Source organism: Castanea sativa, chromosome 1 (genome assembly GCF_040712315.1).
Source record: "Castanea sativa cultivar Marrone di Chiusa Pesio chromosome 1, ASM4071231v1".
NCBI lineage: Eukaryota > Viridiplantae > Streptophyta > Magnoliopsida > Fagales > Fagaceae > Castanea > Castanea sativa.
In genome coordinates this window covers 47212645-47356823 of record NC_134013.1, presented here as the reverse complement: position 1 = coordinate 47356823, position 144179 = coordinate 47212645, and the positions used below count along the sequence as shown (strand labels likewise).

At 36.7% G+C, this 144179-nt stretch overlaps 6 protein-coding genes and 1 pseudogene across 13 annotated transcripts; 5 read left to right on the top strand and 2 right to left on the bottom strand.

Moving 5' to 3' along the window:
- Positions 1–17739: 17739 nt before the first annotated feature.
- On the top strand, positions 17740–21130 carry LOC142631624 (glycosyltransferase BC10-like). Its single transcript, XM_075805870.1, has 2 exons — positions 17740–18315; positions 20486–21130. The coding sequence occupies exons 1-2, from the start codon at positions 17740–17742 to the stop codon at positions 21128–21130; spliced, it is 1221 nt and encodes a 406-aa protein (XP_075661985.1).
- Positions 21131–30232: 9102 nt separating this feature from the next.
- On the top strand, positions 30233–33351 carry LOC142636631 (glycosyltransferase BC10-like). Its single transcript, XM_075810908.1, has 2 exons — positions 30233–30838; positions 32707–33351. The coding sequence occupies exons 1-2, from the start codon at positions 30233–30235 to the stop codon at positions 33349–33351; spliced, it is 1251 nt and encodes a 416-aa protein (XP_075667023.1).
- Positions 33352–58708: 25357 nt separating this feature from the next.
- Positions 58709–82101, top strand: LOC142621036 (delta(7)-sterol-C5(6)-desaturase-like). Of its 2 annotated transcripts, none has more exons than XM_075794358.1 (3): positions 58709–59111; positions 78263–78568; positions 81565–82101. In XM_075794358.1, exons 1-3 carry the CDS (start codon positions 58874–58876, stop codon positions 81861–81863), a joined length of 843 nt encoding a protein of 280 aa, XP_075650473.1. In that variant the 5' UTR covers positions 58709–58873; the 3' UTR covers positions 81864–82101. The 2 variants fall into 2 exon arrangements, with proteins under 2 accessions (XP_075650473.1, XP_075650479.1); XM_075794364.1 differs by lacking the exon at positions 58709–59111 and adding an exon at positions 75417–75871.
- A 6160-nt stretch (positions 82102–88261) lies between these two features.
- Positions 88262–103216, top strand: LOC142611465 (chloroplastic group IIA intron splicing facilitator CRS1, chloroplastic). Of its 5 annotated transcripts, XM_075783577.1 has the most exons (11): positions 88262–89173; positions 89675–90206; positions 92177–92307; positions 93206–93556; positions 93640–93796; positions 95338–95630; positions 95759–95818; positions 96046–96227; positions 97271–97408; positions 99017–99103; positions 100279–100564. In XM_075783577.1, exons 1-8 carry the CDS (start codon positions 88385–88387, stop codon positions 96088–96090), a joined length of 2358 nt encoding a protein of 785 aa, XP_075639692.1. In that variant the 5' UTR covers positions 88262–88384; the 3' UTR covers positions 96091–96227; positions 97271–97408; positions 99017–99103; positions 100279–100564. The 5 variants fall into 5 exon arrangements, with proteins under 5 accessions (XP_075639692.1, XP_075639693.1, XP_075639691.1 ...); XM_075783578.1 differs by lacking the exons at positions 97271–97408; positions 100279–100564 and adding an exon at positions 101863–103216; XM_075783576.1 differs by lacking the exon at positions 97271–97408.
- Positions 100120–102631, bottom strand: LOC142628475 (LEAF RUST 10 DISEASE-RESISTANCE LOCUS RECEPTOR-LIKE PROTEIN KINASE-like 2.4; annotated as a pseudogene).
- A 795-nt stretch (positions 103217–104011) lies between the features above and the next one.
- Positions 104012–105709, bottom strand: LOC142628467 (uncharacterized). The gene is made up of 5 exons (XM_075802563.1): positions 105673–105709; positions 104870–105622; positions 104529–104700; positions 104201–104376; positions 104012–104097 (listed from the first exon to the last, which is right to left on the bottom strand). Exons 1-5 carry the CDS (start codon positions 105707–105709, stop codon positions 104012–104014), a joined length of 1224 nt encoding a protein of 407 aa, XP_075658678.1.
- A 2435-nt stretch (positions 105710–108144) lies between these two features.
- On the top strand, positions 108145–137866 carry LOC142611522 (LEAF RUST 10 DISEASE-RESISTANCE LOCUS RECEPTOR-LIKE PROTEIN KINASE-like 2.4). 3 transcript variants are annotated; one of them, XM_075783597.1, is made up of 4 exons: positions 108145–108923; positions 123042–123206; positions 136460–136492; positions 136590–137866. In XM_075783597.1, exons 1-4 carry the CDS (start codon positions 108380–108382, stop codon positions 137690–137692), a joined length of 1845 nt encoding a protein of 614 aa, XP_075639712.1. In that variant the 5' UTR covers positions 108145–108379; the 3' UTR covers positions 137693–137866. The 3 variants fall into 3 exon arrangements, with proteins under 3 accessions (XP_075639712.1, XP_075639702.1, XP_075639696.1); XM_075783587.1 differs by having other exon boundaries at positions 136575–137866; XM_075783581.1 differs by lacking the exon at positions 108145–108923 and having other exon boundaries at positions 122348–123206; positions 136575–137866.
- Positions 137867–144179: the final 6313 nt, after the last annotated feature.

The following is a 144179-nucleotide window of genomic DNA, read 5'->3' as shown; positions in this document are numbered from 1 at the left end:
TCTTTTCTTCAGACGAGTTCTGAAGATGTCAATATTGAAGACGACACCACAACCAAGCCAGCCTAGGACGAGTTTAAGATCGGAGAAGATTCCTCAGCAAAAGCATGAAAATTTGACCAGTTTACTACTTTTCTTTCTCTCTTTCTTTTTTTATGAGGTCCATTATTTTAGGACCATTTTAAGATTTATTTGAGTACATCTAGCTTGTCCAGAGTACTTTGGACGAGTTTCCAAACAACTGTCTTTTGAGGCTTTTCCTTTGTAAGGGTTTTTGGACGGTGGTCATCTACCCTTTTTAAACTTTGATGAATAAATGGCTATTTTTACCCATTATCGATCGTTATTGCATGGGCAAGTTCACTTGCTTCTTTCTATGTTAAACATGTTATTCTTTAATTTTTCAAGTGTAGCTCTTCCTATAAATGACTGGTTTTCTAGTTCTTTTTCACGACCATGGGTTGGACGGTTTATCTCCGTCTTTGGACGAGATGTCTTCAGCATTCAACTCGTTCAGGATGTTGGATGGCCTTGAGTAGGTATGTCCATCCATGAGTTTGAATATTTATATTTTTTTATATGGATGAATTCCTTCGTCCATTTCCTAGGTGTCCATGCTTGAGGTTAGGTTTAATTTCATCTCTTAGACGAGTATAAACTTCCTCATTCATAATTTATAAACGAGCATGCCTTAGCATTTTTTTTTTTTTTTTGCTTTGAGGAAAGCTTATAAACGTAGCTTTATCCTTTAAGGAATGCTTATAAACGTTACATCTCTGTGTCCAGATATTTTCGTTCGTCATAGGCCTTAGCCTTCTTGTGGGCGAAATTATGGAAATTAGATTCATGTACTTAAACACATTAGAAATCCAAACCATATTTATTATATAAACATCGTCCACAAATATGGCACACGCTTAGAAGCTAGTGCCTTAGGAAATTAAAATACTTATACAAGTACACAACCTCGTCTTTCACAAATTTATCTGTAGACAGTGCAAAAGTTTAGGAACTAGTGCACTTTTTATTTTTAAAACACATAATAGTAGTAAAAACACAATAACAGTAAACATGAGTAAACACGTAGGCCACAGCTGTAACCTAGTCCGTAACTCTTGTCCTTGGTAATCCTCATCCAACCTTATCATTGATAGTACCTCCTCAGATGCTCTACGTTCCAAGGATGTTCTAAATTCCGTCCGTCCAGAGCTTCTAGGTAGTACGATCCTTGCCTCTTACAGTTGATTACCTTATAGGGTCCTTCCCAATTGGGTCCTAATTTTCCATGAGCTGGGTTCCTGGTTGCCAACGACACTCTTTTAAGAACGAGGTCCCCAATGTTGAAACGCTTGGGTTTTACCATGGCATCATACTGCCTAGCCATAAGATTTTTGTATCTTGCTGTCCTTTGCTCTGCATCCATCCTTACCTCGTCAATAAGATCGAGGTTAATACGAAGTTGTTCTTCATTTTCATTCTCATCTTACTTCATCACTCGATAGTTAGCGATGAACTTCCGTAGGTATTACTGCTTCACTTTCATAGGCTATCTTGAAAGGGGTTTCTCCTGTCGGGGTCCTCACAGTCGTCCTGTATGCCCAAAGAACACCTGGTAACTCGTCTGGCCATACCCCCTTTGCTCTCTCGAGCCGAGTCTTGATGATTTTCAACAAGGATCGGTTTGCTACTTCTGCCTGTCTGTTTGCTTGTGGGTGAGAGGGTGAGGAATGTGATTCTTGATTCCAAATTGCTTACAAAAGTCTCTAAAAGGTGTGTTATCAAATTGTCGTCCATTATCAAATACTAGTACTCTAGGTACCCCGAACCTACATACAACGTTCTTCCAAACAAAGTTTTTGACATTTTACAGAGTAATTTTTGCAAAAGGTTCGGCCTCCACCCACTTGGTCAAGTAGTCGATCCCTACTACTAGAAATTTCATTTGTCTAGTTCCCAATGGGAAGGGACCTAGAATATCCAGTCCCCATTGCACAAAGGGCCATGGGGCCATCATTGGGGCCTGGTACTCCAAAGGCTGTCTAGGAATGTTTTTGAAGCGCTGACACTGGTCACATACTTTGACATAAGCCTTAGCATCTACTTGAATTGTTGGCCAGTAGTAGCCTGCACGGACGACCTTATGGACTAGTGACCTCGCTCCCGAGTGATTCCCACATGCTCCTTCGTGGATCTCCCTCAATACATAGTTTGACTCATCCGGTTCCAGGCATCTTAGGTAGGGCTGAGAAAAGCCTCGCTTGTATAGTACTTCATCTATAAGGACGTACTTGGCAGCCCTAACCCTCAACTTCCTAGCCTCGTCCTTGTCTTCTAGAAGCCTTCCATCCTTGAGATAGACTATTATTAGACTCATCCAATTTTCTTCTCCTCCTATCTGCTGTATCTCAGGAAGGTCTATGCTCGACATGTATTGGATTTTGTCACATTCATCCGTAGTTCCTCCTACTGAAGCTACTTTCGCCAAAGCATCTGCTTCCATGTTTTCCTCCCTCGGCAGTTGAAAAAACTGGCTTCTCTAAACTTTTGGACGAGCTGCTTCACTTTATTGAGATATTTCCTCATTCGCTCCTCCTTAGCTTCACATATCCCATTCACTTGGTTAATAACCAATTAAGAGTCACCTTTAACTACTATTGATTCTTCCCCTAAAGACTTAGCCAACTCCAGTCTTTTTAGAAGAGATTCATACTCAACTTTGTTGTTGGTGGTTTGGTATTGTAGACGGGCTGCATATTCTAACTTATCTCCTTCAGGAGACTTCAGTATGACTCCAATCCCTCATGTATATAGTGTGGACGATCCGTTTACATTGATAACCCACCTTTCAGCTCTTACCTCTTTGTCCGGCTCGTCCTGGTTGGGGGTGAACTCCACAATGAAATCTGCCAACGCCTGTACTTTTATCGTGCTCTTTGGCTGGTACTTGACATCAAACTCACTAAGCTTTACCGCCCATTGGATTAGTCGTCTTGCAGCTTCCAACTTGTTCATTGCCTTCTTTAGGAGATGATCCGTTAGGATGTTGATAACATGAGCTTGAAAATAATGTCCTAGCTTCCTAGAAGTTGTGATCAAAGCAAAGGCTAGCTTCTCCATCATTGGATATCATCCTTTCGTTCCTCTTAGTGCCCGGCTCGTATAGTAAACTGGTTTCTGAATCCGTCCTTCTTCTCTAATCAATGCCGAGCTCACTGCATGCGGGGACACTGCCAAATACAAATATAATTCTTCGCTAGGTACAGACGGGCTCAGCATCGGTGTTGTCGTGAGGTAAGACTTGAGGTCTTAGATGGCCTTCTGACACTTGTCTGTCCACTCAAATGCCTTCCTGAGGACTCTAAAGAATGGTAAACATTTGTCAGTAGCTTTTGAAACGAACTTGTTAAGGGCGGCAACTCGTCCGGTGAGAGACTGGACTTCTTTGATATTCTTCGGTGGCTCCATATTTAGTATTGCCTGAATTTTGTCAGGATTTGTCTCAATTCCTCTTTGCAAAACCATGAACCCCAAGAACTTCTTTGATGAAACTCCAAAAGCACACTTGCTTGGATTCAACTTCATGTTATACCAGCTAAGTGTATCAAAGGTTTCTTGAAGGTCATCTAGATGCTTCTCCTCGTCCAAACACTTCACCAGCATGTCATACACATAAACCTCCACATTTCGCCCAATTTGTGGACGAAACATATGGTTAATAAGTATGTGATAAGTTGCCCCCGCGTTCTTTAAATCGAAAGGCATCACTTTATAGCAAAATAACCCTTGGTTAGTAATGAAGGAGGTCTTTTCTTGATCTACCTCGTCCATCCTTATTTGGTTGTAGCCTGAAAAGGCGTCCATGAAACTCAGCAGTTTATAACCTGCTATCGAGTCCACCAGCTGGTCAATGCATGACAAAGGATAACTATCCTTGGGGCAAGCCTTGTTTAAATCAGTAAAGTCCACGCACATCCGCCACTTGCCATTGGCCTTCTTGACCATAACCACATTAGCCAACCAGTCTAGATAATAGACTTCCCAGATAAATTTTGCTGTCACCAACTTCTAGACTCGTCTTGGTTGGCCTTGTCCCGTTCAGGAGCAAAAACCCTCTTTTTCTGACGCACAGGCTTAAAGTGAGGATACACGTTTAGACGATGGGTAATGACACTAGGGTCAATACCTGGCATGTCCTCATGAGTCCATGCAAACACATCAAGGCTTTTCTTCAAAAACTGGACCAAGGTTTGCTTTGTCTTCTTTTCCATACTCGCCCCAATCCTAGTAAATTTCTTGGGATCGCTCTCATCCAAAGGAATATCCTCCAGTACTTCAGTGGGCTCCGCAGTGATCCTTCTTTCATCTATGTTCATCGTCTGCACGTGCTTGTCCATAGCCAGCATGGCTAAATAGCATTCTCTGGCAGCTAATTGATCTCCTTGTACTTGACCTACTCCATATTCAGTCAAAAACTTGACAGACAAATGGTAGGTAGAGGTTACCGCCTTCCAACTATTTAAAGACGACCTTCCAATGATAGCATTGTATAATGATGAAAAATCAACAACGAGGAAATTTATCACTTTGGTTATCTGTTGCGGGATAATACAAGATAGTCGCTGAGCTGCCATTGTCTACCAACACCCTTCTGGTCGTATAATCTGCATTAAGTAGGGTAATGACGATTGCATCGTCGTGTGGGTGGTGAACTCTTTCAGCATCCTCGTTCGTGAATATTATGGCTTGCTCGTCAACCACCCTCGTCCTGGGAGATCATCCAGATAGCTAGACATTTTGCACCACCTTCAGGTATGTCTTCCTCAATTTGGACGACTGTCCTGCTGAGGTTCCTCCTATAATAACTCTTATTTTTCCAAGTGGGGGTCGTGACGACTCTTCCACCTTGGCCTTCAACTTCTCGTCCTTGTGGTCTCGTCTAAGGAAATTCCTCAACTTTCCTTGCCTGATGAGATCTTCTATCTACTGCTTCAAATCAAAACACTCATCGGTGTCATGCCCATGGTCTCTGAGGAAGCGACTATACTTGTTCCTATTGCGCTTGATAGGATCTCCTTTCATTTTCTTTGGCCACTTCAAGGATGGGTCGTCCTTGATTTGCATAAGCACTTGCTCAAGTGACGTATTCAATGGAGTGTATTGCTTATTTCTCACTGAAGAACTCTCCTTCTTACTGTCTCTATCTTTTTTCTCTTTTGCTTGAGCCTTCTTTAGACGAGGACCCTGATCAGGATGACACGGGAGATCCGCTTCCGTACGCTCCGCTCTCTTCCTTTTCTTGGCTATGATCGCGTCCTCCGCATTCATGAAATTTTGGGCCGAATAGACGAGTTCAGCCATAATTTGTGGCTCTTGCTCGCAAAACTTATGAATGAACAAGTCAGAGTTGACCCCATTGTGGAAGGCGGCCAATAGCAACTTGTCGTCCATCTCATCCACCGTCAAGGCTTCTCTGTTGAACCGGGTAATGAAGGACCGCAAACTCTCATTTTTCCCTTACTCTATTGTTAGCAAACTAAAAGAGGAACGCATGTGGCGTTGTCCTCCAATAAAATTGTTGACGAAAAACTTACTCAACTCCTCGAATGAGCCCACCGTGTTTGGGGGTATCTTGCTGAACCACACTCGCGCTAGTCCCTTGAGGGTGGTAGGGAATGCGCTACACATAATCTCGTCCGGAACCTCCTGAAGGTGTATAGTAGTCTTGAAGGTGGCAATATGATCACACAGGTCACGAGTTCCATCATACGAATCCAAGGAAGGCATCTTGAACTTCGGGGGTAGAGGATGACTATTGATGGAAGCCATAAAAGAGGAGTCCATTCGGTGGACTAAGTCATCCATGGGGTTCGCCCGTCTCATGTTCTCCTTCATTTCATCCATAGCTTTTCTCATCTAGTCCATCTCCCTCTCCAGGTGCGGCACTCTTCTTGAAGCAGTACCCCTTGACTGATTCTCGAGCTCAACATTTTCTCCTCTACCTTCTTGACTCTGGGCTTGCCCTTCCGCGTGTGTTTCATGGTGCTGCCTCCTTAAATTGATCTCTCTATTCAACTCTTGGTTCTGACGAGTTAGTTCCGCCATAGCAACAATCATGGACTGTATATGTTGAATGGGAGGCGGTTGCATGACAAGCGCTAACCGACGATCACGGTAGGGATTACTAGAAGCATCTCTACTCACTTGGTGGCCTGGGCTGGTAGCCCTTGATCTTGTCCGAACCGTATAGCCTTTTGTCTGGGAAAGGTGAATCGCCAAAAACAAATAATCGAACGAAAAGAACTTATTTCCCCACAGACAGCGTCAACTGATGATACGAAGAAAAGATGCTTCGGGCTTCAAAGGGCTAGTGACTGTTTCGAGGGCCTGAAAAAGAAAGAACAAGTGATCAAAGGTGACCGAGGTGGACCGGCCAATAATCCTCCGATGGTAAAATTAGTTTCTCTCTCAAGTTCTGGAGTTCCAACTTTTTTGGAATTGTAAAAAAAATACTTTTTTCTGGTCTGAATGAGTGTTTATATAGTGCACCTTAGAAACGATTATTGGATTTGTAACTTCCCCTACATTTTAGGAGGTTTCAAGAATAACTTACATAACCGCCATGGGAGCTATGTCTTTTTGCATAACTGTCAGTGGAAGTCAAGTATTTGAAGAGTTGTAGAAATGAGCCTGCATCCTTCTCACGCCTAAGTGTAGAGGGGCCATCTAGAAGCTTTCCCAATGGATGACCTTCGTTCCATGGACGGTCGTCCTGGTGTGGACGACCCCCTTATGAGGGATATTCCTTCAGCGGTGGACACCTTAAGGATGAGTTGGAGTGATATTTTTAGTTCACCGTCAGAGCTAATGCTCTGGGATCTTCTTGTATAACTATCCATTTTTTTAGGATATGAATATGTAAAAGGATATTTGGGCGTGGTGTGAAAATTCTTTCCATATAGAGATACTTGAGTAGAGAACACACGAGTCCAACAACCAAGTGTAAAGAACCATTTGTCAGGTCCTACTCGTTCGTTACCACTGCTTGTCGAAACTGTAGACGCTGGGAAGGTTGTATTGCAAATCGTTAGGAATGGTACCTAGCGATCAGGGGGTACATGTTGACTCTCTAGTTATGTGGTGACTATCACGTGTTAGGTATTAGGGAGGGTATTTGACGACCCCTTGGTACGTGATGACTCCTTTGAGACATAATGACTCTTATGTGTTAGACTTTCCACATACACAAGCTTGGAGTGTAAGGCGTATTGTATATTTGTGAGACTATATCTCAGGTCATCCATCTACTTGGGTTGTTGGATGACTAGGAAGCCTATCAGTTAGTCATTTGATTGACATCGTCGGTTGAGTTCTTGTTGTTGGACGACTAGATCCTGTCAAATGACTAGATTTAGTCGGACAACTAACTTGAATTAATTTCTTTTTAGTCTTGTAGAAATATTCTTTATCAAAGTTATTTGTTTTAAGGGTTACAATTGAGAGAAATAGTTTTAAAAATTCTGTTTAATAGCAGGATGAGATTGATTGAAATATGGGTTACAAAATAAGTGACAAATAATAGTATTTTCTAATAACAAGTTTTAAAAATAATTCAATTGATCCAAGTTATAATTATAAGAAGGTGTTTTTTTTTTCTTTTTTAATGGAGAATATACTATGTCATTGAACTATATCCCTTTTGACATGTGTGGGTTCCTTTTCTTTGGATGGTACCCAGGTCCATTGATGACAAAGGATCCTGGGCCTACTCCAAGGATAGATGATTGATTGTTGGTTGGACTAATTCTGGTTCTCCGCGGCCTATTAGGGTCGTTATATGAACCGGTTTGTGCGCAAGTCACATAGAGCTCCTCAAAGCAAAAATGCGATTTCCTCATAAGCAATAAAATGTCATTGTAAGTGTTTTAATGTCTTAAAATGACATTTTACCCTTACAGAATGAGTAAAAGAATTATTCATAATATTCGCAATAAGAAGGAGATAAAATAGAATATTTAAGGCTTATCTTTTATTTTGTGAACATTTAAAAGAGTTCTTTCACTCATATAGACACTCGATTTTGCACCCATAATTTAATCAAGAAAGATGACTAGAATGACCATTCGTATACCCCAAAATTCATGATTGCATTACATGCAACAATTTGTTCATTGCATATCATAAGAATGATCTCATGGTTCTAGCTGTCGCCGATGATATGCCCAATTTCCAAATCGGACCGTCAGATTGAAAGATGTCGCATGATCAAATTTGCATGGTCAGCATGCATTGTGTTTAGGTAGAATCAACCGCACATGATTAATTTAAATTAATTTTGATTGGCTAGATAATTAAAATTAATTAAATAATTTTATGATTGGTTGTTAGTTAGTATCAAAAGTAGGCTTGTTTGTATGGGAATAAATGGGATAATCAGATAATAATAAAATTGTGGATAATCAAGACTTTTAGAGTATTTATCTACAAGATAATCATTGCTAAAAAGACCTGAATTATCAAGAAAAGAGTTTAATTTTTAAAATATGGATTAAAAATGCGTCTAAGTGCAAGTCCTGACTAAAAAAACCTCAAAAAAGGAGTCCAAAATGAACCAAAACTCAAACGAGGGATTGGCACCCAAAAGGGCCATTAGGCACTTTTGGAGTGTCAATTGGCACAAATTCGGGCCCCGGCCCGAGGGCACTTGGATTGAAGTAAAGCACATCATTTTCAATTTTTTAGAGATAAGGATGCGTCCCAGTTCATATGTTAATCACTTAGCTAATTTTTCGAACATCCCAGATTCTATAAATAGAGGCTACATCTCAAAATTCAACACACTTTTTCACGCTTTCTAACACCCCCCCCCCCCTCTTTTTGACTCTTCTTTTCTATTATTATCTCTCTTACGTTAAAGACGTTTTGGAGGCTCTAACCTTAGGAATTTCTTTTTTGTAAGCAAGATATTTTAGGTTTCAAAGATAATTGAATAAATTTTTTTGAACCCTAAGATATTCCCTCAATAAGAAGAGCATGACCATGCAAGAGGTAGTTTTTCTTTTTCCTTTTTCTGGTTTTTTTTTTAAGTTTACTTGATGATGCATGAATAGATGTGTTCTTTTATTTTTAATTTCTGATGTTGATGCCATGTATTGGTAAACTTTTCTTTAAAACATATCTTTAATTCTTTTGTTTTTATGATTTTCCTTTTGAGTTTCAAAAATCTGCTCATTAATAAATCTTTTTTTAAAAACCAAAAACTAATCTGTATTTTCATTAAATACAGATCTGAATTTTTTTTACACTTCAAAACTAATCTGTATTTTCATTAAATACAGATCTGAATTTTCTACACCTCAAAACTTATTTATATTTTCATTAAATACATATCTGATTTTTTTATACCTCAAAACTTATTTGTATTTTCATTAAATACAGATATGAATTTTTTTAATAGTCAAAACTGATTTGTATTTTCATTAAATACAGATCTGATTTTTTTAAACAATAAAATTGATCTGTATTTTACAGATCTGATTTTTTTAAAGAAAATTTCCTTTGTCACAAAAATAGCAGATTTGGAGATTTAAAAGAGGAAGTTAATAGTTGAGATTTTTTTTTTATGCATGTAACATAGATTAATTTCATGAGTATAGTCCTCTAAAAAAAGTTATTTCCTTATTTTATTCATTAAAAAAAAAAAAACAGATCTGATTTTTCTTCTTTACGAAACTAGATTTTTTTATTTACAAAATGGATCTGATTTCTTTTTACATATAAACCAAAATCTTTTTTTTTTTTTTTTACTTTGTTCCAAAAACAGATCTGATATTTTTTTAGCTATAAACCTCATTCCTTTCACTTAACAAAAACAGATCTGATTTTCCGTTACAAAACTATTTTTTTTATCTATACCAAAACAGATCTAGTTTCTTTTTTACTGAATCGAATCAATTTTTTATTCACAAAAATAAGTCTGAATTTTTTATAAAGAAGATGATACATTCATAAAATAGATTCATGTGACTTAGTTTATGGTTAAGTTTGTCATGTATGCAACATATCATTCATATCATGCATAAAGGGTATATTGGTCACGAGAGTCTAAAAGACCAGACTCTGTCTGGGCAGAATGGGTGCCTAACACCTTCCCATTCCGTAACCTAGCCTCCGAACTTAGTTTCTTTTGGATAGGTAGACCTATGCTTTGTTTTTCTTTTATTTTTGGGTAGAATGTAACTAGGACAAAAAAACCATGTAATTTTTTGGTAGATTGTAACTAGGACTCCAAGCCTTGTAATATTCAATCTATCAAGTTTGTATTTTTATTCAATTAATGACAATGAAACATTTCAGTCATGTAAAGTTGTATTTAATTTTTTTTTTCTTTTCTTTTTGTATAAAAAATAAGTGGCAACTCCACATTACTTACCCAAAAAAGAGATAAAAAGAGAGGTGCCCTTAAAAGCACCCAAAAATCTCTTTTTTGAGAGGTCCAATTTTCCCGGTCTCTCACAACTTGGTTCCCCCATGGTGGATCCTTGGGAAAGTGTTGCACTGGTTTCTCCACTGATGGTTCCCAGGACGTGGGTTCATGGTTCCTCAAGCATGATGTTGTGGTTCCCAAAGGTACTATGTCTTTAATCCATGGAACCCAAAACGTTAGTTCCTTGAACAATAGGATCTTTCTCCATGCTTACTATGCAATGTATTTTTGTCCTTTCTCTTTACCCCTATAGGTCCTGTATAAGAACAACTATATAACACAAATATCCTTAAACAATTATTAGTTCCATGGGTTAGGATATACATTCTAAAGCATATACATATATGTAAGTGATCTTCATGAAAATGAGTCAGCCACGAGGATCCTGACCGTAATTCTCACAGGCTTAATGCTTTGGCACAAGACTTCTGGGATTTGGAACTCAAGTCCAAGTAGCTCTACTTGGACATTTCCTTCCAAGATAGTCAGGTAAGGAGGATTTTGTGGGAGAGAATGATATCTGATGTGTGCATGTTTTTTATATGTTTTTTTAGAGTCTAAGCGATATTTTGAAGGGTTTCAAGGATATGGGATGAAGTCCTCTTCCTTGACTCTCTTATTTTTATTCTTTCTTTCCTCCCTCTCCCTTACTGAACTCTTATAATTCTCAGAATTATCAGTTTGAATCTCTGAAACTCTCCCCCTTTTCCCAAAACTGGCCCCTTTGTTATGCTTTGGTGTTCCTTTTATAGTGGACATGGTCTCATACCCTAGGCGAGGATTTCTTCGGTCTGCTGGGTAAAACCATGTCCTTTGACAAAATCTGAAAGGGTTTCTTGGGCAAAGTTTTAGCTTAGTTTGGAAATTATAGCTCAAAAGAGTATTTGGATTTAGTTACAAATGGAGATACCTTTCTGGAAAGTCAAAGGAATAGGTGAGATATTCAATTTAATTGGTGACACATTTAATTGATAAGGACAACTAAGAGGAGGTTGTTGGGAGATACCATGCACATGGAGGAACTGAGTTAGGCTTTTGGTTCATGCATTCCAAGCAAATATCTTAACCAAGGGAAAACTTCAAGATCCTCCTTTCACCAGAAATCACTCCTTTACCAACCAAGCCACTTCTCCCTTACTACCAATTCAGGATCCCGTGGGCTTGGACCATGGGTTACAAAAAGGATACCTGGTTTTGCTTGATTTTTTATTGACTTCTGCTGGAATTCTGAACATGGACCTTGGCTTTCCCATGTGTTAGCCAATGTCCTCTTCTCAAGGCTTTAAAAGGACATATCAAGGTCTTAGGGCCTTGATGTTGACTCTTTCTGGCTTGGCCTTATTCTAGAAATGGCATAGATTCTTCCTTGCAATAGGTGAGCTTAGAAAGCCTCTGACCATCCTCCCCTTTGCTACATGTCCTCTGCATTGACCAAGATCCCTCAGTTCCTACGTCAGGTACTAAACCCGAGGATACCACTCGTCCCTTTCACTTCTCTGTGCCTCTTGATTTCGACAAGACATCTAACGAATCTTCCCTTCTTTCATGGATACCAATGAGTGGTTTGTTCAATCTTCTGGGTCGCCCACGTCCTTCTCAGGATCTTTTAAGCTGCCCATGTTCTTTTCAGGATCTCCTAGGCTTTCTCTCAAAGGATCCGCTTCCTAGGTGATGGAGATCCTGCTCGTGGCCTAAGTCTGTGTCCTCTTTTTTTATATACTTTTTTCTTTCTTTTTCCTTCTTTTTGGGCCTTTAGGCCTTCATGGTCCTTCTTAACTTCACGATCTGGGCCTTCTTTTGTCAAGGCCCATGGTTTTTCTTTTCTTTTCATGGAATGGGCTTTTTGTCAAATTTTGGTACTCAACAACATGTAATAGTAGATGTATATAATAATAATAACCATGGGTGCCAAACCTTTCTATTTATTAATTAGCCTTGTGCACATCTACTTCTAGTTAGTGTGGGTGATATCGTACCGTACCGGCCAGTGCACCGATACGAGTATACCCCCTGTTTCGTACCCGAAAAAATACCGGTTGTACAGGCCACATATCGGCTGTACTGGCAAAATTCGGCTATTTCGGCCGGTAAATGAATACTGGGCTGAAACACGAAATGCAAATCTAAGCCAAAAAAACTCAACAAAAAGGAGAAAAATGAAAGACCAAACCTGTAAAAGAGAGACTTTATTGTCACAAATTTTGTGAGGAACTGCGGAAGACATAGAGACAGAGAAGTGGGGGAGAGAGGAAGAGACGAAAATGGAGAAAGGGTTGGGAGGACAATGTAAAGTTGACCCATCTGAGCCTCGGTGGGGAAGAGGACATGTGGTGGTGAGAGGAGGACATGCAGTGTTGATGAGAGCTTCTTGAATGCTCTGGAGTAGACGAAGTGTTAGAGAAAAAAAGAAAAAGAAACGTGAAGATAGAGCTAGCTCCAGATGAAGTGCTGCTAGAGAAGAAAAGAAAAAAGAAAAATGGTCCTAGAGCTCTAGGCCAAGTGCTAGAGAAGATAGAGATAAGGGAAATGTGTGGAGGAGAAAAAAAGAAAAGAAAAGAAACGTGTTGATGAAAAAAAAAAAAAAAAAGATAAAGGGAAAAATAAAATAAAGAATAAGAAATTAAAATTGAGAAATACTACTATAATATTTTCACAATAAATCTTAAGTAGTGGGTTACTATTAACTAATAATGATGAAAAAAAATTTAAGTGATGTGTTCAAATTAAATTGACTCTTTTAGTGAAAAATGAGTTGGCTCTTTTCATTATTTATTTAAATTTCCTTTAGTTTAAGGCTACATTTGGTTCGACAGAAAATAACTTTCAGAAAATGTTTTACGCGTTTGCGGGTGTTTGGCAACAACTGAAATCTTGGTCAAACGGAAAATCAGTAACATTGACCGTAAAATACTCCCTCCCCACCCATAAAACATTTTCCATCTCTATTTTACCTTTAAATAGAAATTTTCCAGAAAATCCAGAGAGACAGAGCACGAAGAGAGAGAGAGAGAGAGAGAGAGAGAGAGAGAGAGAGCACGAAGAGAGAGTAGGGAGAGCAAGATCGCGCCCCAACCCGCGCCGGCGAGATCGCGCCTTCGCCATCGCCGCGCGATCTCGCCTTCTCCATCGCCATCGCCACGCCAGCGCGATCTCGCCTTCTCCATCGCCATCGCCGCGCGATCTCGTCTTCGCCATCGCCGCGCCGGCGCGATCTCGCCTGCGCCATCGCCATCGCCGCACGATCTCTGATGAACCCAGTCGCCTCTCTCTCTCTCTGTCTTCGTTCTTCTCTGACTGGATTTAGGTTTTGTTGTTCTGTATTGATAAAATTTGATGATGAGTTTTTTTTTTTTTTTTGGGTTTTGTTGTTTTGTATTGAGAAATGATATTTGTTTGGAAGCTGAGAAAATGTGAGAAAATGTGAGCAACAAGTAGAAAATGTATTTTCTATAATATTTTCAACATCACAACCAAACACCTGAAAATATTTTCCAAAATATTTTTTAAAATGCTACCAAACACTTAAAAATATTTTCTTTTCTCGAAAATATTTTCAACTGAAATTATTTTACATCTGAAAAATATTTTACGTCCAACCAAACGCAGCCTAAACTTAAAAGGTCAATGCTGAAACTTGACCTAGGGCCCTAAGTGATGTGACAATGTATTAATTTTAAAGAGTTAATAATTTTTTTTTTGACCAAAGGGATAAGTTATATTAAATAAATTAAACTAGTACAAACTACTCAGTAAGGCGAGTGTCAGAAGCAGCTAGCCTTCGCAGAGGCAATGATAGCTGCTGGGCCCAAAAAAAAAAGAAAAAACAAAAACACAAAAAGAAATAAAAGAGGAAAACATGCCATGGGACCAATCACTCCTAAACACGAGCTGCCATACACCTCTGATACTCCTCAAGGAAAGCCATCGCTCCACGATGAATCCCAGCTGAGTTGATAATTTTGTATTTTTATTTTTACTGATTCAAGTTTTAGAGCAGATACTTTTCTATATAATCTTTTTTGAGACCAAAAAATAAACCTCTTTGTATTTATTCTAAAGTATTATATAAAATATTAAACATATCAATAAAATAATTATTATAACTAAATGTTTATAAAAAAAATTATTATAACTTTGTATATTGTATAAAATAGTAAAAAATAGTAATAAATTCGAAACGGTACATCGGTATTGATCAATACTTAAAATATATAGCACCGTTAGCTAAATCGGTATAATTTCCGATACGATATTGACTTTCTTACTTCTAATTGTGGACAACTTCTATACTTGACTGATTTTAATTTTTGACAGGTTCCTTTTATTTTATCTTTGACAGCTACAAAACTACATTTCAGAAAAATTAAATGCACTGCAAGTAAAACCTTAATTATTCAGCGACAATAGAAAAACAAAAAAGTAAAACCCAATCAACAGAATATATTTACGCAACGAAATGATCAATTAATTTTCCAATAAAATATTGTTTGGAGTTTGAAACTTCGAATCTAAGCTGTTCTATTAAAAATGTTCTTAAGTTAATAATTTGAAGTTTGAACAGTATTTTCCGGCCGTGATAAGGAAAATGCACAGCATTGACCTCCAATCTTGGAAAGTTGACAGTTTAAAATTAAGTTAATTATTTAAACAGAATTTTACAACCAAACTTTTTTTCTTTTTTCCAGCCTGGATATACTATTTACATTGAATTTGCCAAAAAACTGTTTAAAATTGAGCAGATTCAGGCCGATGAAACGGTTTGATTTTGCAATTTTTGAGGAAAAACCTTCATTGTAGCTTTAGCCTGGAGAATATCACAATTCAAAAACCAAGACCTGTTTTTAATATCTTTTGCAAGCTAGTCAAACAAATGTTTGAAACTGATGATGTTACACATAAATTAAAGTGGTTCACTGATCACAAGATTGAAATATTTAAATCTAAAAATAGTTGTAATATCTCATCTATCCACTTATTATTTTAGAAAGTAATTATCAAATATAAATTATTTATACAACTTTTTGTGTTTTATTTTATCTCTCACCAATTATAATTTGTCATTTAAAAGAAATATTTTAGCTATTTTATAAAAAAAGTAAAATAAATATAAAATAAGTTATAATCAGTGAAATATAAAAAATTTGTATACATAAATAAGAATTTGTATGCTTAAATAACTCCCTTCCATGATCTTAAATCCTCAGGCTAATTGTAGATCTCTTGTATACATTATAATAGTAAAAAATTTGTGTACTAATCAAGTCAGGTGACATCAACCCTAGAAAGTAAGCTACAATCAAGTTTTGCCTTACGTCCAAGCTCATATGAGCCCATGTTGTTGTTCATCAACAAATAAATATATATATATATATATATATATATATATATATATATATATATATATATATTTATATGAGCCCATTTTGTCCACTATCTTTTCTTGAATTGTTGACCAGATTAAAAAATAAAAAAGGACTAGGCTCAACTAGGGTTCATAAATTAAAACTGAGTAAGCAAGCAAGCAAGAACACGAAAGCCCATGCAGTGGAAAGCTTACAAATTGTCAAATTGATCAGCTAGCCACCTTGATTTTAGCAATGGTTTTTGCAAAATGTTTCCTTGCTCTAATCATTACATTAATATATTTTTTATATAATTCGATACTGAAATAAATTAGCCATACAATATTCGGTATGATAAAAAATTGTGTAAATTATTGATAGAATAAATAAAAATAATACTATAGAAAGTAAAGCTTAAAAAAAAACTGCAAGGCAGTGAAAGTAAAGTGAATAATAAAATTATTTTAAATTTTTTGATTTTTTTTTTGAGAAAAAATTTCTTGAAATTTTTGGTCTTTTAATTTTTAACGGGAATAGTTTGTTAAATTTATCGAAACTTTAATAATAAAATTTTACTTCAAACAAACTATATAAATTACTTTATTTCATATAGTGAATCAAAGTTATCATGTTGCCAAGTATATTTGGTAAAGGCTGGGTTTGCTCGTATATAGGCAACTTAGGTCATTGCCTAATAGGTTCCCAAATAAAATTAAGGCCCCTATAGACTACTAAAATAAATTGACTATTATAAAAACTCCCACACTATTTAAAGCATAGAAGTTTTTTATTTTTATTTTGTATTTATAGAGTAAATTTCGTATTTGGTCCGTATTCTTTACACTATATTTCAATTTGGTTTCTAACTTTTCAATGTCGTATCAATATAGTTTTTGTCATTATCTCTTGGACAAAAATCAATAACATGGCAAATGGCTAAACTAAAAAATAATTTTATTGTCACATCAACGGAAAATAATTTTTTATAAAAAATGAAATATATTATTTAATTAACATTTATATATAAGAATAGACTCTGCTTACAATTTTCACCTTAAACCCTAAAATTCATCGAGTTGACGCAATGTTCAAGTAGAGAACTCAATTGAGTTTTCAAAAGTAGAGTGCCACATAAATTCTTTTTATACTCTTATTTTTAAAAAAAAATTGTAATATGTCATGTGTTTGATTTTTGAATACAAATCATCTGTTTCATTTTTTGTGTTTCACTTTATGCTCTACCAACCAAAACTTGCTATCTGTTTGGATTTTTTTCCACTTTAAACTTTGGTTATTTATAAAGAAAAGTAAACAAAAAAATACATGCAAGTTGTGATTAGTGTTAGTGGAACACAAAAAATGGGTAAACTTTGATTTGCATTCCTCTTAATTTTTTCACTTTAAACTTTAATTATTTTATAATAAAAGTATGAGAAATATATAACAAGTTGTGATTGTCATATTCATGAAATATAAAGAGGAACTTTCACTTCAAATTTTGATTATTATTTTATAAAGATAGTATAAAGAATATATGACAAGTAATAACTGCCTAATTGGTGAAGTATAAAATAGAATACAAAAAATAGAACAGATAATTTATATTAGCTATAGGAATATTGCTTTTTTATATTTTTAATTCTAAAGAAGGAAACCGTAATTTCGTTAGGAAAGAATGGCGAAGTCGGCCGGGAGGACATCTTCCTCGCAATACATATAGATATTACCTACGTACACGCTAGTCCACTACTACAAAACATGTGATAAAGTATAACGCAATGACGAGAAAGTCCACCGTTACTTGAATTACAAGCGTTTCAACTGGCTTTTGTAATTTAAACTATTAACAATCTCTTATTAATTCTCTATTTCTCTTTCCCTCTATCTATCTCAACTCTGTGTGGTTAGTGGTTACCAATGGCAAATGAGCAACATCTATTGCAAAGGATCTCCAAGGCCTTCTATTTCCAATTACAATCAAGTCATATCTTTCAATTTTTCTTCTTTGTTTTTGGTTTGACGTTTGGATTTGTAGCTTGTTTATACCTCAAAAGCTTCTTGGTTTCTTTACAAGCCCCAACATACTCTACTCTTCCACCAATATCGTCAACAGTAACGCAAGCATCACATACAACTCCACCTCCACCTCCACCATTGGAATTATTGCTATCAAGTTTTGTTGAATCAGCAAACGGGACATCCAACTATGCTAGAGTTTCACTGAAAAAGCAGGAGTTCCTTACTCATAATATGAGTGACCAAGAGTTGTTCCAGAACGCATCAATGGTTTCACAAACAGAACTGCCTGGCAGGCAGGTTCCAAAGGTGGCCTTCATGTTTATGACACAAGGGCCTTTGCCTTTGGCTCTCTTGTGGGAGAAGTTTTTCAAAGGGCATGAAGGCTTTTACTCCATATATGTACATGCACATCCTTCTTTCAATGATTCAGAGCCTGAAGATTCTATCTTCTATGGGAGAAGAATCCCTAGCCAGGTAAGGTGTTTCTTCCATAAAATTTTCTCTGACTCATTATTGTTTTTATGGATGTTGAATATAACTTCATGATTAATCAAGGAAAGGAAAGCATCCAACCAAAGGAAAAGCATGCTAATTAATTTGGTTTGATTAACAAAAACAATTAACACACAAACGCATAGTGCTACGTATTCTTAGGAATGAGCCGGCAGAATGTTACGGGAGGGCATCTCAAAAAATGGATAAAATCCAAACAGGGTTTTCATATTGTGAAAACAGCATTCAAAGTTAAATTTTACCCAATAATAATATTTTTCGGCTTGCATTGTTGTTCAACATCAATTTATATTTCTTTATAACATAAACATAATATTCAAATTCAAAAGAAACTCATCTACTACAAATGATAAGATTCATTTGAAGACTAACCTAACAATTTATCATACCCGAAAGGTAGGGCTAGGGGGAGCAATAGTCCCCTTTGGAAAAAAAAAAAGAAAAAAAAAAAAAAAAAAAATATATATATATATATATATATATATATACATATAAATTTAAAAACATGTAACACATTTATTTAGATGATTTTTTTTTTTTGGTTGAGAATCATCTAGTTTTTTTTTTTTTTGAGAATCATCTAGTTAGATGACTAATTCATCATTTTTGTTTCCAATAATTACTCTTATATTATACATAACTCATTAATTCAAAGTATATTTAATGTGCTTCATAAAAAGTAGAATAGAAAATTTTATACATTATTAAGACACTATTTTTTTTCCTCCAATAACTCTTATACCATAATAGCATGTCCTAGAAATCTATGAGTAAAATTAGTAAATATTTTTTTTGACATAATTAGTAAATATTTTTAATTAAACCCTTCTTTATTTTATTTTTTTTCAATTTAGAAAATTATAGATATGGATTATGGACATTTTTTTTTTCCTTTTAAAAGGTAGATTTCATGGTTAGGACTTCTTCTTTTTTTTGAAAAAAGGGTAAGAAATCATGGTTAGGACTTAGGAGTTAAAAAATATTTAGTTTAAATTAATGTTATATGTAATAAAATAGCATTTGTTAATCATGTTACAAACATTTTTTTTTCAAGAAAAATGTTACAAACATATTTTTTTGTGTGTTTATAAAAGTTATTTTTTGGATTTAATTATATATATATATATATAGCTTCCACCCATTCCCCACCCTCGTTTCCAAAAATATTTCTAGCTCCGCCACTATTGCCCTGTTCTTATCTATTTACTCAACTCAAATCTATATAAATAAATTTAAAAAAAAAAAAAAAGAAGAACAATCCTAAAGATACTTCTAGCTCTGCCACTCCCTATCATGCCCTAATCTATTTACCCGGCCAACTCGATCCAAAAAAGAGAAGAAGAGAACAGTATTAAATAAAGTAGCGGCGAATAATATTTTCTCATCCTTAATTTTACCCATGTCATCAAGGGTAACCTTTAGGAAGGGGCTCTCCCTTTCCTTTTTTTTTTTTTAATTTATTTATTGTTTTTAAATATTCAAGTTTGTCTTCTTCTTGAGTAACTAACAGTCTAATACCATAAGTTCATCTCTCTTCTAAAATGATAATCAACTAAAGAAACATTTTCCTTATGTGAAATGTAATAAATCCAAATAGTAGGAATTATAAGGGCCATTAAATTGGATAAAATCAAACATAGATAGCTTTAGGGTGACATTGCAATCTTGATTCTTTTTGGTTGTGTGAGTCTACCTGTAATTAAGTTGATCAAGATGAGTGTTCAAAACAAAGCCCAGATCCATTCTTATAATTGTTAATAAAGTTCAGATCTATCTAGTAAATACTCGATGTAGGATTCATCACACACTCATACAACACATACTTAGACTATACCCAAATCAGATCCGGGGTGTCACTAGAGAACTTTAATTTAGAGACATCAATAATGGGGTGTAAACTCTAGAGAGAGAGAGAGAGGCGACAATGATAAGAATACAATTTTATTAAAAAAATAAAAATAAAATAAAAAAACCCCGGAATGAATGAGTTAAGTGAGCCAGGACGAGATAGAGGCATTTTGTCATTAATATTTCTTGTTTGTGCAGAGCATCATATTCACATGGGCAGCAAGATATTGATTAGCAGTTTTCATAAACTAATATACGTGCAACATTACATTTGTTATTGTAGCCAGTGTATTGGGGTACATCCTCAATGATTGACGCTGAGAGACGCCTATTAGCAAATGCCCTACTTGACATCTCCAATCAAAGATTTGTTTTGCTCTCAGACTCATGCATTCCATTATTCAACTTCAAGATTGTTTATAACTACCTCATGGACTCAAATTTGAGCTTCCTAGGCTCCTTCGATGACCCAAGGAAGGCAGGTCGTGGTCGATATAGTCCCCAAATGTGGCCCTTAATAAACATCACAGATTGGAGAAAAGGGTCTCAATGGTTTGAAGTACACCGTGACCTTGCCATGCACATTGTGTCTGACACCAAATACTACCCTATTTTTCAAAAACATTGTCTCATGCCATGTTACATGGATGAACATTATATTCCAACACTTGCGAACATGTTGTACTCAGAGTTCAACTCAAATCGAAGCATTACATGGGTTGATTGGTCCAGGGGTGGCCCTCATCCTGCAAAATTTGGATGGGGTGATATCACTGATGAGTTTCTAAATCAAATTCGGTTTGGATCAACATGTCCTTATAATGAAAATACTACATCAATATGTTTCTTGTTCGCTAGAAAATTCTTACCTATTACATTGGAGCCTTTGTTAAGGGTTGCTCCATTGTTGCTTGGTTTAGAGCCATAGAGTTTTTCAATCATTGTTAAAGCTTATATAATTAACTTTAAAGTAATGATAATCATATGATTCCATTTAAATTTCGATTGGAATTATTTCCTTCTCTGCATGGAGAGAAAATGTATAAGATTTTCTAGTAATTAATTGTTTATACGCTTTAAAAATGTTTAAGAATATAAATTATATGAACCATCCCATTTTAAATGTGAAGGGAGAGGTAAGTTGTAATACCCAAAAAAAAAAAAAATTAAAAGGAAGGGTATTTAAGTAAATCTTTTGTGGGATCAATTTTATAATTTATAATTATAAGAGAGTTTTTAGAAAATAAGGTTGAAATCCTAGCTATATATAAGCTTAGTAAGTCAACGTATATAGAGAGATATTTGAGAGATGAGACTACCCAAAAAACTAAAGTAGAGAAGGATTGACTACACCTTTGAGGTAAGAGCCCAAAAATCTCTTTCTTGTCAAATCTAAGCTTTATTTAGAATTATAGTATTTTTTTTATGTGGGTATTTTAGCTAGTAGTGAAACTATTTAATTATTCAAGAGTTTTAATGATGCAAACGAAGAAAAATTTGAATTTATTTTCGGTAAACTAGACGCTATTATTGCATATTCTTCTATGTTCAGTAACTTAATCTTTATTTATGCATTTTGTTGCGTTGAACGGAGATGGAACTTGCAGATTTTTAGACTTCGTGAGACAAGTTTTGCACAACCCATTATTAAAGAAATAGTACCGAATTAATGGAGTTGAGGTCTGACAAGTTAAAAATAAAAAATTGTGTATTGGTAAAAGCCCAAGTGCTTTGATTTAGATGATGTGTGGAGCAAAAGGATCCTGGTGGGAACGTGGGCCTTTTGGGCCTTGTTAAGGAAGGCCGACCTGACCCTGGGGTTAGAGATTGTTGGTGCTATGGGTCGGCCTATACGCCGAGGATCCGAGGATCCAGCCGAGGATGGTTTTCCCCTCGGACTGACATCAAAGAACCTGAGACTTCATGGTAAAGGTTAGGGAATGACACGGTCAAGACCAATAGTTAAAGGGAGAGAACCCTTGAATGTCCTAGAAGCGCCGATGTTGGAAGAATATCAAAGGTAAAGGCTGCTACCTCCACATTAAAGACCCTGCACCTACCACCCTGGCCGCATTAATGAGGAAGTGACACTTAAACAGTGGAAGGGAAACTTCTAGTTACTGTTCAAAGGCACTAAGAAAAGAAATATCTAGGCTAAGGGAGGAATTGGGGGCAACACGTGGATAAAGTATTAAAAAGAGGAGTATTTAAGGAGGGATCTAGGACAGAAACGAGACGGAACTTTTTGTAACCTAAAAAGAAAAAGGACAAAGAGAGAGATATAATATAAGAACAGCTCTCGGCTTACGTCCGAGGAGGCCTATTTACATTACTCCTTTTTGTTTCCAAGTACTTGCAATCTTTAGTTTGTCATTTCATCCTCATACACTTCTAACCTGGGTTTCAAGCCCACACTCTACAAATTCATATTGTTTAAGGCTCATTGGGCCTGAGCCCATAACTGTTCTTGGGTCCAGGTGCAATTGTGCACTTACAGATGATATAGTCATGTATCTAGTTTTGTCCTTATTTCAAAAGTGAACTAAAGGGTGGCATGTCGCAGAAAGACTGAAAGAAAAGGAAATATATATTATGAATATGTGGATTTTTTTGAGTTAATAATGAGAAATTATTAGTTTTTTTTAGTAGTTTCTCTTCTAGCTGGGTACCATTATAAGTTCTTCTTAAATTATTTGATTATTGAGTAAATGACACCTGTGATATTATTTTAGGTGAAATCTAAGGATTTTTAGAGGAAGTGTTAGGGAAAAGTTCCTTTTGGAATAGTTTTTGGAGGTAAGTAACCTTATCTTAATTGATTTTATATTGCGTATTTTAACTATTGAAAATCATTTATAGTTGTTATAATTTTATTTCTATTGTATTACTGATTTCAAGTAAAGAATTATCACAAATATATTTAACTACTGAATATATGATGTGTATTATTTAATTGTTTTTAGCTATACTGATTTAAAGTAAAGAATAAAGAATTTTCACAAATATATATATATGAGCATTGAATATAAGATTTGTTTTATTTAATTGCTTTTTTTAGCTTATATTGATTTAAAGTGAATATAGAAATATCACAAATATATTTGAATATTTGATTATATATATATATATATATATATATATATATATATATATATATATATATATATATATGTATGTATGTATGTATGTATTTGAATAAGATAAATTTTGTTAGAAACTATGATTTCATATATATGATTATAGACAATCTGATTATGAATTGATTCTGATACCCAAATCAATGAGGGTTATTCATTGGTACTCTGATACCCAGTCAATAGGGGTTATTCATTGGTATTTTGATACATAAACCAATGGGAGTTATTCATTGGTACTCTAATACCCAGCCAATAGGGGTTATTCATTGGTACTCTGATGCCCAGTCACGGGGATATAGCATGACCATAGTCATAAGATTGTTAAGAATAAAAATTACGTTTGAATATTTGACTATTTTGAGGCATTAAAACTGCTTATGTATTTTTGAAACCTATTGTAAGTTATAGCTTTTGATATATGGAAAACTGACTACTTTCTAAACCATCTATGATATAATTGTGAGATTAAAGTATGTGATCTATTTGCAACATAATATTTTAAGACTATGAAACTTCTTTAGTTATTTTTGAAAACCCATAGTATACTACATCTTATTACTTTACAGAATTATTGTTTGATGAAACTTATTAGGATTTTGGTTACTTATTGAGTTGTCAACTCACCCCCTTTTTTCCCTCCAGTTTCAGATTGGGAAGAACATCAATGTTTTGGGAGTTTTGATGTTGTCTTGTGAGCAGAAAAAGAAGCTTAGAGATTTTGGGCTTGGATGGTCTTCTAATAGTTTTATATTTATTGACCAATTGATATTATGTACATGAGGTTTGGATTTTGTTCCTATTAAATTATTGGAGATCTATACATAAAGAAATTGTTGAGGTATTTTGGATTTATGTGATTTAATTTTTGAGGATAAATTTTAGTTCCTAAGAAGGCTTTGCACACTTGTAGGGTGCTTACTTTATAAGCATGTGGCGGTTGTCACGTGCCAATCTTTATAGTTGGGTTCGGGGCGTGACATAAGTCTTACTGTGCCCTACAAATCTAGATCCAAACTAAAATGGGTTAGGCGCCCTTGGATCCATCTCTCACAGTGATGGATGGTTCGAGGTGGCAAAATTAACCCAAACTCACCCAATTATTAATTGGGTTAAATGGGTATTAACTATTAAGCCAATTAACATTAATGTTTATTGTTATAAAAATAAAAATGTTTATTGGGTTTTAACTAGCTACCCAATTATGATACAAGTATCATTTCTACAAATCACCCAACTCTAAAATACCCCAAAACCACTAAAAATTACCAAAATACCCCCTAAACCTAGAAAATGACCAAAATGCCCCCAAAACTTAAAAATGACCAAAATACTCTTGAAACCTAAAAAATGACTAAAATACCCCCCTAAACCTCAAAAAATGAACAAAATACCCCCTAAACCTCAAAAATGACCAAATTACCTCCTAAACCTAAAAATTGACCAAAATACCCTTGAAACCTAAAAAATGACTAAATACCTCTGAAACCTAAAAATGACCAAAATAACCCCTAAACCTAATATATGACCAAAATATCTCCAAAACTTAAAAAATGACCAAAATACCCTAAAAACTATAAAATGAAAAAATGCCCCTTAAACCTATAAGACAATAAAAATACACCCTAAACCTAAAAAATGACCAAAATCCCCCCCTAAAACTAAAAAAATGACTAAAATACCCCTAAACATAAAAAATGACCTGAAACTTAAAAAATGATCGAAATATCCCCAAAACCTAAAAATGACTAAAAGACCTCCAAAACCTAGAAAAAATTACCGAAATAGCCCCAAAATCTAAAAATTAACAAAACACCCCTAAAACCTAAAAAATTAGTGACATTCCCTCGAAACCTACAAAATGACTGAAATACTCTTAGGATCTTTAATTTGACAAAAATACCCTTGAAACATCCAAAATACCCCAAACCTCTATTTTGGTAATTTTAGAGGCATCAGGTGTATTTTGTTTATCTTATAGGATTAGTAGTATTTTGGTCATTGTAGATATTTTAAGGGGTATTTTGGTCGTTTTAGAGGTTTAAGGGTATTTTGGTCATTTTAGAGGTTTAAGGGTATTTTTGGTAATTTTATAGGTTTCGGGTTATTTGTGGTCATTTTAGAGGTTTTGGGTGTATTTGGGTCATTTTAATGGCTTGGGGGTATTTTCGTCATTTTTTAGGTTTGAAGGTATTTTGGTCATTTTCTAGGTTTCATGAGTATTTTGATTAATTTTTGGGGGGTTTAGGGGGTATTTTGGCCGTTTTATAGTTTAAGGGGGTATTTTGGTCATTTTTACGTTTCAGGGGTACTTTGGTCATTTTTTAGGTTTAGGTAGTATTTCGGTTAATTTTTAAGTTTTGAGGGTATTTTGGTCACTTTTAAGTTTCGGGTATTTTGGCCATTTTTTTAGTTTTAGGGGGGTATTTTGGTAATTTAATAGGTTTAGGGGGATATTTTTGGTAATTTTAACGTTTCAAAGTATTTTAGTCATTTTTTAAGTTTCGGAGATATTTTAGTCATTTTTTAAGTTTCAGCGGTATTTTGGTCATTTTTTAGGTTTAGGGGGGGTATTTGGTCATTTTTAAGTTTTGAGGATATTTTGGTCATCTTTTAATTTCAGGGGTATTTCAGTCATTTTTTAGATTCCGGGGGGGCGGTTTTAGTAATTTTTAGTGTTGGTCTTTCAATAGGTTTAGGGGAGGTATTTTGGTCATTTTAAAGGATTTTAAGAGTACTTTGGTCGTTTTCAAGTTTTAGAGGCATTTTGGTAATTTTGATTATTGGGTGATTGGGTGGGTTAGGGTTTACCCATAATAATTGGGTTGAGTTGGGTTGGGTTAGAAGTAATTAGTTAAATGGGCAATAAATGGATAAATGAGTTTTATGTACCCAACCTAATTATGCCCACTCCAAACCCACCCATTTGACACCCCTATTCAAAATCCACTAGACATATATGATATGAGCTTGGCTCTGGACAATGGTTTAAGATCCAACCATCTCAGTATTGATAGCTTTGGCTAAAGGAAAAACCAGCCACAAACTCGATTCGAGCCTCAACCTAGTTAATGGATCAAGAACCCCTACGATTCGTGTTAGACTTGTCCAGGAAGTTTCACCATACTTGTAAGTCACTAATCAATATTTAATTCTCTAAACCACTAATCAAGGCAAGCACTAATGATATTTGACATAAAGATATGTCTAGCCTAGCCCAAAAGTAGGGATGCATGACTCATGAGGCATCTTGGCTATCATTCACTTTAGCCAACCTCAGGACATGGGCTTGTCACTAGTCGAATTTTATCTCATGGGGGAGTAGCAACTCTCACTAGTCATTTCAGTCAATAGGAGGCAAATAAATGACAAACAAAAGCAATTCCTAGGAATGGAAATGGGTCGGGTTCAAGGCAGGTTTCTTTATACCCGAACCCGTCCCGCGAGCTTGCTCCCGAAACTCGAACCTACCCCATTTAGTAAATGGGTTTTTTTTTTTATAACTTCCAAACCCGCCCTGTTAGGTCCTGCAGGCCCCACCTAGCCATGAAAAATTTGAAAGCCAAAATAAACCTCCACAAACCTAGATCAGAAACCAAAGAAAAAAAACCCCAAGATCATGTTCATCAACCTAGATCAAAAACCCAAAAACAAAAAGACCAAGATCATGTTCATCAAGACCAGAGTAGCCACCAAAACCCCAAGATCATTGATCATCAATCGGATCCAAGATCGCTGCTCATCAATCATATCCAAAACCCCAAGATCGTTGCTTATCAATGAGGGATATGGCTTATGCGAGATGGGCGAAAGAGAAGAGAAAGTTGTGGCCTTGTGAGGTGGAGAAGGGTCCAGCAAGGTAAGGAGGAGCAGTGTCTGTCGACTACAGAGAGGTGAGAGAGGCAGGGAGGAAGGACCAGCGAGGTGGAGAAGGAGTGGCGTCGGCGAGGGAGCAGTGGCTGAAAGGTAGGGCGCCGGCAAGACTTCGAGTGAGGGTGAGGGAGAGAAAGAGAGGGCGGCTAAAAGACAGAAAGAGAGGGTGAGAGTGAATGTGAGGGATTGAGGATTAGAATTTAGGAAAAGTTTGTATTTACTAAAACTCACACCCGACCCTACTGTTTCACGGGTCGAATACCTGCAGGTCAAATTGTTTTTGCCATCCCTAATCATTCCTTTCACAGGGAATAACCCAAACACCATCTATAAATAGTAAATACCCTATCAATCCCACTAGGTGAGGAGTTGAACAATAGTTACTCTCTCAACTACCACACATGCTTCATTGTTGTATCTATTATTTTTCTCCACCACTTACTTAAGTATCAAAGAGTTTATGATTTTAGGTCCAAAAAAAATAATTTATGATCAATCATTAGCGCGGCTCTACATTGAAGGTATGGTAGTTACAGGACCATCCTAACCTAGAAAAAAAAATTATATATATAATATTTTTAAATTTTCATGATTTTTCCACCCTTGAAAAAATTGTGACCATGAAAAAAATTGTGACCATGAAAAAAATTGTAACCACCTTAAATTTTTTTAGGCTCAAACTTTAGTCCCCTTAACAATATAATAAGCCCTTTCAAACACAAAGAAAATGTCCAACAAAAAGAGTTCTATTCATTTGATTTAACTGAAACAAATTTCTTAGCACTTAATATTCAACTTCAAAATTACATTTTTTATATGCACAATAGTGACTTATTTTTAGAGCTTAAATGAATTGGTGACCTTGCTGAAAAGTTAGGGAAGACACAGAAGCATATCATACATCCATTAGTCTATTTGCTTTTAAAGTTAGTTTTGACCTTCTTGTCGTAGCTATAATAGCAGAAAGAAGTTGTTCAACAATGAAATATATAAAGAATAAACTTACAACTTACAGCATTGATAATAAAACTATCATACAATAATTTCAAAATATGAAAACTCGTAAAAAAAATTGTAAAACTTTACAAATTTACTTTTTTTTTGTTAATAAATGAAGTTTTTTTTAATTAAATTTTCTATAATTTAAGTTTTTATTGACTAATCTGAAAAAAAAAAAAAATTCTTAAAGCTGCCACTATCAACCATCCAAAGTGATATGAGGCTTAGGAAAGAGGATTGTGTTTTCTTGATTGTATTTCAATTTATTGAGGCCCATCATAAGCCTCGAATTTTGGTTTCTTCCATTATTCCAAAAATCACCGCCTACAATTAGCACCATTTGTGGCAACCAGGTAAGTTTTAGACTTGGGAAACATGAGTATAAACACTGGATTTACAAGGGTCACGCACTCTAAGGGTCCGTTTGGTTCAAAGAATGGAAAAGTGAGAGAATAGAAAATATTTTAGTTTCCTCATTTGTGTTTAGTTGAAAGGGTGAAAAAGTGGAGAAGTGAAAAAAAAAATTATTTGGTTGGAAAGAGAAATGAGAGGATAGAAAATAGAGTTTATATAAATTTACTCATATGTCCTTATTAAAAATAATACTCAATTAAGGAAAAAAAAAGAGAGGCAAACAACCAACCAAAAAAGATGCAATCATCCAAAGTTTATTAAAAATGAAAATTCATGTCCAATAAAAAATAAGAAATAAATTTTAAAAAATTAAAAAGAAAAAACGTCCCCAAAAAAAAGAACACTGTATGGTACTAGGGTGGATCACAGATTCATGCACTGATGCACATCATCATTAAAAAAAAAAAAAAAAAGTCCAGTGAAACCCAAAAGAAAAAGAGGAAAAAAAAAAGGTAGGCAAGCCACATTTATTACGGCTAGGTTGAGGTTGCCAAAAAAATAACAAATAATAATAAAAATAAAAATAAAATGTGGGCAATTTTGTCTATATATTTTTTGTCCACTTTTCACTTATATTTTCTCTTTAATTTGGAGAGATTGTGTTTTGAAGTGGAAGGAGAGAGAACGTGTAGGCCCCACCAAAATCTCTCCTCTTTTCTACCCTTAACCAAGTAACAAAAAATATTATTTTCTCTCCATTTTCCAACTTTCGTAAAATCACTCCAAACAAACATAGCCTAAGTACCGAACAGTCCCAAACTCCCAAGGGGACCGGTCCATTTAGTGGCACCTAAAATTATTAATAACTAAATAGAACACTATCTGTTACACACGTGAGTGTAATAAGTTTTATCCAGCTAAATATCCATCCCAAATGGTAGAAACCCAGTTACAAAATTTTAAAAGGCACTTTTTTCATGGTTGACTTGGTTTCATGACTTTAAATAATATTCAATACTTAAAACTTTTTCATTCGATACATTCCTTCTTTGTTTGTTTTTATATTTTTATATATTATTATCATTATTATCATTATTTTAATAATCTCATGTATACTTTCTTTGTTGCTTTATATGGCTGAATCCTTTCAAATCAATTAATCAAGGCAGAATAATTTATTTGGATGGAGAAGAAGCAGTTGAATGAGGAGCTTAGCAAGGAGAGTATGTGGACATGCCCTGGCCTTTGCTTAACGTGAGATACAAGAAGTAATGCGACGTAGGAGACCATGTGTGGAATTCTCCTGTTACCCTGCCTACAATTGATAATTATCCTTTATTTTATATATATTTATCTTTAAGATCTTCAGGTGTATTTGGTCCGTTAGAACTGGGTTAGAGTTTCCAAAAGGATTGAGTGTAACCTAATTAAATTCCTTTTGAAACAAATTCCTCGTATTTAATTCATCCTGTAGATGTTACCTACCTTCAAATGCAATATAGAACATGCAGTGTAAAATAAACTAATGATGATAACGAAAAAGTTTACCATTACTTGAGCTATAAGCGTTTAATTCGCTTCAGCAATTTAAGCTACTATAACAATCTCTTAATTAATTCTCACCCCCGACCCCTCTATATCTATCTCCTCTGTGTCAGAGTGTGGTAACAATGGGAAATGAGCAACATCTATTGCAAAGGATTTCCAAGGCCTTCTGTTTCCAAATACAATCAAGCCATATCTTTCAAGTTTTCTTCTTTGTTATTGGTTTGACGTTTGGATTTTTAACTTGTCTATACCTCAAAAGCTTGTTTCCTTTATTACAAGCCCCAACATATTCTACTATTTCAGCAATATCATCAACAGTGCTAGTACCGCCAGCACTACATACACCACCACTGCCTCCGCCTCCTTTACCACCATCGCCCCCACCACCAATAGAATCATTACCATCAAGTTTAGTTGAATCAGCAAATGGGACATCCAACTATACTAGTGTTTTGCTGAAAAAACAGGAGCTCCTTACTCATAATATGAGTGACCAAGAGTTGTTCCAGAAAGCATTAATGGTTCCACAAACAGAACTGCCTGGCCGGCAGGTTCCAAAGGTGGCTTTCATGTTCTTGACAAAAGGGCCCATGCCATTGGCAACCTTGTGGGAAAAGTTTTTCAAAGGGCATGAAGGCTTTTACTCCATTTATGTGCATGCAAATCCTTCTTTCAATGATTCAGAGCCTGAAGATTCTATCTTCTGTGGTAGAAGAATCCCAAGCCAGGTAACATGTTTCTTCAGTAAAAAAAAAAATTGTCGCTGGGTGATTATTCTCTTTTATAATTGATGTTGAATAGAGCTTCGTCAACCAAGAAAATGAAAGTCATTCCAAAAAAATAAATAAATAAATAAATAATTCAAATTTTAATTTGATTGACAAAAACGATATACACACAATCATTGCCCTTACTAATTTCCAAGGATGACAATAAGATGAGGTGGGTACCTTGCAGATTCAAAAATTTGAGATGAAATTTTCTTCTATTAAATCCTCCAATTTTTTCTAATTTTAATTTAAATCTAAACATGTGGAATTCTAAATCAAATAAATATTCGGGTGTCTTAAATTTAACTAAAAATAAGAGAAAATTAGAGGATATCTTTTACTCTTGGGCCAAAACTATAAATACAGAAGTTCCTCCATCACCACCATTAGAATCATCACCATCACGATTTGTTTAATCAACAAATGTATTTAAGAGAATGATTCTTATATATATATATATATATATATATATATATATATAATTTAATTGTTTTGGGGAGGATATTTGAGCTCTATTTTTCCTTACTAAGGAGAATAGACAATATTATTGATGAATACAAATTTTTTGTCACTTTTTTGTGTTTCACTTTATACTTCACCAATTAAAATATATCATATGTTTGACTTTTTTAATTTTAAATTTTGGTAATTTTGTAAGGAACATAAAAAAAAAAAAAACACATGGCAATAAGAAAAGTCAAAATAATACATGGCAAGTTGTGATTTGTAGAGCATAAAATAGAATTAAAAAAAAGTGGGATAGATAAGTAGTATATACATAAATATATACAATTGAATAAGTAATATTTTACTGTGTAAATGAAAAATATATAAGTATTGTATAAAAACTTAAACTTAAATTGATCATTTATATATTAATATTTATAGAATAATTTTAGCCTTAATCACATGAATGAAATAATTCTTTTTTTATTGAAACTTTTACCTTCTTAGATCCATTTTTCATTTACAATCCTAACACACATGTAGAATACATTAGATTCCAAGTATATAATAGTTATTTTGACCCATAAATAACAAAGCAATACACACACACACACAAACTATTTTAACAATTCACATATTTGTTACTCGTACCAAATAGTTATTTTGTTTTTGATTTGAGAATGAATTTTCTTTAGCCACATACCATAAATATTACTATATTAGAACCACCAAAAATTTGACATGTAATGTTTATAAAAACAATGGATTTGAGTGCGGCTTTTATCTATTTGTAATGTTATTATTTTTTATTAGTTACTGTTTTTTTTTAAGTTCCCAAAAGATTAATTTAATTTTTTAGGGGTGTAGTTATAACTTTTGGGAGATCAAAATCTAAAAAAAAAAAAATCATTTTAGTAAATAATACAAGTACCTTATTAGAATTTCTCAACATTTTTTTCCCCTGGTTTTTTTTTTGGGGGGGAGGGGTTTTTTAATGCCCAAACTTTAAAAAATTATAAAAAATATACATATACATGCCCTATTAATGTGGGTGCATTATGTCTCTCTCTAGAATTATCTAATTATAATGGAGGTGTCAACGTTGATAAGAGTATGAGAGATGAGAAAGAAGAGGAGGGGCGTAAGTGAAAGCGAGAGTGTGTATATATATATATATAAAGAAATTAAAGATTACCATCCCCCTACATATATATATACGTACCCCTGCTTTACATGAATATTAATTTGCAAAACAAAAATATTTCATATTCACGTAAGCAATAAATTAAATAACGTATTAATTAACTATTAATAATTACTTTTTTTTTTCATAAATTAAAATTATACGATCGAGCATCATTATTAATTTGTTGTTGCAGCCAGTGTATTGGGGTACATCCTCAATGATTGATGCAGAAAGACGGCTATTAGCAAATGCCCTACTTGACGTCTCCAATCAAAGATTTGTATTGCTCTCAGAATCTTGCATTCCATTATTCAACTTCAAGATCATTTATAACTACCTCATGGACTCGCATTTGAGTTTCTTAGGTTCCTTCGACGACCCAAGGAAGGCAGGTCGCGGTCGATATAGTCCCCAAATGTGGCCCATTATAAACATCACAGATTGGAGAAAAGGGGCTCAATGGTTTGAAGTGCACCGTAACCTTGCCATGCACATTGTGTCTGACACCAAATACTACCCTATTTTTCAAAAACATTGTCTCATGCCCTGTTACATGGATGAACATTATTTTCCAACTCTTGTGAACTTGTTGTACTCACAGTTGAACTCCAATCGAAGCATTACGTGGGTTGATTGGTCCAGGGGTGGCCCTCATCCTGCAAAATTTGGATGGGGTGCTATCACTGATGAGTTTTTTAATCAAATTCGATTTGGATCGACATGTCCTTATAATGGAAATACTACAAAAATATGTTTCTTGTTTGCTAGGAAATTCTTACCTAGTGCATTGGAGCCTTTGTTAAGGGTTGCTCCATTGTTGCTTGGTTTAGAGCCATAGAGTTTTTCAAACATCGTTAATATTTATATGATTAAATAAAGTGATGGTAAATCATATAATTCCATTCAAATTTCAATTTTGGATATATGTCCTTCTATGCACGGAGAGAATAATTTATAAGCATTTTCTCTAAGTAATTGTACTTATATGCTTCAACAATGATTTCTATTGATGGGGCCGAAATATGAATTAAATTTTTTTTTTTATGATGATCCAAAATAAGCACCCATTGATCAACAAAATTTAACAAATGAAAAAGCACAAAATAATTAACTATTTATTCATATATTGCAATGCAAATATCTATCAAAATGATGTTCAACATTCTATTTAATCTCGGAGATAATAGATGATTAATTTCTTTCTCAATGTCGCAGGAATTTTCCATTTCAATGTATAAAATCACACCGTATGTTAAAAACTCGTCTTCAATTAATATACAAAATCAAAGTGTCCATTAAATATCATCTTCCATTTTGTTGTGAAACCTAGTGTCTGTTTAGTAAGATTATTTTTGCCAACTTATTTTTGCTACTATTCAGCTTATTTTTGCTACTATTCATGAGTCCCACTACACTTTTTGGTACTATTCATGGGTCTCATTGTACTATTCATGGGTCTCATTGTACTATTTCAATTAACTTTTACCTTTATCTACAGTACTTTCAGCAAAAAATTTTCAGTTTTAACAAAATAAGCGGATTCTAAACAGACCCTTAGTTTTGAAAATACTCATTCCATAGTTGTAATGGAAATTAGAAGATTAAGTATAACTATGAAAAGTACAAATTTTCAAACAAAACACTAAAATCAATGGCTCAGCCACCAAAGCTGCAAGTGCCAAAGGTTAACCGAATTGCAAGGAATGTGGTTCTGGAAACCGAGTTACCATGACCACCATCAAAGTGGTGTCTTTGACTCTCCGTTGACCAAACCCCCAATACTGGTGATCGAAATGATGGCTTCGCTTATCGGACCTTTGATACTGGTTGTCGGAACAATAACTCCGTCCAGACCCTAAAACTAGTCATTAGAACAACGGCTCTAACCACTGGACCACCGGCATCAATTGTCGAAACAGTAGCTCTAGTGATCAAACCACCGACACTAATCACCAAATTGGCGGCTCTAGCAACTAGACTATTAGCACTGGCTGCCTAGCCCACAAAACTAGTGACCTAGCCACCAGATGAGGTGAGAGGAAGCCATTGTGTATTCTTGTAAAATGTTTTACAAATTTTTAAAGGTAAAATATTTTACAACTTTTTATAAAGGAATTTATGGTCAACATAAAATATTTTACATGTTTGACCACATTTTACATGTAAACAAACACCTAAAAATGGGAAAACTTTTTTTGAAAAATATTTTACTTCAAAACAAATGAAATGTTATGCTCTTCAAGCTAGAAAAAATTTAAGATGATCAAAAATTAATAGCTATGATATCTATCAAATGTTTAAATTTTAATACGGAGGAACATTTGCTAAATTTTGAGAGATTAAGAAAATAAACATTATTTATAATTGGGTTTAGCTTTTTTTTTTTATGGTTTGTAGTTTGCTGGGAACAAACTTACACCCATTAATAGATGCAAGGAAGATCTCTTACGAGTTTTAGAAGGCTCATAAATTCCAAAAAAAAATGTTCACAATGGTAAGTTAATGATTTTTGGGTATCCTGAAGTTTGGTTCCATTAACAAAACTCCACATTCCGTTAGTTTAGGCTGTTAAGTGACACGTTAGCATGTTGATGTGCATATTTTTTACTGCCAAATCAGCAACTATTCAATGCGTTGAGTTTCGCTTTTTCTTCTCTTTCTCTCCGACCAGTTTCTCTCTTTCACGAATCACGAATCACTTTAACTAATGGAGAGAGCAATGCAAGCATAGTGACTAAAGTATAATAGTATAATGTACTCCAGCTGTCCAATAGATGCTAAGCCATCATAATGAATAATAAGAGCATTTTCATCAAAACTGATTTTACAATACATCTAACATCAAAATTTCTGTTTTTACATCCTTCTCATTAAAATAATATAAACAATTTATTTAAATAAAATAAAACTTCCCAACAAAAAATTCATAGCAACCAGCCACCACCATCCACAACAACCGCCACTAGCCACTTTCACCACCACCACCGTGGAAATCACAACCCACCGCAACAAATAAATAAATAAAAAACCCACCACCACCACAACCAAAACAACAACCACCTCCATCATCAATAATCCACCACAAAATCCATTACAATAAATCAACACCACCAACCACAACAACCACCGTCACAATCACAAGCCACCACCCAAAAAAAAAAAAAAAAACCAAACAATCCACCAAGACCACCACCACTAGAAGAAAAAAAACCATAAAAAAATATATATAAAAAAAACCCCATTGTTGCCCACCATTACCACCATGGCCCAAAATCAACCACCACCACAACACACCAAACCCATGACCCAAAATCAACTACCACCACCACAGCACAACAAACCACAACCCAAAACCATTTAGCACCACCACATTTTTTTTGAGAGAGTTTGAGCCAGAGGACGCATGCAAAACTAACGGTGACAAATTTCAGCAAAGAGGGAGATGCGAAATATGACAATAGAGTCGTCAATGGTGAGATATAACCTTTTACATATGGTTTGAGATTTCAGTTTGGATAATATGGTGGGGTTTTGGCTTTCCAGTTTATGAAGTATTTTGTTTCTGGTTGGTGTGGTGAACAGAGAAGAATATAGGAAATAGAAAATTTTAAAAAGAAAGAGAAACAAATATTATTTAATAGGATAAGAGAGAGAGAGAGAGAGAGAGAGAGAGAGAATGGATTAAAAACAAATTTTAAAGTTTCTTTCTACAGTGAGCTGCCAAAGATGACAGCTCACTGTAGCTTAGATTTTAAAATTTTAAATTTTAACATCATTGATGTAAATGCTTTTGTGGGTTGTGTTGCTAAAATATAGCTTTTTAGCATTTTGAAAGCTTTGATGGAAATGCTTAAAAAAGCTATAAAATTTTGACCCCTAAAAGGCTATACTTAGAACTGTAGAAGGTAGAACCATCCAGGAACTTCACCAAAACGCAAAAGCGTACCCTTTGGCCTTTGTTCAGTAAAAGGAAATTAGGAAGTCCAACCTCAGTGATGAAAAAGTGAAGAGAAGTTTAAAGCAAGCAACGCAGTGGAGAAAGAGAAGAAAGCATCAGCCAACAAAATAATAGAAGTTGTCGACTGTAAGTGCACAGTTGCACCTAGACCCAAAAACAATCTCGGGCTCAGGCCCAATGAGCCTTAAACAATAAAAATTTGTAGAGCGTGGGCTTAGAACCTAGGTTAGAAGTACTGGGAACTTCACAACAGGCTTTTGTAAATAAACACAAGTAAATAACGAACGACAATGACAAATGGATCTCCTCGGACTCGAGCCGAGGACTACTTCTTTGTTATTTCTCTTTCTTCCTTTAAGATTACAATTTCTTAATTTCTTTCTTAGTTTTCTCATCCCCCCTTTCTTTGGCCTTTACCCCCCTTTTATACTTCCTTCCCTGATACATTTTGAACAATGACTAGAAGTTTCCATCTCACTGTTCAGGGGTCACCTCCCAATTAATGCGGCCAGGGAGGTAGGTGCAGAGCCTTTAATGCGGAGGTGGCAGCCTTTACTCTTGATATTTTCTTTAATACTGGTGCATCTAGAAGATTCAGGATGTCCCCTTTTAACCACTGGTCTTTCCAGAGTTGTGTTTTGACCTTCATAATGAAACTTTGAATTCTTTAGGGCTTTTCCGAGGAGAAACTCGTCATCGGCTGTATCCTCGGACCCTCGGCGTATGGGCCAACTCATAGAGATTAATCCTGGAGCAGGTCGGCCCTCCATGTTACAGCCCAAAGGCCCATATGCCCATTTGGGTTCTTTTACTCCCCACATCGACACTGACATGGTTATTAATCCCCCTCTCTTCTTAATTATTTTGAGTTATTGATTTTTTTTTTCTTTTGAAATTAAAGCTTTAAATGTGTGAAACAGTGAATGAACTGTTAACATTTTTTTTTTTTTTTAATTTGGTTATGTTAACATCTAAGTTGAGAATTGTGAGCATCATGTGAAGAATGAGTTCTGGCCGAAATTTGCATTCCTGCCATTTATTTTCCTAAGAGCATCCAGATTAGTTAATTTAAATTTTTCTGTCTATTTTATACTAAGAACTTACTTTTTCTATTTTACACAGTCATTTTTACAAAATAACTACATCAGTCTGTCTATTTTACACTCTATTTTAATCAAATAATCATTTTTTATTATTTTTTTACCTTTAATTTCTCCAGTTCTCTCTTATCAGCTTGTCTTGGTTTCTCCATCCTCTGTAGTCTCCCCTTCTTCAGTTCTCTTTGTATTCAAGGCTTGCATCCAGGGGCGGAGCTACTTAGCTCCTTCCCCCTCCCCCCCCCCCCCCCCAAAATTATTTTCAACAACTAGTCCAATACAACTTCAAATAAAGCAAAAATATTTGTCAACGTTCAACCCAACCGGCCAGCCCAAAATCCTTAATCATACAAAATTTTTCTCCTCTAAACTAAAGGTACTTCCAGCCCAGCCTAACCCCAAATCTAAAATCCTTAATCCTAATCAAACAAAAGAAACTCTTCAATCATCACCTCACGCTTCTACCTAAATTCCTAGTCTTCACGCAATCATGCCTTTGTGCTTTGATTGACGGCCTCAATTCATGTTGCCTGAATTCTCAGTCCTCATGTCATGCGGCCACACCTCTCTGGCTCACCGTGATGCTGTAGCTCCACTAGCCGCTAACCTGACCTAGCCTTCATCACTCAACCTTAAATCCTAAAGCCCTCACCTCAATTCCTCAAGGATCTCATTTTTTCATTATCATCTCAGTTCTCTCTCTTTTTCTCTAGAATTAAACTAAATATTAAATACCATAATAGAAATATCAAGTATGTGTACTGTAGGAAAAAACTGGTTTTGTATCTCATACAAAACACATAACGGAAGCAACAAACAAGGATCTATTTCATTCATGATTGATAACGTGCACTATGTAAATTTCAGAATTTAAGAACAAAATAGCGTACCTTGGTGTGGAGAAATTCAAAATAAAGATTAGAAGCACTTGAGAACACTTTTAATCTTCACTCCAATTCCACTTTACGCCCAAGATGTGTGGTCTCTCAATCAGTTTTCAAAGGGGAATGAAAGTGTGTCCCACTCTCACATACACACCGTTTCTTATATCACTAATAAAAATTTTGTATATTTCTCCCTTTATAACTAATTGATTATCTAATTGGGCTGGCCTATTGGGCCTTTCCAATTGGGCTTTAATGTATGGCTTGGAGTGGGACCAAAATGGACCAATAAGATACTAGCCCCAATGGGCCTTAGGCTTTTCCGTCAACTCTTGACAAGTCCAAAGTTACCATTAACTATATTTAATACCACTATATAAATATAGTTGCACTCTATGCCTTATCTATAAATTATATCCCAAGACTTTATTATACATGCAACCTCGTCATTAAAATATTCGTAGTAATACAAAGTCATGAATATAGATTACCACTTTGAAGATTACTACATCTTAATCCTTGAGTACCCGGTTTAATCTTTTATGTTATTCATCATATATTTATGAAATCTAATTTCATAAATATATACTTTAGTAACTTCTTACTAAATTGGTTGGGCCCAACTCTCTGAATAACTAAACCTATTAAACTTATCTCAAGTGAATATTTTATATCTCCATTAAGAGATTATGAATTCCATCTTGAGAATATATATTTCATCAACACTAAATGAGGCTACCCAACATACTAAGGTTTTGACCGTAACAAATAGATCTCACTCCTGATATATCAAAGCAACCTACACATCATGATCAAGTCCATTATTCTCTCAGGATTAAGAGGTCATGCAAATAGAAGTTGTGAGATTTATTATTCATTTGACAGTCGTTAGAAGAATAATAAATTTCACAGTGGTCCAGTTCAATATGTCTTAACTCTTAAAACATATCAACATATCAACTAGAAGTCTCCACTTCCATGATCAAGACAAATCATCTTAGTTGATACGTTATAGTCTTCGCAGATGAAATACCCAATTTCATCATCGACTACGAACTATAAATTCTGAGTTTACAAAGAACATGTGATTTACATCTTCTGTGACTAAATCACATAAATCACATACAATGCATCTCATGGACTATTATAATATCCCATTAGTTCATTTATAAATAGTCTCATATAATTAAACAATTTAATTATTTATGACATGCCAATAAATTGGATTTTAAGGCACAAACCCTAACATGTATGTGATATTTTTTGCCAGTAAAGCAATTTATATTTATTTGACTTTATCTTTTTCTGTTTATTGTTATTGGATTCTTTATTCTTGACCCACTAACTCTATGACTCAACCTTTTTGACTTTTGTGTTGTTTCTCTCTTGAGTGGGTCCGGGTGGGGTGAGGGCCATGAGACTGTGTAAGAATGAATTTTATATGATAATTTATTATATTTCTCTTCCAAGTTAGGTTATCATTTTTTGAATTGATTTTTTTTTTTTTTTGGGGATTGAAATTAGGTGCCAAATTATGAGCAAATGACAAACAATTAATGCATTTTTTAAGAAAAAGTGTATGTCATTCAAACTTAGGTAATCTATAGAAACAAATGTTAATACTTCAGTGTCTGATAAGTGTCCCTCCAAATGTTCAAGAATTCAATCTAAAGAGATAGACCATGATCCAAGATCACATAAATAAATATATGAATTCCCTATCAAAGAACAAGATGAAATTCGTCCTGTTTATCTCATAATAAGTCCATATCAACCTAGAAACATAGAGTATCCATACAAAGGACCAAAAAATTATCATGGTAGTTTTTAATTTTTGTGGTTTGAATCACATGAAAATTGGTTGAATTATATTTTAGTATATCTCTACTACAACCCGACTCTCCCAAATAATTATTTTTGGCTACGCACCTGCTTGCATCTTTACTTGGTTTCTCCAGTTCTCTCTATATTTTTTTTTACCTTTAATTCCCCTCTGTTTTCTCCGTTCTCTCCATTCATCGCCATCCTTATCCTTCCTCTCTCTCAATTTGAACCATCCTCAACCCACCACTAATCTTTACCTTTTTTTCTCAATCTGACCCAGCCAAAACCCCAACATTTTTCTCTTGTAATCTGATCGGCAACAAGACGGAATCACTGGTTTTTTGGGTTGAAAACTCGCTTGATCTCTAGGTTGAGGCAAAGACGGCAACAAGACAGCTCTTCGATTTCTGGGTTGAGGCAAAGATTGTATTGTGATTTTCCTTTATATTTGGTTTGTGTTTTTGTTTATTTTAGGTTGATTTTTTTGTTGATTTAGTTTAATTTTCTATTGATTTTGGGTCAATTTTGTGTTAAATTATAAGGTGTTGTGATTGGTTACGGTGGTGATAGAGGGTGTTGCTAGGTTGCAGTTGTGGGTGGTGGGTGGTGCTGTTGCAGTGGTGGTTGGACAACAGTCGATGGTCAATCAGTTTTGTCCTATTCAAAGGAAGAGAGAGAGAGACAGAGAGAGAGACAGAGAGAGAGAGAGAGAGAGAAAGAGAGAGAAGTCAGATGGAGAAGAAGAGAGGTGAGAGAAAAATAAAATAAAATAATGATATGCAAGAGCTACAGTAACCATGAATATATGCACGGTTACTATAGCAATTGTGCATTTATGCACAATATTACACCCCCTGATGTGGGTGTTTTTTTTTTATCAAAATGTGTAAAATGCCTTACTTTTTCTATTTTACAAGATTATGCAACCACTGATGTGGTTGCTCTAAGCGGGCTGAAATGACTGGAACCGACCAGAATGGTCCAAGAGTTGTCCCTAGGTGGAACAGAGGCCTATCATAGATAACAAATTCAAATAGAGCAAAATAAAAAAGCGAAAGAGACCCACTAGTTGGAGAGGAAGAAAAGGAAAAGAGAAACTCACCATTTTGAATAGCCGCTGATTTGGTAAAAGAAATGCACACTATCATACTAACATGTTACTTAACATCCTAAACTAATGAAGGGTGGGGTTTTGCTAACAGAATCAAGCTTTAGGGTATAAATTCTAATTTCTCAAACTTTAGAGTATAAAATCCAAATAATCTCAAACTTCAAGGGTGTATTTGCAATTTACCTATGATTTTTTTTTTAAAGAATATGATAAGTTAATGATTTTGTTTTTAAAGAAAATGATAAGTTAATGATTAAATGCATTATAGTTGTATAGGATTTGTGAGATCCAGGAAACGGTTACCATTTTATGAATTAAATTGATAATCCCGCAGCTTGAACCATTTTCCCCTTAGATCCCCAAGCACTTTGTGCATGGGGAGGTGTCAATTCAACTACAAGGTCTTTGGCTACACTACTCGTATTTGCATTGAAGTTTTTATTTTTATTTTCTCCTATAATTAGGTTTTCCTCCCCAACTGCCTCTTAATGGTAAACAAGGGTGTAGTCAGAATTTTTAACTTAATGGCCAAACTATGTATTCATATGTTTTTTTTTTTAAGCATACGTTAGTTGTACTTCATATATATATATGAAATTTAATCTATTATATTTCTAAACTAAAATTAGTATGCAAAATTTGGCTAATTTGTTCTATCAAAAAAGTTGTCTAAAATATTTATAAAAAAAAAAAAAAAAACCTTAGCATCTCCCATCAATTAAAGTTATGATCAACAACGATTTTTCATAGAATAAAATTCATCAATAACCATTCCCACAAGGAAATTTTACAATTTTCTTTTTCAAATCTTACCCAAAAAAAAAAAGTACCTTTATCTCTTTGGCAACCCAAATTTCTATTAGAAACAAATCAATGTTGTCAGTTGGCATAAATTATATCAAACACCTAAAATCTGAACCTAAAAGTAAAAATCAACTAGTAAAAAAATTTTGATGATGATAATAGAGAAAGATATATATGTAACTTGGAGAAAAAAAAAATTGGTGTTGAGAAAAATATTAATTTTGCGAGATAAAAATGATGAGAGAGAGAGAGAGAGAGAGAGACGAATTTCCAAGAAAGAGAGGAAAAAAAATCACCAGTTCCAGCAGTGCACAATGCACTTTCACAAATTGAACACATATTGATATGAAATAATCAAATTTTTTATTCTTAGGGATCTATTAGAGTTCAATAAAAGTCTTTTTTTTTTTTTTTTGGGTTGAGCTTGAGTCCACTTGTAGGATTTCAAAGACATTGAACAGTCATATATATATATTTTTTAATCTATTGAACACTCATAGTTATCGTTGGATTTCACAGGTAAAAACATAAATTCTATCGATAGATTGGGCTATGTGAAAAAGTCATTTTTTTGTTTGGGTGTAGTCCACCTGAACACTCATAGTTATTGTGGGATTTAAAGATTAAAACATAAATTGTATGTAAGGCCACCTAATTTTTATTGCAAGGGGTTTCAAAATTTGGGGGGGGGAGCTAAAGCCATACATGCCTCCCCCTAATATTTTTTTTAAATAACTATAAAAGCCAAATAATTTTGTTAGTTAGCAACGTTTCCAAACTATTTAAGAAACTAACAATTCGAGTCTTTTAGACTCGATTTCATTGTAACAAATCAAATCCTACAGACTTGATTTCCATGAGGTGTGTAGCTTACGTGGATTGAAAAAATCCACGTGGAACTCGAGTCTTTAAGATTCGAGTTCCCTCCAGAAAAAACCCAGAACACCCAACATAGAAAACCCAGAACAGCAGAAATCACCAATGCAAAAAATGCAGCAACCAGAAACCATAAAATAAAAATCACCAAAGCAGTAACACAAAACAGCCAAAAACCAGAAAATGCAGCAACCCACACAACAGCACAGAACAACAACCCAAGAAACACAAACAGACCAACCAAAAAAGAAAAAAACCCAGAACATCAATCCAGAAAAAATAGAAAATGAATCAAGAGATAAACCAAACCAAAAAACATAGAAAACGAACCTTTGGTGCCAAGATCAACAAACCCAAGCTGCTCCGGTGCCGAGATCGTCAAACCCATGACTCTTTGGTGCTGAGATCGTGAATTTTGGGTTTGGGTTTTTGCTCCGATTTCGAGATCGTGATTTTTGGGTTTGGGATTTTGAGAAAAGGGATTGGATGTTTGAGGAAGGAGAAGAAGAAGAAGAAGAAGAAGAAGGAAGAACTGTCTTGGGATAGCAGATGGAGAAAAAAAAAAAAGGAGAAAAAGAACAGTGAAGGAAGATGGTCTACAGGAACTCGAGTCTTAGAGACTCGAGTTCCATGTGGATCTTTTAGTCCCCGTTAGAGTTCCAGCACACAAAAATTGAGTCTCTTAAACTCGATTTGCTACAGTGAAATTGAGTCTATCAGACTCAAATTGCTAGTTTCCTAAATAGTTTGAAAACATTACTAACTAACAATATTATTTGGCTTTTATAGTTATTAAAAAAAATTCCTAATAACAAAGCCAAATTTCTCTCACAATATTTTGGAGCAATCTCTATATGGGTTGGGACTGACCTTTTATTGAAAATTTATATTTATTGGCCCGGTTAACAAGTGTCCTTAAGACATTGTTAATAGATAATTTTAAGAAATTTTTCTTACTAATTTCATATGAAATATTAAAAACTATCAAATAGATCAATTTTTTTTTCTTTTTCCTTTAAATTTTTTTTAAAAACATTTCCTAAACCAATACCTACCATTACAACATTAGTAACTATTTTCATATTTATTTTACTTGGTAAAAGTTAATAAAATGGTATAAGTGCAAATGTAAGAGAAAAAGTTTTAAAAAAATAAACATAAAAACTAAAAGAAGAGAAGGGGAAAAACTTTCAAAACCTATATACGAATGATGTCATTTTCTTCAATCTTTTCCCAAACCAAATGTAAAAGAGTCTCTCTCTTCAGAAAATTACAATTCTTGTTTACTTTTCTCCATAAAACTTTTTTTTTTATTGTTATAAAATAGAACCCGATCTTTTTTTTTTTTTTGGTTAACCAAGCTGATAACATTAAAACTAAGCAACAACCATTCTGATACAAAAGAGCTTAGCTTTATCTAAAGCTAGTAAATTAACCACCACAGGCGGTGGTTCATACAACAAAAGGAAAACATCATATTGAGTTGCTCCCATGTTAGCCAACTTTTCAGCACATCTATTAACTTCCCTAAAGATGTGGGTCACTGTGCAGCTTGGGAAGGTTCTGATTAGGTTCCTGCAGTCATTCAAAAGGGGTTCTAGCATGAGATTATTAGAGGAGAGGTTATTAAGTAAGTGCACAAGCAAGTCAGCATCAAGCTCTATATTAACATTAACAATATCTAAATGCCAAGCAAGTAAGCGGCCATCTTTAAGGGCCCAAAGCTCAGCCAAAACACTGGACATACTCCCAAGCTTCCTTACAAAACCAGCCGCCCAATCACCATTGATGTCCCACAGCACACCTCCTCCCCCCACCTAGATCAAGTTACCAAAGACAGCACCATCAGTATTAAGCTTCATCCAACTAGTCCAAAGCTTCCTCCAACTAATCTGAACTTGCACTCTAAGCGGTTTGTTAGAGCAGTATGGGACTAGAGCGAAAAACTCATGTTTACTTTCTCCATAAAACCTTTTTACTTTATAAAATAGAACCCTATAATTTTTTCAAAAAATTACAACTCTGGTTCACTTTCTCTATAAAACTTTTTTACTTTATAAAATAGAACCCTACCATGTAAACATAGAAATGTCCAAGCTAACAATACAAATTATTTACTTGATTACAGTTCTCTAGGTTCTCTCTTATATTTACTTAATGAGATATATTCACATAAGTATATATATATATATATATAAATTAATATTGTTTTCATATATTTTTAAAAACCAAAACGAGGTTTTTATGATGTTATAAATATTGGTGAAAATAATAGTTTGCATTATGATTCATGATGGTAGTCCCACATGGCGCCATTGAAAGATATGGCGACTTCTGGTGCAAGAGGAGAGGACTAGATACATTCCGATTACATGTATCTGGTGAAAATTTGCTTTGGAAGTTTCCCTTTACATTACAACACTTTCATTGCAATTTCCCACCTATACCTTTTCTGTCTGGGTCCCACTAAGTTCTTCCTTGTCTTTTACTGCCAATTTTGTGTAGTCGTTACTATTCCGCAACTTTTTGCTAAATAGTCTGCTCTCCTACGGTCCTACCATTGACATGTTATATCATATTTTTATTTACCGATAAAACTGTCACATGATATTTGTGACCAAAAAATAAAAGTTGTTTAAAATGTTAGGTACTAGAATTTTTTTGTAATTGGAATTTCCTCTTACCAGTAAAAAATGGATTTTTTTTTTATTACCAATATTTTTTTTTTCTTTTAAGAAACCCAGCAAAATATATAGATTTGAAGTAGGGGTGTACACGGGTCAGTCTGAGTCAGGTTTATGCCCAACCTGCAACCGGCCCGATGACATTGGGTTTCTGACAAGAAAAACCATCACCGACTGCAAAAACCAACGGGTCAGATCGGATTGGATTTGTTTGATCGACAGACGGATCGGTCAAAGCCGATGAAGATGCTGCCAAAGGTTCTTTTTGGCGGCAATCTATATTTTTTGCTGAAGCTTCACCGGATTTGTGCAAAACTCACTTGATCTGAGCAAAAAAAAACCAAATCATCACAGGATTTAAGCAAAACCCATCAAATTTTCACTAGATCTGAGCCGTATTTGAGCAAAACCTGCTAGATTGTAGTTGGATCTGAGCGAAAACAATGAGATCTCGCCAAATCCGGTAGGGATTTCATGGATCTAACTGAAATCTTGCCGAATCTAAAAAATCTCGTCAGAAAATGCTATGTATCTCAGTTTGTTTGGGTTTCTTCGGGTTTTGGTGGGAAGATTCGAGACTGAACCAACCAGATTAGATTTTGGAGAAAAAAGATCCGCCATCAACCGCTGAAGTAGTCGGGCCGGTGGTCCGCCCGGGTCTGGTCAGGTTTACAAAGTGGGTTGGGCCACCGGTTAAGTTGGACACCCCTAATTTGAAGTATCTTTTACAACTCTCTTTTTTAATAAACGTATCTTCTACAACTCTCTTAGTAATAAATGTTACCAATTTAATTTACATTCTGGATTATATTTTGAGAATGATAATGAATGCTGACAAGTGACGAACAAACCACCACCTTCTTCAATTCAAGCACAAAAACTCAGTCGTATTCAGTAAAAGTTGGTAGAAAATAAGTAGTGACAACCAAAAATCAATGCTTGTGACAAATTTGATGAGAACTCACACTTCAAAGAAACCAACTTGTAATAATGTCGCTACTTAAAGGATGATAAAATTTTTGGGTTGGATTTTGGTATACCCGACCCAAACCTAGTCCATGGCAATTCCTATATGGTGACCGTTTGATTTGCCGAGGCTCAAACTCCAAATCAACTGTTAGACATATTATGGGCAAAGTGATCCAAATCAATTGTAGGTTTTATATACTTATAGAACAAGCATATTAACCTTAGGTCAATCTATGGTTAGTTTAGGGTTATTCAAATATGCTCTAGTATATAAACCTTACATTGAGTTCATTGTAACACAAGTGTTTAATATCAATATGTAGCCATCAACGACTTTTTCAATGTCATTCAATCATCGTGCATAATTACACAACAACTTTAACATTATCGATGTCAACATTATGATTGTGAGAATAAGAGAGGGAGAGAGAGGTGTTCATGTGGGGTAAATAAAAAAGAAAAAAAGAAAAAGAGGCATAATACATGTCAAAAGAATAGAGGGGTATAGAATCTCATGCACCTTATCAGATAAGTCACATGTAAAGAAGATAAAGCTAAAAAGAGCAGTCGAGTTGGGTTATTTGGATTCAATATCACCACCCCGACATTAGTTTCGAAAGACCTTCTAGTTTCAACTTTCTAATTCAATTCCACTCAACCACCAGATGAAACTGCCAAAAATCGATCAAGTCGGATTTTGTAGCACTCTTGTTTCACCAACCCAATATTTTTCACGTTTTATTTTTACCATCATAATTTCCTTTAATTCTATGATTTCATCATTTGCTTTTGTAACTCTTTTAGGCACATTGATTAATCGGCCTATTCCAAAATATACTTAAAAACACAAAGAAGAAAAAAGTTAGTCCACTTCTTTATAAGTAGCACTCTTTCTTCCCTGAATAAATCAAACATTTAGAATGATAGAATTATTAAATAGAAGAATAACAATATAGAGGCATTAATATCTTTCATTTTATATCAAAGAAGCTATTCTATGTTTTATAAAATTTATATAAAATTAGACTTACACTTTTCGTAATTTTTTGAAAATTCTCACATTTTTACAAATTAGTTGATGATGCCGAAAAAATCATCAGTAAGCTGCAAGCACTCCCCAAACCAAAGCAACACCTGCAAAAAGAAAATAGAGGACCTTAAAGAGAGTACCGGTGTGGTGCCGGCTAAAAACCCTCCGAAGGTCAAGTTAGAGTCTATTTTTTTAACCCTAGAGTGCCAAAGTCGAGTTAATTATGCGTACCTTGCTTTGTGAGGGTTTTGGGGGTATTTATAGTAGCTTAGGGCCAAAATTCATGCCTTGGTCAAGAAGTTCTTTCCTTCTAGGAGAGTGACTCGTGGATTTTGCGTATCTCTTAGAGTTCATTTCCATATAGGAGTCTTTTATTACGATCAAACGTGTAACGCAAGAACATCCTGTGTTCATGCTTGTGTAGAGATAAAGTAAAACCATATCAAACATATCACGTGATGTATGTCGATTCGAATTAGGAGTCTATGACACCTAATCAACACCCGACGGATATCTAATGTCGACACCGTCCAATATGTGTCCTTATAATATCAATCCGTCGTCTAACCTCATGTCAACATCACTCTGTCATGCTTTGTGAAGAGAGATCCGTCTCTTACTTTTATCCTCTTCATTAGTATTATTAATTATTAATTTATTATACTTAATTCACTCTTACATGCCAATTAAAATTTTAAAACAGATTAGAACTCATGATTTTGTTAGAATAAAACAGCCAAACATTAAATAAAATAGAAGAAAGAAAAAGATATTAATTTGGAATAGGCTTTAAGAGGTGGGGGGGGGGGGGGTCACAAATTGTCTAATAATTTGTTATAAACACGTAAAAAAATATTTATATAAAATAAAAAAATAAAAAACCTTAGCATCTCCTATCAATGAAAGTTATGATCAACAACAATTTTTCATAGAATAAAATTCATCAATCACCATTCCCACAAGGAAATTTTACAATTTCCTTTTCAAATCTTACCCCAAAAAAAAGTACCTTTATCTCTTTGGCAACCCAAACCCAAATTTCTATTAGAAGCAAATCAATGTTGGCAGTTGGCATAGATTATATCAAACACCTAAAATCTGAACCTAAAAGTAAAAATCGACTAGTAAAAAAAAATTTGATGATGATAATAGAGATATATATATATATATATATGTAACTTGGAGAGAAAAAAAATTTGGTGTTGAGAAAAATATTAATTTTGTGAGATAAAAATGATGAGAGAGAGAGAGAGAGAGAGAGAGAGAGACGAAGTTCCAAGAAAGAGAGGGAAAAAAATCACCAGTTCCAGCAGTGCACAATGCACTTTCACAAATTGAACACATATAGATATGAAATAATCAAATTTTTTATTCTTAGGGATCTATTAGAGTTCAATAAAAGTCCTTTTTTTTTTTTAGTTTGGGTTGAGCTTGAGTCCACTTGTAGGATTTCAAAGATATTGAACAGTCATAGTTTTTTTTTTTTTAATCTATTGAACACTCAAGTTATTGTTGGATTTCACAGGTAAAAACATAAATTTTATTCACAGATTGGGCTATGTGAAATAGTCATTGTTTTGTTTGGGTGGAGTCCTGAACACTCATAGTTACTGTGGGATTTAAAGATTAAAACATAAATTGTATGTAGGGCCATCTGATTTTTATAGCATGGAGGGGGGGGGAGCTAAAGCTATACATGCCTCCCCCTAATAACATAGCCAAATTTCTCTCACAATATTTTGGAGCAATCTCTATACGGGTTGGGATTTACTTTTTATAGAAAATTTATATTTATTGGTCCGGTTAATAAGTATCCTTAAGACATTTGTTAATAGACAATTTTAAGAAATTTTTTTTTACTAATTTCATATGAAATATTAAAAACTATCAAAAAGATCAATTACTTTTTTTTTCTTTTTCCTTTAAAAATTTTTTAGAAACATTTCCTAAACCAATACCTACCATTACAACATTAGTAACTATTTTCATATTTATTTTACTTGGTAAAAGTTAATAAAATGGTATAAGTGCAGTTGTAAGAGAAAAATTTTTTAAAAAATAAACATAAAAACTAAAAGAAGAGAAGGGGAAAAACAAAACCTATATACCAATGATGTCATGTTCTTCAATCTTTTCCCAAACCAAATGTAAAAGAGTCTCTCTTCAGAAAATTACAACTCTTGTTTACTTTCTCCGTAAAACTTTTTTTTTATTGTTATAAAATAGAACCCTATCTTCTTCTTTTTTCAAAAAATAAAACTCATGTTTACTTTCTCCATAAAACTTTTTTGAATTTTTTTCCAAATAACATTAAACATCAAAAAAATTAGTTAGTTGTCACGTTTCAAAACAATGTTGTAAGCTAACATCTCGAGTGTCTAAAACTCGAGTTCCAAGATAAAACTCAAGTTTTTAAGTCTTGATTTGTAACTAATCTAGGTGGAACTCGAGTTTTTAAGACTCGAGTTTCACTTTTAAGACTCGAGTTTTAAAGACTCAAGTTTCACTTCTTCTTCCTCGCGTTCTTCTGAGTACCCAGTGTTCTTCTTCGTGCAGATCTGACCCAGCATTCTTCTTCTTCCTCGCATCCAATCGGAGCTCTAGCGTCCTTCCTCTGTTCTTCGTCAGATTGTTCCTCTGTTTGTTTGCGTTCTTTGTCTCTTCGTCAGATCGTTCCTCTGTTCGTCAGCATTCTTTGTCTCTTCCTCGCATCTGTTCGTTCTTCCTTGTTGCTGAAGACCAGATCGTGCACCCAGTCGCTAAAGATCAGATCGTCCACCAGCGTTCTTCTCCAACCAAATCGCCCACCCAGAACCAAATCATCTTCTTCGGCGTTGTAGATCTCCAACCTGTCTTTTTCGGCGCTACATTCTTCTTTAGGTTTGTTTTTCTTCAAGTCCGACAAAAATCGAGTTTCAAAGACTGGGTTTTGCTTTTTAGAATCGAGTCTTATAGACTCGAGATCTATGTGGCTAAATTGGTACACGACAATAGTAGAACTCGAGTTTAAAAGCCTTGATTTTTGTCATTGATCTCGAGTTTTAAAAACTCGAGATGCTAATTTCCAAAATCCTTTCCAACTTATGTTAACTTATTATATTTTTCTCCCTCACTCTGCTAATTTGCAAAATCCCTCAAACTTTTTTACTTTATAAAATAGAACCCTATAATTTTTTCAGAGAATTACAACTCTGGTTCACCTTCTCTATAAAACTTTTTTACTTTATAAAATAGAACCCTACCATGTAAACATAGAAATGTCCAAGCTAACAATACAAATTATTTACTTGATTACAGTTCTCTAGGTTCTCTCTTATATTTACTTAATGAGATATATTCTTATAAGTATACATATAAATTAATATTGTTTTCATATGTTTTTAAAAACTAAAAAGAGGTTTTTATGATGTTATAAATATTGGTGAAAATAATAGTTTGCATCATGATTCATGATGGTAGTCACACATGGCGCCATTGAAAGATATGCCGACTTCTAGTGCAAGAGGAGAGGACTAAATACATTCCGATTACGTGAATCAGGTGAGACTTTGCTTTGGAAGTTTCCCTTTACATTACAACACTTTCATTGCAATTTCCCACCTACACCTTTTCTGTCTGGGTTCTCTGGGAGCTGGGTCCCACTGAGTTCTTCCTTGTCTTTTACTGCCAATTTTGTATAGTCGTTACTATTCCGCAACTTCTTGCTAAATAGTCTGCTCTCCTACCATTGACACGTTATATGATATTTTTATGGGTTGTGTTATCGGGCACTACACGGTGTCCGATAAGCACAAAATTTTTTACTTTTTTGACATAATTTTTGCCTTTTTTTTTAATTTATATCAAATTTTTAGTTTTGTCGGTATTATTTAAAAAAGATTTACTTTTTTTTGATAAAATTTTTTTCTCTTTTCTGCACTTAACCAGCACCAAGCAATGCTGGTTAACATCCTTCTATTTTTATTTACCAATTAAACTCTATCACGTGATATTTGTGACCAAAAAATAAAAGTTGTTTAATATGTTAGGTACTTGATTTTTTTTTTTTTTTTTGTAATTGGAATCTCCTCTTCCCACTAAAAAATAGATTTATTTTTTTTATTACCAATATAGATTTTTTTTTCTTTTGAGAAACCCAACGAAATATATAGATTTGAAGTAAGGGTGTTCACAGGTCCGTCCGAATTGGGTTTATGCCCAACCTGCAACCGACCCAATGACATCGGGTTTCAGGTAAGAAAATCCATCACTGATTGCAAAAACCAACGGGTCAGGTCAGATCGGATTTGTTTGATCGACGGACGGATTGGTCAAAGCCGATGAAGATGCTGCCGGAGGTTCTTTTTGGCGGCGATTTGTATTTTTTGCTAAATCTTCGCCAGATTTGTGCAAAACTCACTTGATCTAAGCAAAAAAACACCAAATCGTCACAAGATTTAAGCAAAACCCATCAGATTTTCACCAGATCTGAGCCGTATTTGAGCAAAATCTGCTAGATTTTAGTTGGATCTATGTGAAAACGATGAGATCTTGCCAAATTCGATAGAGATTTCATGGATCTAATTGACATCTCGCCGAATCTAAAAAATCTCGCCGGAAAATGTTATGTATCTCAGTCGGTTCGGGTTTCTTCGGGTTTTGGGGGGAAGATCCGAGATCGAACCAACCAGATCGGATTTTGGAGAAAAAAGACCCACCATCGATCGCCAAAGTAGTTGGGTTGGTTGGTGGTCTGCCCGGGTTTGGTTGGGTTTACCGGGTGGTTTGGGCCACCGGTTGAGTTGGACACCCTAATTTGAAGTATCTTTTACAACTTTTTTTTTTTTTGATAAACGTATCTTTTAAAACTCTCTTAGTAATAAACGTTACCAATTTAATTTACATTCTGGATTATATTTTGAGAATGATAATGAATGCCGACAAGTGACAAAAAAACCACCACCTACTTCGATTCAAGCACAAAAACTTAGTCAGATTCAGCAAAAGTTGGTAGAAAATAAGCAGTGATAACATAAAAATTGTGCAAACAAACACACTTTGGTAAAATTTGACAACCAAAAATCAATGCTTGTGACAAATTTGATGAGAACTCACACTTCAAAGAAACCAACTTGTAATAATGTCGCTACTCAGAGGATGATAAAATTTTTGGGTCGGATTTCGGTATACCCGACCCAAACCTAGTCCATGGCAATTCCTATATGGTGACCATTTGATTTACCAAGGCTTAGACTCCAAATCAATTGTTAGACATATTATGGGCAAAGTGATCCAAATCAATTGTAGGTTTTATATACTTGTAGAACAAGCATATTAACCTTAGGTCAATCTATGGTTAGTTTAGGGTTATTCAAATATGCTCTAGTATATAAACTTTACATTGAGTTCATTGTAACACAAGTGTTTAATATCAATATATAGACATCAACGACTTTCTCAATGTCATTCAATCATCACACATAATTACACAACTTTAACATCAACGATGTCAACATTACCATTGTGAGAATAAGAGAGGGACAGAGAGGTGTTCATGTGGGGAAAATAAAAAATAAAAAGAGGCATAATACATGTCTTTGTTTTTTTTGCTAAACAGGCATAATACATGTCAAAAGAATAGAGGGGTAAAATCTCATGCATGCACCTTATCAGATTATGTCACATGTAAAGAAGATAAGACTAAAAAGAGCAGTCGAGTTGGGTTATTTGGATTCAATATCACCACCCTGACATTAGTTTTGAAAGGCCTTCTAGTTTCAACTTTCTAATTCAATTCCACTTAACCACCAGAAGAAACCGCCAAAAATCGATCAAGTCGGATTTTGTAGCACTCTTGTTTCACCAACCCAATATTTTTCACGTTTTATTTTTACCATCTTAATTTCCTTTAATTCTATGATTTCATCATTTGCTTTTTTTTTTTTTTTTGAAAAGGAAATGTATCTTTCATTAACATATGAAAAGGAGTACAACAGAGCCAGAGACTAAAACAACAGTCATCCCAGACCTTAGTAAATCAGGTGAATTAAGAAAGCCGAAAAAACATCTTTCCAAACATAACTAGCATTATTACACTTCGCGTACTGGGCAAGCTCATGAGCTGCCTTGTTGTAGTCCCTTTTCATATGTCTAAAGGAGCAGTTAAGAAAGGATGATCTTGCAAGCTAAATCCCGTGGATCAAATTGACCTGTTTCACTGCCGCGGAGATCTTGGGTAATAGCTTGGATAACAGAGGAAGCATCGGATTCAAAAATGACATTTGGAAAGGCCATTTCCTGGGCCAAGAGGACACCTTGTTCCATTGCAAAAAGTTCAGTCCAATCAGTTGGGTAGTGCAAAGGCAAAGCTTTGCTAAGAGTAGCAATCACGTTTCCGTCTTCATCCCGAATGATAGCACCAACACCCGAAACCCCCAAGCCATCCAAGGACGCCGCACCATCAACATTGACTTTTATGAAGCCTAACGGAGGAGCCTCCCAACTTCCATTAGAAAGATGCTTAGAGGGAGTGGGCATCGAAGTGGCATCATGGAAATCCTCCACACACCTTTTTGCCATTTCCCAGATTTGCAGCGGAGAAAGACCCTTTTCATTATGGGCACATAGGTTCCTGTTGTGCCGACCAAGAGATCTCAAAAAAATATTCCAGGGACACGGTATAGAGGCTAAAGCACATTTTGTGCACAAGGTCCAGGAAGTTCGAAGCATTCAACAACAAATTCATTGGGCAGTCTTGCCAAAGAGACCACACTGCAAGTGCAGAATCACATGAGATTAATGCATTTGTAAGACTTTCAGTCTCATCCCCATAGATAGGACAGTCAGAGGCTAAATGAATGCCTCTCTCTACCATTTTAGTATATACAGGGAGGCCATTCACACAAGCTCTCCAGGAAAAGATCTTAACTTTTGTAGAGAGCTTCAACTTCCATAGTTTTGGCCAAAGGAGGGCATTCGGGTCACCAGATGAGCTTTCCCCCACATCCATATTAGCCTGGAGTTTAACAGCAATAAAATAGGCACTTTTGACAATGAATACACTCTTTTTGTTCCCAATCCAAATAAGACTATCATCTGGCAAATTCTGACTTAGAGGGATTTTCAAGATGGTGTCAGCTTCAAAAGGCAAAAACAGCTCCCTGGCAACATTGGTTTTCCACCATTTTTTCTCGCGATCAATGAGAGAGGAGACCATGGGAAAGTCCTCAAAATCCTTAGGAGGGGAGATAACTTGATACGTGGAAGGAGTAGGGAGCCATCTATCCTCCCAAATGTGAATTAATCGACCATTTCCCACTCTCCATCGAGTTCCATTGTTAGTGACATTGAGACTATGGTAAATACTTTGCCAAGTGTATGAGCGGTTGCTGTCTAGGCTTGCACTAAGAATGTCTCCGTGGGGAAAATACTTTGCCTTTAGGATCTGGGCCGCCAGGGAATGTGGGTTTGTAAGAATCCGCCAAGCTTGTTTTGCGAGCAATGTGACATTAAAAGCTTGTAAGTTTCTGAAACCCATCCCGCCAAGGGATTTAGGCTTGCACATTTTTTTCCACCCAACCCAGGCAATCTTAGTCTCCTGCTGTTTCTGGCCCCACCAAAAGCTTCTCATCACTCTTTCAAGGTCTTCACATAGGCCCTTGAGAAGAAGGAAGCAGCACATCGTATAGGAGGGAATGGCTTGAGCCACCGCTTTAATAAGAATTTCTTTACCCCCCAAGGAGAGCAACTTACCTTTCCAACCCGCCAGTTTCTTGCAAACCTTCTCTTTTATCTCCGCAAAAACCAGCTTTTTTGACCGTCCAATAATGGAGTGGAGGCCAAGGTATTTTGTGTGTCTGGAGTCATTCATAGGTCCAAGAATGTGTATGATTTCATCCTTGAGCTCCTAGGAAGTGTTCGGGCTGAAGAAGATGGAGGACTTATTAGTGTTGATCTTTTGCCCCGAGGCAAACTCATAGGCTTGGAAGATTTCCTTAAGCTTATTGCATTCAGCACCATTGGCATTACAGAAGAGAAGGCTGTCGTCAGCAAAGAACAAGTGGCTGATTTTTGAGGATCCTCTACAGATTGATAATCCATTTAGCTGCTGACATCTTACCGCTTCATTTATAAGGGCTGAGAAGCCTTCAGCACACAACAAGAACAAATAGGGAGACAGAGGGTCTCCCTGTGTTAGCCCCCTAGTAAGCACAATGCTTCCATGGACCGAGTCATTAATAATAACAGAGTAAGTAATTGAGGTTATACACTTCATCACCAGACCGATCCAAGACTCATTAAAGCCCATTCTCCTCATTACCATTTCAATAAAGGACCATTCAACCCTATCGAATGCTTTGCTCATATCGAGCTTTACAGCCATAAAGTTATCCTTCCCTGTCCTTTTGCGTTTCAGGTAGTGCATAATTTCATAAGCCACCAAGATGTTGTTAGTAATGAGCCTATTAGCCACAAAAGCACTCTAATTTTCTGAAATGATATATGGAAGAATAACTTTTAGACGATTAGCCAAAGTTTTAGAAATGAGTTTATAAACCACATTACAGAGGCTGATAGGTCTAAAATCGGTCATTCTCTGAGGATTTCTATTTTTAGGCACAAGGGCTATATTTGTTCTATTGATTTCAGATATAGACATGCCAGAATTAAGTACATTTAGAACTAAATTTGAGACATTAGTGCCTACAATGCTCCAGTATTTTTGAAAGAAAAGGCCGGACATACCGTCAGGACCAGGAGATTTAGTGGGGTGCAATTGCTTGAGTGCTGCAACAACTTCTTCTTTGGTGAAGCATCTGGTCAGCTCTGTGTTCATCTCTTCGATCACCTTTATTGGGATGAGATCGGTTACCTTCTCCATCTGACTAGGATAAGAGGTAGTATATATTTCCTCGAAATAGGATATCGCAGCCCCAGCAATACTATCTTGATCACCACACCAATTTTCAGATTTATCCCATATGCCTACGATAGTATTTTGTTTCCTTCTGTCTGAGGCTCGAGCATGGAAGAACTTCATATTCCTGTCACCCTCCTTGAGCCAATGAGCCTTTGATCGCTGACACCAGTAAACTTCTTCACTATCAAGTAGATCATTAATTTCTTTCCTTGTCTGGTTTATTTCATCCCCTAATAGGCCCTCGTTATCTGACTGAACCAGGAAATTTAGCCGATTCCTTTTCTCTTGAATTTTCTTTGGAATTTGACCGAAAGTAGCTGACCTCCAAGCCTTAAGATCAGCTGCATAGGTATCTAGGGTTGCAACCAAACCTTCTGTTGTATTCATGTTGCCCGCATTTCACCAAGTAGCTTCAATGACATCCTTGCATTCCTCACATTTTGCCCACATAGCCTCAAAATGGAAGCGACAGGCTTGGGGTCATTTGGGAGCTCTATGGTCTACTACTAGTAAAGCACAGTGATCTGATGTGGACTCAACCAGGTGGTTAACTCTTACCTCACCAAATTAATCAAGTCATTCGCTATTTGCTAGAGCCCTGTCCAACCTCAGATAAATCCTACTGTCTCCGGTTTGCATATTGCACCAAGTAAAGTCGGGCCCTAAGTAGCCCAGGTCTTTGAAGCCACAAAAATTAACCACATCGCGAAACCTATCCATTTGGTTTTGTGATCTCCCAGCCCCCCCCCCCTCAATTTTTCATCCGATGACAGAATCTCGTTGAAATCTCCAAAGCAAAACCAAGGGAGCTGAGATTGTTCTTTTAGATACACAAGTAGATTCCAGGATATCTACCTCTTGTGTGTTTCGGGGTGGCCATAGAAGCCTGTGAGTCTCCATTTAAGATATGAGCTTTCCTCTGTCACCGTCGCATCGATGTGGTGGCAACTGAAGCTTTTAATCTCCAAATTAACCTCTCTCGCCCATAAGAGTGCTAAGCCGCCACTGCGCTGACCTTGACAAGGAACAAAGAGCCCATTTGCAAACCCAATCCTCTCTTTCATTCTTTCCATACGCCTCTTTCTTACCTTAGTCTCCGAAAGGAAGATTACTTTGGGATCCCAATATCGCACGAGGTTGTGCAAAGCTCAAACTGACCGGGGGTTCTCAAGCCCCCGACAGTTCCATCCTAAGAAATTCATGGCTCCCGGCGGTGCTGCCTTGCAGCCATCGCCAATAATTCATTTTCTTCTTCATTTCATCATTTGCTTTTGTAACTCTTTTAGGCACATTGATTAATCGGCCTATTCCAAAATATACTTAAAAACACAAAGACGAAAAAAGTTAGTCCACTTCTTTATAATTAGCACTCTTTCTTCCCTAAATAAATCAAAAATTTAGAATGATAGAATTATTAAATAGAATAATAAAAATATAGAGGCATTATATCTTTCATTTTATATTAAAGAAGCTATACTATTTTTTATCAAATTTATATAAAATTAGACTTACACTTTTCGTAATTTTTTGAAAATTCTCACATTTTTACAAATTAGTATTATTAATTATTAATTTATTATACTTAATTCACTCTTACACGCCAATTAAAATTTTAAAACAGATTAGAACTCATGATTTTGTTAGAATAAAACAACCAAACATTAAATAAAATAGAAGAAAGAAAAAGATATTAATTTGGAATAGGTTTTAAGTTTAAGAGGGGGGGGGGGGGGTCACAAGCCTAGGTCCCCAACCAGTAATCTATATATGTTGCCAAACCCGAGGTCCTTCTCCCCCACCCTCATAATTAGTGTCGTTGACCCCATCAAAAAGAAAAAATTAGTGTCGGTGACATAAAATAAAGAATTTTCAAAAAAGAGTATGGATTACTGTAACTTAAACATGTATCTTGCTTTCGCATCAAAAAAGGAGAATGCATCTTGCCGAAGTCAAGGCAATATCATATCAAAATATTTATTTTATCACATCATGTCATTAGAAATGACCCCAAATGATCAGCCATGTACCAATAAAATCTATCTACAAAAAACCATCAATTGGATTGGATCCTCCTCCGCAAGTACAATTGTCCTGCACTAGTGTCTAGTGTTGTCACGTACATATCTCTCTCTCTCTCTCTGTGCCTGTTTCACATTTTCCGGTGACCCATCACCGGAACCAGACCCAAAAAATCATTGGACCATCCATCCATCCACCACCAAGAATGGAAGACCACCATGGAAGTAGCAGTGCATATCTGCAACTATTCATGGACGAGGCCAGCTTGTACAACCGTATTGTGCTTGGGAGTTTGTTGCCAATGAAACTGTGGGACCCACTACCTCACTTCATACAGTCGTGGGTTCGCAACTGCATTGGTGGTACTTTAATCTACTTCCTCTCTGCCTCCCTCTGGTGCTTCTACATTTATTATCTCAACCGCAATCTTTATTTTCCTACAGGTATATATATGTATATATTATATTGCTTTTTTAGTTGAGTTCAAGGTTCAATTCACAATCATAGTAGTATTGACTCTGTTGCTTTGTTTTTGGTATTTTCAATATTTTCGTTGTTTGATTTGGACTTTAGAGTTTGGACCAGTTGGCTTTGGTATGGTATGGGAGGTGGTGGTTTTTTTTTTAATCTGTTTTTTATATATTGTTTTGTTGCTTAAACATATAGTAATCTTGATGACTGTTGATGATGCCGAAAATATCACCAGTGAGTTGCAAGCGCTCCTCACACGAAAGCAACACCTGCAAAAAGAAAACGAAGAACCTAGAAGAGAGCACCGGTGTGGTGTCGGCCGAATACCCTCCGAAGGTCAAGTTAGAATCTTGTTCCTTTAACCCTAGAGTGCTAGAGTTAAGAATATTATGCGTACCTTCATACCTAGGGTTTCTGAGGTATTTATATTGAGTAGAATTACCTTTCTTTAAGGATACAACTTCCTTCTCAAGTTCCTTTCCATATAGGAGTCTTCCCAAACGTGTGTCGCAAGAGGTCTAAGCGTATACGTTTGCGTGGGGATAAAGCAAAGGCTTATCTGAAATATATCAAACGACATGCCACGTGGCATCCATAATTAATTTATACAAGACGGACATTCAGCAACACCCAACCGTCATAGCTGGGTCAATGATAGTGTCGATCCGTCCTCAACGTCTCCGTCTATTTACCATTTTTATCCCCTTCAGTTGCCCCCTTGGATCCGTCCTTACAATCTTACGGATCCATGGAATGACTTGGATACAATGTATCGATGGGAACGGGCTTAGTATACCACGACGGATGACACGTGGCCTGTATTTCTGACGAAGAGCACGTGGCCCTCGTGGATTGGCTATTTCCCAAATCTGAGGCGTCGCTTCGTATTCCGTGCCCTTTGCTCTATAAAAGGCCAGATATTCCTCCCTTCATTTCTTCTTCTTGTCAAAAACTTGTGAGCAGAGCGCAACCGTCACAACTACAGTGCCTTCCTGTCGTTCAGCAAATCCGGTATGTATTCCAAACCTTTCTCCGTCTTTCTTTGAATTTCATTGTTTTAAGTATATGCACTTTCTTTAGAACCGTCGTGTCTTAGGTTATACCGTCATAAATGTAGGTAATGTCTAGTGCGTCAAGTAACCGACGTTTGTCCGCGATGGCGGGCTACGATGAAAAGTTTCCGTCGAATCCAAAAGATCCCTGATACTTCAAGTGAAGAGAGGGATCCGTCAAGTACCTCTTCTTCCCTTGATGGTGGTCTAGACCCAGAGTTCGAGAATCGTCCGAGGAGCAGTAGCTTGGACGGCGTGGATCCTCCCGTCCAATCGGCAATTGGCCCATGGCCTTAGGAGTTTGCGCCATGCCGCCTCTGGACGGTAAACGATTTTAGATCGTCCATGATGAATCTCAACTCAACACACTTAGGACAAAGTACCAAATACCAGACAACATCCGTCTACGTCTTCCCAACAAGTCCGAGAAATGCTACTACGGGGGTAGACGGTGTTGGGATCTACGAGCAAGCTTTAAAGGCGGGGCTCGATTTCCCTCCAGTTCTCTTCACCGTCGACTTCTTCAATACCTTGGACCGTCCGTCACCCAAATCTCCCCAAATGCCTGGAGAGTGTTCATCGGGGTTTAGGTTTTGTGGCACGGGGCGATGTTCTGAAGGTGCCGAAGGTCGACGGTGGAAGAATTTTTCCATTGTTACCGTCCAACAGAGATCGTCAAGTCCAAGGGGATGTAGAGCTTTGTAGCTAGAAGTCCCTTATCGAGGCTCGTCAGTGACACTCCGTACTCAAATAGAGACTTGGAAGAGTCGTTACTTCTTTTTAGAAGGGGACGAATGGATGTGCCGTCCGAGATGTATATAACATGCCCGTCGACACAACATGGGGCATAATGCCTCCGTCGGTATGTGTACCCCTTTTTGCTTCCGTCCAATCTTTAAAGTCAATTTAATTTATTTTCTAAGTCTAACCGTCCTTTATTGCAGCTCTGGGACCGTCCTGAGGTTGACTTGAGCTGTGGAGTTTTTTGGAGAGAATTTTTAACAAGACAAAACTGCAGGAAAGAACTTGGGCTCAACTCGTCACGCTTGATACTCTGAATTGGTATTGTGACGGACCCGAACCATCATCCGCTGCCCGTCAATACGATAACAGAGTTCGAAAACGTAAGTTCGTCAAAACTATACCTGTCTTTCATTTTTTTTTTTTTTTTGCTTTACTTTACCTTTCCTCTCTCATCCGTCTTTGATTTGCAGAAATGGACGCCGCCAGGAGGAGAGCCCTTATTAAACAGGAAGAGGCAAAGAAAAAACAGACGGGGTCAAGCAAGGGGACGACCCATACGGACCGTCAAAACGAATCCAACATGAGTAGAAGGCGACCGTCCTCCGAAGAAACAAAGGACTACCGTTGAACCCGTCGTGGCCTTACAAGCTGAGAAAACTCCCGTCAAACACGGAAAGGCAAAGGTTTAATGAAGGGTCCAACACCTTCGGGGAGAAACCACCCGTCCTCTTCCGAGAAGACTCGAGCTATGCTCTCGAGAAGATGTCGTCCATGCGACCGCCGACGACTACGGAGACCTTGGAAACCACTTGACGGAGCGATGGGTGAAACAGACTCTTCACCCTTGCCTTAGGAATTTTGGATCCGTCTACTATTGTTGCTAAGTTACTTTACGCCCGTCATTATCTTGACATCGTTCTTCTTTTGTTTCCAGGCTATGGTGATGATGAAGGGGCTTTTTGGCCGTTGCCTTAACCACGAGACATCCATGGACCGTCTGAGACAGAAAAACAAGACGATGGAGGAGGAGTTACATGAGCTGAAGACCTATAAGATTAATATGGACAGAAAGCTCAAGTGCTCGGAGCAAGTTAGAGGCGAAGTGGAGAAAGAGAATGGGCATCTACGTGAACTTTTGAATAATAAAGATAAGCAGCTGACGGAAACGATGTCGAAGCTTGATAATGCCAAGGAGATAGCCGTCCAAGAATACCGTGATTCTGAGAATCTTATAACGGAGCTCGGAAACTCCTTTGCAGACGGGTTCGACGACGCTATCCGTCAGGTTAAGTCGTCGTACCCTGAGTTGGACTTATCTCACATCAACATCGATGCTCAAGGGCAAACAATCGCGCAATCCGTCCAGCGAGAGTACAGATGAAGTGTTGACCGTCCACCGCTCCAGCTCGATGAAGGTGAAGTTCAACCTCCCGTCCTAGGAAGACGACGGTCCATTGGACGGGAACTCATCTCCGAAGAACGAATAGAACACTTTTCCTTTTGTAAAAATTTATTACCGTTTAGTGAACTTTTTGTTTGAACCGTCATTTGTAATTTTTAAACTTGACTTATCAAACCTTAAATGGCATGTTGCTTGCTTATTATCTGTCGTATATCCAGATAACCCGTCCATTTTAACTAACCGTCCACTTTATGAACTAGATTTTCTAATCTTTTTGTGGTCTGCCTTATTTTATGGAGTTGTAATATGGGTGATCCGTCCACTATATGGACTTGTAGGCTTAGTGGACTTGTAGGTTCTTCACCCCTTGGGTGATCCGTCCACTATGTGGACTTGTAGGTTCTTCACCCTTTGGGTGATCCGTCCACTATGTGGACTTGTAGGTTCTTCACCCCTTGGGTGATCCGTCCACTATGTGGACTTGTAGGTTCTTCACCCTTTGGGTGATCCGTCCACTATGTGGACTTGTAGGTTCTTCACCCTTTGGGTGATCCGTCCACTATGTGGACTTGTAGGTTCTTCACCCTTTGGGTGATCCGTCCACTATGTGGACTTGTAGGTTCTTCACCCCTTGGGAGATCCGTCCACTATGTGGACTTGTAGGTTTTTCACCCTTTGGGTGATCCGTCCACTATGTGGACTTTGTAGGTTCTTCACCCCTTGGGTGATCCGTCCACTATGTGGACTTGTAGGTTTTTCACCCTTTGGGTGATCCGTCCACTATGTGGACTTTGTAGGTTCTTCACCCTTTGGGTGATCCGTCCACTATGTGGACTTGTAGGTTTTTCACCCTTTAGGTGATCCGTCCATTATGTGGACTTGTAGGTTTTTCACCCTTTGGGTGATCCGTCCACTATGTGGACTTGTAGACCGTTCATTCCTAGACTTGTAGATTTTCATCAGCATGCATTTTTTTTTTTTTTTTTTTTTTTTTTTTTTTTAAAAATTCCTCTCAGCAGTCACAATAAACCAAATTGTTTATGAAAAAGAAAAAAAACTGAGCTCTAAAAAGTAAAGGCCATAACTATCTAAAATTAAACTGGAAAGTAAAGGCAAGCTTGGTATCGTGACTGCCGCACTTATCGGTAGTACTTCTTCAGGTGCTCCGTGTTCCAGGGATGGCTTAACTTCCTTCCGTCTAATGTCTCCAAGTAGTACGTTCCCTTCCCGTGCCATGAAATGATTCCTGCACGGCCTTCCAGCTGGGACCCGGCTTTCCCCAGGGATGCATCTTTCGTAGCGCCAAGCACTTTTCGTAACACTAGATCTCCAACTTTGAAGTCCCGTGCCGAACCTTAGAGTTGTAGTGTTTTGCCATCATGTCCCTGTACCGTGCCGCCTTTGAGCCGCCGTTGCCCCGACTTCGTCAACAAGGTCAAGCTCTAGACGTAATGATTCAGCATTCTCATTCTCGTCATAGCTTTCCACGCGGTAGCTCGTCAAACCTACTTCCGCCGGACGAGGGCTTCACACCAAACGCCAATCGAAACGGTGTTTCTCCCGTTGGCGTTCTTGCCGTCGTTCCGTACGCCCATAAGACACTTGGTAACTCGTCCGGCCATATGCCCTTTGCCCCCTCGAGCCCGTGTCTTGATGATCTTTAATAAGGACCGGTTCGTGACTTCAACTTGTCCGTTAGCCCTGTGGACGAGCTGCGACGAGTAGTGATTCTTGATTCCGAGCCGAGAACAAAAGTCTCGAACGCATCGTTGTCGAATTGCTTCCCGTTGTCCGACACGAGTACTCTCGAATCCCATATCGGCAGATAATATTTCTCCATACAAAGTTGCGAATATTTTTCTCCGTGATAGTAGCAAGAGCTTCCGCTTCCACCCACTTGGTGAAGTAGTCGATTCCTACTACCAAGAACTTCAGTTCCGCCCCGCCATTGGAAATGGGCCCATGATGTCTAATCCCCATTGTGCGAACGGCCATGGGGCCGTCATGGGTGTGAGTTCCTCCGTTGGCCGCCTAATAAGATTTCCGAACCGTTGACACTTATCGCAGTTCTCACGTAAATACTGGGCATCCTTCGCATTGTCGGCCAATAATACCAGCTTTCCGAGTAGCTTGTGTACCCGAGACCTCGATCCCGAGTGGTTTCCACAAATCCCTTCATGAACTTCCCTCATTACATAATCCGCTTCGTCATGGCCTAGGCATCTTAGATACCTTTGGAGAATCCTCTTTTGTAGAGGTGCCTTTGATTAGTATGAATCGGGCTTGCCCAACCTTCGCCTTTCCTAGCTTCTTCCTTCCCGTCTGGAAGCTTCCCGTCCTTGAGGTATGTCACACTTGGAATCGTCCAATCGTCTTCAAAGTGGTTAACTCCTGCACCGAACGTTATCTAGCAACGACGAATATTGGACAAAGGATAATACCCGTTCCTGTATAACCATAGGTTCGGCTCGAAGGCCTTTGCAAGTCGATCCGCTTCTTGGTTCTCTTCTCTGGATTTGAGTTATTGTGAATCGGAGGTCATTTGTTCGACCCTTCACTTCTCCGAGGTACTTTCTCATTCGTTCATTCCCCGCAATCGTAACTCCCATTAACCTGGCTAGCTACGATTCGGGAATCGGAGTATACCACCGCCTTCCTGGCCCCAGCCCGCTATTGCAAGCTCCAATCCCGCCATCAGTGGCCTCATACTCCGCTTCATTATTCGTAGTAGGGAACTCGTACGGATCATACATTCAATCTTATCTCCTTCGGGGTATGGAGTACAACTCCGACTCCTCCCGCATGCTTATTGGAGGATCCGTCCGTGTGAATTCTCCATTGCGGCTCCTTTGCCGCCCCGCTCCTCACGTGTAGTGAACTCCGCAATAAAGTCCGCCAATATTTGTCCTTTCACAACTGTTCGTGGCCGGTATTGGATATCGTACTCGCTCGCCTCGATTGCCCACAAGGCCATCCGTCCAGCGGCTTCGGATTGTTCATTGCTCTCCGCAGGTTGATCCGTCAGGACTATTATCGCGTGTGCTTGAAAATACGGTTTCAGCTTTTCGGGCCGCAGTTACAAGCGCGAAAGCGAGTTTCTCCATCCGTGGGTACCTTTCCTTGCGCCTCGTAGCGCCCGGCTTACAAAGTAGACGGGCTTCGTACCTTCCTTTCTTCTCTAACGAGAGCCGCACTGACCGCCGCCGATGAGCGCAAGATATAGGAATAATTCCCCGGCGTAGACGGCTAAGTAATGGCGGGGTGCAGATATGCCTTCAACTCTTCAAATGCCCTTTGGCATTCGTCCGTCCACTCAAAAGATTTCCTTAGCGTTCTAAAGAAAGGGAGACACTTGTCGTTGCTCTTGATACGAACCTATTTAAGGCTGCTATCTTTCCCGTCGGGCTTTGCACTTCTTTCACCGTCCTTGGAGGAGATAGATCCATAATTGCTTTCACTTTCTCGGGTTGACCTCAATGCCCCGCCGGGACACCATTAACCCTAAGAACTTTCCATGTTACTCCGAATGCGCATTTGCTTGGGTTCAGCTTCATTTTGTACGTTCGAAGAGTGTCGAAAGTCTCCTGGAGGTCCCTCAGATGATCCGACGCCTTTACGCTTTTTACCAACATGTCATCTACGTAGACTTGGACGTTCCGGCCAATCTGGTGCTCGAACATCTTGTTCATTAATCGTTGGTACGTGGCGCCTGCATTCTTAAGCCCGAATGGCATCACCTTGTAGCAAAAGAGCCCTTGACTCGTTACAAATGATGTCTTCTCTTGATCTGTCTTCTCCAACTTAATCTGGTTGTACCCCGAGAAGGCGTCCATGAAGCTCAACAACTCATGCTTTGCGGTGGAGTCGACTAAAGCGTCAATCCGTGGGAGAGGGTAGCTGTCTTTAGGGCACGCTTTATTTAGATCCGTGAAATCAACGCACATTCTCCACTTCCCATTTGACTTTTTGACCATTAGCACATTTGCCAGCCAGTCTGGATAGTATACCTCTCGTATGAAGTCCGCTTCTCGTAGCTTCGCACTTCCTCGCTGTAGCTCGATCCTTTCCTGGGCGAACACGCGTTTCTTTTGTCTGACCGGAGAAAACGAAGGTGATACGTTTAATTTATGGACTATGACTTCCGACCTATCCCCGGCATGTCGTCATGGCTCCATGCGAATACATCTGGTTTTCTTTGAGGAACAGGAGGATCGCATGTCGAATCGTTTGGTCGACCGAGGTTCCTATCCTGGTGGTTCGATCGGGCCTTGAATCATCTAGTTGGACTTCTTCCAATGTCTCCACGGTTCCGCCACGTTCTCTCGTTCTTCGATGCTCATCGTCCGTACATGGTCATCCATCTCCATCATGGCCACGTAGCATTCCCGTGCGCTATGACCCGATTTCCGCGTAGCTCTCCAACCCCATGTTCGATGGGGAAACTTGATCATCGAGATGGTAGGTTGAAGTGATGGCTTTCCATGCGTCGAGTGTAGGTCGTCCGAGTATGGCGTTGTACGCCGAGGAACAATCAACCACTAGAAAGGAGATATTTTTAGTTATCCGTCGTGGGTAGTCTCCTACCGTCACCGCCAGCCGTGATTGATCCTAAAGGATGGACTCGGGTTCCCCCAAAGCCAACGAGGGCGCCTGGACGCCGGGATCAAGCGCTCCTTTGCAATCCCCATTTGCTTGGAACGCCGATAGTAAAGGATATCCGCGAGCTCCCGTTGTCTACTAGAACTCGGTGGACGTTGAAGTCTCCTACCCGTGGATACCGACCACAAGTGCGTCGTCACGGGGGTGGTGAAGACGCCGGGCCTCGTCTTCAAAAACTCGATACCGGAGTCGTTCCGCCGTATTCTTTCTAATGAAGGTCCCGTCGACTGGACACTTTGCACCGTCCGTAAATAAGTCTTTCTGGCCTTCTTGGACGATCCTACTGAAGCGTTGCCCCCCATTATCATCCGTATGTCTGCCACCGGGGGTCTGGGACGCTCGTTTTCCCGTCTAGGGTTCGTTCCCGGGATCGCCTTTCCTTCCGCACGAACCTTTGCAACCTTCCCCGCCTTATAAGGGCTTCGATCCGTCGTTTCAAGTCATAACAGCTCCGTCGTATCATGGCCGTTGTCACGGTGAAAGCGGCTATATCTATCTCTTGGCCTTTTGTTCGGATCTCCCTTTAACTTACCCTGAATGTCAAGCTTCCTTCATCTTTGATTTGCATAAGCACTTGGTCAATCGGGGCTATGAGCAGGGTGAAACTTGTAAACCCTCCCTCTTGAAGTGGTTTGGGTCTCCCGGTCTTCTCGTCGATCTCTCGGCTTCTAGCCGCTTTTCGTCCGTTATCTGGTTTCATATCTTCCTCTCTCTCCCTTTTCTTTGGTTTATAGTCGTCTCTGGCCAGTATGGCATCCTCCGCATTCATATACTTCGTCGCCCTGTAATAGACATCGGACATAGTCTTTGGGTCATTCTTACATAGGGAAAATAAGAACTTACCCTCTTGTAACCCGTTTGTGAATGCTGCCACAAGTGTCTTGTCGTCGGCCTCGTCTATCGAGAGGGATTCCTTATTGAAGCGGGCTATATAAGACCTCAATGTCTCACCTTCTCGTTGTTTAATTCCCAAGGATGCATGCAATAGACCTCTTGTGTCGATGACTTCCAATGAAGTGTGACACAAACTGCGCTCCTAATTCCTTAAAAGTGCCGATGGAATTAGGCGTCAACTTGCCGTACCAATCCCTCGCGTGCCCTTTTCAAAGTGGCGAGGAAAGCTCGCACATGATTTCGTCCGGTACACCTTGAAGATGCATCATGTTCGAAAGACTCAGGTGATCCAACGGGTCCTTGGATCCGTCATAGTTTTCCACACGGGCATTTTAAACTTTGAAGGGACGGGGTATGAATTCACCAACGCCGTGAACGGTGAATCCGTTCTATGGACTAGGTCGTCCAGAATTGCCGGATACTCGTCCCTTAAGGGCGTTCATCATTGCATCCATACGCTCCCTCATCTCCCGCATTTCGGTGGCTACGTGAGTCGGCACCGTTGGTTTAAAGCAAGCCGTTGATTGGTTTCTTGTCGCTCGGGGTCTAGTCGGAGCGCTTGCCGCCTCGAGGTCTTTCCGCGTTCCTTCCTTCGGGCTAGCGCCCTCCCCGATCTTCCCGTGGTGCACTCGATTTGCGGTTATTTGCCGCAACCGTTCTTCTAAATCATGATTCCGCGAGTGAGGCGCTCAACCGCCGCCGCAAGCGTTTGGACCCGCCGCCTTTCCAAAGCGGTGGCACGTGGTTCGTCGCCTTGATTGTTGTTCGTCGCCATCGATCGGGCGTGAGTGCCATGCAACTCTTTGTCTCGGGATAGAGCGAGGCTAAAAATAATCGAAGATTCTCTCCTTCTCTCCCCAGTACCCGCGCCAACCGATGATGCCGAAAATATCACCAGGAGTTGCAAGCGCTCCTCACACGAAAGCAACACCTGCAAAAGAAAACGAAGAACCTAGAAGAGAGCACCGGTGTGGTGTCGGCCGAATACCCTCCGAAGGTCAAGTTAGAATCTTGTTCCTTTAACCCTAGAGTGCTAGAGTTAAGAATATTATGCGTACCTTCATACCTAGGGTTTCTGAGGTATTTATATTGAGTAGAATTACCTTTCTTTAAGGATACAACTTCCTTCTCAAGTTCCTTTCCATATAGGAGTCTTCCCAAACGTGTGTCGCAAGAGGTCTAAGCGTATACGTTTGCGTGGGGATAAAGCAAAGGCTTATCTGAAATATATCAAACGACATGCCACGTGGCATCCATAATTAATTTATACAAGACGGACATTCAGCAACACCCAACCGTCATAGCTGGGTCAATGATAGTGTCGATCCGTCCTCAACGTCTCCGTCTATTTACCATTTTTATCCCCTTCAACTGTAATATAAGATTAAATTATAGAGGCTATTTAAAATTAAAAAAAAAAAACATTTTCGGAGTAAATTTCATGCTAATAAGTTTTTGTCTGATGCTCAGTTTAATTATATTCGGGTGTACTCTTCTTCTTTTTTTGGAAGTTAAATGACGATTGGAAATTTTTTGTCTGTTTAGTGTTGTTGTTGTTGTTTTTTTTTTTTTTTTTATTAACTTTATTTAATTTGGTTTTGCTCTGTTGATCTGTTCTCGGTGTTGAATTCGTGTTAACACTTTTTAATTATTTTTCTTATACAAGTAATTCGATCGTGAAGTTTTATCGATACGACTATATGAGAGTTGCGTCGAGTCCATGATCATGATAACGATGATCACGAAGCAACGTAAAAATTACAAAATTTCAATGTAAAGGTACAGTTTTTATTTTTTGGGTTTCTCAGTTGATGAATGCTATCATGGCCGGCCACTATTATTTCCACCCTGCCTGCAAAATTTCAAGTGGATTTTAAAATAAATCATTAAGAAAGGAATATGGTCACTGGCCAGTATTTGTTTTAGTGCTTTATTTTCTTATAATATTTTATCAATACAATTATTCTCGTGTCTAATTTTATGACCGGTTGATTTGTGTGATTGTGATCCGTGAGTAGTAAACAGAAAAATAATAGCTCCATTTAGGCAAAAGGTATCAATCACTAATAATTACACAAATTAGTAAATTATGAATTTAGATGTGTAATTGATTATGTCTTTAAAATTATTTATTAAAATTATTTTTTATGGATATTCTTTATTTGTATAGATGCATTTCTTCTTGCATTAAAATAAACCGCCTTTTAGGCCTCCAAGGTTAATTGTTGTGAAAAATAAGATAAACAGTTTTTTTTTTTTTGAAGACTTGAACCATCACCTTTGCTTCCCCTCTCCTCACAAGTATTTATACTTGTGAAGCAACCATCACACCAAATGTATGCAATAATGTAAACAGCTTTTAGAGTATGTGTATTGTTATCTTTTTTTTAGTATAAGAACTTATTTTTATCAAAAAAATATAAGAACTTACTTTCTTATATTACATTACAATTTTTTCAAAATACCACATCTCCAATTACCTATTCTAAAACCTATTTCAATAAAATATTTATTCTCCATTCATTTAACCACTTTTTAAAACTCTTAGGTGGCGTTTGGTATGGGGTAATGTTTTAGGATTCCTAGGAATGTTTAAAGATTCCCATGTTTGGTTGCAAATTACGCTAGGGAATCAGATGCCAGGGGAATCCTTAAACCCCTCTCAGTAGGAATGTGGATTCCCTTTAAAACAGGTGGGAATCCAGATTCCCAAGCTTAAAAGAAATTGTATTTTTTATAAATTGACAATTTTAACCCTTTTTCCTTATCATTTAAGCAATTAAGATAAATTATAAAACAAATTATCAATATCTTCTCTCTTGTCTTTATCTTTTTCTGCCAAAACAACATAAACAGGATAAATAACTTTGCTAATAGTTATTTTTATATTATTCTTGTCATTTTGAAATGTTAGATCACAGTTTTAATGAATGTGTTGCTAATTAATAGTTTATATAATGTTTTTTATCTATCTATTTAGAGTAAGATATTTTTTTTAAGGACTAATTAATAGTTATATATATTTTTTCATTATTTATTTAAAGGACAATTTTTTTTTTTTTTAAAGGGCTTGGTACTTCACATTCAAATCTAAGGACAAAATGGGAAAAACAAATAATTCATTTAAGATTCTTGGGAATACATCAAACATTATCATCTCACATTCCTGGGAATCTCCTAATGAAACCAAACATAGGAATAGCTACATTCCTAGGAATGTGATTCCTAGGAATCACATTCCTAGGAATCTGGATGCTAGGAGTAATGTGGATTCCCCGTACCAAACGCCACATTATATCACTCACACAAACACCAATCAAAAGAGTGACTTGAGAAATGAATAAAATACTCATTTACAAATGAACAATAGCCGTATAAATTTACATAAATATTGTAACTCCTCTCATTTTACACGACTTTACATATTTGATATAAGTGATTTTTGAAGTTGGATGTGCAAAATTTAGTCCTTAAAACATTTGTCTAAAATTTTAAATAGTCTATGTATGACTCCATTATTTCTTTTGTTTTTCTTTGGTATCAATGGCGTCTTGTTTGGTTGTCTCTTAAACATTTGTTTAAAATTTTAAATTGTTGATAAATAGATTGCCCATTTTTGTTTACATTTACTAATTTTGAAAATATATATATCAAAAGTTGTGCATAGGAGCATTCACAGTAGCCTCTAGACACTTTTAGACAAACTTAGTCCATGTGTTACTTTAGCTAATTTACTATTCACAAACAAATACATCAGTCTCAATACTCTATTAGTATTTTATTTAAATATTATTCTCTCTCAAAAAATATCCAATTTTTTTCATCCATCTTTCCCAAAATTTTGAACTTTCACTTTGAAAACACTACCACCACTACTGGACCACCACCACCAAAAATCCCAAACTAGAAACTCAAAGAAAAAAACTCAAATCAATGAAAATTCCCATGAGCAAACACTAAACAAAAACCTAGTAAGAAAAACAACACAAAACAAACACAGAGCCACTCAAATCGCCTCACAGAGCCAACACCCAGCCAAAATCCCAAATCGCACCCATTTCCATAGTCGCTCTCCAACCAGAATGTGACCCATAAATCAAATTAGATTAGAACAATACTTATGCAGTCGCCATCACTTGACCACAATTGTCCAAGGGGGGAGCAAGGTGGTTTGGTTGGTTTAATAACTCAATATGAAACTTTGAATATCGTGTTTCAGATTTGGGCATAAAGGCTTGATGAGAGAGAGAGAGAGAGAGAGAGAGTTTTGGTCTAATGGAGGGAGATGAGAGAAGAGTATCAAAGAGGTAGAGAAAAAAAAATTGGTTGAATTTGGTTTGGCGATCAATAGTGTCTCAACAATAGAATGTATTTGTAACTTTTTGGGACAACCTTTTGATGCTGACTCTCTTGAACAAGCCAAGATGTCTTTATTCTTTAGTAGTAATACTGCTAAAGAAATTCAAGATAAGATAAAACAAAGATTTGGAGCATAGATCATTCGACAGCACAAAAAAAAACCTTGGTCTTCCTTCTCTTGTGGGACAGAGCAAGTATAATTATTTCAATGACCTAAAAGAGAAGCTTACTAAGAAATTAGTGGGTTGGAAGGAAAGCTACTATCTAAAGTGGGCAAGGAAATTCTAATCAAGGCGGTGGCACATGCTATACCAACCTACACAATGAGCTATTTTAAAATACCTCATGCTTTTGGTGATCATTTGATGAGTATGATACGTAAAATTTTGGTGGGGATAAAAACAAGAAGGCAAGAAAATGGCATGGGCCAGTTGGGAGAAGCTATGTGCCCCAAAGTCTAGTGGTGGTATGGGCTTTAAGTTTCTTAAACCCTTTAATTTGACTCTCTAGCTATGCAAGGGTGGAGGCTTCAAACAAGTGAGAACTCCTTGGTATACCAAGTTTTTAAAACCAAGTACTTCCTAGACTGTGAGTTTGTACAAGCCTTTATGGGAAATAATCCTTCATATGTATGGAGGAGTATTATGTCTAGCTACTTAGAAAATAGTATAGCATGGATTGAGATGGCGGGTTGGCATTGGTAATAGGGTTTGAATATGGGGTGATAAATGGCTATCGACACCTTTAACTTACAAAGTTTTCTCTCTGCCTCAAGTTATTCCTTCAAACTTGCGGGTTTGCGAGCTCATCAATTTAGCTATAGGCAATTGGAGTTTAAAGCTAATCCAACATATTTTTGTCAATGGGAAAGCCGATATTATTCAGGAGATCCCCTTGAGTTCAAGACGTTCAGAGGATAAGCAAATCTAGTCTGAAACTTCCAATGGTTTATTCAATATTCGTAGTGCTTACAAGGTTGCTATGAAGATGTTTAAAGCCAAGTACTTCCCTGATTGTGAGTTTGTACAAGCCTCTCATTCATATGTTTGGAGGAGTATTATGTCTACTTAGAAAACAGTATAGCGTAGATTGAGATGGCGGGTTGGTAATGATAATAGGGTCTGAATATGGGGTTATAAATGGCTACTGACACCTTTAACTTACAAAGTTTTCTCTCTGCCTCAAGTTATTCCTTCAAACTCCCATGTTTGTGAGCTCATCAACTTGGCTATAGGCAATTGGAGTTCAAAGCTAATCCAACATATTTTTGTCCATGGGAAAGCCGATATTATTTAGGAGATCCCCTTGAGTTCAAGACTTCTAGAGGATAAGCAAATCCGGTTCAAAACTTCCAATGGTTTATTCAATGTTCGTAGTGCTTACAAGGTTGCTATGTAGATGTTTAATTATGAGTCTATGGGCTTTAGCTCGGATGTGGGGAATGTACAAAGGTTTGGGGAAAATGTTTGACATTTGCATGTTCCCCATAAGATTCATCATTTTACATTGAAAGCCGTGATATCTTGCCAACTAACTCAAACCTGGTGCACATGCATATAATCCATGATAGTTGGATCTGTTTAAAATTTTTAAATTATTTTTGTTGAAGTAAGATAATTATTATGATTGTTTTTGTAAAATAATATATCAAGATTATAATTTATAAGGGAAGATTTAAATATAGAATAAAATTTTAAATTTTATTTCATATATATATATATATATATATATTAGAATAATCACATATAAAATTGTGAAGCCTCAAAATTTTATGTGAAATAATATATTATGAGGTTAACTAAAAGTCAGACTTCTTCAACTTTATATATATATATATATATATATATATATATATATATATATATATATATATATATATATAGACCATAGATTATAATATTATAAACATATGGTATAAAAATAAGCTGTCAAAAAAGTTGGTAACATTTTCGTTAGGATGTTACCAAAACTCATATTATCAAAACCCATGTTACCAGCTTACCAAAACTCATTTTACCAAATAAATTGTCAAATAAGTTGTCAAAACCCATATTTTAAATAGATTAAATTCAGTAAGAATGTGATATAAAACTCATGTTTTACCCTTCCAATCTCAGCATGTCATATTATCTTATCACAACCACACCCAATCAATTTTAATACCCATATATAAATCTAACCAAATTAAGTGTTTATTGAAATGTTATTAGGTGTAGTAGGGTAGAATATATTGAATTTTAAGTAAAATGGTGATTTGACAATCTTTTACTCACTTCATCCCAATTTGTTTGTCCTGTTTGAAAAATCAAACTTTTTTAAGGGAATATCATCTATTGTCTTGTTTACCTTATAAAAATGTATAAGTTTACAAAATTACTCTTAAATAAATTTATTAGTTTTTTTTTAAAAGAGTTATTCTTAATGAGATAACTGAAAATGTGCTTCAATTACATTGATTTTTTTAAAATATTTGTTAGTTTTCTTTTCAAATAGTTTTGAAAATAAAATAGAGGTATAATAGGAACATTAGTAAACTAATAACTTTTATTTTTAGAAATAAAACAATATTTTGGGACATCCCAAAATAAAGTAAAGGATAAACAAACTGGGACAGAGAGACTATTAAATAGGATAAAACATGAATTTTACAACCCATTCTTATTAAATTTGAACTCTATTTTAAAACTAGCCAAATAGAGAGCAGGTCATATTCTTTTTTTATAGAACAAAAATGGGTAGAGTAAATTGATGATCTGTTTGGATACAGCTGAAAACTGAAAACTAAGGGAGTGTTTGGTAGAGTAGTTTGAGATGAGATTTTTGTAATTTTTTGAAATACGTGTGGGTGAAAGTGTGGGTGAAAATGTGTGTGGAAATATGTGTAATGTTGTTTAAAATGTAAAAATGTGAATTTGAACTCACAAATCAAATAGATCCTTAAAAACTGAAAATACTATAGTAAAATAATTTTTAAATACATAAATAGTCCCATTTTTATCGATAAAGTGACTAAACTTATGTGAACAGTAAATTTACAGTTTAAACAGTAACTTCGTTCCCTAAGCTGGAACACGTGCCGAGGAAAAAAAAAAAAAAACTGAAACGCGTCTTGACCAAAACGTGGACGCAATAATTTTTATCCAAACATTACCTGAGTTTACCTCTTCCAGCTTAGCACAACAGATCATTACCTTCAAGAGCTCAATGGTCCCCAAAGCCGCACTATTCATTTGCGGTCACACGCATAATTTTCGGAATCTTCAACTCAAAAATACATTGTTCCAACTCAGACCTCCCGCTGCACTCTCTCACACTCTCTGAGTTCCAAACCGCCTCCGTCGGCCCATCACCGTAACCCGACCCAAGAAATCATTGGAGCATCCACCACCAAACATGGATGGCAATGGTGGTGCAGATCTGCAACTATTCATGGATGAGACCACCTTTTACAACCGAATTGTGCTTGGGAGTCTCTTGCCAATGAAACTGTGGGACCCACTACCCCACTTCGTCCAGACATGGGTCCGCAACTACATTGGTGGAACTTTAGTCTACCTACTCTCTGGCTTCCTCTGGTGTTTCTACATTTATTATCTCAAGCGCAATGTTTTTGTTCCTAAAGGTATATGCGCCTTTTGTGTTGGGTTTAAGTTTTAATTCACAATGTTGTGATTTTTAATCTGTTTTGGTTGTTTGGTTTGGACTTGTTAAGTCTGATATGAGATGGGTTTTGTTTGGTTGTTAATTCTTAATCTGTTTTTGTATTGATTAACATATAGGAATCTAGATGACTGGAATATGAGATTATAAATGTATTTCTTTGATTTTGATTTCTGATTTCTTATAAATTCCAAGTTTTTTTTTTTTGGTTGGGGTAAATTTCATTATAATAGTTGATTTTTGAAGTTTTTGACTTTGATATCGGTTGGGTTTTGCTCAATCTAAATCTGGGTTCTATTTGAAAGTTAATTGAGGATTGGAAAATTTTTGTCTGCATAATGGTTTCTTCTGAGCTTAGGCACCTTATTATTTATTGATTTACATGCTTTATTTCAATTTGTTTTGCTCTGTTCTAGGCATCGTATTATTTATTTATTTACACCCTGCCTGCATAATTGTGTTTGGATTTTAAAGTTAATCATTAAGTATCATCAATGACCAATGTTTGTTTAGTGTTTTTTTTTTTTCAGATGCTTTCTTTTTGGTTGTCAGTTTTGTATCTTTGGTGGTCTAAACTTTTCAGTTAATTGTAGGGTAAAATAAAAGTCACTGCATGTATATGATTCCATTATTTCTTTTGTTTTTCTTTGGTGTCAATGGGGGTCTTGTTTGGTTGTCAGTTCAATCTTAGTCTAAAATTTTGCTCTGTCCATGAGTGAATACATGTCTATTCCAAGATTTGCTGCCACCTGTTTCTGCACCAGTACTTTCTTATCACACGATAAGGAACAAAATAATTGTTTGATTGAACTCACTAATCCAGTAGCTATTGCCTGTTATGGTGTGTTGAGAGAAAAATAGGGGAATGCTTCCCAAAAAAAAAGAAGAAAGAAACGAATGAAGGAACATGTACATTAAACTTTCAGGATTTTAGAAATGATATGTGCTGTGATCTTTGATCTCTTGAGAGTAGAAAATTTTGTATCTCGAGTACCATTTTTTCTGCTTATCTATGGGATTCGGATTAGAGAGTAATTATACTGGAACCTTTTCAATTTAAAATAAAAAGGGTTATTCTTGTGCTGTCAGATTTTCAGCTTTCTCATCAATAAGATTTTCTCTTCCACTAATGTTACTTCCTAAATTAAATGGCATAAGGATGAATAGAACGATTTTAAGCACAAAGCTTGATAAGTAGACCTCTGCTTCTGCCCCTTGCCCTTAGTGAGGCCTAAAAATTTTTGCATTAAGCTTTCATGTCATGGAAATATGTGGAAAATTTCTAATTGTCAAGAAGCTATATATTGAATACTTTCACATTCTATGACACAACTTTGAGGGCTTCTGTTAATGTAATGTGCTGCATATCTGTTATTACTTGTAACTGTTTTTATGCAATGTTATCTATCCTGGAATTAACAATTGATTAAACAGTCATAGATGTGTCTTAATACTGTCTGAACTAATATTTTAAAGTTTGGAAGGACTGAGAGGATAAAGGGAGGAGGGAGTAGATATCCTTCCCCTTTTTTGGTTGCAGAGTGGAATGGAGAGAAAAGATAAGTTATCATATTCATTGACAATTATAGCGAGAGAAGTTTTAAGGGTTGGCTTGATAATTAACATTATGATAATTTTTTTTTGATATATCAATAGTCGGGGGTGAGGGGATTTGAATCTTGGATGTCCCGGTTGGAGACTCTAGGAGGTGCCAACTAGTTGAACTTACCAGTCTCTTGGCAACACTATGATAAATTGTTGAGGTGTAAAGTACTGAAAATTCATTAGAGTAGGTATCCCTTACCCTCGAATTCTCCCAATTTGAGGACATTAGAAAAGTAAACTTTGAGGGGGTATGGTACCCCTTCCAACTCCCCTCAAATCTTCTCGCCTCCTCCTATATATATGTGTGTGTGTGTATATATATATATATATATTTTTTTTTTTTTTTCTTTTAAAGCAAAAATCTGAAGAGGGAGAAGGTGAGTCACCCACCTCTTCCCCTCTCCTTCCCTTTTCTCCCCCTCATTCCAAAGGCATTTCTACAAGGCATGCTTAAATATAGCTTGTAATGTGCATTTATCTTTGTCTTGTTTTGATTTTCGTTCCCTGTTGATTCCTTTGTGTTGCATAATTTCAGGATAATACTGTCCGAACTTTACTAACTGTAGATAGTTTATGAAAGATTGAATTGATCTATTATATTTTTAACACCTAAGTAGTTGCTGTTTAATTCTTGAAACTTCAGCTGACAATTGCTCTCCATTGTATGTTGATATTTTTATAAGAGAATCTATTCCATCTGGGCCCATGTTAACATCTTTGTTGGATATGTTGAATACCCTTGCTGCAGATGCCATTCCATCTAATAAGGCCATGCTCTTGCAAATATATGTTGCCATGAAAGCCATGCCATGGTACTGTGCTCTTCCAACTCTTTCTGAGTACATGGTTGAAAATGGCTGGACAAGATGCTTTTCAAGAATAAGTGATGTAGGTTGGCCTGCCTACTTTGTTTATTTAGCAATTTATCTTGTAATTGTGGAATTTGGAATTTATTGGATGCATAGGGAGCTGCATGACATAAAACCTCTGTATAAGTATCTTCATGCTACCCATCATATCTACAACAAACAGAATACTCTTTCTCCATTTGCTGGTAAGTTCTCAAATTTACTAAATTCAATCTCCATGGTTTTATCTCTAGTTGGTGGGTCTTGGATTTTGGATGCTTGTATGTGTAATCTTTGCCTTTTTTAGATTTACATAAGCTGACAAAGATGCTGCACGTATATGTATAAGAAGTATCATATCAGAAACATCTAATCCTGAAAATAATTTACATATTAGAACAGGGTGCGACTGGTGCTGCTGAACTCTGAAAAGAATGTTAAGGGAGGTCCTAGGATGTATTCTTTCTTGCTTAAAATAATTTTGTAGTGGAATTATTTTCCAGGGTGAAAGCATTTAAAGTATTCACTTGGTGCATATAATTCTCTTTTTGGGTGAAATGATGATCCACCCCCAAATACTAGCTATGGCAGCAGGAACTATGTTGAATATAACTCTGGCTTTTATGGAAAAATTGATTCAACGTACATGGATATGATCATACTACACACATTGTCCTGCACAAGAAAATTTAGGGAAAAAAAGATCTGGGGATTTGGAAATATGCCATTACAAGTTATGCCTTATCCTCTTCTTCATATTCTCTAAATAAAATCATCATTGGATCACATTTACTGAATTTGACCATGACTATGAACATCTATATACCAAATAACCTTTCTCTCATGAAAAGTTCCCATCCTACCAAAAGTGTGATAAACCATGTTTTTCCCATTAGGTGATTCTCTACCAGATTTTTGACACAAGCATATTGGGAACGAGGATGAGAAACAGACTGCACTCAAGCCATAGGATCCACGTGAAATGTGTGCTATCTAATTTCTGAAGTCATCTTTCTTTTTGTTTCAATATATATATATATGGCTGTCATGGTTGAATTGTGTTGCTTTGTTCTTAGTTTACATTTGCAGGCATAAGTATGCTACAACCTCATACCTGGCTCAATTGCTACGTTTGATTGGAGAGTGTGAAAACTGAATCCTAGAAATTTTAATTGCTTGAACTGCCAGTTTTTCAGTTAGATGATCATGAGGATATGTCCCTTTCTCTTTACAGAAACGTTTCTTTCTACAAAGATATGATAATATGATTCATTAAAAGAACGTATTCTTGAAGCTGCATAATGCATATTTTTATTCTCTAGTTGTATGAAAGCTTATTGGATTTACTGGCTTTCATCTTGGTTCTCATCTTTTTTTTTTTTTTTTTGGGGGGGGGGGGGGGGGTTTAGGGGATGGGAGGGGGGACCTAGATCAAGTCTGTGACACGGAAGATAGGGGAGAAAGGGGGCAGGGGGAATTATGTGCTATCAAGCTAGAAGCCCATTGGCACTGGTTCTCATGTTCGTTACATGACATTGATATTGTATTCTTTGGTTTATACTTGATGCAACAGTATGGTTTCCTGTTGGCCATGTTTCTCTTGGACTCTGATATCCATTATCATACCTTCACTTTACTTTTGGAAAACTAAAGGGGGTGCGGTTTACCTAATTGTGGGGCAAGGAGGAGAGGGTTTCTAAAATTTTATAGGGTGTTATATGATTACCTGCAGTCTCATTCAATTTTCCATGCGATCAAGTTTGGGTGGGGACCAAGTATATTATTTTACTGAAGGGAAGTGCTCCATTTGGTTTGACACTGAATTCTGAGTTGTAATGCTCCACTGAGGGAAGCTTAGAATTAGGCTGTGTCAGTTTGACTCATTCAAGTTGCTTCCTGTTTTGGCTCAAAGAAAATTTAGGACCACAACTTTTTCTGCCATGACTTTGCCAGTGGTGGAGAAAAGTGGTAGATCCATGTGAAAGTGATAGACATTCACTTATAGTCTGCCACATCAGAGTTGTGGCAAAAGTTTTGGTCCTAGAAGAACTATCTGGCTCAGCTCAAGCTTGAGTTGAACTTGGGTAAGTAGAGTTGCACTCAGCTTTTCCATGGAACTGCTCATCAGGGTACTTTTCCGTCTTTGATTATAGTCATAGAAGAAAAAGATACTCTCAAGTTAAAACAGATTTGGTAAACCCTAATTGAAACATCAAATTAACGTCAAGGTGTATGTGTGCATTTGATAGCTGTTTATTTTTTATTTAAGAAGTGCACATTTGGTTATTGTTAGGACTTAGGAATTTTGGATTGTGAAGGATTTTGTGAAAGAAAGAGAAGCCATGTTAGTGAAGGTGGACATAGAACTCTGTAGGTGACCACAGTGGGTCCATAGTGGGTTCTTTTTTGTTTCTCTCTCACTAATCAGGCACAAAGTTTAGGTCACTTTAATATGCATTGGCCGTTACTTATTCTTGGTTGGCTTCAATGGTTAATGATTTTTGTGGTCTGTCACTTGGGCGGACCCCAGCTTATTTCAGTAATAAATCCCCAAAAAATGAAAAGAAATAAAGAATCAGTGTCCTTGGTCCTTTCTAAGAATCAAACTTTAAAATGAAGACAGTTCTCAATATGAGATGATTCTTTTAGGCCAAATGAAAATTTTTAGTCTTCATGGAGTTTGATTAAAGTGTAGGCTTTTCTTATTTGCTTCCAAGGCCAATATAAGAACAGGTAGTAGACGGCTATATACACTTTTCTGCAAAGCGGATTAGGATTGATAGGTACATTACTAGTTATTGAAAGATAGTTAATATATTCTGGCTATGATGGGAGTTTATTTCTTTTGGGTTTTTGTAATTTGTAATATCTGATCGATCTTGTTGAAGAATCAAATTTTATCTAATTTTCTTTGGCTTCCCTTCTTGAAAAGTTATTTTCTTTCTACATCATTTGCATCATCTTACATAGATGGGAATTAGATCTTAATATTTGAGGGGATTTAAAGCAACAAGCATAGGAAGCATGGCTCTATCTTTAATCTGACATTATTGTTTATTGGTTCACCTTTCTAAGCAATAAGCTCCCCTAAATGTATAACATTCGTATACTTGAAATATTCAGCCTTATTATTAGAAGGTTGCATTTGTAAAGTCTTATTTAACTACATGAACTGATGACTATGACTTATCTGTTATGTCAGGTTTGGCCTTTCACCCACTTGATGGAATATTGCAGGCTGTACCACATGTCATAGCACTATTTCTTGTACCAACCCATCTTACATCACACATAGCATTGCTATTCCTTGAGGCTATATGGACAGCAAACATTCATGATTGCATACATGCCAAAGCATGGCCTGTCATGGGTGCTGGCTACCACACCATTCATCATACTACATACCGTCATAACTACGGCCATTATACTATATGGATGGATTGGATGTTTGGCACTCTTCGTGATCCGCAGGCGCAGGATGATGAATCCAAGGTCATGTGATGCTCTTGCCTTTGTTCCTGATTGGTCCTTCAGTTATTCAACTTCAAAATGTATTCTGATTGCTTTCTTGTGCGCTGTCTTTGTATGTAAGTCATATTGGTTACTAGTTTCTTTTATATCCCATGACTAGAGAATATTTGAGGTTTGTTTTTATCTCAGGAAGAACTAATTCTCACAAACCCATGTACTCTCAAAAAATGGAGGTGTAGCAATGGATAAACTAGGTTTGCTCTCAAAATTTATATTTTCCCGTCTTCTTCTCCTTACATGTGCTTCATTAAGGCCCCCAAATGCTCTAGAGATGCATGCATATCTAGAATGCCTGTAACTCTTGGAGGTCAGGTACCAGTTGTAATGGTTCGATTGCCTTATATTTCACAAAAAGGTTTTAGTTAAACGTCTAGAATCTACCCGACCATGTAGTGTCATCAGCTTTACAAAATTCTTGCTGGCACAAGCTTTCCTTGGGGCATGTAATATGAAAATTTCTGGCATGTGCATCATGGAACGGGTGGGAGATTGATGTATATGCAATTGCTTTGTTCAAATAGACTTGCGTTGCATCCCTGACCTGAGCTGCGGTGGGTCTCTTTATTTTTGATGATCTGTATAAAACTTTTATTGTAAACAAAAAACGCAATGGGTTACAAAGGAGTGCCACAGACAGTGGCTTGCTCCAAGAGAATTATATGAAAGAAATTAGAAGGAGCTGAGCCCAAAACAAAACAACTAGCTAATCTATTGGACAAAGACCATGAAGCCAGGACGTGAGCAGCCATGTTAGCTTCTCTGGGAGTCCATTTAAACTCATTTATTTCTAATAGTATGATAGATATGTCTCATGCCAGTTTTAATATACGATATATGATATATCAATGTACTTGCTATGCAACGTAAGGATATTTTTGGAGTAGATGGAGGAGGAGGGGAGAGTAAAGGGAATGGTGGTTATAATAATTAAAATATTGCACATTTTTGCCAGTTTTCATTCTCCTCTCTTCAATCTCCCTCCATCCAAACGAAGGTAAATTACGAGCTAGGTTATCTATATGGTTTCAATTACTTCTCAATGCTTGGAGCAAAGCATAAATCAAGCTACTTCGTAATGCATTTTCTTCTTCTTAAAACTACTACTTATTAATGCATGTAAAACTGAAGTACAATTTTGGTGATGGCACTGGCATTTGTTGTATATAAGAAAGTTATATGCAAATATCCATCAATTCTTCTAATGTCAAACACGTTGCCACAACTTATACATAAATCAATTTGTGATTGGATTAAGTCACTTATACATAGATTCACCATGGCACTATGGGCACTTGGTAAAAAAATGAAAACTAATCCTATAACTATATATATGTAAGCAAGATGTAGCAATGTGTATGTCCTTGTACTTTTCCAACATCCAGTAAATACTACATATTTGAGTTTACGCTTGCCATAAGATTTGGCATCTTATTCCTAGTTAGATGATTGAGTTGAAACTCAACACTATAACAAGGAAATTATCTCAATTCTGGAAGGAACAATCTCTCCTTGCTATAATTAGTTTGTTCTTTTAAGGACCTCACACAAGTAGAAATTTATCCGATAAGGATTAGGTGTCGTTAAATATTAATAATTTGTCACACTAGACCAAGGCACAATTCTTTTTCCAAGAGCCTTGTAATGGCACTGTCCAATTTTCCGAACAAGGGGAGCGGGGTTTGAATCCTTCTACCCTGCTTATTGAAAGAACCAGGTAAAAAAAAAAAAGGGCTTGCATGTTGTAACCTGGAACAAACCTTTCTTGGAAGAAGAAGGAAATATCAATTTCTTCTTATAACCCATCTATGAATAATAATATTTAATCAGTAGGTTGCTCTCTTCTACTCATTTTTTTTCCAGCAAAAAAAAAAAAAAATCATTACCACTTGAACTTCCATCACTTATTTATTGCATTATTTTTTTGTGTACACCTATTTTATCAGTGTTTATTTGAATTGTGTACATAACACCACTAAGGCATAGGAGAATGTATAAGTGGTTGAATTTGAACTATACACATGGAACGGCTGTGACTAAAGGAAGAAGAAGCGTTGGCTAAGAGATTTTGTTTTGGTTCGTGCTAAAGGCATGACTGCCTTGGGAAGTAAGATTTGCACCTGGCATGATACTCAAGCACTCACAAAAAGGGAGATAGTGACTTTCTAAGGTCAGAAGCTATGAGGACACCCCTTATTGGTTAAATGCATGATGGACCACCTCAAAGATACGTGTATCAATCACAGTACTCCTGATGCCCCTCTCCATGTCCAAGATTTATTTCCTAAGCAGTGGCAAAGTCACCTACTCACAGGTCCTAGTGCCATGTTGGTGCAATTCTTATCCTCTAGTCAGCAGATAACATCACAGCTGTGAAAATGTCCAAAATAAAGAAATGATGACTTGACACCTGTCTTTTTACTCAATCATATTCCTTAGAGTAGAAAAGGAACATGCAGTTGTGTTGTTAGGGTAAGAACCTAAATAGATATTTGTAAAAGAGGATAGAGAGTTGGTAGGAGAGAAGAACAACCTCATTGTAAGAAATGGATGTCTTTTCACACATAACACAATATGAACAGAGCAAGAACATTACATTCTTGCTCAAACCGTGGTTTTTCATCCCTTCTATAAGGATTTCCATGTACATCTTGTGTTTCTTTCATCAGTTTCTCCTTCTTGTTTAAATGTGCATCTTTTTCATGTCTTACCATCATCCTTTTCTTCTTGTTCAAGCGTCACGTCAAAGCTAGCATCTGGTCAAGCTTTCTCGAGTAGATGTACTGTTAGATAACTTGTTTACTTTCCTATATAATCTCAAATCTAACTTGCATGTACAAATTGATATAGAGCAATTTTAACCAATTACTATGTCAATGATTACTAGATTTAATATTTAAATATTTTCCAAGCAATTTTAATTGAAGAATGAGAAGATTAGCAATTTTAACCAATTACTATGTCAATGATTACTAGATTTAATATTTAAATATTTTCCAAGCAATTTTAATTGAAGAATGAGAAGATTAAATTAGTCCAATTAAATAAAACTCTCTCTCTCTCTCTCTCTCTCTCTCTCTCTCTCTCTCTCAAGAGGAAATAAAAATCAATTCCTATCTCCTTGCCATTGTTTTATTTAAAAAATCATGTAACTTATATAAATACCTTAACAAGTTTATTTAAATAAAGAAACGTAGATGATGATGTGGTGGGCCTTTTTCGCAACTGCAGGCTAGGCTGCCTCTTGCCACGTTATGGCCCAATGGTTCTGGGTAGGAGACTTAAGACTAGCTTGACTGCAACACGCCCTAAGCCAGCTTGTGCACAAGCTAGAGCCCCATTTTGCCAAGACCTTGGACACGCGCCCACTGTAGGGGAAATTGTTACAAAAGAGTTATCGCAGGCAGGTGTAATATGACAATAATAAGGAGAATATACTAACTGTCAACCAGAAAGTGAAAAATACTAAATCATGATCTTAATAAAGGAAGAAGCAATGCAATAACATAAATGCAACATAAATAAGGTGATAGCAATAGAGAAAAGGAAACAACACTAATGCTTGATCAATAAAAACAAAGGAAGAACGGTCAGTCTGCCGTGCTTAACTTTTTTGCGGAGTTAAGTCCAGGAAGGGAACCACTCTTCAATGGGGGTAATCTCATAGGGAAATCCTGCCATGAAAATTATCCACTTTGAGAAAATGGGCCTAAATGGCTTATCCTCAGATTTCTTAATTCTCACTAGAGAGTAGGCTTTTAGAGGGAGAGAAGAGAATAGCCCATTGGTACATGCCCACTACCACACTCTTGTTTACTCTATATTTTTCTCTCTAATTTTTTTTCTTTCTAAGTTTTCTGTTCTAATTTTTACTCCCTTTCTTGCTTTCTTTTCTCTCCGCTCTCTCTTGTTCCCTTCTGTTCAGTGGTTCTGTTGTTGTTCCCCCCCTTTGTGCACGGCTGAGGTCCTTTTTATACTGCCTACCGTAACAGATTTTTACTATTTTACCCCTTAACTGCTTTTGTCCTGGAATGGGTGTCCTTCCCAAACCACGCATTGGTCTGTCAGTTGTCCAGCCATCACCATTTACTTGTGCTGGCCGTGCCACATCTCATTCCTAGACAAAAGAGTCTTATTTTATTTGCTTGCTCACCCTGATATTTCCATTCGGATAAGGGTGGACATTCTCTCTCACTATCCCTCATGGCATACTCCTAGTGATCCCAACTCATATATTTCCTCTTTTGGATCGTATGCCATCCTAGCAGGACATTTCCCTCAAAAGAGTTTGAGTGAAAACCCCAGAATAGGCTTTCCCCTTCTCCCCACCGCTAGACCATACACTCTCTTACCTCTGACCCATGGCCCACCACTCTTGTATTGGTTAGGTACAAGTTGGTGGTGTCTGAGCCTTATACGTGCTTTACTTCCATGTGTGTCCATGGCTTGTCTGCATGTTCTGCTACTCGTTCTTGACCTTTTGTGGTGTGAATTAGTCTTTAAGCTTTTATTATTTATGTCTTACTTCTTTCCTAGGCTGGGTCTTGCTTAATCGTGGGCTTTTCCTTCTCCAATCCATTCCTTACCCTCTTTTGCGAGTTGGTTGACACTTCTGTCATGCCATCTCGTTGTTCTTGCCATGCTATTATTTGACTTATGCTTGCTAAGCCTTTTTTGGACTTGCAGTACGCTTTCATTTTGCTCAATTCCGGTAGCCCAGCATTATCCTTGGGCTAGTACTTATGTTGTTTTGGGCTTCCTTGGCCCATTTCATCGCTTCTAGGCTTCTTTGGCCCATTTCATTCTGTTGGGCATCCTCGCCCCGTTTCATTTCTTCGGGCATCTCAGCCCATTCTAATTCTTCATTCTCATGGGCTTTTACCAAGTCTTATGGGCTTCTTGAGCCTAAATTACTACATCCTTTACTTTCGGAGTTTATGGGCTTTTCCACCAACCCTATAATTACTTAGTTCCTTCATTTGGGCTCATTTGGCCCATTCTTGCTTGCTTTCCATTTTTCATAATACCCATGGGTTTACCACTTCTTTCTTCGGGCTCATTTGGGCACGCTTGCTTTATTTGAGGCCCTTTTGCTATTTCTTTTTATGCCTATGGTTCATTATTCCTGCTATTCGGGTTTAATGGTTTTTTTTCTCAATTAACTAACTCTTTCTTTCCATATTATTGAGCTTCTTTCTATTATTGGGCCTTCTTACCAAAGTGGGCATCAATAGATGATTTGATCAGTCATATAGTTAGAAAAAACTCTACTCAAGACCTTTAAATGAAGATAATTTATTCTAATATATACACATGGTCATATAACTACTAATCAATGCAAAAATCATTGTGGGTTTCAATGATTATGGAGCCTTTTAGAAATGATCAATTTATAAGAAATAATTTATTTTTATAGGTTCGGATGGTCACGTGGTTGTTCTCCCCTAATATTGAGAATAATGACTTTTAATATTTTTATCTTCACCTCAAAAAGAAGCAAAAAGAAGTCTTAGCTATTTTATTTTAGTTTTTTAACTTCTTTGTGCATATACAATTTTTTTAGGGTAAATACTATTATTTTTTTAGGGTAAATACTATTATTTTTATGTACAATTGTAAATAAAAAAAAGATTAAAGGAAAGAGACTTAGAGGGCGTTTGGATAGCCTGTCCACGTCCAAGTTTTGCTTTTTTTTTTTTTTTTTTCAACGCGTTTTTGTTACTGTTCATTGGCCATGAACAGTGATTTTAGGCCAATGAACAGTAACTTTTGGAATGAACAGTAATTTTTACCCCTTTAAAAATTATTTTGCTACAGTGTTTTCAGTTTTCAGTTTTCAACAATAAAGCTGAGTTTGGATACGGATGAAAAAAGGGGCGTCTGCGTTCAGCGTTTTTTTTTTTTTTTTTCCTTCTGCTGCACGCGTTTCACAGGGGACAAGGCTACTGTTCATGTTACTGTGCATGAACAGTAGCCGCATTTTATTGACTTTCAGCACATTTGTGGGTCCCGTGTACTGTTCATGGGACCCACAAACTTCACTTTACAGATTTTTTTTATTATTAAAAATGGGTCCCACAGTACTATTCACACATTTAAAAATTATTTTGCTACAGTGTTTTCAGTTTTTAGCAATAAGCTCTATCCAAACGGACCCTAAGTTTTATCCAAACAGACTCTTACATGCATTCAAGTTAATTCAACTTGTATGTACGCCATAAGTTGAAATTTTTTTTAAAAGAAAAAAGAAAAGAAAAGAAAAGAGAAGAAAATAAAGAAGATAATAGAAGAGACTTACTTATAAGAGATGAAAAAAAGAAAAAGCAAATCAGGCTTAAAAAAGAAAAAATTCAATAGCCTAACAAAATATCCATTCCATCTACCCTGATATTCCATGGATATTTATGATAAGAAAGTAAAGAAGAAAAAATGTGCCACCAAAATCTGTCTTCTCAATTCTGCAAAAACTTTTACTCACTCTCACTCACTCACTCATGCCTTCAATTCTCTTCCTCTCTTCCACTCCCCATTTCCCCTCCCAATATTCTCACCCCACCATCTCATTCTCCTTAAACCCAAAACCTCCCAAAACCCATAACCCCACTCACACTTCCAAATCCAATACCCCTGCTTCAACCACCACAAACCCAGAATTCTCTGTTTCCTCAAACCCACTTTCACAATCCAATGCCACCATTAAAGCTCCCACACCTCCATGGATGAAGGGTCCCCTTCTTCTTCAACCCCATGAAGTTCTTGACCTCTCCAAACTCCACACCAAGAAGAGCTCTAACAATGAAAGACTGGAAAAGTCTGATAAGGCCCTGACTGAGAAAGTTGGTGTCAGAGGGAAGAGAGCGGTGGGAAAGATCGTTAGGCGAATTGAAAAGCTTCAAAAAAACGATCTTTCTGAAGAAACCCAGATGAGTTCTGGTGAGTTTGGGCTTGAAGTGTGTTTGGAAGGGCTTGGAGAAGATGGTAGTAGTGGTGAGAGAGTTATAGAGAAAATGCCATGGGAGAAGGATGTGGAAAAGTTAGTTTTTCGGAGGATGAAGAAGGAAAAGGTGGTAACTGCTGCGGAATTGAGGCTTGACAAGGCCTTGCTTGAGAGGTTGAGAGGTGAGGCCGCTAAGATGAGGAAATGGGTGAAGGTGAAGAAAGCTGGTGTCACTCAAGGTGTGGTTGATGAGGTTAGACTGCTTTGGAGGAGGAATGAGCTTGTTATGCTGAAATTCGATGTCCCTTTGTGCAGGAATATGGATAGAGCTCAAGAAATCGTTGAGGTTCGGTTCATGTTTTCGTTTTGTTTTTTTTTTTTCCTGAACGAAATTGTACTTGTTAATTCTTTATTTTTAAGGGGACTTATTGAAACGGGTCATAGAGTTGTTAGATAATTGACGTAGGATATTTCTAATAGCATGAAGATTACTACTTATTTATGTAACAATAGAAGATAGCTGTTGTGATTTAGAATTAACTTCAATGCTTATAAGCTGGAATTCAACTACTAATTAGGGTCAGCTGGGGCCATTTTGCCAACTTCCAAAAAGTCTTTGGTTTTTGCAAATTATCCCCTGATTGTTCTTCAACACAAACAAGTGCTTAGCTTTTAAAATTAATTTTTTTCTAATTATTTGTCATGCTACTTCTCTTATTAAATTATTATTTTGTTCATTCTTGTATAATGTTTGTTTGTTTGTTTGTTTATTTTTGTGTGCTGAATACGTTTGTTTTCTTTTTATTGTTCCGATGGTTGCCTTTGTAATTCATTTCTTAATATGCAGATCAAGACTGGAGGTTTGGTTGTTTGGAGTAAGAAAGATAATCTTGTTGTATATCGAGGATGCAATTATCAGTTAACTCCGAAGAAATTTCTAAACACTCGTGCATGGCTTGCTGGCAGTCGAGAAATGCCTCTCTACAAAATAAGTCAGCCACAGTGGGAAAGAAACTCTGATACTTTTCAAGTTAACTCCGATGAAAGTGCTGTAGTTGAAAAGATTTGCAGAAAGGACAGTAAGAGAGAGACTTTGCATAGTAGCATCTTTCTAAATGAAGATTTGAATTGCCAACCAGTATGCGGATCGCTTTATGAGAGGGAAATGGACAGGTTATTGGATGGCTTGGGACCTCGCTTCATTGACTGGTGGATGCGCAAACCTTTGCCAATAGATGCAGACTTACTTCCTGAAGTGGTTCCTGGATTTAGGCCACCATTTAGGCTTTGTCCACCGCATACTACAGCAAAGTTGACAGATGAGGATTTGACATCCTTGAGGAAGCTTGCTCGCACTTTACCTACTCATTTTGTCCTTGGTATGACCTTGTCTGCTGTCATATTTCTTTTTTTGATAGGTAATCAGAGAAATATTATTAATAAGTAAAAGATGAATAATACAAACTGTTCATAATGATGAACAAAAAGAAATAGAAGAAACAAATAGCCAAACAAAGGAGAGGGAAATCAAATAGTTAATCTAAGGGAAAACAAAAACTCTGGAAGAGACGAAGACTCAGTAAAACCCCAACAATGAGACCACTTAAAAAGACTACGCTGGCTTAAAACCTTTAACTCATCCAACGTCTTCTCCATGTTCTCAAAGGAACGACGATTCCGTTCCAACCAAACAATCCACATTAAGCACCCTGGACATATAATTTTCAGGAAACATAGTAACAATATTATATCTACATCTAAAAAAAGCTAGGACAAGAAAGAAGCAAAATGTACTTATCAATAAAGGAAGAGAAACTATACCCCTAGATGAAGTCCATGAAAACATTGCATAACGTTGGATATTTACGGACTATAAAGAGACTTATTTGTGTATGACAGTCACTATTATTATTACATCTTTTAAGATCAGATGTAAATTTTTGAATACATCTATGCTATGGTATCAATATTATGTAATTGTTTGTGATTCTCTCAATCTTTGTAATTATTTTATTTCATTGTGAGAAATGACTTTTTGGACGCATCTAAAGGCCACTAAATTTCCTTTGATATTTAAGATCTATCTTTTACGGTGAAGGGGTACATTAAAGTTGACTGAGGTATAGTATACGAATTTTATTATTTTGGTTTGATGACCCTAAGAGGAAGTGGGTTAAAATGAGAATCCTTTGATTTTTAGAGTTTGAACTGAAATTAAACAAACCTATGGTGCTCCCACTCATTAAAGCTTCTTGTTTCAAGACAAAAATGTAAAAAATAAAAATTAAGAAGTAAAATGCTTCTTGTTTCCCCTCTTGAACACCTTCTCCTTGGGATTTCTGTTGGGAATTTTCCATAAGTGCAATAGGTGGGTAATTTAGTATTGTTGCTTCTAAAGAAACAGAAAGAATATAGAATCCGTCATTCACATGAAGTGAAGTTTTCTTTTGCATATGAAGTGAATCACTACTTCACCATACAAAAAAAAAAAAAAAAACTCATAGGCTAAGGAGAATACTAGAAAATTCTTATGTAATGTTTTTTGAAATATGATTTTTGCGTGGAATGGGCTTAAAACCTTTTGATATGACCAGATTCTTGTTATGTGTTTGGTCATGTTAGACGTGTTCTGGAAATTTCCAGTGTAACCAAGTGGTGGATTCCTATGTGGCATCTGCAACTTTTCAAGCATACTCAGAGTTCCTAATTTAGTATAATGCTGCGATGAATGAGTTAACTAATCTCATCTGTGCATTAGACAGGACATTATCTAAAGTACCTTGGCTTAAATTTTTGAGCAATAATGGCTAATTGTATCCTGTTCATTGTGTTCAATGTGTTCACCCTTAAACTGAGCAGTAGTGAAGAGTCCAGACTTAGGGACAAGGAATTTAGTCTCTCTACACATGATGGCCATATAAATGAATCACCTGAATTTATCCTTTCCTCTGAAAATATCTTGTAGACTTTATTGATTTCATTCCAAAAGCATGCACTTGAATATCAATATGACACTTATGTACCTGAGTATATGGATCTACAATTCTGTTTCATAACAACTTTAATCTTTTGTAATTGTACCATAATAATATAAATTTCAGTAAGTATTATATAATGCATCCCCAGAAAAAGTAGTCTTCAAAAATAATAAAACATATATTAATATTTGAAAAAGTAGAGAATGAACATCATGGGTCTATTTTAGGCACATAATTTCAATATCATAAAGAATATTTTTCAATTTTGAATCTGTTTATCATGCTAGATATTATTTGCTATGCTAGCTGGCGTGCATGAGCATGTCTGTGTCATCAAGACTTTAATTCCAGCTTTCCTCTGATTTTTGAAGGGAGAAATAGAAAACTTCAAGGCTTGGCTGCAGCTATCTTAAAACTTTGGGAAAAAAGTCTTATAGTGAAGATTGCTCTGAAGTGGGGAGTCCCAAATACAAACAATGAGGAAATGGCATTTGAACTCAAGGCAAGTTTGATAGAATATAGACTTTTGGGCTGTAGATAGGTGAGGTCTATGACATGCCAGTATTTGTTTTGTTTCTTATATAAAAGGGTAAAGTCTACCTATATTGATCATTCACAGGCTTTGACCGTGCATGTCATCTCAAGGTGACAGTCAGGCAAATAAATGGCCGACTGTTTGGGGCAAGGTTGCCCACCCCTTGATCTCCTTAATGAATATCAACTTGATCCAACTATGATAGCTTCTGATCCATGTTACTTGTGCTTATATCACCATATCATTGCTGCAGTGGATGTGGTCGCTGCTAGAATAATTCTTCATTGATCTGAACATAAGAACACCTGTTTTGATGGCTGTTATACTTGGATTTAGAAGTTTGGTTTCTGGAAGGATCATGGTGGTAGGCTGTGATGCCACAAAGGTGAAGCCCACTGGCGAAGCCAGGGGGGGGCCATGGCCCCCCCTGGCTTTTAAAAGTTCTTTAACATTGGTTAAAAAATTACAAATAAAACAAAAAATTTATCACTGGCCCCCCTTGAAAATTTAGAGTTTAGAATTGGCTGCACAACTTTTTTAACTAATCCAATAAAAGTCAAACCCAATCAAGCAAAATTGAAACAAAATACCCAAAAATAATAAATTTGGTATGATAAAAAACCTCATCTGGCCCATTCCGGAGACCATGGCACTCCCAAGTGCTAACAAAACCCTAATTCTTCCTTTAATAATTTTGTTAGAGTTAGCTTGGCCCCCCCTAGAGAAATTTCCTGGCTTCACCACTGGTGAAGCCAAGCTTGCCTATGCACATATGTACATAACCTATGCTTGTGATGCTATCTATTCCTGCCCATGCATTTTCTCCATGGATATATATTTATTTGAAAATTGATTATGATTGCAGATTCTTACAGGTGGGGTTCTTTTGTTGCGTAATAAGTTTCTGATTATACTTTATAGAGGAAAGGACTTCCTTCCTGGAAGAGTAGCAAATTTAGTAGCTGAGAGAGAAACTAAGCTCAAAGGATTTCAACTTCATGAAGAGGGTTCACGTCTTAAAGCAATTGAAACTATTTTTGTAGATAATGGCCCAACAGAAAACACTAGTATGTCTGGAACTTTATCAGAATTCCAGGATATCCAAACAGAGTTCAGGGACCTGAAAAAAGGAAATTCAGATGTTGAAATTAAATTTGAAGCTGAAAAACAAAGATTAGAGAGTGAACTAAGAAAGCAAGAGCACAAGCTTTTTATTGTAAGGGTCAATTATGTACTTGGACTTCCCTTTAATCTTATTTCATCAAACTGTTTGTGAAATATCTGTTGTCGATTTCGCAGCTTAACATAAAGATTGATAAGTCAATGAAGGAGTTATCAAAGTTGAATGCTGCATGGGCACCTGCTGAGCAAGATGCAGACCAGGAAATGATGACAGAAGAAGAGAGACTATGTTTTCAGAAGATAGGACTGAAGATGGATAGTTGTTTAGTTCTTGGTAATGAAAATCTTACTTGTCTAGATGTGTAATAGCTCTATCCCATATCCTTTATTTTCTATAGAAGGCAGTATTCTTGGTTAGCTGTTTAAGTTCTAAACTATTGATTGTTCCAATGTCAAAATTGGAAATGAATTTACTCTTAGGTAGAGTTATGTATTAGCTGATAATAATTTCTGCAGAAATTTCTTTTTGGCATGATATAGCTTAATTATTAGTTGCCTAAAAAATGTGTATCATGATTAAAAGGAGTTTAAGTTTTCGTTTTCATTTGTTTCTTGTTGAAGCATGCTGCATCCTAGTTGTTTCCTTTCAATTTGTATCCACTGTTATGTTATTGATGTTTCTCTTTTTTTATTCTTACTTATCAATAAAAAAAAATTGTATTTTCTGTTATGGAGTGATTAAATGGCAGACACATTATTTTTTACTATGTGATTGTATTTTGATGAGTAACCCTGTGAGCTCTTCTGGTATCTTGTTACTTTTCTTTAATTTTTTTGATTCACACACACACACACACACAACTTTTAAGGGAGGATGGGGTAAGTTATACTACACATAACACACTTTCTTAAACAATGTGGGATAATTACTCTTCTTTTTTAGAGACAAACACACACACACACACACAAGGGAGAAGAAATGAGGTTCTAATACAAAGACACACCACAAACTCCACTCAAAAGTCATGATAATTTTTAATGGACGGTGGGACAAGTTATACTCCACACAACACACTCTCTTAAGCAATGTGGGATAATTACCCTTTTTATTAAGTTATGTTTTAACATCTGAAATCAACATCCTGTGCTCAGTAATTATTTCTTAATAGAGTGAATAAATAGAAGAAATATGCTATTTTCTACTGTATTTTATTTTTGATGAGTAACCTTGTCAGTTCTTGTATCTTGTTATGTCTATATTAATTTACTCAATTTTTAAGATCTGAATTCAACATCCTGAGCTTAGTAATTACTTCTGTAAATAGTTTACTCCTGAGCACATGGGCCTTTCTGCTTTTCTTCTTATTCTTGGTCTTAATGGATCCTCCTCTTGTTTTGGGGCTATAATTTAGGGGCAGAAATGTCAACTCTCTCAGCGAATGCTATTCTAAATTGATCTGCATATTTTAATGGCATTACTTGAATGTGCAGCTTTTATGGAAATAAATCTGTAAAATATGACTTAAAGCTTATTTGAGGAACTTCATCACATTAAATTTTGTCTTGCCTATGCTCTACAGATTTGGCTCACTCTTGTATGTGCTATTCTTTGTCAATCCCACTGACTTTTTTTACATAACCAACTATAGCTGGGTGCCTGTGTGACTGTGTCCGGTTTTATAAAAAGACCGTAGAGATGAAAAAGTCCTACTTACTGCCATAACTTTGCTTCGGATCAAATGGTTCTTAAAGGAAGTAATGAAGGGACAAAAATTATTTCTGGAAGTAATTTCAGAAGCAGTAGTCTTAGCTGCTGCCTATTTTGTTAAAGTTATTTTTTCTGTTCACACATACTTTGTTTTATGTTGGCTTCAGGTAGGCGTGGGGTCTTTGATGGTGTAATAGAAGGCCTGCATCAACACTGGAAATACAGAGAAGTAGTCAAGGTGATTACAATGCAGAGATTGTTTCATCAGGTCATTTACACTGCTAAACAGCTTGAAGCAGAAAGTGGTGGAATTCTTGTTTCAGTGGACAAGCGAAAAGAAGGTCATGCTATAATTATTTACCGTGGGAAAAACTACAGACGGCCTCTAAAATCAGAGCACAAGAATCTTCTGAGTAAGAGAAAAGCATTACATAGATCCATTGAGATGCAGAGACTTGGAGTAAGTCAAGTTCTTATTTTGTTCCTACTTCATCATCTCCTGGTTCTGTAAGGATATTTTTTCCAATCCATATATGTCATCATGTGGTTAGAGACTGATTTGAAAATTTCCCCCCGTTTTTGTCTTAGTCGCTGAAGTATTTTGCTTATGAGAGACAGCGGGCAATCGCAGATTTGAAACTCAAATTGGTAATCTTGAAACTTAAGCTTATACTTGCATCTTTCTAAAGTAGTTTATCATCAGCCTGGCAACATCCTAACTGAAGCAAGCTTTCAGCCTTTTCTTGTTGACCATTTCAAAACTGTATACCACATTATCTAATTACTCAAATCTCTACATTTTTTTCTGTGACTGTCTAATTGGTGTATACTGCAGCCAGAATCTTGGTTTCATTTTTTAGCTAATGAGTTTGCAGGCAGAGCTGCAGGAAAGCAGGTTGAGCGATCAAGGAGAATGTTAAGTCTTACAAACCATTAGGTATTGTATTTATCATGCCATGATTCCTCTTACAATGTTCGTCTTGTTTGGGAGATGAAGGATGTGGACATGCCATTGGAGGGGGATTCCCCATCTGCTACTCACCAAATTACTTTGCAAGTAAGGCTTTAGGTTGAATTCAGATAGTTTCCTTACAGACATGTTATCCTGTTACTTTTTTTTTTGAGTAAAATGTTATCATGTTACTTGATAGCCCTATGCCATAAAGTTGGGACAAATTTTAATTTTTATATTATGATTTATGAGTAAAATACTAAATTCAGTCATTTTAGATTTGCATCATTGTACAAGGAACACTTTTGATATCCTTAGTTTAAGAATGATTTGGGTACCGTGGGCCTGAATTTGTGACAAGATTTCTCTGAGAATTGATGTGAGGGAATGTCAAGGTGTAAGCTAAATTCAGAAGGTGAGCCCCATATATATTTGTGCCTCAAGGGCATCAATTATGGGCAAATTTCCCTCTGGTTAGGTGCTACATTAGCATTCATCCAAACATATTGAGCCTCACCACTTGATATGACTTCATAAGTCATTAATACTGGCATATTGGAACTGAAAATTCATCTAAATTGGCTTTAGGATAGGCATTATGAATGTGTCATATGAACTCCTGCAACATAGATAGGTGTTTTTACCTTTGGTTGTATCACTGTATGATGAATTAAGCTAAAGCATCTATAAATCTATAAGTTACACTGCTTGAAATATTCTCTCAAATAGGACTGAATTAGTATCTCATATTCATGCGGCTAGACTAAAAATTATTCACTCTTTTATGAATGGACCACTATAGATACTCGTCGGGTTATCCCCTACTAAAATACATATGGTCAACCTTGACTAATTTGTTGATGATCCATAGCCGACCCCAAAAAATTGGGACTAGGGCTTTGTTGTTGTTGTATCATATATTCTTGCTTTGAGGCAACTTATTTTAGTTGACCATCTCCTAGACCTTCTGTATCAATCAAAATTTGTGATTAAGTACATCCTACATTAATTTTCAAGATAGTTCCATGTATTATTCTTCTCTTGAAAATACCTGAATAATCACATAAATGAATACTTAGATTTTCTTGCATACGTATTAACCAATAGTTGGGTGTTAATGACTGCGTATTGTGATAATTGCAAGAAAGTGCTGAACGAGTGAGGATACAATTAGAAGGTTGCTCAGCTGCATCAAGTAATCCTTCTTCTAGGCTTGACTGTGTTTCTGCTATAATACCTTTGGTGTTGCTCATCTTCTTGTTTATGGGCCATTTAAGTTGACAATGGTTAGCCTTTCGAGACTTTAGGCTTATTAAGTTGACGATGTTTAGGCTTTTGTGAATTTGCTATACTCACTATGTTGTTGAATTTGTTATTAGTAATTTTCCAAGGTAACAAAAATTAGTAACTGGATCTCTCCTTAGACGTAGGACAAAGCCAAAATGGATACAACAATGAAATTGAAGAACAGAAAAATAAAAATTAATTTAGGAACCAACACTCAGGCTTGCTTGGAATCAGCAACAAGAAAGAAAGCAAAATCAAAGAATCAATGCCAAGGGTTGTTTGAAATTGAATCATAGCCAAGCCAAAGGCCAATTTTGAATTACAAAAATACCCTTGACTCTAGTAAAATAAACAAAATACTAGTAACCTAATTGAATTATAAGATCTAAAATACATTCCAATGATTCAATAAAAAAATATAATTGACTTCTTCAATAAAATAAAATTGTCTTCATGCTCCCTACGTCACTCATTTTTCCCTTAGTTTGTTTAAAGTTGATTTCATTTTTATTGATCCCATGCGTGGGACTCCATTTAGTATGATATCTAGTAATCATTTTCTGTTTCTACTTTTCTGAGAGAATATTTCGTACCATAATCCATGTGTCTTGTAGCCTTTGGGAGGTGCAAAGAAATAATTATTTTAATTTAGTCTTATTAGTTTTTGGAGTTAATTTAATTTAATTTTAGGTGATAGTATTTAGGTTTATTACTTTATTTTTTTATTTAATTTCTTAGAGTCAAGGGTACTTTTGTAATCTGATACTTTATTTTTATTTTTATAAGTAATAAGTTTTATTGATATAAAAAAGGAACACCCTAGTACACAGGAAGTGTACAAGGGGTCAAGAAATCAAATACAAAAATTGCAAGAGTCGTAATCTGATACTTAGGATTTCTCAAAGTAAGTTAGAATTAGGGTTTAGTGTAGATAGTCTATATAAGCAAAATATGAACTCTTATAAGAATTGAAAGATTTTTGATGACGAATAAAATTTCTCTTCAAATTCATCTAATGGTTTGGCGCTAGCCAATTGTAGATACTGACTCCTAGAGGTTCTTTTTTGTTTGGTGCTGACTCTAAGCAAGCCTAGGTGTTGATTCCTAGGTTATCTATCCTTTGTTTTCTTCTTGTTTAATTTTCATGTTGCATCTTTTTGGTTTTGTTTTGTGTCACTTTGTCTTTGCTTCTCTTTTATTATGAACTGTATAACCCTTGGTGCAATCATTAGTTGTTACTATATGTGACCAAAGCATGTTATATGTTTCTCTCACAAGACCGCAAATGATGCTAATTCTAACTTCTCTCCCTGTTCATTCATTTCTTGCCTTATACATTTCCTATGTAAAATTCACTTTTATTTGAAGATTGTTTGAGATTGAGATGAATTTTCTGAGAACCATCATGAGCTACTTTCATTGAACTGTAAACAACTAGAAAGCTACTCATGATCACATGGAATATTTAACTATGTCTATATTCTATCAAACTTGCCTTGAGTTCAAATGCCGTTTTACTTTAATTTAGACTTTGAATAATATCATTTAGACTTTGACTTTTCCTTTTGGGTAACTTGATACTTTGTCTTTTGAAATATTGGTTTTAGGTCTCTTTTCTGGAATTGTTGGATCCACAATATCAATCATCATGGCACTTCGGTAGCTGAGGATTGTCAAAAACTTTAAACAATCTGGTAGGTACTTTTACATCCTTTGCAATTATGGTGTCCCTCAAAATAATCAATAAGAAGACCAGAATCTACATTTTGACCATTATTAAAGTGTTTCAGTTTATTTGTAAATTTTCAATTTAATCAATATTAAGTGATCAATATTTTCCAATTTGCTCAGCTACTCATTATACAAAAGTATAAAAATAGCCTGATCAAAAGGTTCGTAGTTTCGTAGTTGATTGTTTTGAGCTTCAAAAGGTTTGGCAAACTTCCTAGGCACCAGAAGCAATCATGGACTGTATATTATTTTCCTCTTAAAAGAATGCATGTGATGGAGTTTCTGGAAGTTTTCAGTAGTATTACTTTGTGCTACTTGAATTTTATTTGTTCAAAAATGTGTTTTATGGTTCTCTGAGATCAGTGTAGATATATTAAATATGCATTCAGAGGTGAGGTCTAGTTTAAAGCATGCTGCAGCATTTCATATTTTACATAAATTTACCATGCTGAATTGTGAGACTGTTATGTTGGGATAGAAAGGCCAATGAGCTCTAGCTCGGTTGGCATCTCCTCTCCTTGTAAGTGTAAAGTGGAGGGTAAGGTCATGGGTTTAAGACTCATGAGGTATTTGCATAACTAACCAATAATAAATGAATTATACTGGTGTACAGAGTTAAAATAAAAAGAAAAGGGTGTACCCTGTGCACAAAGCTCCTGCTTTTGTAGGGTTTAAAAGAGGTCATAGTAGGCAGCCTTTCCCCAATTTATTGGAAAGGCTGATTCCTGGAGTACTGAATCAAAAAGTTAAAAAAGTGTGGGGCTACAGTTAGTCATGTTGGCAGAAAGTGTAACATTTGGCTGTAGGTGTAAACCATGACATCCATAAGACTAGTCTATGATGGTGTGAAGGAGACTGTGAGAGAAACAAATGGGTGTACATCAGGCAATCAAATAAGTCCTTCAATGTTCTCCATCCATCATGTCAATTCAATTTTTAATCTAAAATTACACTAAATGTAGAACTTCCTAACAGAATTTCAGTATGATAGTAGAGTCTCAACACTGTTTTTGGAAGGATTTGGAGAGGATGTTGTGGAACGGCCTTTTGGACTTCCTAAAGGGGAAGAAGGAAAAGGCTTTGGTGGAACTTGAATAACTTCATGAATCCCTTCTAACATATCAACTTCCTTATGCAGGGAAGGTCGGTCAGATGGATTAGATTGTATGCACCACAAACCCACTAGAGTCATCTTTCTTGCAAGTTCTTCCACTGCTTTATTCATGCTCAAGAGCAGTTTTAAATCCCCTTCTAATTCAAGACGGTTGTAGATCCAGTGCAGGAAAAATGTTTCACTGCTATGTTGGATCCTGCATCAGTGTTCTTTCTTCCTGCTATCATTTCTAGAATCATCATCTGATAGCTAAAACATCGGATTTGTGTGAGACTATTCTGAAGTTTCTTGAAAATACTTTGCGGGCAATGTATCCAACTATTCCTCTTGCACCTACTAGTGACATGGTGCTCTCTTTTCTGTTGCACAATTTAGCCAGACCAAAATCTGAGATTTTTGGACAGAAATCTTGGTCCAAGAGGATATTTTGTGGTTTTATATCAAGATGAAGGATTTGTGTATTACAGCCTTGTGCAAGGACTCCAGGCCATGTGCAATGTCAATTGCAATATGGTAAATTATTTCCCATCCTAAGGGGGGAATTTTGTTTAATTTACTATCATCATATATGTACTTTTCAAGAGATCCTTTTGACGTGAACTCATAGATAAGAGCTCTTTTGGATCCCTCAAAACAGAAACCCAGAAGAGTGACAATGTTTACATGGGCAGTTCTACTGATGCTGACAACTTCATTGAGAAATTCTTCTCCATTACCTTTTGACTCACTCAAAACCTTCACTGCCACTATACGGTTATCAGGTAGCTTTCCTTTGTATACATCACCGTACCCTCCTTGACCTAGTTTGTCTTTGAAGGAGTTGGTCATTTTCTTTATGTCTAAACATATCTTTTGGGAGCAAAGGATCCGCATTTCTTTAGAAAAGCCTCTACATATTCAGCTCTCTTTATTTTCTTCTTCCAGAAGACTACTAATTTATATGATGCTGACTTCAGTCTAAGGCACAAAGAATGACTACTGTTTCTATTATACTGCAGACTAACACCACTGATGCTGCATAGATTAAAGAAAGCAAACATGAGGCATACATCCTTCAAGTTAAAAAAATATATCTATTGTTCTTCAGTCGATTTTTATCTTTGATTTCTGAAAAATATAAATGAAGGGAAAGGGATATCACTTTGATAAGTATAATACCTATTAAAATGTTATTCCTTAAATTGAACTTGGATCCTGCAACAGAAGCATGACACCAAACAGTGAGTGATATTATTTAAGCAACCAATTGACTTTCACGTGTTATAATATATGAGGTTGTAGGGTCAATATGATAGAGGTTCTACAGTGATTATTCAGAAATGAGCTGTTGTCTCTCTTTATTGATTTGTACTTTCAAGGTTGTTATGATCTGCTATGAAAGTCAAGAATTCAAGGCTCATTAGTTTGATCCATCATGATATGATACTCTCTATTTTGTCTCTGGCTTCAATTTCCACATAAGCTCGATAATTTGGACTATGAACAGAAATTGCTCTATTTGATACTTTCTCCTGGACAAATTGAATGCATGCTTAGTATGTAAGCATTCATTATAATTTATCCCAAAAAATAGAAGTTAAGCATTCATTATAGCATGTACTTTGACAGGGAAAAAAACATAGTTCTATGTACCTTCTGGACATCTGAAAGTATAAGGCTGATAAGGGCAAAAGCAGATGGGTTGGAAGTAACTGGTACTATCCACAATGCCTTTCAGAGCTGACACATTCTGAACATGCTGAATGATCGATAATCCACTGGACCTCAAAGCCTTGATTCAGAACTTCAGTAAGAGATGAAACATTATCTCTAATGGCTTTTGCTGCTGTTTTAAGTACTGGGACGGTGGTACTGGAATTGCATGTTCTATTGTTTTCAACATTTGGATTAGAGCCAATTGTATAAAAACCAGTATCAGAAAATGAATCATTATTATGACAGCAGAATGCATTGGAGGCCAAGGCTGGAGTGACTGATGAGCAACCGTAGAACAAGGTAAGGTTTTCAAAGTCAGGAGCATAGCCGAAAAGGTAGCTGATGGTGGTGGCAACTATTGTTGTATAAATCTAATCTAGCAAGCCTTAGAATATGTATTTCATGATTGATCAACAAAACCCGGAATCTTTCTAATGTGATCTGTAGAACAGGGAATCCATCCTGACACACGAGCTTGAATTCTGGAATGCCTCAGTATGAGGGTAAGGGATCTCCTCAGAAAGGGTAGCTAATGTTGTGGAAACCTCCACACTTGAATGGCCGACTACCCAGAATAGTGCTCATCGGCTGCAAATATAGATACTGGAAGAATATAAAAGATGACGAAGCTAAGATGGAGAAGCTGGCGAAGCATGGCACTGAATTCATTGGCTTCTAACATTGTAAGGAATAAACAATCAAAGAGTGAATATAACATGGTCTACAAAATCACCTTTGGTAGCGGGCTCTTTTGTGGAAAGGTTGGTTGCTAGGCTCTCTTTTTCATTACCAAAAGGGTTTGACCAATGAATTATTGTGGTCCATGAAAATAAAAGCTTTGACCAATGATACCACCCATGGACAAAGTGCAGCTAAGTCTTTGATGTGCCGGTCAAACGTAAATGCTTTTATTTTTTCCACATACAGGAAAGATCATTCCCATTTTAGTTAAAAGACAAATCCTGTCTAATGGTATATGCTTGTTATGGTGTTGAAGATCTTGCAAGTCGTAAGATCAATTTATCCATGTACCATTGTAAGGAAGCGAAGAAATCATGGTTCTCGAGTGTGTATTTTGCTTTGCTTCATGCAGTGTTCATTTTTCTTGTGATTCAAAATTTGGGTGGGCAATGCACAATTTTGTGTGGTAATATTTGGGAGGTGAATGGATTCTTTCATTATCTTCAAAACCTTATTTCCTTTACTCTAAATTTTATAATGTAAAAATCTTGATACACGTTGAATGCTGAATAGCAACATGGAGTGAAGGGTCTGGACCTGTGTAATTGAAAGTAGAAACAGAAAACTTTTATTTTAACAAAAGTTCTAATTTTGATTGTACGGTCGAGGGTGTCACCTTGCTCGACCAACTTGATGCTAAGAAAAATATAAAGCATTTTTTAATTTAAATTATTCATCGAAGCTCACTGTTGCATAATTGACTGCCCCATAATTGGGGCTTAATGTGATTCCGTCATCCTTGTTGGATCCTGACTTTTCAAGTTTGTGGTTGGTAATGTCTATGATATGAACAAGGTTTTCAGACTTAAACCGTTTATTGAACCGTAAAAAAGTTCAAGGTTTTTGAGGTCGAACCGGAGTCAAACCGTGATGACGTCATAATTAATTTAATAATTATTTTAAATATATATAAAAATATTAAATTAGTAAAAGATATAAAAATTAACTAAAATAGTCCAATTCATTTGGAGATCTATCTTTCAAATATTTTTTATATCATAACTTTCAAGACAAATAAGAAATGTCAAATCCTAAACAAACATAAATATGAATTACTAAATTAATTCATAAAAGTACAAAGTAAAAATTCATAAACAAGCCTCCAAGTTACAGTACACAACTACACATTGTTTCTTACAAATATACATAAAACTTATTTCTAAATAACAATAATAAAACTTCAAACTCCCAGTTACACACTGTCTTACAAAAAGACAAAGAAATTATCTCTAACATACAAAATAGAACTTCAAAGTTCAAACAGAATTATTATGATCATAATCATCAATGTCATGAAAATTATCGTGCTCATCATCATTCCCTAGAAATCCAGGAGGAGGCCAATAGGTTGTCCAAATGTTCCCAATTCAATTCCTTCAACCTCATTGCTATCATCTACACACAAGTCTGAACAAAATAAAAAGAAAAATCATTATAATGTTTACACAAGTTTGAAAAAAATAAAAGAGAAATCACTATAGGTTATCAAATTGTTTACAAATAAACTAACCATCAATATTAGAAGAAGACTTTGCACTTGCTGGATATGCACCCTCTTCATAAATTGCATTATCCAACTCTTCATAATTAAGATATGGGTCTTCCTCTTCTACAAATACCCAAAAATCAGTTTTGTCGATACTTGCATAATCAATGGAGTCAAAATTAAACTTTTTGTTATAAAGCCTGCATCATAAAATGTCATGCTCATTATTGGAATTTGAACATAATTAGTAACTAACAATTACATTATATAAATGACTTCTTAAAAATTAATATAATGACATGATATAGCATTTAGTTACATATGTCTCAATCACAAGTTATGATGAACAAACACAAGATCATTGAGCCTTTGATGCTCCAACCTATTTCTCCTCTTAGAATGTATTTGGTCAAATAAACTCCAACAACGCTCACATCCTGAAGAGGTGGAAGTTTGGCTAAGGATTCTAATTGCCAATTTTTGCAAGTTTGGAGCATCAGAACCCCACAACTTCCACCATTCATCTGATTTTCATAACACAACGTAATCTAATATTAATTAACATAAACAAACTAACTTTCAATTGAATAATCACTTCAATTATTCTAACTATAGTGACAAAACTAACTTTCAACATGAACAAACAAAACTAAGATTTGTTTATAGTATTAAAGTAAACTAATTACTTCTCACCTAGATGAGTGATCTTGCTTGTTGACAATGTAAGATCTCTATCAAAGCTCCCAATACGGTTTCGAAAATATTGGGTTTCCTTAATTACCTTTTCTTGGTCACCATCATATTTTTTCCCAATATATTCCAAAACAGCCATATTTACTACTGGTTTCTGACAAAAATTCTCCTCATCATATTGAAAAGCGGGATTTAACCAATATGCAGCAGCATGAAGATCTTTATGCAAATGTTTGTCCCAACGGTTTTTTATAACTGAGGTGTATGGCTTGTACAAGTGCTTCCTCATTCGGAAGATCTTCTTTATTCCCAACCGTGCTCTATGCATGCCCTCATACACATATCCTATTGCAGGCCTTTGATCAGAATCAACAATTCGTAACAAATGAATGAGTGGCGATGAAATCTTGACAAGAACATTAATATCATCCCAAAAAGAATTATCTAAAATGATAGAAACTGCTTCTTTTGCCTTTGACTCTCTTGCCAATCTATTGTCCACAAAGAACTTGCTAGTCACTAAGGCTTGCAAGTCATGCTTATGCACATGAAGGCTTCCAAATGAAAGGAAAGTAGTAGCAAATCTTGTTGCTCCTGCACGTACAATATCTGTCCAACCAAGTCTATTCCTCAACCAAGCAATCAAAGCCACACAATTATAAATAAAAACTGTAACTTTGGATGCACGTTTTTTGAGTCTATCCACGTGAGGCATGTCTCCCATATCCTGCAACATAAGATTCAGGCAATGTGCTGCACAAGGAGACCAACTAATAGTTTATACTTTTCACACAACAATTTACCAGCGAAAACATAATTGGAAGCATTATCAGTAACCATGTGAACTATGTTTTTTGGACCAACCCATGTAACTACTTCATCAAACAATTTAAACAAGTTTCTAGAACTCTTCACAATACTTTTGAAAAACTTAGAAAATATAAGTTTGAAATATAAAACTTTTGAAACTTTTAACCTCTAAGAACCTAAGGTTACTTTTGAAATATAAAACTTCATAATTACTTACAGCGCTTGAATCACTCTGAAAGTCCAGCTGAAACACCCTCCAAATAGTCTCAAAATACTCTTAAATAGGACATATAATCAATCATGGAAATATACTTAATATCTTCTACAAAATATAAAGCTTATAGAACTATACAAATGGACTCACTAATATTTTACTTTGTTGAACTAATAACACTTTCAGCACTAAATTAACGTTTTTCTAATTAATGGTATTCTAATCAATAATACATCCTTGCATTAATCGAAACTTATTTTATCAAGAGGAATGCAATAGCTAACACTTTAGGATTTAATATATAATCCCCAATGCAAACGGTGGGCCCAAAACCAATATGATACTGTTCATGGATTTACATTCATTGACCCTACGGATTTAATATGAGAATTTTGGTATGAAATTATCACATTTGTCCTTGTCCTTTTTAAAGAAATTGTAGCCGTGTCACTTGAACCCTGAAATGGTTCATTGTGTAGGAAATAATCAACACCTAGGCAATGACTATTGAAGCTATCAATACACCATCATCAACCTGGACTTGACAAAGAGTGAGTAACCTAGACTTTGACAAAATGTAAGAGAGAACTAGTGGTACATGGGTGGGGTCGGCTGCAATTGTCCAAAAATCCAAAATTGACATTTAGTAGATCATCAGCCTTAAAGCACTTATAGTCCTACGAAATGGTGCAACCTTATTCATGCTTTAAATAATTTTGGCTTTTCTTTTAGACTCCGCATAGTGGCATTCTAGGATTCAAGAATAATTGAAATAGTGTAAAAATCGTAATCTAAGAAATTACCAATTCCACAATCTACACATCACTAAAGTTTTCCATGATAAAATTCTAACTCCTTAATTCTATGTTTTTAACGGTGAGAGATCATACCTTGAACAATCTGATTGCCTCTTCAATTGTATGTGCTCTAAACTCCAAGGAAAAACTCCTCTTAGCCTCTTTGATAAAACCCTTCCTATGAAAGCCCTGATTATCTCTTCCTCTACCTTGTAGTTTGTATTAGAGATGTGGGCTTAGTGGGGTAGCGGGTTGCAGTTATTAATAAAAATAATACCTATGACCCAACAATTGTATTTATAAGAAAACTTAATAATAACGTCAAATAAAAGTATGTAAGGTATTACAGTCATCTTCTGTGATTTTTACTTTTTATCATCGGACTAAGACATCAATCGATTTTTAGAGTAGGCGGAGATTAAATTCTAAATATTTTATTGAACTACAAAGCCTTTAGCATGTATGTAGTCTTTTACTATAGTATTAGGATTTTTTTTTCTTCTATTTGAAATGGATTAATTTTATATTTCAAATTAAATATTACTAATTTAAAATTGGATTTTATGCCCATGTTATTAATTTTTTTGAATAATGTTGTACTATGTACATCAATGGATTTAAGAAATAAAACCTTAACTTAAGACTGGGTTAACGTGGATCATTACTTTCTGGGTATAAAATATGGTAAGTTTGTGGCTCTAAAATTAGAGACTTGGGAGGGTTTTGTTCTTGAGGCGGCTGCTATTTTTGAATTGCAAAAGTACATATTAATTGAATTACCTAAACCCCCTTGTTTTTTTCCTGAATCTTTCTAACAAAATCATGACTTTGGAGTTTGGACTAAGTCACCGAATAGTGAATTGACCGCAGTGTAACGTTCCACTTCCGAAAAGATTTTGCTTCGAAATTTCTAATTCCTCTGTTCCATGTTAAAACTTCACAATTTTATTTCATTGCTTCCGTCTTCAACCCCTCCCCACTTCTCTCTCTCTCAAAATGCATCCCCATCTCTTCCCAACCATCACTTCGTTCTTGATTATAGTAACCATAACCTTAATCCATTGTCCAACATCTTTGCGTGCGGATAATGGGAACTACCTCACCTGTGAGGCACCATTTAACTGTAGCAACCTTGTGAACCTCAATTATCCATTCTGGGCATCCAATCGACCAAGCTATTGTGGTCACCCTAGTTTTCAGTTAGACTGCAGCAGCAATGTTCCGCGGATCGACATCACTACCATGAATTACAGAGTCCTTCACGGACTCTCAAGCTTTATATTGTGGGCACACAATTTTTTATTTTATTTTTTGTTTTATTGGTTGGACGTTATGTTCACCTGTTAACAGTCACTCAGTTATGTTTCGTTTATTTTCCTTAGTACAATAGATTACTCATAGAATCACTACCTATCTTTCTTTTCTATTTTTGAGTTCTCTCAGGAAATGAATTCGTGGGTTCTCTCATCGTCTCCTTTTCTTGTTTCTTTATTTTTCATATTCTTCTTTTGCATCAAGATTCCTCTTTCTTTATGCGATGAAGATACGTACGAGAGCTGTAGCAATATTTTCAACTGTGGAAAGTTGAATAACATTGGGTTTCCTTTTTGGGGAGATAACCGACCAAATAGTTGTGGCTATCCTGGACTAAAGCTCAATTGCCAGGGAAGTGTTGCTACCATAAAGATTATGAACGTGACGTACCAAGTGTTAGATGTCAATCCCGCTGCCCAAATACTCAAGATTACGAGAGAGGACTTCTCGACTGGGATTTGTTCACCAAAGTTCGTGAATTCCACCCTCGATCCTTCACTATTGGATCTTGGCATTGGTTTTCAGAATCTTACAATAGTCTATGGCTGTGGTTTTTCTTTGATACCTTTCCTCGGACAATTCGATTGCCAAAGAAATGGTTTTACGCGCATCAAATCGGGAGCTTATGGGCCTGGGGAATGTAAAGTAAGCGTAGTTGTTCCTGTTCCAGTAAGCGTAGTTGTTCCTGTTCCAGTTCCGGTTCCAGTTCCAGTTCCAGTTCCAGTTCCAGTTCCAGTCCAGTCCAGTCCGTGGACAGGAATAGAAATAGATCAGTCAAAATTAGAGGAAGCCATTCGAAAAGGATTTGATGTAAAATGGAAGGTGGATACAGCGGCATGTCTTAATTGCACGAGATCAAAGGGAGTATGTGGTTATGACCTGAAGCGGAATCAGTCAACGTGCTATTATTCCTCACCAGGTACGTATTCTCTACTTGTGTCAATAATCGATTTGCATCCTCACAATTTATCATCTCAAATGGACAACACAGCACCACTACTTATGTTATTCATCCCATAAGCGATGACCAAATGATTCGATTCATTTTTGTTATCCTCTTAATTAGTTTCAATAGATTGATTGGCCATATAGATAAATTTTTAGGGGAGAACTTTTGGGGTTGGGTCTGATAACTAATACTCTGGAATTTTATTGATTAGTAGTTGTAATAGCATGTTGAAAGTTGAAACACAACATTAAAATCTTAAGCTAGTAGGATAAACCCGGAAAGTTTATGTCAGCAGTCACTCTTTTACCTCTCATGTTTGAATATTTTGACAAAAACAATAATCCTCTATGCCCCAAAAATATCTTTAATTTGGTCTTCAAATTTCCCCCTTTTTTTTTTTGGTCTACGTGGCTAATTGATTACAAGTGAAATGACGATAGAGACTAAAATGATAACAAATTAAAAACTATAAAGACTAAAATGAAAGCTATAAAATGTTGAGGACCAAATAAAAAATAAAGCTAAAATCCTTAATGATAAACAAGTAGAAGTGGTCAATTGATACAATAGTAGGTAGATTTGAAGAGTTCGTGTGATGTGTTGTGCTAATTTCCCTGTTAGATTGTACTATCTTTGTCTTAGCGTACTATCCATTTTTTATTATTACTTCTTTCTTTTTTTCATAATATGTAAAACTTTTATTGAACCAGAAAATTTTACAACTTAGGAGGAGCCCATAAATACATACACTAAAGCCTCCGCTAGATTACTAACTATATATCTCCAGCTTATAATCCTCCAAGGACAGCTCTAACCCAGCCCCTGAAACGCCTCTATGCAAGCTTTGGAATCACTTCCAATAATTATTCTCTCCAAGTTCTGTGCTTTGGCTAGCTGCACTGCCCATAGTATTGCTTCGACCCCTACTTAGAGAGGGGATAATGGTATCGGCTTCTTTAGATGCAGCCAAAACCATTGTCCCTCTCCAAACTCTAGCGACCACCGCAACAATTGAGAACTCTTTGCCCACTGCAGCGTTGCAATTAAATTTCACACGTCCTTTTGGAGGATGAGACCAATTGCTGTGGATTTTTAAGACAGAATTGTTATGTGGATTTTTTTAGAAAGCATAGATTCCCAACTAGGCTGTCAATCTCAAAAGTCTTCCTTTCAAACAACACCTGGTTCCTATTTTTCCAAATCAATTCTAGTATTATGGCTCCAGACAAAGTAAAAGCTTCTTTACGTTCCATATTCGAACCAAATATCATTGGTGAATCTAAAATCCATCTATAAGACCTTCCCAACTTTGAAAGAATATAGCATCAGTTTTAACTTTCCACTCACTTCCAAACCATAATGCCCTTGCGACTTGACAATTCCAAAAAAGATGAATGGGGGATTCAATATTATGGTCATATAAAACATATGAAGTTTCTTCAATGAGACATAGCCTGCTCAATCTATCCCTTGTGGGAGGGGCACCCTCTGTAGTATGCCAGAGGTGCATTTTTCAACCTGTCATGGAGCTTCGACTTCCAAATTTTCATTAAGACTGGGTGGCTAGGGGCTACGTTACCATCCATTGTTAATTCTCTATGAACTGATTTGACAGTCAATCTCCTTAACTACTTCTTATCCAGGTCCATCCATCCACCTGGGCACTATTCCATCTAGGTGTGTTCAATATGGCTTTAAGAGAGGCTCCATCAAAATAAAATTACCTGAGAAACCACTAAGCATTAAGTCTCCCTGCAAAGTACCAATGAATAACCCTCATTAGCTGGGTATCAGAGTAACAATAAATAACCTCCATTAATTTGGGCATCAGAATACTAATGAATAACCCCCATTGGCTGGCTGGGTATCAGAATACTAATGAATAACCCCCATTGGTTGGCTGGATATCAGAGTACTAATGAACCACCCCTATTGGTTTGGGTGTCAGAATCAATTTATAGTCAAATTATCTATAATCATATATATGAAATTATAGTTTCTAACAAAAATATATCTTATTGAAATACATATATATACATATATAATTATATATTCAATATTCAAATATATTTGCGATATCTCTATATTCTCTACTTTAAATCAATATAGCTAAAAAAACAATTAAATAAAATAAATCTTATATTCAATGCTCATATATATCTGTGGAAATTCTTTATTCTTTACTTTGAATCAGTATAGCTAAAAAATCAATTAAATAAAATACATTATATATTCAATAATCATGTATATTTGTGATAATTCTTTACTTGAAATCAGTAATACAATAGAAGTAAAATTGTAACAACTGTAAACAATTTTCAATAGTTAAAATATGCAAAATAAAACAAATTAGAATAAGGTTACTTACCTCAGCTAGCTCACCACAATAACTTCTCCCTAACACTTTATCCTTAGATCTCACCTAACAATTTACAAGCACCATTTAGTCAATAATCATATAATTCAAGAAAGACTTATAACAGTACCTAACTAGAAAAAAGACTATTAAAAATATCTCATAATTGTCTGCTTATTTCACACCAAAATTGCAACTAATCATAATATCTTTTCTTTATATATATATATATATATTTTGCCACCATCTTAAAGGTAAGGCTAGCACCTAGTAGTAGTACTATGTCACACTAGATAGGGACGCATGCTACACTTACTTTATAGCTTTCTTCTTCTTCATTTCATTTTTTTTTATTATTTTTTTTTATAACTTGTCAGACCTCTAAACCCATGCTTATTAGACTTTTTTTTCCCCCAATTCCATCAATTCGGGCACAGTTTCTTAAACAACCAAACTGTGCAAAAAGTTGACCTTGAGACCCATCACGCCTAAAATCTGCAACTTCCATCTACTCTTATCACAATGGAGCGCGCTCGCGTGTATATATATAAATTTAAAATGCTGAGCACAGAAAAATCTGTAGGTACTAACGTCCAATTGACCGAAATATAAATCTAAACTTTTCTTCGTTTGTATCATTAAACTCTTGAATAATTAAATGGTTTTACTACTGGTCAAAATATCCGCATAAAAAAAATACTCTAATTCCAAATAAGCTTAGATTTGACAAGAGAGAAATTCTTAGGCTTTTACCTCCATTGCGTAGTCAAACCTCCTTTACTTAAGTATTTTGGATAGTCTCCCCTCTCAAAACATCTGCCAGTATACGCTGACTTAAATTAGACTATATATTACTAGGGTTTCAACCTTATTTTTCTAAAAACCCCCTTAGTAATATTAATTATAAAAATTGACCCCATAAACAAATTTACTTAAATACCCCTCCTTTTAATTCCTTTTTTTCAAGTATTACACCATATTAAAACTTTCAAAAGATTTAAAGCCCAACTCACCATCATGCAATGGTTAACATAACTCATTCCAGGAAATAGGAGTAAAATACCTGACTACTCCAAGCTAATAGGCAGACCAGACCATCAACGGTATATTTCCAAGCAGCCCATCAGAGACTCAATCTCAGCTACCTTTGCTTTACAAAATAGCATAACACCATCTGTGCGCTTATAGTAATTTGGATATTCTTAGGGTCTTACTGCTAGGGTTGTTCAAGCCACCCGCAAACCAAATCCACCTGTCAAACCCGACCCAACCCATCACCACCAAATTTGACTGCTCCGACAGTTGACTATGAGTCCCAACCTTCAAAAACCAAACAGTATCAGATGTCCTCCTCCAAAACCCAAGCAACCTTACCCAACTGTAAATACATCAAATTTGGCAATTTTAACCCATTCCAACGACATTTCCAACTAGATGCAACGGAGTTTGGCTACCAACATAGCTAGATCTGGTGGAGATTCGCTAGATTTAGCAGGAATTCACTATGAGTTCTTTGCAAGATTTGGTGGAAATCTCTCCGGATCCAACAAGATCTCCACCAGATATGGCGAGATCTCACTAGATCTTAGATGAGTCTCGCCAGATCTTATGAGATCTTGCCACTCCTCATACTTTTTCGACAGTTTTTGGCTTCACCTGAAGCTGACCACCATCCAAGGATTACTTAATCCATTCGACCTAATACCCTTATGGATCAACTACAGGTCTGGAAGTTCTCCCCTGATCTAATTGCGTCAATTGTAGGTTAGGCACAAACTCAACCCGAACCAACCTGTGGATAGCCCTACCTACTACAATCTGAACTTCGCTGATATTACCTCTATCCAATTCTCTATTAATAAGCCTACAAATAATTTCATGGCATAAGATAAACAAATAAAGGGAGATGGGATCTCCCTATTTGATGCCCCATGAAGGAGTAATAACATGCCCTTTACTTCCATTGAGCAGAAGGGTGAATCTAATCATTGCTACACAATGTTGAATTGGGGAAATTAACTTTTGACTGAAAACTAGTTATGGAGGACAACCTAGATGAATTCTCATTCCAATTTGTCATAAACTTTATGGAAATCAAATTTAAACCCCGTATAAATTGAACCTATGAACCACTTTTTGAGCTAAGACCACAATCTCTGATATCCACTTGTCAGGCACAAAAACAACTTGGTTAGGATCTATAATCCTAGGTAACAAAGGTCTCAACCTCTTCACTATAATTTTAGAAATTATTTTGTAATAAAAATTAGATAAAACAATTGGCCTGAACTAATTGAAATTGCAAGCACCTTAAGTCATGGGGATTAAATTAAGGAAGGTATGATTTGATTCCTTTAATATCCAGCCATCCCATTCTATTAGGTCATGGGGAATGTTAGTTGTTCATAGTGATGGGGTTTTGATAGGTTGGGGTTGCTCAAGTATAGAGGTTCTTTGATAAGGATAGAGCCAGGATTTCTATTTGGGGGGGGTCAAAGTAAGAACTATTTTTTTTATGATGATCCAAATTAGCACCCATTTATTAACAAAATATCAACAATTTAATAAAAAACACAAAATAAAAATTTCTTAAAAAATTGCAGTGTAATTATCTATCCAAATGAAATTTGATGTTCTTTTAATTCTCAAAAATCATAAATTATTAATTCCGTACTAGATGTTGCAAAAATTTCCATTTCAATGTATAAAATCAATGAATGTTTTGATAATATTCATGGTTGCAAATACCGATTCAAGAGTTTTAGTCGAAATTAGAAGATTAAGTATAAGCTCAAATGTATAACCACTATATAAAAAAATTAGTAGGCTACTAATTTTCTAGTCCTTATTAGCCATTGACAAAATTAAAAAATATTTAACAATTTTTAGAAGCCAAATGTCAAATTACATTATGCTTAAATGGTGAAATCTATTTTCAATAGTAGTTTTGCATGATTTATAAATTTTGTTGTTAAAACTTGTTTAAGCATAAAAATATCTAATCGAAATAGTGCTCAACTATAAAGTCAATTTACTAATGAGAAATTAAAAATTAAAAAAAAAATCCACTAGGTGGAACTAGCTAATTGAATAACACCCAAATCTCAAAATTTCAAAAATTTTAAAATAGTCCCAAATAAGCAATCAACCAAAGTGTCGTACCAATATTTTTTATTTATTTGTAGATAATTGAAATTTTTTGAAAGGGACAACAAACCACAAGTATGGATTAGATGGCCATTTTAATTAATTTTGAGTTTTTTTTTTGGTTTAGATGAATATTTTAATTAAATTTTTTTCTGTTTCAATTTTAAAGGGCCATATGAATTTTTAACCAAAAAATTCAATAGTATTTATAAATATCATATATTAGGTGGGAAAAAAAAACATTTCAAAAATCCAAGGGAGGCCATGGCCCTCGGTGGCCTAAGGGTACCATTATGGCTTTGTCCTTGTTCTTTGGGTCCTTGTTTTTTTGTACGTATCAATCACCATAAAACATTTTAGAGCATTTCCAGAGAGCAACCAAACAAAAGAAAATTAACATGAGAGCAAGCGCATCAACACACAATCTTTCCCTTTTGGGGGAGCCTATATAAGCGCTACTAGGCGAAGAACCTTTGCGATCCTTATTCTTAAAGCGTGAACGTATAGTCGACAAAACTGGTAATTAGTGTAGATGGTCATGGTCTTGCGACTTGAGAATTTGTCGGCATGGGATTCCCTTCCGCTACATGCGGTACTAATTGTGCTGAATGTGGCCCCGTATTAGGCACATCGATTGGGTTCAATAGATTATTATTATTATTTTTTTTAGTCATAAAGCTTTCACCATATAGGTTTCGTTTGGTATACGTTTATCATCTTTTTCCACAATCATTTTTCTTCGTCTTCCACTTCATATTCCAAGCATTTAAAAGTCATCCTTTTATGTATGATAACTAGAATGAATGAATGGTCAGCGATTAGGTAGGTGGAAAATGATTCATAGCCACATGTTGATAAAGTTAAACTGAAAAGATCGTGTGGCGTTGCTTGTAGTGAAAAGTTTATGGTATGCTCACTCACATATATGATATGGGTACGTAGAGTATCCCAATGACTAATTTATCATATTTTATTATTCAGTTATAATATTGCCTTTGTTTAAGTCCTAAACTCCCCCGATTTGATCAACTCTCATTTCCATTTCTTATATTTTTCCTCTAACAACCATACTCATATTAGGTAATTTAAAAGAATCTTTTCTCCTCCACCCTCTTGAGTCTTGACTGAAAAGCTTCACTCTTCGTTTACCATTTAATTCTTTTCTATGCCGTGTTTTGGTTACGATCAAGTTCATCCAGCATCATTCATTCATTCTATAAGCTGTGGTATATCCAAAGCTAAGAGAATCCAATTAAATCTCTAAATTAGATTTCAATTTTGTGACATGTGTTAATTCAATATCTTAATTTTGGTGAAGATATTTACTACTCATCTATATATATATATATATATATATATAGAGAGAGAGAGAGAGAGAGAGAGAGAGAGAGAGAGAGAGAGAGAGAGAGAGGGGCAAAAATTAGAGACAATTCAATTAAAATTTAGTTTTGCGTCATGTGTCTAAATTTATGTAGGGAACATATCATAATTATCCACTTAAGTTTGTGTCATGTGTCCACTTAAGTTTTTCAATCTTTGTGCCAAGTGATTTAATGAGTGGAAAATACTAAGAATTTAATATTAACAAACTATAAAATTAATAAATAAATAAAAACGAATCACATATACTCAATAAAAATTACCACATAATAAAGATTACCACGCGTTCTATCTTATTAAAAATTAGAAAAAAAATTATCATAAGTAGTATTAAATTTAGGTAAGAATTTTAATATGCGTCTAATTACATTTACTTTTAAAAAAAATAATTTGATTAATTATTTATATTTTATGGTAAAAATTGTGTCTAATTTTAAATGTAGTTATACATATACATGTGTTACATGCTTTTAAAAAAAAAATAATTTAACTAATTATTTATATTTTTATAATAAAAATTGTGTTTAATTTTAAATGCATCCATACGTTTGCATGGATTATACATGCTAGTTTAAAAAATAGAGAAGTTTGTTCATTTTTATATTAAACGTAACACCACATTCAAGGAGAATTATTATTTTTTAAATATAGTCACTTTTATTGCACAATCTTTCAAGAGAAATGTGTTCACAACATTTTCAAAATATTTTCCTAATAAAACTTAAGTGGCAGGTTGTTATTGGTAGGGCAAAAAAGTAATTTTAATGATTGATTCAATTATAACCAATAATAACTAAACATCTATAATTTGTTGTGAAAATGTTGTGGACGTAGCACTTCTCATCTTACAAATGATCATAAATCAATAATATCGATTCTCTACCTGGCACAATTTAAGGAATGATGTGACGAGTACTAAAATTATGAGTGCGTCATATAACTGACGAACCTTCAATCCACAGGCTCGTCCATAGAGATGACGAGCATAAAGTCCACAATGTTGTCATACGAGAAGACAACCACACAGCATTAATGGTGTAGCCATCAATAGTTTTGTAAATGACGAGCTCCAACAGTTAGAAAGGACAATCATAAGCTGGTCAAACCTCCATTTAAGCTTAAGCAGACATTACTCAAACTACTAAAAGAGCCATTAAAGTGGCCAACGACAATTACACTAATAATGAAGCTCCCAACGGCTATATCAAGGCTATAAATAAGCCACCAAACACCAAAAACAAGGTACGCAATTCTAAACATACAAAATTACATTCTTATTCTCTGAGAGATATTGAGAATTCTACTGAATTAATCATCGGAGATTCATTGGCTAACACCACTCCGATTTCTTTCTCTTACATCTTTGCAAGGAACGTTACCTCATCATAAGTTCTGACGAGGTCATTGACTGACGACCATTTTTGTTTTCATCAATTTGGCGCCATCTATGGGGAACTTAGATCTAAATCATACAGATTTTCTAGCCCTACCATTCAAACGACGCAATGGATCCAAGTTCATCAGCTCCAATTGATCCAATGCAAATGACCCAGCAAATCCAAAGACTAGCAGCAAGTTTTGAAGAGTTGACTAAGTAAAATAAGGAGTTAAGGCAACGCATCTTGCATGAGAAAAGCAACATGCCCCATCCTCACCAGCATAATCGAAACAACGACGATGATGAGGGTCGTAGCCCCCCAACCCGTAATAGAGAAGAAAGTTACAGGCAAGCAGAACGGTCCAATTCCAGAAGAACTAGGCAGTCCAATTCTAGAAAAATTGAACAACACAATCGTAATAATGATGAGCTTTTGAAAGACATGAGGAAGGATGTGCAGATCCTTCTTGAACCTTTAGAAGACACTTGACAAAGTGATGTGCAGATCCTTCCCAACAACTCTTAAAGAAGCTGCTCAAGTTTGGTTTAGGAAGGCCGAGTCATCTTAAATAGCAAACTTCGATCAATTAAGCGATTTGTTTGTTTGTCATTTCATCGAGGCTCAATGGCACAAAAGGCCTACTTCCCATTTACTAACAGTGAGATAGCAAGAAGGAGAAACTCTAAAGGCCTATGTGAAATGTTTCAACCGAGCAATCCTAGAAGTAGACGAAGCAGACGACCAAGTCCAATTGACGGCCTTCCAGGCCGATTTAACGACTAAAGACTTTATCTTCTCTTTGGCCAAGACCCCACCAACAACGATGACAGATCTCTTGTTCAAAGCTCAAAAATACATGAATGGAGAAGATGCATTGATAGCAAAGGGGATGGATGGCAAGTGAAAGATAGACGACGTTAATGAGCCTCAACACAAGAAGAATGAAAAGGGAAGTTCAAGCCTCTTGAAGAAAATGGTAAATTTCACCCCTCTGAATATGCCTATAGAAAAAGTTTTGCTGCAAGAACGATCCAAGCTTGAAGTAGCCAAAGCCTTCGACTTCATTGCCACACAAATGAGTTCAAAACAAGTATTGTCAGTTTCACAAAGATCACAGCCATACCACTGAAGAATGCAAGGATCTGAAAGGACAAATCAAAGAATTAATACAAAAGGGAAATTACAGAAGTTTGTGAATAAGGACCATCGCCATCACCAGGCAAAAGAAAAGCCCAAGCAAGTAAACATCAGGAGAAATGACGAGCAAGATGCCAAGGCCATTGTTGGTGAAATAAGAATGATCATTGGAGGACAGGTCACTGGGTGGTCGTTCAAATCTTTGCAAAGAGCCTACCAAAGGCAGGTTAATAGTGTACATATAGGACACCCAATGACGAAGTGTAGAAAGACCAGGGCAGAGGACATCGTGTTTTCAGAACACGAAACTAGAGGAGTGAAATAGCCTCATGACGATCCGCTGATAATTATGCTTGCAATAGAAGGATACAACACTCATCGAGTATTGATCGAAAATGGAAGCTCGACAGACATCATGTATATGACGGCCTTCCAAGAAATGAAGCTTGACCCAAAAAGACTTTGTCCTTTCGAGTCTCCACTGTTTAGTTTTAATGAAGACCGAGTTTATCCAAACGGGATTATTTCCCTATCCATCACAGCTAGAACCTACCTTGCACAAGTAACCAAAGATATCGACTTTGTCATAGTTGATTGCCCATTGTCCTATAATGTCATTTTAGGATGACCAAATCTCAAGCGCCCGAAAGCTGTACTTCAACATACTATCTCAAAGTCAAATTTCCAACTGACCATGGGATAGGAGAGATTTGCGGGGATCAGGTGTTAGCCCGAAAGTGCTACCAAGCAATGCTTGCGGGGAAAGAAAACCATACCTAGATAGTTGAAGAAAAGCAACAAGAACCAATAGAAGAGTTGAAGACCGTGAAGCTGGTAGAGGAAGATGCATCCAAAACCACCAAGATAGGAGCGACTCTACCTTTAGTAGTAGCAAGTGACCTTATATCCTTCCTAAAGGAAAGTTTGGATGTATTTGCCTAGACTCATGAAGACAAGCTTGGTATAGACGAAAGTATCATAGAACACCATCTAAACGTAGATCCAAAGAGGAAAGCCTGTCTAGCAAAGATGAATATAGTTCGCTCTCGAGCAAAACAAAGCCATTATGAAAGAAGTAGACAAGCTCCTAGCAATAGGTTTCATCCGAGAAGTTTATTACCCGGAGTAGCTGGCTAATGTCATCATGGTGAAGAAGTCAAATGGGAAATGGAGGATGTGTGTCAACTTCACAGACCTCAATCACGCATGTCTGAAAGACAGCTTCCACCTGCCAAGGATCGACTAGCTAGTTGATTCAATTGCAAGACACAAGCTACTGACGCTTATGGATGCCTTTTCAGGATCCAATCAGATTCGCATGAGCAAAGAAGACCAGGAGAAAACAACGTTTGTCACAAGCCAAGGACTCTATTTCTACAAGGTAATGCCCTTTGGATTAAAAAATGCTAGGGCCACATATCAAAGGTTGGTGAACCACGTGTTTAGCAAGCAAATCAAGCAACATGTAGAAGTTTATGTTGATCACATGCTCATCAAAAGCAAGACAAACGCAGAGCATTTGGACGACCTAGAGAAACCTTTAACATGCTCCAAAAGTACAAGATGAAGCTCAATCCAACAAAATGTGCCTTTGGAGTGTCATCAGGAAAGTTCCTTGGTTTCATGGTGTCCTAAAGATGAATAGAAGCAAATCTTGAGAAAGTGAAGGCCATCCTAGAAATGACGTCGCCCAAGACTGTGAAAGAAATTAAAAGATTAATGGGACAAATAGCAGCTTTGAACAGGTTTGTGTCGAAAGTTACAAACAAGTGCTTGCCCTTCTTCAAGACACTTAAGCAAGCTTTCGAGTGGACTGAAGAATGTGAGACAACTCTCAAGAACCTGAAGGAGTACTTGATGAGACCACCACTCCTAAGCCCATCAATAAAAGAGTACGACCTTTTTCTGTACCTTATAGTCTCTCAGACAGTCATGAGTTCAGCCTTGATTAGGGAAGAAAACATGGTGCATAGGCCTATGTATTACACAAGTGAACCCTTCCAAGGTGCAGAAGCAAAATACCCTCATCTAGAGAAGATATCATTTGCATTGGTTGTAGCATTGAGGAAACTCCATCAATACTTCTAGGCACATCCAATCATCGTAATGATAGATCAACCCATCAAGAAGGCCATGAATAAGCTAGATGCAGTTGGACACCTGGTGCAATAGGCCGTCGAGCTCAATCAGTTTGACATTGAGTATAGACCTTGTTCAACAATTAAAGCATAGGTATTGGCAAATTTTATCATTGAATTCACTTTTTCAAGTGACAACCAGACACAGTTTTGGACGGTGCACACTGATAGATCGTCTGTCAAAGAACTGAGAGGCATGGGAGTCATTATGATATCTCTTGACAAGGACGTCCTTAAATATGGAGTACAACTTTAATTCCCAGCAACAAATAATGAAGTAGAGTATGAGACAATACTCACTAGCTTAAGACTAGCCAAAGCTCTAGGCGTCAAAAGCTTAGTGGTCAAAAACGACTCCAAGCTCGTCGTCGGGCAAGTGAACCATGAGTATGAAGCAAAAGAAGAACGGATGCAGAAGTATCAAAAGTTAGAGTATCAATCCAATTATATTATCTTTTTTTTTTTAATCATAACCCAGATGTATTGTTACTTTATTGCCATATATATATAACACTTCTACTTAGGTTGGTTTTAAAAGAAAAAAAATCAACACTTTATACTTGTGTTAGATGACATGTCCTTTTCAAAATATAATAGATACAAACAAGTGAGCAACTCCTCTCAAGTTGAAAGAGGTAGTAAAACCGTTTGTCTCTCTCTCAAAACTAAAATTTCCTATTAGATGCCACAGTATTAGGTTTTTTGTTTTTTTTTTTAAAGATATTTTCAACCTATAGCATTTGCTGCTAATGATAGCTCTTTATCATCAAACCAAAACACCAATCAGTTTTTGGTGTAGGCGGGGATTAAATCTCAAATCTCTTATTCAACTATCAGAGACTTTACCAATTGAGTTAATTAGAACTCACGCCACAGTTTTAGTTATAAATAGTAAGTAGCGCGTGCAATGTATGGCTACAAATGGCACAATATTGCAAGTCAAACGAAACCACTTTCAGTTGTAAGGCTAGCTTGAATCGAAATTCAATTGAGCCATATAATGGACGGCGTGAGAGAACCATTCCCACCTAAAAAGTAGAGACCAACATATCTTTTCATACTCGTCCTATAAAAAGGATTGATCTGTTCATCAAAAAAATAAAGATTGATCTAATTCTTACTTGTCCATCATATCTTTTGTTTTTTTGTTTTTTCCGTTGACTTTCTTTCTCTCCTATTTTTTGTGTGTTTTGGCTGCCCTTAATATTATTTCTTGTTCTCTATGTCTTCCAGTTTTTCCATGTAGCAAACTCCAAAATCCCTCATATTACTCTGCCATATTCCACTCCTAGACCTATCAAGCAATACAACCAATTCCAGGTTTCCACTGGAATTAACCACATTATTGGGAGGATTAAAAAGTAATAAGTATGAAACGCGAGTCCTTTGAGTCGAACCATGTTGACTTTGATCATATGGTAAGAGTAACATGACATGGATTTATTTGTTAGCCGTGAAAAAAATTGGGGTTTAGGTGAGTTTGTTTGTTTTTTAAGGCGGCTGATATGTTTGACTGAACATTAAATACTTAAAATGGTTACAGCCTAGTTGTGCGTGTATATATATATATATATAGAGAGAGAGAGAGAGAGAGAGAGCTCTATAACTTGGGTAGACAATCAAGATTTCGTGCAGGGACCGCTTACAAATATTTAGATCTATTAACATATATAATATATTGGACTAGGTCACCTAATGCTGAATTGACCTGTAGTGGTAAAGTTCCAAACAGAAGCTTCTGTTTGAAATTATTAACCCTCCAATTTTTTCAATGCCCACCAGTTCTTCGATGATGTTTGACAAGAAATATATATATATATATATATATATATATATATATATATTTTGGTTTTGGTTAAAATGTTTGATAAGAAATAAAAAACCATATCATTTCCACCATCTTCTTTTTCAATCCTATTGCTCGCAGTATCTCTCTCTCTCAAAATGCATCCCCATCTCTTCCCAACCATCACTTTGTTCTTGATTATAGTAACCATAACCTTAATCCATTGTCCAACATCTTTGCGTGCGGATAATGGGAACTACCTCACCTGTGAGGCACCATTTAACTGTAGCAACCTTGTGAACCTCAATTATCCATTCTGGGCATCCAATCGACCAAGCTATTGTGGTCACCCTAGTTTTCAGTTAGACTGCAGCAGCAATGTTCCGCGGATCGACATCACTACCATGAATTACAGAGTCCTTGAAATCAATAACTCATCACGGACTCTCAAGGTTGCTAGGACGGATTACTTAGACACGATTTGCCCTGCTGCGTTGGTTAATACCACCATTGATAACAACTTATTTTCCTATGTTACTTCAGATGATACGAACCTAACACTCTATTATAATTGCCTTACGCCTCTAGCTGCTCTTCCAAATCTTTTCTTTTATCAGTTTAATTGCTCCATAAACAATACCAACTTTATCAATTACTACATCCCGAGCTCTCAGACGATTAGCAGCATATGCAACTACCGGGTCAATGTTCCAGTTTTGCTATCAGCAGTTCCAACTGCTATAACTTATGATGCAGTAATTGCAGCTATTGATAGCGGTTTCATGTTAGATTGGGATGCAAATAATTCCCAGTGTGATACATGCCTCAAGGCTGGGGGGCTGTGTGGTTCCGACCCAATTACCACGAGTACATTCGCTTGCCATTGTACAAACGGGACTTTCACATCCGGTTGTAGCGCTGAATCAACAAGTAAGCATCCATTTTTGTTGTCATATATTCTTATTTCATTTCTTATCTAGTTGTCTAAGTCGTTTAGATGCTCAGTTACTAGCATCTATATTGGTAGCTAGCTTGAGCGCTTTAATGGAAATAATTAAAAGCTCCTCAGCAGCTAGCCAAACTAGAGCTAACATAATTTTCATCAGAGTAGAGGATTAAGATCAAGCGTCTATGAAAAACTCCAATCTTGTTTTACAGAATATATAGTATAGATCCATTGTATATTCCAACATCATACATCTTACTAGTCCATGAGACCTGGCATAGAAGAAGTTGCTTCCTTCAATGCAAGAATTAAGTACCGATTTCCTCTGGTCAATGATGGACTAATTCTTTATGGATCGATGATTAAGATTTTTTTGATCTAACTACTTAATTAGGTGGGGATCAAAGCCAAGTCAAGTTGTGGTAACATTTATTTAAGGATTTCATTTTAGACAGCGACCTTCCTCTAGTAGCGTTTAAGTTCTGTAGCAGTGCACTGTTAGCCATTTTGTGTTAGGCTTAATCTGGGATTGCAAAACTGACTTACCTTTTCTAGCATTCGGATTTTGCCAACGTATACATATACCTAACCTTCCTTGACCGCATACCAATCACCAACCCTGTCTATCAATTATGTTCTGTCTATTTGGGTGTTAATTGATAAAACTCAATTGTCTATCAATTTAGTCTATTTGGGTTCAATTTTGAAAATCCTAATCCCTGTCCATCAATTTTGTTCCGTCTATTTGGGTTCTTGATAGAATTGTCTATCATTTTTTTTTCTATTGGTTGGGTGCAAAATTTTCTTCTATTCGCATTGAAAATCCTAATCAAGATTTTTCTAAAATTCAACCTCATCAGAGTCTCTTTCTGGTACCCATAACAAACACTGGGCTCCTTGGAAAGTCTAACCTGACTGCTTTTTTAACCCTTTTTTAATCCCTCCATTAGTAATGATATTATGCTTTCCAATTTCTTGCTTCGCGTATATCTTGCAATGTATATTACTATGTTCCTTAATTAATCAATTGATAGTAGTATAATAAATTGACATTGGAAACGATTAACAGAGCTGGTTGCCACCATGGGCAGCAAGGTCCAATTAATATTTTTTTTTTTGAGAGAGAGAAATTAATAAGTTTAGAAACATTGAATAATTATTGAGGTTTTTATTTTTTAGGTCCGGTTAATGCATTCCGTTAAGACATTTGTTAATGAATTATTTTTTTAAAAATTTGATATCATTTGTATGGAAAACATAAAAAACTATAAAAAAAATCAATTGTTTTTGTTCATTTTCTATATATATAAAAAATTAATAGTATTTCCCAAACAAATACCATTATGGTATCCATTAACAAAATCCTTATTTTTTAAAATAGATCTTAAGTAGAGGATTAAATCAAGCGTCTATGAAAACTCCGATCTTATTTTCTGGAATATATAAAATCCATCATATTGTTAGAAGAATGTAGTTAAATGATTAAATTTATCATTTTCCAATAACTTAAATTTTTTAGAGCACTGGTGACTTATCATGGTATTAAAGCTCAAAAATACTAAGTGTGGGGACTAAAAGGACCTAAGTAAGTGTTTGGGCCTTGGGCTTTGTTGATGGGCGCTAGTTTGTGTTAGACTAAAAACCTCTTAGAACTGTAGCTCGGCCCATGAGTCGAGAGTCCGAGGTTAGTCTGAGGACGAATATCTCCTCGGACAGACCCACGATGACCCTAGGATTCGCCAAAAGGATTAAGGCAGAGTTCCGGAAAAACCGTTGGTTAAGAGAGGGATTTAAGCACCCTCCAGACGCAACGGTGTGAGAGAAATATCTTAGAAAAAGGCTGCTACCTCCACATTAAAGACCCTGCACCTACCTCCCTGGCTGCATTAATGGGGGAGTGACCCCTGAATAGTGGAAGTCAGCCTTCTTGCTATAATTTAAAGACTTCTAGAGGGTGGTGGAGGGGACAGGTGTCTAATAGGGTGATTTGTGTTACATGTGGATAAGGAGGGAAGAAGAAGTATTTAAGGAGGAAAGAGGGCAAAGAAGAGGAGAGAGAGAAATATTAAGAACTGTGACCTTTGAGAGAAAGAAAAGGGAAATAATATATAATTGGCCCTCGGCTTATGTCCGAGGAGGTTTACTTCGCCTTGTTTGTCTTTTATTTGCAAACACTGTAAGATTTTAGCCTGTTCATCAAGTTTCAAATATCATTAGACTAGATTACGAGCCCACACTCTACAAATTTCATTGTTTAAGGCTCATTGGGCCTAAGCCCACGTGTGTTTTTGGGTCCAGGTGCAATTGTACACTTATAATTGGCGCCGTCTGTGGGAAATCTAGCGTGGGAGAACTCGAACACCATGGCAGGCTTAGGCTCACACCATGCAGAATCTTAGGGATCACAACCTGAGGATCTGTTCAAGCGTCTTGAGCGCCGGAGGGATCGAGAGGGTAGCGTTCACACCAAGTATCCTAGAACGAGTCATACTCACAGTGGAGGCGCCAGTACCTCCCATGAAGATGGTGCTAAAGGCATGCAGAAGGAGATTGATCACCTTAAGAAGAAGCTGCGTCGCGTCAGGCGGAGGCGTGCTTCACCCTCATCCAGTACCTCTTTCGGGAAATCCCGGGGAAGTAGTTACAGTTCGAGGTCATGGTCGCCCCCCAGCAGAACATCCTCTTGTGAAGAGGATGGCCTATCGGGTCATAGGAGCAGGAAGCTCCCCTCCAGGGGCTTAGGGAACGATGCCATGAGCCGGGCGTTGCACCAGCTCTCCAAATCGCCGTTCTCACGCAGGATTGAGAATGGGAGGCTCCCCAGGAGGTTCACCCAGCCCACCTTCACCATTTATAACGGCCGAACCAACCCAGTGGAACATGTGAGCCACTTTAACCAGAGAATGGCTGTGCATTCTCACAATGAGACCTTGATGTGCAAAGTCTTCCCTTCTAGCTTAGGACCTGTTGCTATGAGGTGGTTCAACGGTCTTAAATCAGGGTCTATAAGTTCGTTCGGGGAACTGATTAGAGCATTCGCGTCACGGTTTATTACATGCAGCAGAGTTCCGCGACCGTTGGACTCACTGTTGTCTATGGCTATGAAGGAGGGCGAGACGTTGAAAGCATACTCCGACAGGTATTGGGAGATGTTTAATGAGATAAATGGTGATTTTGATGAGGTGGCGATCAATACTTTTAAAGTGGGCCTTCCAACTGATCATGACTTGAGGAAGTCCTTGACCAAAAAACCCGTACGGAGTGTACGTCGCCTCATGGACCGTATTGACGAATATAAAAGGGTCGAGGAAGACCAACAGCAGGGGAAGGGTAAGGCAAAGGTTATCCCGCAGGAGAGAAGGAATTTCAGGTCGGACAGGTATCACAATAACAAGCCGAGAAGAGATTACTCCGGGCAGTCTGGCTCGGCGGCACCTCAGACAGTTAATACTGTATTCCGAGAGCCGGTGCACCAGCTACTGGAGAAGGTCCGTAAGGAACCCTACTTCAGATGGCGCAGTAAGATGGTGAGGGATCTTGCCAAGAGGAATCAGAATCTCTTTTGTCAGTACCATTAAGACGTGGATCATACTACTGAGAACTGTCGGACCCTCTGGAATCACTTGGAGCAGCTTGTTAGCGAAGGAAAGTTAAAGCAGCACCTGTACCAACCTAGCAGGCAGGGCAGTCAGTCTGGCTTGAATAATCAGAGGAATAACTCATCTCGGCCTCCTTTGGGAAAGATCAACGTTATCTTCGCTGCGCCTGGCAGGACTGGCTCATGTTCTACTAGGGTGATGCAGTTTCGGACTCCCAAGCCGAGGAGGGGGGCTCCAAGTCGAAGAGATTGAAGCTAAATGTGCCCGTCTTGGGATTTTCAGAGGAAGATAAGGTTGGGACCATCCAACCCCATGACGACGCCCTAGTGGTTACTCTGAAGATAGGGAATTATGATGTGAGAAGGGTAATGATTGATCAAGGCAGTGGCGCGGATATCATGTATCCTAACTTATTTAAGGGGCTAAAGTTGAAATTAGAGGACCTCACCCCTTACGACTCACCGTTAATAAGTTTTGAAGGGAAAGCCGTTATACCAAAGGGACAGATTCGGTTGCCCGTGCAATCTGGCTCCGAGACGGTCGAGGTGGATTTTATCGTTGTCGATGCATATTCCCCATACACAGCCATCCTTGCCCGGCCCTGGCTGCACGCTCTAGGAGCCGTTTCCTCCACCTTGCATGTTAAGGTTAAGTTCCCTTCGGGAGAGTGCATTGAAGAGATTCTTGGCAGCCAATTGATGGCCAGACAATGCATATCGGCCGCAGTGCTGCATCAGACCGAACCGCAGTCCTCGACCTCGGGTGTTAAAGAATTATAGCAATTAACGACTCTGGATGCACCCGACGTGGTGACAGCAGAGGAGGCCATATGCAAAGACCTTGAGAAGTTTTTGATATCGGATGATCCCGAAAGGTTCTTCCAAGTTGGGGTATGTTTACCATACCAGGAGAAGATGGAATTGGTAGAGTTTCTAAAGAGCAACGTCGATGTTTTTGCCTGGGACCCCTATGAGGCTCTAGGGGTTGACCCAAGCTTCATTTGTCATCATTTGAACGTTAATCCTGCTATTCTGCCTAGAAGGCAGCCCCCTCGGCGTTCCTCTAGGGAGCACTGGCCAGATTAAGGAAGAGGTGCTCGAAGCTCAAGAGGGCTGGGGCTATTAAGGAAGTTTTCTATTCGGAGTGGCTGGCGCACACGGTTGTGGTCAAAAAGAAAAGTGGGAAATGGCGAGTATGTGTGGACTTCACAGATTTAAACAAAGCCTGCCCAAAGGACTCATTCTCGATGCCGCGCATCGACCAGCTAGTGGATGCCACCGTCGGACATCCTCAGATGAGCTTTTTGGATGCCTTCCAGGGTTATCACCAAATTCCTTTGGCACGGAAGATCGTGAGAAAACTGCCTTTATTACTCCAACAGGGAATTATCACTATAAAGTGATATCGTTCGGATTGAAGAATGCTGGGGCTACTTACCAAAGGATGATGACCAGAATGTTTGAGTTGCAGCTTGGAAAGACCATTGAGATATACGTGGATGAAATGGTAGTGAAGAGTAAGACGATATCTACACACGTGAAGGATTTAGACGACACTTTTCAGGTACTTAGAAAGTACAAGTTGCGTCTTAACGCTTCAAAGTGTTCTTTTGGTGTGAGTTCTGGGAAGTTCTTGGGTTACATGGTTACTCATAGAGGTATAGAGGTGAATCCAGCGCAAGTTAGAGCTATTCAGACCTTACAGCCACCCCGAAATCCTAAAGAAGTTCAGAAATTGACCGGAATGATCACTGCTCTCAGCAGGTTCATTTCTCGGTCGGCTGATCGATGCAAGCCTTTCTTCCAACTTTTGAATAAGTGGAGGGGGTTCCAATGGTCCGAGGAATGCGTTGTAGCCTTCCAACAACTTAAGGAATATCTTTCCCGGCCACCTATTATGTCTCGGCCTGAAGTAGATAAGGTCCTGTTTGCATATCTAGCAGTGGCCGTTCATGCGGTCAGCCTAGTCCTTATAAGGGACGACGGTAGGGTGCAAAGACCGGTCTACTACGTCAGTAAAACTCTGAATGAGGCCGAGATGCGTTACCTACTTTTGGAGAAAGAACTTTTAGCCATAGTTCATGCCACGCGGAGGCTTCCTCATTATTTTCAGTCTCATACCGTTGTGGTTTTGACCCAACTGCCTCTCAAGTCAGTTTTGCGCAGCGCTGACTACTCTGGAAGGGTGGCTAAGTGGGGAACTATTTTGGGAGCTTATGATATCAAATACATGCCGCGCACCTCAATAAAAGGCCAGGTTCTTGCAGATTTGATGGCGGAATTCGCGGAACCATTTTTGGAGGAAGCTGTGAAGGAATCACACATGGATGAAAAATCAGTTGGCGTGATCACGGGCATAGGACCTCCCACTTGGGAAGTGTACGTTGATGGGGCAGTTAACCAGAAAGGATCTGGCATTGGACTTGTCCTGGTATCCCCTGAGGGAATTGTCTTTGAAAAATCTCTGAGATTGGCATTCTCGGCTACTAATAATGAGGCCGAGTACGAAGCAGTATTGGTCGGTATGAACATGGTGCATAGGATGGGCGGAAAGGGAGTTCATGTGAATTCGGATTCTCAGTTAGTGGTCGGCCAGGTAATAGGGACCATGGAGGCTAGGGACCCCAGAATGTAAGGATACTTGACTCAGGTCAAACGTTTACAATCTAAATTCGATTCCTTTATCCTGTCTCACGTCCCTAGAAGTGGAAATACACATGCAGACTCCTTGGCTACCTTAGCGACATCCTCGGCCCAGGGATTGCCTAGGATTATCCTTGTTGAAGATTTGCTAGAGCCAGCTCTTACCATCGTCGGTGCACCCCGTATCCATTTAATAAGGTCTGGACCTAGTTGGATTGACCCTGTGATATCCTTTATGAAAAACGACATTCTTCCTGAGGACAAGTCTGAGGCAGACAAGATCCATCGAAAGGCAACACGTTTCTGGTTGTCTGAAGATCAGAAGCTGTATAAACGATTGTTCTCCGGACCATACCTGTTATGCATGCACCCCGAGTCAACGGAGGCACTTTTGGAAGAACTGCATGAGGGGATTTGTGGAAGCCACACTGGGGGAAGGTCCCTAGCCCATAGGGCCCTGACTCAGGGATATTGGTGGCCCAATATGCAGAGAGAAGCTCAGGATTATGCAAGAAAGTGTGATCAATGCCAGAGGTTCGCTCCTAACATACATCAACCTGGAGGAGTTCTTAACCCTCTTTCCAGTCCTTGACCTTTCGCTTAATGGGGATTGGACATAGTGGGGCCATTCCCGAGGGCAGTAGGAAACAAAAGGTGGCTACTCGTGGGCTCCGACTACTTTACCAAATGGGTAGAGGTTGAGCCCTTGGCAAATATTAGGGACGTTGATTCCAAGAAGTTCATCTGGAAAAAAATCGTCACTAGATTTGGGGTACCACATACACTCATTTCGGACAATGGGGTTCAGTTTGACAGTAGAGCTTTTAGGAAATATTGTAGTGACATGGGCATCACAAATAGATACTCCACTCCAGCTTATCCTTAGGGAAACGGGCAAGCCGAGGCCGTCAACAAGGTTATAGTTAGTGGACTCAAGAAAAGGCTGGACGATATGAAGGGCAGATGGGTGGAAGAAATACTGCATGTCTTGTGGATGTATTAAATTATGCCGCGTAGATCCACAGGAGAAACACCATTTTCTATGACTTATGGGGCCAAGGCAGTGATCCCTTTAGAGTCTGGTTTCTCCACACTAAAGACGAGTACTTTTAGCCCAGAAAACAACAACGGCCTCTTGGAGAAGAGCCTAGATCTAGTGGAGGAACGGCGAGAGACAGCTATGGTCCAAATGGCTTATTATCAGCAGAAGCTTAAACGATGGTATGATGCCCATGTGAAGCTCAGGCCATTTGTGCTTGGGGATCTGGTTCTGAGAAAGGTTGTAGGTACTGCGAGAAACCCAGCTTGGGGAAAACTAGGACCGAACTGGGAAGGACCATATCAGATTATTTCTGTAGCAAGCACAGGGTCATATCGACTAGCTGATTTAGATGAAAAAGTTGTACAACGCTCATGGAATGTAAACAACCTTCGAAGGTATTATTATTAATAAAATGCACTTTTGTCATTTGTGGTTTAAATTATAAATGTATATGGACTTATCAATTACAACTCTCGAAATGTCAAATAGAAACTTGGTTATGCATGGTCCTCGGACTACATACCTAGTGGAAATTGATATCTTATTATTTGTTAAACAGAACCTTAGTTATGCCTGGTCCTCGGGCCTTATACTTTGGGGAAATTAACATCTTAAGTTACTATTCTGAAATGTCAAACAGAAACTTGGTTATGCATGGTCCTCAGACTACATACCTAGTGGAAATTGATATCTTATTATTTGTTAAACAGAACCTTAGTTATGCCGGGTCCTCGGGCCTTCTACTTTGGGAAAATTAACATCTTAAGTTACGTTGCGAAATGTCAACGAAACTTGGTTATGCATGGTCCTCGGACTACGTACCTAGTGGAAATTGATATCTTATTATTTGTTAAACAGAACCTTAGTTATGCCGGGTCCTCGGGCCTTCTACTTTGGGGAAATTAACATCTTAAGTTACTGTTCTGAAATGTCAAACAGAAACTTGGTTATGCATGGTCCTCGGACTACATACCTAGTGGAAATTGATATCTTATTATTTGTTAAACAGAACCTTAGTTATGCCGGGTCCTCGGGTTTTCTACTTTGGGGAAATTAACATCTTAAGTTACTGTTCTGAAATGTCAAACAGAAACTTGGTTATGCATGGTCCTCGGATCACATACTTGGTGGAAATTAATATATTACTAAATATCAAACAGAAACTTGGTTAAGTATGGTCCTTGGACCCCATACATTGTTAAAATTGATATCTGATTGTTTGTTGAATAAAATCGTGGTTAAAATGGAGTCTTAAGTTATATATTTTTAAGTGTCAGGCAGAAATTTGATAAGGTAGGGTCCTCGGACTCCACACTTTATTAAAATTAGCATTTTAGGTTACAAGTCCTAAGCATCACATGGGTTTGCAAAATGAGGTACTGCTTACCAGCTAAACCAGAAAGTGGACTTATTTATCTCATTCTTTCTTTCGCTGTGTGCTAATGAGAGCTTTTATGGTAAGCATAAAGATGAAAAGATGAAATAAACACAATTCAGATCAAAATCAAATAAAACTGTCTTTCATTAATTATGTCGATATACATCATTACATGGAAAATTCTAAGTACAGAGAAAAAGAAGCCCTATGCATGACCCTAAGCTTTCGGAGGAGGGTCTTGTTGAGAAGTGCTGGTAGCCTCAGTGTCTTTTAATTCCAGCTCAAAGGAAGACAAGACTTGTTTTCCTTTGTCTGTTGTAGTGGTTGGAGGGATGATACGTTCCACACTTTGGCTTAGGCCCTTCTCGGCACCCCCACCCCTTTCCTTCTCTTTATTGGAACTTGAAGGTTCTGTAGGATCTGGAATGAGCTCTGGGATCACAGGAGGAAGAGCAGGAGGAATTGTCTCAGGGTCAGAAGCAGCAGCAGGAGCCTCTTCTATCTCCTGTATGTCCGGGGGAAGCCAAATGTTCTCGGACTTCCTCGGCTCGGAGGTTGAAGGAACTCTGCTACGTTTAGGGCTTCCTGCAGACCTCGCCCGACGATATTCTCGGCACACGGCTACGAAAGCCTCTGTCAGCTGGTCTTCCGTTGCAGCTACCCCTTCCTTGTAACTTGCCTGCTTTGCGGCCTCCAGAGAATGCTTGAAGGTGCTAGCTTCCTCCTTCAGTCGCGCAAGCTCCTTCTCCAAGTCCAAGCGTTCCTTCTGGGCTTGGGAGAGCTCATCATCCTTTTGATGAAGAAGCTTGCGCTGCCCCTCCACTTGAGTCCTCATCGTTCTCAGATTGGCCTCGGCGCCGTCTCTTTCTCTTTTTAAGTTGGCCAACTGAAAGGAGAGTCTCTTGTTTTCAGCTAGGGTTTGGCCTAAGGACTTCTCAGTCTCCAGACGAATTTCCTGCTCCATTCCGGCCCTCTTCCGAGAATCCTCCATGAACTTCTCAGCAGCAAAGACCTCTTGAACGGCCTGTGACAAAGTATTAGAGGGTTAGGAGTAGTAAAACGTTTACAAATAGCCAGATATTATAAAGAACGAAGTGTACGCACGGAGAGAGACATACCAGGGCTAAGTCCCTTTTTAAAGAAAGGAATAGCTAAGGCTGGCTCATTTTTTCCAAGGCATCCATATCCTTGGGCAGCAGAAGGGGACGTTCCAACGCCTCAGCCAGATGGTGGGTGTGGCCTTGGCCGGAGTGCCCACGTCTTTGGGCCCAGCAGAAGGCGGTGCTCGTCCAATCTCAAGTCGAGAGACAGTGGCCGGCGCTCGGCGCACTTCGGCCATATCCCTAATTTCCCCTTTCAGCCGAACGGGCACGTCCCTTGCCCTTGTCCAGTTTCTGCTGCTGGGCTTGTTGTGGCTGCTGTCTTGGCTTCTTTTGTTTTTCGCCACTAGCCTCCTCGGCCTCCCCCTTCCTTTTCTTCTTGGGCTCCTCAATTGGAGGTTTAGGATCAGCTGGAGGAGGGGGAGGAGGCAAGGTTGGAGGAACTTGGGACCTGCCCGCTCTTTTTTGGGCAACTCTCTCGCCTCTCTTAGTTAGAAGGCCGCTGAGCACGTCCATTTCTTCCTCCTCGGAATCGTCGTCAGGCCGGGCAACTATTAAACCTGCAACTCCGGAGGCCTCGGCGGGCTCTTCTTCCTCGTCTGAGAGCACGACAAACTGGTTTCCTTGGGGTCTTTCGAAGTCCTCGAGCTGAAACTGGTCTATCTCGTCGTCCAACGTGTGCGAAGAGGACACGTGCTTCTCCGAGACAGCAGTTGCTTGAGAGTGCGTCGAGAGAGGGATCGCCGCGATGGGCCGCGAGTACAAGATGGTGTTGAGGTCATCGGGGATGTCGTGGTCTGCAAGAAAGTGCGGCCTTGCTACGTTTATCCTTTTGCGCCTCTTATCTCCCGCGATAATCGCTTTCTCTATCTCCTGGAAATCCGAGGATATTGGGTCGTACCCTAGTATTAGGTGAGTTGCTCTAAGTTGCAGGTCTTCGCTCACAAACACTTCTGAGTGAACGGTTTAGGTCAGCAACGTTGCAGTGGCTTAGACGGGGGCGCACAAGTTGCTTATCTGCAAGAAAGAATACCAAAAAGGCCAAGTATGGTCAGATCTGCAATGCATATGGGAAATCGAAATGGACAATGTGTAAAAGGAAATAAACAGTAGAAGATTTTGAGATTGAAGTTCGGGGTAGAGAAATTAACTCCTAAAGAATCACACCTGGATCTCCCCATACAACTGGGCAGTGAGGGCCGTTGTGCCAGTTGCCTGAGGCGATGAGGTAGTCGTCCTTCATGCCTTTATTAGACTTGGGCAGACAAGAAATTAACCTAACTACACTAGACCGAGATTTAATGTAATGGCCTACGTTCCTAAGTTTGTGGCATTCGTACATGAAGAAGACATCATGCCAAGTGAGGTTCAATCCCATCTGCTCGTTTAGAGCGTCGACACTTCCTAAGACCCTAAAAACATTAGGTGCGCATTGGTCCGGGCACAACCTGTGGTTGCGAAGGTATTCCCTAGTTACGCTCCTCATGGGGAGGGTCATCCCACCTTCTATGAAGGCAATCATGGGGATAATAACCTCTCCCGTCTTCCTAGAACCACCTACGGCTTCCGTCGGACAATATTTCAAACCCACGTCGCTAGGAATATGGTATTTGGCCCTAAAGCCTTCCATCCCAGCGGCGGTATCAACTAAACACTTAAATCTACCCATCTAAGAGAAAGGAAAAGGCAAGCTTCAAGAAGGAATGTGGTTAAGAAGGAAGTCGAGGACAGAATCCGAGGAGAGAAAGGTAGAGAAAGTAAGGACTTACGAGTTTGCAGTTATGCGAGTTTCCACGGGTTTCTAGAGAGAAAAGATGATGATTGACGCTCTTATGTGATTGAATTTTGAAGAAATGAATGAGGGCGCAGATTTCCAAACGTCATGACGTGCGGGAGGCGGCCTCGAAATTGGATTCTTCCCGCCCAAATTTTCAGGAGGTGATGAGGACCGTTGGATGTTCATCTCACCGTTGAACGTGGGGAACAAGGTGTAACTTGCAGTCATAAATGCGCGCGTTCTGGAAATCGAAGCGCCAAACGGCATTTTCTGGGAATGAAATGACCCCCACGCGCATGGTGATGTACGAAATGTGTGAAGGGAGCTCTGGTCGGATCAAAACCCTATTTTTCTCCTCGGATGAGGAAAAATAAAGTTTTGAGGGGCTATTGTGGGGACTAAAAGGACCTAAGTAAGTGTTTGGGCCTTGGGCTTTGTTGATGGGCGCTAGTTTGTGTTAGACTAAAAACCTCTTAGAACTGTAGCTCGGCCCATGAGTCGAGAGTCCGAGGATTCGTCCTAGGACGAATATCTCCTCGGATAGACCCACGATGACCCTGGGATTCGCCAAAAGGATTAAGGCAGAGTTCCAGAAAAACCGTTGGTTAAGAGGGGGATTTAAGCACCCTCCAGACGCAACGGTGTGAGAGAAATATCTTAGAAAAAGGCTGCTACCTCCACATTAAAGACCCTGCACCTACCTCCTTGGCCGCATTAATGGGGAAGTGACCCCTGAATAGTGGAAGTCAGCCTTCTTGCTATAATTTAAAGACTTCCAGAGGGTGGTAGAGGGGACAGGTGTCTAATAGGGTGATTTGTGTTACACGTGGATAAGGAGGGAAGAAGAAGTATTTAAGGAGGAAAGAGGGCAAAGAAGAGGGGAGAGAGAAATATTAAGAACTGTGACCTTTGAGAGAAAGAAAAGGGAAATAATATATAATTGGCCCTCGGCTTATGTCCGAGGAGGTTTACTTCGCCCTGTTTGTCTTTTATTTGTAAACACTGTAATATTTTAGCCTGTTCATCAAGTTTCAAATATCACTAGACTAGATTACGAGCCCACACTCTACAAATTTCATTGTTTAAGGCTCATTGGGCTTGAGCTCACGTGTGTTTTTGGGTCCAGGTGCAATTGTGCATTTACACTAAGTTTGATTAGAGAGTTTAGACTCACATGTAAAGAAGAATGTTAGAATTATGGTTAAATAGTTAAATTAATTGTTTTCTAATAGGTTAAGCTAACTTTTGAAACAAAGAAGTTAGTTCCTTTAATTCAAGTATATATATATATATAAAATTCTTCTGGTCAGTGATGGACTAATTCATCGATTCTCTTTGCGAGAATATGAAATTGATGGATGATTAGGATTTTATTTTCGTCTAACTACTTTAGGTGGGATCAAAACCAAGTCAAGTTGTGGAATAACATTTACCAAGGTTTTCACTTTAAATATAATTTTTATATTTCAGATAAAACTATCTTTTAACTGTAAAAGGAAATTTCTCTTTGTCGGTATTATTTGCAGTCTATTCTTATCCTCTTCCAGTATTTTCTATAGACTCCATCCTCTAGCTGTCTGAGTTGCAAGAACTCTTCGTTTTCTGGGTTAAATCTTGTGGTTTACTTCCTTAAGATTTACCAGTTTTAACTAACAATCACTTCCTCAATTGTCTTACTGATATTATGTTTCTGCTATAGGCCGATCATCTCGAATGCGTGAAATTATCGCAGGTATGTAGCTCAATCATGACGTCAGAACAAATTCGGGTTATCATTTGTTGCACATGACAAAGTTGCCTTTCTTTACTTACAGGTATTGCGGTTACAGGTATTGCGGTTGCTGTGCTTGTAGCAGTCTGTATCATAATATGCTACCTTAGAAGAGAACAATTGAGTAAGGAATTCATCTTTAGGAAGACAACAAGGAAGAATGATGAAAATATCAAGGAATTCATATCGAATTATGGTTCGCTTGCTCCCAAGCAATATAGTTATTCAGAGATCAAGAAGATGACCAACTCATTCATAGATAAACTAGGCCAAGGAGGATATGGTGGTGTATACAAAGGAAAACTACCAGATGGTAAGCTCGTGGCAGTAAAAGTTCTAAGCGAATCCAAAGGAAATGGAGAAGATTTTATTAATGAAGTTGCTAGCATTAGTAGGACTTCTCATGTTAACATAGTCACTCTTCTAGGTTTCTGTTATGAAAAGAACAAGCAAGCTCTAATATATGAATTTATGCCCAATGGATCATTAGATAAGTTCATATATCATCGAGAATCTTCAGCAACAAATTGTCGCTTGGAATGGAAACCATTGTACCAAATCGCAGTTGACATCGCACGAGGACTAGAATATTTACACCGAGGTTGTAGCACAAGGATTCTGCATTTCGACATAAAGCCTCAAAATATTCTTTTAGATAAAGATTTTGTCCCAAAAATCTCTGATTTTGGCCTTGCTAAACTATGCCAAAGAAAAGATAGTATTGTATCAATGCTTGGTATGAGAGGAACAGCGGGGTACATTGCACCAGAAGTATTTAGTCGGAACTTTGGAGGAGTCTCTCACAAGTCTGACGTCTATAGCTATGGAATGCTGGTTCTTGAAATGGTTGGAGGAAGAAAGAATTTTGATGTTGGAATGTCCAATAGCAGTGAAACATATTTTCCAGATTGGATTTACAAGGATCTTGAACAAGGAATGGATGGAAGAACTTGTGGAGTCATCACAGAGGAGGGGGAAGAGACATCAAGGAAGATGATCCTAGTGAGTTTATGGTGCATTCAGACGAATCCAATTGATCGACCATCCATGAATAAGGTGGTGGAGATGTTAGAAGGAACCCTTCATTCCTTACAAATACCCCCAAAGCCTTTCTTGTTTTCGCCTGAAGTGTCACATGTGGATTCTTCTACAACTTTATAAGCCAAAATCAATCTAGAAGAAAAATTTAGGATCCCTTCTTGGGTGGGAAAAAAGGAGAAACATTTTTTTTTTTCAGTCATCACATATATTGAATCTTCTATATGTATGGCTTCAATCATACATGATATGTTTCACTTCTGACCATGAAAGTTGATGAGAGTACAATTTCTCACTGGTCTTACTTTGTTATCTTAATATGGATCCAATAATTAGAATTTCATGCTCTCATCTCACTTTACGGTCCCACTCCCACAGTTGACCAAATAATTAGAATTACATGGCTAAATAAAACTACAGATGGAGCCGTATAGGAATGTTTGTTTCACTGCAAACTCTGTTAACGATAATATTCAAGAATTTGTAAGAAATTTTTAATTCTGAAATATTAAAGGATTGTTATTCTGTATGACATAGTAATATGAAGATCAGATGAATGACAATGATGTGGGTAGAAATGACTTGGTTGCAATGTGCATGCATCAATGAAGGTCTACTTTCTACATTTTTTGGCGCAAAGTAGAGTTACTAGGTGGGCGCCCAGTTAGTCCAAACCCCTTGTACTCTTTTTATTGTTGAATGTTGTTCATAAGTTTTTTTGTTTTTTTTTTGTTTTGTTTTTGAAGGGAAACTTGCCATACACAAACTATTTTACACGCACTCTAAAAGGTAATTGAAATCGTGATTTTAAGTCAAAGAAGTCAATACTATGCTGAAAGCTATTTCAATTTGGTTAGGAAAACAAAATATTTCGATACGAATTAATATTAGTGAACCATTTCGGAATTACTGCTAATTATATATATATATATATATTGTTTTTTAATAAAAAAAATATTAAATGGATATTACCCATATATAGGTTTTTTATAAAAAAATTTATTTATCATATTACATCAATAAAGTTTGAGAGAAGTTTTTATTTTTATATATTTTTTATAAAAATATATATCAAATGGATATTACCTATATATAATTTTATTTATTTATCAGATTATATATACTATATATAATAGAATTCTCCTCTTTCAACTGAACTTTTATGTGGTTCAAATATATTCTCATTAATGAAGGGTAATTTTATTTAGAAGTAGGGTCATAAATGTCAAATAACAAATTTTATTTTGAATTCAAAAAGAGAATTTCTAAAATTTAGAATTTTTTCCTTTCACGTTCAAAAAAGAAATTACAATTACTGCTTATTTCTAAAATTTATCTTTTTTATTTATTTGAAAAATAAAATATATATTTCTAAATTATAATAGATGCAAATTATTAACTTTTACAAAAAAAAAAAAATAGCCTCTAAATATGTGCGTGAGCGCATACTCAAAGGCTAGTACATAAATAAAGTTTTAGAGAAACAAAATGCCAATAATATAAATTAGATTAAATGCATATGTATACAAAATTACATATATTGTTGTATCTAAGTAAGAAGGAAATTTTTTTTTTTTCAAAATTCGAAACATAAGTAATGTGAGTAAGTTGGTGAAGAGTGAAGTTTGTTCACTTCGCGAGTTGTTATTATAGCATATTTTGAGATTGTGTTCTCTCCCTCTCACAGAGGGGTGGGCATCACCTTTAAAATTTGGGTCAGATGGGAGGCAACCAAAACAAGGAAAGACGGGGAAGACCAAAAATGAAACAGAAGTAAAAAGAAAATTTGGATAAGAAGGAGAGGCGACATGCAGTGGGAATTAAGAATAAGGATCAACGGTAGCAGCTAAAGCTTAGGCGATTTGCAACATGTATTGCAACACCAGCAATGTGCTGTTGAGTGAATAATTGTTTGATCAGATTTAAGGTGAGGGAAAAATTACAAAAACTTTTAAATCCTTAGCCGCTTCTTCTCCTCCTCCTCGTTCTTCTCCACCTTTCATTTCAAAGACTTTTTATTTTGTCCGGTATTCATTTATCGCCTAAAATCCGGTATTACACCGGTATTTAAACTGGCATGAAATAACACTAGTTTGGTATTGGCCTTAGGACCAGAAAGGTAAATTTGGTCAAATCGACTGGTATAGTTCAAAATTAACTTTTTTGCTTTAAGTTGAAAATCGTGACTTAAAGTATAGTACAATAGATCAAAATTTTAATTTCTTTTTTGGGGTGAATTAAAATTGTATAAAAGAATTTGCATGTAATAAAATCTATTGTTTTTGTTTTTATTTTTTAATTTTAAATTTGGGTGGACTACATATCAAGCCTTAAATAAACAAAAATCCATGGATGAGTAAGATTGGGTGGCTGACTACTTGTCAGCGTCCATGATATTAATTGTGTCCTATATCGACTGGAACAGACAAAATATCTCATACCAATTACAATTACGAGTCCAAAATCAATTTAAAAGAAAAAATTAGGATCCAATCTTGGGTGAGAAAAAGAGAAACATTTCTCATCGGTCATCACATATAAGTTAACTTTTTTACTTTTAAGTTCTAAATCGGGACTTGAAGTACGATACGGTACGGTCAAACCTTAAGTTGCTTCTGGGTGTGTGTATAAAATAGTTTGCATGTAATAAACTGTACTCTTTTTTTTTTAAAAAATTATTTGGGCAATCTACGTATCAAGCCTTAAATAGACCCAAATCCATGGATGAATAAGATCGGGTGGCTGACTACCTATCAGCGTCCATGTTATTATTAATTGTGTTCTATTTCAACCTGAATGAATGGAATATCTCATGCCAATTAAAATGTTGAGTCCAATATCAATTTAAAAGAAAAAAAAAAAAATTAGAATCCAGTCTTGGGAGAGAAAAAGAGAAACATTCCTCATCAATCATCACATATATTGAATTTTCTATGTTTATGGCTTGAATTATACATGATAAATTTCACTTTTGACCATGAAGTTGATGTGAATGCAGTTTCTCCTTAGTTTTACTTTGTGGTCTTAACATGGATCCACTAATTACACTTCATGTTCTCACTTTGTGGTCTTATTGTGGATCAAATAATTAGAACTTCATTTCCAGAAAAGCTAAGATGGAACCGTATAGGAATGTACGGTTTCCTTGTGGGCTATCAAAGATGATGATATGAAGATGAATGACAATGTATGGCTTCCACTTATTTTATTATGGGCAAGACTTAGGTACAGTACTTCAGTGCTGTTTTTTAGATTTCCCTTTTAAGATTCTGCCATGTGAATTTTTTCTCATTGAATGAAAATGTATTTTTTACTTAAGTAGCCACATGACTGAATCTTAAGAGAATAATCTAAGAAACAGTACTTAAAGTACTGCACCTAAGTTTTGTCCTTTTATTAAACTAGTTTTGTCCTTTTTTTTCAATTAATTTTATTATTACTAGTCACTAATCTTTGCGTTGCACAAGAAAAATATTGAGTCATATATGATTTAATCTTAGTTTACTTACTACAACACCAAAATTGAATTAGTAAATAATACCATATAGCTTTTGTTTTTTGGGCAAAATAACACCAGATAACTAAAAATATATATCTATATATATATATATATTAACGACTATATGTTTCACAAATTTATTAATAAAAATAATAGTTCAAGATTTTTTTTTAAAAAAAAAATGACATTTATTATTATTAACAACACAAAAAATATTATGAAACATGAAAAAATGTCATTATAAATTAAGAAAATATGTTAACGCACCTGAAATTCAATTTGTTCCCCAATATACTGCTCCTGATCTTTATATATATATATATATATATATATATATATATATATATATATATATATATATAAGTACAACTCTAGATCTGACCTCAAAATAAAATTTGCAGAATAGGATTTTAAATTTTTAATACTATATAAAAGTTTTATATCCCTAAACTTATTGTTTAACGGGTGTCTATTATAACAACATGTTACAACAATTGTCGATAAAACCACAAGCCCCTTAATCCCCGACTATCATTTGATCGGATAAATTTTGTTAAAATCCATAATTCGTAACCCATAACCCATAGATTCTCAATTTCCATTAGCAAGTACTACACAATGTCCGACTATCACAATTGATCCCTAAGATTCCATTCTTTCATTCAAACTAAATATTAGCAAAACTAAAATCCATAAAAACTCCAATATATGTGTAAGGACATGGTTTGCTCCTAAAGCCCAAATGAAGGGTCAATGGCCATGTTAGGTTCTAAGACTTTAGGATCTAAATGTATTAGAACTTCAATGTGTAATGTTGGCAAACCATGATAAAAACTTAGAGTCTAGATTTAGGCTGCTCAAAGTGTGTTTATGTGTAATGTTGGAATTGAGTGTACTGCAGGATTTATTGGACTAAATTTGCAAGGCTCGATCGATTGAAAATTAGACTCGATCGATCGAACCTTGTGCATATTGTTTTTTTTTTTTTGTAGAATTTCCAACTCAGCCCAAGCCCGTTTGACGTGTAGGGTTTTAAGTTTTATGGCTCATATAAAAAGAAAAACCATAGCCACATTTTAGTTGTTGTTGATATGCTATGTGTGTGAATCTCTTGTGAGATCTAGAGGTGTTTACCTTCATACACACTTAGGGTTATCAAGATCAAGATTGATGTCGAGAACTTGGTGATCTCTTTGGTTTCTATTTTCAAGAGCTTAAAGAAAAACACAAGTGGGTGTACTTGTGGTTGCTGTGGATCTAAGAAAGAAGTAGTTCTGGACTCGGAGCTGTCACATGGTCGTGGTAGTAAGTTTTCTACTCGAGGTAGCATTAGGATGTTAGTGGTCTAAGTCCTTTTGTAAAACTTCAATTCTTTCATAATGCATCTATTTTACCTTGAGGATAGTTAGGTTAAATCCTCCTAGGTTTTTTACCGATTTGGTTTTCCTGGGTTATCATATCATGTGTTATTTACTTTTCACACTGTTTTACATGATATGATTTGATTGTGTTAACCTAGATCTTAATAATTTATCTAAGTAATCACTTAGCTAAATAACTAGGTTAAACAACTTGTGTTTTAAGGGGTCTAAAAATGTACAAGCCCAAAGAGCCCAAAATAATGAATTTGTTAGAGAGTGGGCTTAAAGATGAACTTTCAATGAGTTAAGTTGATAGTAATCACAATAGGTTAGTTATTGTTAGAAAGAATAAAACAACAATTTTGAGGAAGGAAATTTCTCCTCGGCCAAGCTCGAGAATGGTTTGTTCTTATATATTTCTTTTAAACTTATAAAAAATTATAGTTTTTGTGTCTACAGTGATTTTTTCTTAGATTTTCTGATGATCCCCTTTGCAATGAGGTTCTTCTCCTTTATATTCCCCTTCCCTCCTTCATCTCAACCCTTTACGTGTAGATTAGATTGCTAGCTTGATACTTGTCCCATTAGCACATTCCTGAAGTTTTTGTGGGTAGTTGTAAGGCTGAATGTTATTGTTCAGGTATCACTTCCACATTAATACGGCTAAGGGGTTAGTTGCAGAGCATTCAATATGGTGGTAGTAGCTTTTCTTCTTGGATATTTCCCAACTCTCTTTTTTCTTATCCCTATCTGATGTTTATCCTTGCCAACACAATTGCCTGGTACCTTATTCTTATTGAAGGGTCAGACCTTTGACCTCTACTCTGTTTAGCCGATGAGGTACTTCTCCTCGGACAACATTTCCAACTCCTTATGACCAGACTTCTTCCACGACCCATTAACCTCTATGCCTTCATTAGTATTTACCTGTCCTCGGGCACGGCCTACGGCCCAATACTCATATCTGGGCCCTCCATCCCTACAATATGCATAAACATCATCTCTAATTTAACACATGTTTAGAATCAAAACATTCAATGGTAAGGGAAATGGACAAAGGTCATCATATAGCAAAACTTGGAGAAAGGATCCACGGCTCTGGAAACCAGTATTTTGAGTTCCATGGATTTAAGGTCTCGTAGCTCTGGGAATTAGTATTTTGAGTTTTACAGAGTTAAAGGTTTTGTACCTCTAGGAACTAGTATTTTGGGTTCCACATATTTAAAGGTCTTGTGGCTTTGAGAACCAGTATTTTGGCTTTCGTGGATTTAAAGGTCTTATAACTCTAGGAACTAGTATTTTAGGTTCCACGGATTTAAAGGTCCCATGGCTTTAGGAACCAGTATTTTGGGTTTTACAAACAAATAATAAAATCCATTGAAAAACTCATTCTTCTCTCTTAGTTCCTTTATATGTATATATGTATTTTTTCGTTCTTGGTTTCTTGAATTATTGTTTGCACAGAGGTTGGTTCTATAAAACGGATCTATCTTCCACTGTGAAAACAAACTCAAGTCCACCCATAAATTTATTATGGCCTTGAAGAGCCCAAGTCTTACAACCATAGCATAGGCCTGACAAATGACAAAAATCAACCTTCAACAATTACTTGTTACATGATGTTAGACAAAAAAAAAAAAAAAAAAAAAAAAAAAACCTAATCTCGGGAGTTATTTTTTCTCAAGGCAAGCATAAGCCCTTTTTATTTTTTTTTTTTTATTAGGCGTAAATGAACTTTTGGTCTCTACAT

What these genes read in the sequence shown, in the direction of transcription:
- LOC142621036 (XM_075794358.1), top strand. Translation starts at nt 58,874, where the DNA reads ATGGAAGACCACCATGGAAGTAGCAGTGCATATCTGCAACTATTCATG. An exon ending in CAATCTTTATTTTCCTACAG is followed by an intron (nt 59,112 to 78,262) that starts GTATATATATGT and finishes CCCTTGCTGCAG; the next exon opens with ATGCCATTCCATCTAATAAG. An exon ending in TACTCTTTCTCCATTTGCTG is followed by an intron (nt 78,569 to 81,564) that starts GTAAGTTCTCAA and finishes CTGTTATGTCAG; the next exon opens with GTTTGGCCTTTCACCCACTT.
- LOC142631624 (XM_075805870.1), top strand. Translation starts at nt 17,740, where the DNA reads ATGGCAAATGAGCAACATCTATTGCAAAGGATCTCCAAGGCCTTCTAT. An exon ending in GGAGAAGAATCCCTAGCCAG is followed by an intron (nt 18,316 to 20,485) that starts GTAAGGTGTTTC and finishes TTGTTATTGTAG; the next exon opens with CCAGTGTATTGGGGTACATC.
- LOC142611465 (XM_075783578.1), top strand. Translation starts at nt 88,385, where the DNA reads ATGCCTTCAATTCTCTTCCTCTCTTCCACTCCCCATTTCCCCTCCCAA. An exon ending in ACCTACTCATTTTGTCCTTG is followed by an intron (nt 90,207 to 92,176) that starts GTATGACCTTGT and finishes TGATTTTTGAAG; the next exon opens with GGAGAAATAGAAAACTTCAA. An exon ending in AAATGGCATTTGAACTCAAG is followed by an intron (nt 92,308 to 93,205) that starts GCAAGTTTGATA and finishes TTATGATTGCAG; the next exon opens with ATTCTTACAGGTGGGGTTCT.
- LOC142628467 (XM_075802563.1), bottom strand. Translation starts at nt 105,709, where the DNA reads ATGGTTACTGATAATGCTTCCAATTATGTTTTCGCTG. An exon ending in AAGCAAGATCACTCATCTAG is followed by an intron (nt 104,701 to 104,869) that starts GTGAGAAGTAAT and finishes TATGAAAATCAG; the next exon opens with ATGAATGGTGGAAGTTGTGG. An exon ending in GTCTTCTTCTAATATTGATG is followed by an intron (nt 104,098 to 104,200) that starts GTTAGTTTATTT and finishes TATTTTGTTCAG; the next exon opens with ACTTGTGTGTAGATGATAGC.
- LOC142636631 (XM_075810908.1), top strand. Translation starts at nt 30,233, where the DNA reads ATGGGAAATGAGCAACATCTATTGCAAAGGATTTCCAAGGCCTTCTGT. An exon ending in GTAGAAGAATCCCAAGCCAG is followed by an intron (nt 30,839 to 32,706) that starts GTAACATGTTTC and finishes TTGTTGTTGCAG; the next exon opens with CCAGTGTATTGGGGTACATC.
- LOC142611522 (XM_075783581.1), top strand. Translation starts at nt 122,435, where the DNA reads ATGCATCCCCATCTCTTCCCAACCATCACTTTGTTCTTGATTATAGTA. An exon ending in TTGTAGCGCTGAATCAACAA is followed by an intron (nt 123,207 to 136,459) that starts GTAAGCATCCAT and finishes TTTCTGCTATAG; the next exon opens with GCCGATCATCTCGAATGCGT. An exon ending in AATGCGTGAAATTATCGCAG is followed by an intron (nt 136,493 to 136,574) that starts GTATGTAGCTCA and finishes CTTTACTTACAG; the next exon opens with GTATTGCGGTTACAGGTATT.